The 144,179-nt window shown below is 38.1% G+C and overlaps 1 protein-coding gene across 2 annotated transcripts in view; it reads left to right on the forward strand.

Annotated features, from left to right (window-relative positions):
* The window catches only part of Ccdc50 (coiled-coil domain containing 50), a 50,574-nt gene extending 47,023 nt beyond the window's left edge, over positions 1 to 3,551 (forward strand). For both annotated transcript variants that reach the window (XM_021184785.3, XM_021184786.3), the window contains 2 exons: positions 2,318 to 2,424; positions 3,511 to 3,551. In XM_021184785.3, the coding sequence (XP_021040444.1) occupies positions 2,318 to 2,424; positions 3,511 to 3,530 (127 nt within the window). In that variant the 3' untranslated portion in view covers positions 3,531 to 3,551. The remainder of the gene's footprint in view (positions 1 to 2,317; positions 2,425 to 3,510) is intronic.
* Positions 3,552 to 144,179: the final 140,628 nt, after the last annotated feature.

A 144,179-nucleotide genomic window follows, 5' to 3' on the forward strand; every position in this document is an offset into this window, starting at 1 on the left:
GTACGAGAAGCCTAAGGAGCTGCTTAGCCTGACTCAGGTGCAGGCAACCAGATGCTGACTTTTGAAGTAAACTCTGAAGAACATTTAGCAGTTTTGCTAGTTAAAAATATAATTTTAAGGGAAGGAAGTGGGTAATTGTAACACAAGAACTACAGAATAAACTCTTGATTTGTAAGAGTTTTCCCATCTTTAATGATAAATAGCACTCACCTGGAAACAATCATCCTCATTGCAATATAATAGCGTAGGAAATAGCAAGTCTAGATATGGTCCTTGTATAGCCTGAGGAATCTGCTGCGATGGTCTGCTCTAGAAATGGCTGTGAAAACAAGGTGCGTTGGGTATGTTAATGTGGCAGGGGATATTTTGCTGGGTTCCACCCATAAACAAAGAACTGCAGGCAACTATTGGGGGCTGGGAGAAGGAGCAGGAGAGTTGGCTTTTTCCAGGATGAGCCAACTTGTCAGTTGTCCAGTGCACATTGGTCAGCTTGAAACAATATACACAAAAACAACACAAATGGACTCAACGGGTTATATTTCATATGTGTTTGTGTGTGTGTGTGTGTTTGTGCATTCATGTACATGTTATATACATATGTAATAAATATAATCAAAAGAAATCAATTTGAGGGTCAAGAGAGCATATCAGGCCTGAAGGAATGAAAAAGAAAAGGGAACAATGATGAAATTCTACTTCAATTAAAAATAAATATGTAATATTTGATAGCTACTGGGTCTGAGACCTGAGAATGTGTTGGAGTGAATTGCTTGTCCCTGCCTGGACATCTCAGTGTTCTTTTCTTCAGATTTAGGGCTCTCTGGTAAAATTCATGAAAAAGTAAGAGAACTCTCTGCCGCAGGGATAAACATACTCTCTTTTGGTCTTGGCTGCCATCCTTAGCCACCTTGTGAAGCTATGTCCTGAAGTCACTTGTTTTGTGTCAGTTCTTCCTAACAAGCCTTGTGTTACTGTCTAAGGTGTTAAGATTGTCAGTCAGCATTGAGAAAAGAAGCAAACAATAGACAATATTTGCAAGCACATGATTTGTGGTGAAAGTAAACTGTGCTTAAAGTGTTTTTATGCATATAGCATGAACAAGAATACAAAAAATATCAAAGTACATTTCCAAATGACATTTGAATGTTTGAGATACAAGAATAAACAGATCACTCTAGCAGGCCCTTAGTTCTCAGACTGTTGCTCTTTTGGCTTTGGGCTGCACAAAGTACAGATTTTGACCTACAGCTTCCCTTTGAAAATATATAGACACATGCCATATGTGCAGATACTGCTGCTCCTACGGATACACACACAGGTTTAGCTCTGCGTTGATCAGAGCACTGTTTCCGGAGTCTGCTTGATTCTGTTAACAGCTGTTTTCTCTCTAAGCTTAAGTGTGTGCACGTGGATCAGTCATTCACCTCATCTGAGCATTGTACCCCGCAGACTTATGTTGTAGGTCAGTTGAGCTCTGTGGAGTTCTCCCTGTACATACAGTTTGACCCTTTCCGATACCCAGGAGGAGGTTTCTGCTAAGGACAAAGAGAGAAATTCAGTGTTAGCTTTGATTTGGAGATTATATAATCAGTTTTTTACCAAACTGACTGGAACTTTTCAAGCCTCAACATATAATACAGTTATAGATCTAATCTATAACAGCTTTACAGGCTCCATGTTTTACTCAAAATGTAAGTATACCTTTGAAAACTCAAAGAATTAAGCTGTTTTGTCTTCCCATTTTCAACAATGCCAAATATTTGCATGAGTCTATATTAAACAATTAGTAAGTACTTAAAATAAAATTTTCCTTTTTGACATTTTCTTTCTCTGTGACATTAGACCTTTTACATGATTTGCATAGAAAGTTGCAAGTGTTTTAAGGAGGACTTTGCCACCTAGTGGATGAAGAACTGCTATTGCTCAAGAAAGTCCTCCCATTCTTGGAAGCTAGTTTGTGCCCTTTCGGACTTCTTGTTTTCTTCTTTACTTTCTTCATTAATTTATTCACTTCTTTCTTTCCTTGGTAAAACCTGGCAAGGTGGAGTAAATTAAGGGCAGGCTATAACTCATTCACTTAATGGTTCCGTAACAATGACTCATACATATTAGATATTGGAGAAAAATTTAGAGACTTAGACACATCAAGAATAGTAAGATAAAAATAAATTATTCAGAGACATGTAGCTATTGAGGAACAACGAGCATTCTGAAGCACTGGACACTTGGATTCTACAGAAGGTCTTTTGCTGTGCTGCTCAATGGAGCTGGAAGGGTGGTAGACATTTTAGATTCTTTAAATTCTGTTTGCCTGCAGACCACCGCCACCTACCATGATGGGCCTTGAGGATACGGACCCCACCCATTTTACAAACCAGCACAGTACAACACGGCATCTTCCAAAGTCAGAGTCCTCACAGAAAGGTAAGGACGTCTGTGTGACCAAGCTGAGATCCTCTTTGCAAGCCTCCTGTTACCATAGGAAATGAAATGCTGTTTTTTAACTCTGGGGTGGAAAAAGTAAGCCATCTGTTGCTCAGTGGTTATTAAACACAAGAAAGCCAAAAGTAAATCACTTTAAGTACAAGGCTTTGTACGTATTTACACTTTTCTCCAGGGAGAAGTTATTTTTCTCTCTTTAGCTTATTGGGGGGAATTGCAGTCCCACTCAGACTGGACTGCATAATCTGTATAGTTTAAACAACTGAAATCTGAAGGCTGTATGCGTATACACTATTAATCTAATTCCTACCCTCAGGGATGGCCATATATCATCCAACATGCTAGAAACAAGACTGTTTTAAGTTTTAAAACTTTTCTTTGAAACATATGCATAGGCTATCTCTAATTTCTCACTACTAATTGTTTGACTATTGAATGGCAAGGGAGGTACTCTTAGTCGGAAAAGTCTACATCTGAAATGTTTCAAAAGTCTGAAACTGTTTGAGGAGCTGTTGGATTTGCTCCTTCTGAACCTGAGTTTGTATTATTTGGGGACAGTATATGTCTGTCTGTCTGTCAGTCCTCAACATATATTTGCTGCAAAGTATTAAAATGACAAATTGATTCTGTACATGAATATTTTGTAAGCAAAAGATTTCTAAAACTGTAAGGAGTAGCCATTTAGAGTACATAGAAATGATATATATCTTGGGCAGGGAGACAGTAAATTAAAAATATTTTCATCTTTTTTCAATTTATTAAAACTTTATTATAAAGAACTTGCAAATGAAAATCTTTAGATAGCAAAATAAAGCAGATTCAAGGCTTATCCACCTCCATGAAATCATGTGGAGTTAGGAAGGCATTCAGACTTCATGTAGAGCTTCATGTTGGAGTTTACATGTTGACTGATAAGTATTTATTTTGCAGAATCAAAAATGTAAAAATCTGTGACAAAATTAAAACTGTAAAGACAGTTAGCTTTAAATTCTCTTTTCTGTCTCTCATACCTCCCCTTTCCCAATTACCTGGATTTTAATTGTTTTTTCCTTTTTCTCTTTTCCCTAGGCTTCCCTAATAAGCAGTAAAATAAAACAAACAAAAAGGGATCTGCCTCGAAAATGGACTTCTTATAGCACATATTACTGAAAGATACAACATGCATTCCACGTTGGCCGTTGTCCTTCTGTGTGCCATTGCTGGGAGTTGCTCTCAAGTGTTTTCTTAACTAAAAAAGTACTTCACTTTGTTTTAAACTTTTGGTAATTTTGGTCACTTTGGCAGTGTAAGAACGGTTTCATCTGAGTACTGGCCATCTCTTCTGTGGATATATTTCCTGGGATGTAATAATTCTGTAAAATGACAGTTGCTAGTCATAGGATATTGGCATCTACGGAACTGAGTTTCTTTATCAATTAGAAGTGCACAGGGATTCATTATGAAGTCAGGAATAGTGTTTGGATGAATGAGGTGTAGGAAAGCTATGGAGCAGCTGCTTTGCTGTTTATTATGATAGTTTGAAAGATACAGCCTTGTTTTTTATCCTTTTCAGAAAAAGTAAAACCACAACAATAAAGTCCAGGGAAACCACACGGAGCAGTGAAGTGTGTTCCTCTGAATAAATGGATGAGTAGAGGCTCTGGATGGCCTTGTAACCCTCACTTGTTATCATGTACTGATGTTTCCTCAGGACCAGGTCTTTTTGACGCCCTTAGGCAAAGGCAATGAATCATGTGTTAATATTAATTTGTATAGACCTTAATTGTCTGATATTTTCTCTCAGGTCCATGAGGCGTCAACTCAAAATTAAAGAACAAACAGCCTTCCATTGCCTTGCTTTTCTAACTTAATTATAGAGCCAAAGGAATAGAACAGTTTCCATAGGACTTGGTACCATCTGCCCACCTAGCTGTGCACATCCTCTTGCTCCCAGGATATAGAAGTTTTTGTTGGCAACCTTGCAGTGATGTTTTATGCACCTGCAATATTAGATTAGTTCAGTGTGAAGTTGAACGTGATGAAGTGAGTCACTATCCAGGTATATACATCTAAGCTGATGGTCATTGCATTCCTCTCTGTAAGACCTTTAAACTCCTCTATAAAATGTTGTGTATTCATCCATACCACTTACTCAATATCAATGGCAGCCATGCTGAACCTATATATGATTGCCATTTTCCCAGCTTGACTTCCTGTTCTTTTCAATGTATGGATCTGACATTTTCTGTCATGTCAGTATGCTGTTTATTTAGAAAAGAAAACAAGGTTGCTGAGAGAAATAATTTAAGGACTGCCTGCCTTCCATTTGCCTTGTCTTTCCATACTGTCTTAAACTTGTGGAGGGTTCTGGAAGGCTGCTCCCAACAGATTTTGATCTCTGATTTTGAGAACAATCTTTTGTTTCATAAAATGACATCTGATAGAAATTTGAATGAAAAGTGGCTAAGAGTGGAGCTGTGGGCAAACAGTAATCTGGAGAGACAGGGACGCAACAGTGCAGCCCCTGGGAGCAAATGCAAGGGAGTGAACTGCAGGCCTGAGTGTCAGCCAGCAGATCCATACAGGAGATCCTCCTTCTGCGAAGGAGGCAAAGGGAAAGCCCTGCCTTAAGTCAGAGACTACACAGTGCTTTCCGCATCACAGCTTGGGCCTCCCAGCTTAGTGTAATGCTATATCTTTCATTATCTGCCCTGTGATTTTACTTCATGTTTTTAAAAGATATTTTGAAAAAGTAACTTTAAAGAAAAAAATATAGTTGCATTTTTATTTGATAATTAGGCAAAGCAGGCAACATCTTCTGCCATATTTTTGTTTTTATAAATATTTATTTTTCTATCTCATGAAATGATCACTTTTAACTTTAAAAACTGTTTTTCTTTTGTTTTGCATGAACTTCACTTAATCATATTTATTATTGTAAAATATACGTGCTTTAGTTTAAAAAATGCCAAGTCACTTAACCAGAATGCTGCAGTCTTACCTGTCACCGTGGATGGCCAGAGGCAGTGCAACCTGTGTGATGGCTAGCTCAACATCAGTATTGGAAAATTTGTTACATTTTAAGTTCTTTTTAAAGACTACAGTTTTAAAATATTTTGTTTGTCTTATTTTACTTTTATAAAGTGAACAGTTTTTTTTAAGAGTACCAGTAATTATTATGAGTAAGAAGATAGAAAACTATTCTTAATTATTTGTACTTAGAATTTTTGCTGTCAGTGAAATAATATATCTTTGAGATGATTGAAACAACTAACAGCTCTTACTGAACTGCCAGTCTTCACTGTGGGCTCTGCTCTTTAATTTTTATATAGAAATGAAAGCATTTATTTTGTTCCTGTTATTGAGCACATGCAATTTAACTTATGAGGTCCACACAGTGTTATGTCTTGCTGACAACATAAGAGTAATTATTCTAGCTTTGGGAAATCTTTTTGTTTCTCAACTGGTTTTCTCTGCAGGCCATGTGCTGTTAACAGCAGCATTACTGGATGAGCACACTATGTTAAGGAGCCTCATTATGAGACTGGCGTGTCGCTCTCTCATTTCCATCCTAGAAAAGAGGCTAGATAAAAGTCAGATTAAATATGCTGACCTGAAAGAAAATTAATTCCAGTATTCAAGCTACTGTTAGTCGTAGTTGCCTTATTGAGAGAATAGAAAAAATGCTTCTTTTGTGCTCAAAGAATATTGAGATTTTTTGCAAGTGGCTTTGCATGCCATTGAAATGCTATGGGGTCAAGAGACTTTATGACAAATGGCAGTTAGTAATGAACTCAAAACCAAACTATGTATTTCTGATCTTGAGAAACATCTAAATTAGGAAGAGAGGTATGCATAAAAATGTGCCCAAAGAAAACTCTTCACAGTGGCCTGGGTCACTGCACCTAGGCAACAGTCTAAAGTAGGTGACCTGTGGTCCACTGGATGCTTTAATACTGTCAGAGCTTCTCTTAAGTCACGTTGTGCCAAATTTAAAACAAAGACAAAAAACATATTGTAATATGGTGCATTCCGTTTACCACATAAGTGGTTAACATTTTACAGCCTTGACTTATAATGAGTAATGCCTTTGTATAAATCTCACTTTGGGAAATATGAAGATGTTACTCTCCTTTAAAAGGTAACTTCTAATTGGCTGAGAGCATCAGCCTATTGAAGGCATGAGGCCCATGTAGAAATAACTCGAAGGCCTGAGATAGAATAGCTTGCAGTAAGTGGCTACTTCCATTGGGAGAGGGTGGTGGTTGTGGAAGGAGCAATGACATTGAAATCACATTGGCAAGGAGACATTGTTCCCTTTGATTTCACTGTGAACTCTGTGCCATGTTCTCATAGGACACTTGTACAAAACAGTCCCTACAACATTGAAAACCCGACCTTTGATTTAAAGAAGTCTGTAATGTGTCCGTCCGTCATATGCTGTTTTTGCCGAGAAGTGACTCGGTCACTCATTCTCTTCCTGTCTCACAATCAGAGAAGTGACCCAGGAGAGTCAGCTCATTCTCTCTCTCTGTTGGTGCCTGTATGCTCTAGAGCCATATCTGTATCTGAGTGGTGACAGGATGCTTGCTTCTTCCCACCCTGTAACAAGGCAGTGCAGGCAGACAGAAGCCTACTGTGGAGTATCCTGTCCACGCTGCATGGAGCAGTATTATCTGAATATGTGGGGGAAGGTTGGTTTGTTTGGTTAGTTTTTATCATGGTGATATGTAAGATAATTAAAGGGAAGAGTTGAAGGCTTTGTTGCTTCTGCTATAACTCATCAGAAATGCTCAAAGTTCATTGTAGTGTCTCCAAGAAGGTAGAGAGCTTGGAAACATTAGTTATAGTCACCTTTCTGATGAGCCCTGCACTTTATGTCAGGAATGTCCTTGAAGATCAGTTTTGCCTTAAATTAGTTTGAGTCCACCCAAGGCCATTGTGCTTAGTATCATGAGCACTTGACAGCTCTCCATTAGCATGCAATTCATAACAGAGCTTCATGCAGCAGCATCACCCAGAGCTTTGAACCTCTCCCACTGTGCTCTGGTTGACTTGTAACATTAATAGGAATATCTTCTCAGTTCCCTGATAGCAGCGGCATGGCCTGAGCACTGCTATGAGAGAGGTCCCTGGCTGGAGGATTCACCCAGTGTTAACTTTCTGAACAGTTGGGAGATTCTTATCCCCCCCCCCCTTTTTTTATGGTGACTGCAAAAGATTAGAACAAAGGTTCTTTGGTTCAGTGACAATACTCAGATTATTTCTAAGAATTTTAGCAATTAACTTTGTGTATTGAAAAGCTTATTTACCATTAACAAATACAGGAGAAACCTCCCCCCTCCCCCAAATGGATGTATTACTTGGAATCATGACCTGAAAAGTGCTCTAGTTTATTTCTTTTAACAGAATTAAGCAGTTAAATGTGGCTATGGTTGAAAAGATAAAAGAACAACTTTTTTAGGCTGCACACAGACGAGTACAGTCATGCAGGTAACCACACCGATTTACATACATGTTTGCCACTAAAATCCATTTTCTGCCCTTATAAATCCAAACACTGCTACTAATATGGTCATATAGATTTCATATGCCTCTGTGTATTATAAGTAAAAAAATGGTTTTTTTCCCTCATTATAAAAAGTTACTTTTCATAATATGCTGACTTAAGCATTTTAGATCAGGGCAAGCTTAATTATGTAATTATCGCCTAGGTTTTTATTGGTGAAATTCAAATATGAAGATGAGAAAAAAATAAAAAGGTTTGAGTAACAAATCAGCAAGGATTGCCTACAGTAAAGAGTAGGCATTGAGAGGCTATGCAGTAATGGGTGGCAGTCTTTGGATATATTGCTACACTGATTTCACACTATGCTGAAATTGATTTTAGCTCAAAATTTGGTAAGAGTTTTGGGTGTGAGAAGTTTTATACTTATGTATGAATCGTTTCTAAATTCCTTTAGATTGTAGACCTTGATGTAACCCGAAAGGCAGATGTCCTATCCCAAGGATAGCTGTATTTTTCATGGTTTTAAATGAACAACCAGATATTCATTTCATGAAATAATGTAAATATTAGAAAGTAATATGGATAAACGACATATAAAAGCGACATTTCCAAATGTCAATTCTCTGTAATGCCTGTTGTCTGCTAAGAAGAATCTATCCCTGTGAAACATTTGAAAGGTGCTGGATTTGAAAGTACTAGAGTTTGTTACATAAATCAAGTTTCTCAGGATATTTGAGGTGATACTGTCATTTATTTCTGTTATAATTTGGAAAAAATCATTTCTTTAGTTACACTATGAGGAAACTGCACACTTCATTTGGTAAGAGTCCTTTAAATACAGTAACCTAGAGATGAGTATAAAACAAGTGAGGTAGGATCCCAGTTTAGAGTTAGCCCACCCCTCAGTGGGGAGGTGTGAAGGGGATCCCAGTGCTGGTCAGTTTATGGTCAGCCCACCCCTCAGTGGGGGGTTGTGAAGTACATATTTCATGGAGCTGAATAGAACTTCAATAGAATATCGTCCCTTGTCTGAGGAAAGACAACCTCAACCACATGCCTATCTAGAGATTGAATAAAACTGTGAGGAGACACTGTGTGGATGCCTTAAGGTGGCTGGTGCTGGCTGCAGGGAACAGTCTATTTCAGCTCATCTTCATATAGCCCAAGATGCTCCTGTGCATAACCTTGTTGAAGAAATGAGAAATGCGGTGCTGGCTACTTTGATGTGTCTGGGGAGGCTGGCGTCATTGGTTAACATCATTAAGTCACTGTCCAGTGCCCAAGCCTTCCTTCACTACCACTCATATATCTACATCCATTCATTCATCTATGCAAGCTTGTGTTTTTGTGGTTTGTATTTTACACCTGGACATCAGGTTTAACATTGGTGTTTTAAATAATTTTTAAACCAAAGTATTGTATGAGTAAGTCTATGTGCTCTGTTTTTGTGAATGTTTTGAGATAAATACCTATCTTGTTTTCTCTTAATAAAGTCATCCATTTATTAAGTCAATGATGGCCTCCTGTTTTCATTGCTACACTCAAAATATGAAAGAGTTACAGCATATATATACACATACACACACACACACACACACACACACATATAACTTTCTATATATAAGAGAGCACCACTAGGGTTTTTTAGATACTAGTAAAATTTTATGGCTCACCATGTTCTTTGGTTGAACTTATGTATACTGGTACACTGTAGAAAAATTTCAACAAATATTTCAGAATGTAGGTCATAAAAGTACCTCTATTTTGTGTGTGATGTTTGCTGACAGAGGTGATACATTTTGTGAAGGTTCACACAGTAGCCCTCAGAACTAAACTTGTCTCAGTACAAATCACCCTGTCTTGTTGAAACCTAAGTGAGTTGTGAGGAACTGGAACCATCAGCTCTTTAACGTCTATACAGTATTTTATCGATTTAAGAATTGTTCTTTAATCTTACTGTCTCAACAACTGGTATAAAAGCATTCAGAAATCTTTTAAAAGTCCAGTGCTTTTTCGGTTACTACTGACTTTACTGTTAAATGCCCCTGGAGATCTCTGCAGTTAATTTCTTCTCCAGCAAATCTAATAGGAAATTATACTGGTTCACTTTTTGTCAACCTGACAGACACTTAGAGTCAGCTAAGAAGAGAGGCCTTGACTGAGGAAAGGTCTCCATCAGATTATCCTTAGGCAAGTCCCTGACTGGAGCATTTGTTTGATTCACGATTATTGTGAGAAGGTCCAGGTCATTGTGAGTGTTGACATTCCTCTGCAGATGTGGGATGTATAAGAAGTCAAATACTCTTGTTGTATCTTAAAGTCATCCATATATTAAATCAGATATAGTCTCATATTTTCTTTACCAAGTCACCAAGGACATCAAAGCAATTTTTCTTTTTTCTTTCTTTTGATAAAATAGTACCAATAAATATTTTCAAAATGCAAGCAGAATCTTGTCACTTTTGTGTTTTTTGGTTAAACAACATGCACAGAGAAATTTCAAAAAGTTCAAAATGTAAATCATAAAAGTATCTCTAATTCGTGTATGGTGGTGCCCCACACCTAAGACTTAGCAGAACTTTGAACTTCCAAACTAGGATTAAGATTTTGAAATTATTTCACTGCAGTATAATTTATTAATAAATTCCAGCATGGAGTTACTACCCACCTCAGTGTTTTATGTTCCCAAATGAAAGACACACACACCCAGACACAGCTTTTATACTTTACCTTAAGCAGCACAATGACTGGTCAACTGCCTACCCTCCATGCTGTTAGCATCTACCTCCCAATGCTTCTCTGAGTTCCTAGTTACTAAATTCTATGTTCCATCTTGGCTGCTCTTAACTCCAGTCAGCCATCTGGGCCGTTTTCTTGGCCCAGAGCCCAGGGCACACTCCTTGCTTCTCTACCCCATAGGCAGCTAACCCTGCCTATGTCTCTCTTCTCCAGCTATTGGCTGCTGACAACTTTATTTACCAATCAGAATTAAGTAGGGGCAGGTTCCAAGAAAATACATGCAGACCCTCGTGTGCAAACAGTTTTCAGAGACCCGATTAGCATTAAAATCCATGTAGGTCCATTTCCCCTTCATTTTAGGAGAGGATATAACTAGTGTAATTGTATCTGGGTTTCATGCTTTGACATGCAAACAAAAGCAAAACAAAAGCAGCCGGGTATTACAGAAACACGACTCCTCCCTACCCCAATAGATTCAGTGTTGCTTCTGTATAGATGACTTTAGGGTTGGCAGCTTGATATTGTGCAGTCCATTAGGGGCTCATTCACTGGTAGTTTCTAAGAGTTACACTGTTAATTCTGACAGACTCAAGCTTTTGTAATTTTTTGTGGCAATAGGAACTCAGCTGTGCTACAGCTAAGGGCCATTCTTGGTACTTTGTTTTAGGAAAACTATATTCTGTGTATTCATAAGTGAAACTTGATTTTATTACTTTACATAAAAATTAGAAAGTATGCTATCAAATATCCGTTAGCCATACAAACTACTGAGGAATATCTTAGCTGCATAATAATCTGCAGGGTATACTGGAAAAATAGATGGAGTTTCTATCACGTATCCGAGAGTTGAGTAGAAGAATGATGTTCATATTTATATATATATATATATATATATATATATATATATATATATATATATAATAAATAATGATATATAATTGCCTATAATAAAATTCGATAATGGTAACTAAAGAGAGGGAAGAAATTCTGTGGAGTTATAGAAGCTACATACGGAATATTTCTGATTTTGAAAACTTTGATAGAGTTAGGTATCATAAATAATTATGAAGTAAATTTTTATAAATAGTAACTTGATATACAACAAACAATTTCAACTCTCTATATCTAGGTACCTATCTATGTTAGCCCTAAATTTCTCTAACTATCTTTGTCACTATGTTTTATTTCTTTGCTTATTTTTCTATCTATAGCTATCTACCTATGTATATTTCACCCATCTACTTCTGTTTCCATCTGTTTATATGTTATGCATCACTTCTCCCATTTATCTCTGTTTGTATATTTGTATCATCCGCATTTCCCTTCCTGTGTCTATATGAATCTTTGCTCCCATTTTTTTCTGCTATTTATGTACCTATTTAGCCACAGCTCTCCTTTCTGTTTCTATATTCCCATGAATTCACAGACCCCCTTTTCCTCTGCCTCTTTCTGTATATCATTCATCTCTACCAATTCTGTCTCACTCTGTCCATGTACTTGGGTATTTTAAAAGTATATTCAACACCATCACTTCTGATAATGCCAAACAAATGATTCAGGATATATAATCACTATTCATGGTCATATTTGAGTTTTATAAAATACTGTGTACCAAAGGCAACAAGGCTTCACAAAAGAGTAGCTGGTCACTTTTGGGCGGGGGGTGGGGGTGGTGTTAAATGTTCAAGATGAACCTAGAAAATACTGCAGATCTTCAAATCAATCAGGGAGATTGTGTGGGAAGATAGCTCATTAGCTATTGCAATTGCCTTGCAAACCTGAGAACTTTGCTTTGGGTCGCAAGAACCTAGTGAAGGTTGGAAACAGAAGTTTAAATGTTTATAATCCTAGTATCTCCTACCTAAAAATGGGAGGTGAAGACAGGATAATAGCTGGAAGCTTTCAGGTGCACTAGCTTGGTGTAGGCAGTAGTGAATAGTGCCTGTCTTACACTTAGATTATCTCATCAGACATGAGGAAGTCAAGATGATGCCTGCCTTGAAGCTTCCTGCTAACTGGCGTTCATGGCATGCAACCTGAGGAGAATGGCAATCCAGCTACAAGTCCTCTGACCAATAGTGACCTGATGTAAGATGCACTGGTGTAATAGTCACAAATGTGATGTAGTACCAACCACCTTCTGACTGAAGTTTCACTCCACGAGGTGGGACAAATGCCTACCACTACTAAAGTAGTCAAGAACCTGAGACTAGATTGGCTATGGGCTGAGGGAAAACCAAATACTATTCTGTCAAAGACTATAGCAGCACAAGGTCTTGTGATGACATTCTACTATATCCATAGATCAGTGCTACTCAGCTGTCATCAGATAAGTTGTTTTCTTGCATTATATGGGAACTAACACAGAGAACCACAACTGTACAATATGCAGAGTGAGAGACTTTGGAGCACTTATTCCAATAACCAAAGGAGATATGTTTGATAAAGACATCTCCACTCAAGGCTAAGGGATCTGGCAAGAAAAGGTGGTGGAAAGATTGTGAGAGCCAGAATTGATGGATGACTCCAAGGAAACAGCAACTTCATACACAACAGAACTGTTATAAAGATGAACTCAAAGAGACTTTGCAACACACTAGGTCTACATAGATGGTGTCCCAGCCCTGAGACCACAAAGAAGACATGGTCTTCCATTCCTTTCCAAGGAGCTATGAGGTACTGCTACCCACTGGCAGTGGAAAAGTTAATTTTCTCCATTGAGTTCTCACTGGCTATATTACACACCTCAGGATAGGCCTCAGGCCTGGAAGAAAGTGTCCAACCCAGAATCAAATGGTGTTTACAGAGACACTAGGCCTCATTTGGCTTATTTGGGATTTTTTTTTTCATTCATATATCTTACCAGACTCTTCTTTTTGTATTTTGGTTTCTTTGTTTTTCTGGGCATATATTGTGCATGTCAGGAGGGAGGTGTTTCTTTGTTTTGGGTCAGAGAGGTAGAGAGGATCATGGAGGAATTAGGAAAGGGAAATGATGTTCTAAATTGAAAACATTTTTCAATAATAAAGAAAAGGAAAAATAAAAGTAACCAAAGGTGGAATATGAGAACCAACATCAGGGCTTGCTCATTGCCTCCACATACGCACCATGGTGTGAGCACATCCACACCTCATCACCACACACACACACACACACACACACACACACACACACACACGCCAATCTCCAATAATTACTAATTCCCTAGAGCATGGGCTGGAGACCACCAGCTCAGTGTTTTGAAAACTTGTTAATAATATTCAGTTAACGAATTGAATAATCATTCTGGTTTTACAGAAATAAAATTTGCCCCTCAGTATAATGAACACACACCAAGTGTTAATTACTTTTAATGGAAGGATTTAATTCCTAAATGAAGGTGATAGGAGACTAAGGTAATTTTTAACAATACATTTACATGAAATGCAGGCGAAGTAGACATTCTCTTTCTCCACCTGGAAGTTACATTGTTTAAAAACAATTCCTAAGTGTCTACTGATGTGTAGGGAGTAAGCATGCAAAAAAGGATTTGTGTGTGTTTGTGTGGATGGAGGGGGGGAGGTTGTGTGTCCTGTGGGGGATCCTTTGGCTTGCCTTCTTCCATCACCCTCCACCTTATATTTGAAGCAATTCCAGTGAACGTAGAGTTCATCTGTTAGGCTAGACAGGCAGGTCTGTCTCTACCTCCCCAGCACACGGATTAGAGGTATGCGCCAACCTAGTGTTTCACATGGGCGCTGGGCTCTGTAACCAGGTACTCGTGCTTTTCAGCGTGGACTTTTCCCATTGAGACACCTCTTTCCAGTCTCTAAAATCCAGCAAGATAAATCTGCATTCAGAAAAATATAGAAAAACTACAAAGCAAATAACAACCCCCCGAATCAAGTGTATCTGTACAGAAAATGAATGGAGAAAGGACAGAGACATTAGTGGTCTCTCAGTTGCCAGCCAATGAAAAGAAAACTTTGTGTTAATTAGAGAAATATAAACACCTTCAATAACTGATGGAATTAAGAATTGAATATTGCTTTCCAGGGTTTGGAGATACTGCTGTGGAGTTAGGCTGCAGCTAAGTACGTGTTTACTCCCATTCCTGGGGATCTTGTGCCCTCTGCTGGTCTGGGGGAGCACTGCACGTGGTGCACGTTTGTATATTCAAGCAAAACACTCATACACATAAAATCAAAATAAATAAATCTTAACAAGCATAAAGTAGTATTTCAGAAATAGAAAAATGTTCACACATGTTCATAGATACTAGTAAGAGATCATGATCATATTCCAACCACCGAGGATGGGTACATCTGATTCATTACACTATCATCTTACAGTTTATTGGAAAATGATCCCCATAAAGTATTTTAAGTGAAAAGGAAACATTTTTCAAATAAAACCTCAATGCAAAAAAAAATACTAATATAAGTCTGTATATTCGTGTTTCAGGTAACAGAAAATTCTTGAATGAAAGACAAATGTTTTTAAAAACTAAATATAACTCAAACATATATATTTGTTGATAATGACAAGTGAATACTGCCTTTTTTCTACTAATTTATTTACTTATTCACTTTACATCCCGATGGCAGCTGATTTCACAGGGCTGCTTCCCCATTTCCATCTCCCCTTTACCTCTGAGAAGAGTGATGTCCCCCCACTCAGTACCAACCCACCCTGGCACATCAAGTTTCTGCAGGGTTAGGCACATTCTCTCCCACTCATGCCAGACAAGGCAGTTCAGTTAGGGGAATGGATTTCACAGACAGGCAACAGCTTTAGGGATAGCCCCCGCTCCAGTTGTGAGGGGATCAAAATGAAGACTGATTTGCACATTTGACATGTGCAGAAAGTGGGGCTTGGAACAGCACTTGTATACTCTTTGGTTAGTGGCTTTGTCTCTGAAAGCCCCCTAAGGGTCCAGATTAGTTAACTCTGTTGGTGTTCCTGTGGAGTTCCTATCCCCTCCAGGATCCTCAATCTTTCCACCAGCTCTTTCATAAGAGTCCCCAAGCTCCATTCAATATTTGGCCCTAGGTTTTTGCATCTATTTCAGACAGTTGCTGGATAGAGCCTCTAAGAGGAAAGATATACTTGCCTCCTGTCTGGAAGCATAAGAGCAAACTCAAGTGTCAGGGATTGGTGCTTGCCCATGGGATGGGTCTCAAGTTGGGGCAGTTATTGGTCAGTCTTTTCCTGAGTCTCTGCTCCATCTCTAATCCCTGCATTTCTTTTAGATAGAAAAAGTTGGGGGCAGAAGTTTTTGTGGGTGGATTGGTGTCCTTATCCCTCCACTGGGTCATCCCTGGCTATGACAGGTAGCCTTTTCTGGTTCCATATCCCCAACGCTGTGCCTCTCAGCTAAGGTCACACAAATTGACTCCTGGGAGTCTATCCTATCCCAGATCTCTGGCATGTCCTAGAGAAGCCCCACACCCACGGCAGCTGCCATTTTCATTCATTCTCCTAGTCCTCTGGTCCTCTCTCCTGTCTCACCCTAAACCTGATCCTGAACCCCTGTTCCACAACCCATCCCCTCTCTCACCCAGTTCTCTCTCCCCTTGTTTCCTATGATTATTCTATCTCCATTTTTAAGTGAGACTCAAGCATCCTGGCTTGGACTGTCCTTCTTGTTTAGCTTATTTCTACCTGTGGAGTGTGTTTCCATCTGTACATTATGACTAATATCCACTTATAAGTGAGTATGTACCATGTATATACTTTTGGGTCTGGGTTACCTCACTCAGGATGATATTTTCTAGTTCCATTCACTTCCTGTAAAATTCATGGTGCCCGGAGCACCAGGGTGCCTTGCCAGAGGAGTCTCCATACACCCGCTAAAACCCACACAGGATTCCCCATGGGATTCTAAGACCTCTGGTGAGTGGAACACAGCGTCTGCTCCAATCAAATCACACGGAACATGAGACTGCATTAACTAGGGAAGAAGGCAACCCAGCCTCTGCTGGGGCACAAGTCCCTTCCGGTCCACTCGAGCACTCAGGTGCCTTGCCAGTGGAGTCTCCGGACACCCGCAAGGACACACACAGGATTCCCCACGGGATCCTAAGACTTCTGGTGATTGGAACACAACTTCTGCCAGGAGGCAGGTTCGAACACCAGATATCTGGGCACCTTCCCTGCAAGAATAGAGCTTGCCTGCAGAGAATACTCTGACCACTGAAACTAAGGAGAGAGCCAGCCTCCCAGGTCTGCTGATAGAGGCTAACAGAATCACCTGAGGAACAAGCTCTAACCAGAGACAACTATAACAGCTAGCTTCAGAGATTACCAGATGGTGAAAGGCAAACGTAAGAATCCTACTAACAGAAATCAAGACCACTCACCATCATCAGAACGCAGAACTCCCACCCCACCTAGTCCTGGGCACCCCAACACAACCGAAAATCTAGACCCAGATTTAAAAGCATATCTCATGATGATGGTAGAGGACATCAAGAAGGACTTTCATAACTCACTTAAAGAAATACAGGAGAGCACTGCTAAAGAGTTACAAGTCCTTAAAGAAAAACAGGAAAATGCAACCAAACTGGTAGAAGTCCTTAAAGAAAAACAGGAAAACACAACCAAACTGGTAGAAGTCCTTAAAGAAAAACAGGAAAACATATCCAAACAGGTGATGGAAATGAACAAAACCATACTAGACCTAAAAAGGGAAGTAGAAACAATAAAGAAAACCCAAAGTGAGGCAACTCTGGAGATAGAAATTCTGGGAAAGAAATTTGGAACCATAGATGCGAGCATCAGCAACAGAATACAAGAGATAGAAGAGAGAATCTCAGGTGCAGGGGATTCCATAGAGAACATCGGCACAACAATCAAAGAAAATGGAAAATGCAAAAGGATCCTAACTCAAAACATCCAGGAAATACAGGACACAATGAGAAGACCAAACCTACGGATAATAGGAGTTGATGAGAATGAAGATTTTCAACTTAAAGGGCCAGCAAATATCTTCAACAAAATAATAGAAGAAAACTTCCCAATCCTAAATAAAGAGATGCTCATGATCATACAAGAAGCCTACAGAACTCCAAATAGACTGGACCAGAAAAGAAATTCCTCCCGACACATAATAATCAGAACAACAAATGCACTAAATAAAGATAGAATATTAAAAGCAGTAAGGGAGAAAGGTCAAGTAACATATAAAGGCAGGCCTATCAGAATTACACCAGACTTTTCACCAGAGACTATGAAAGCCAGAAGAGCCTGGACAGATGTTATACAGACACTAAGAGAACACAAATGCCAGCCCAGGTTACTATACCTGGCCAAACTCTCAATTACCATAGATGGATAAACCAAAGTATTCCACGACAAAATCAAATTCACACATTATCTTTCCACGAATCCAGCCCTTCAACGGATAATAACAGAAAAAAAAATACAAGGACGGAAATCACGCCCTAGAAAAAGCAAGAACGTAATCCCTCAACGAACCTAAAAGAAGACTGCCACAAGAACAGAATGCCAACTCTAACATCAAAAATAAAAGGAAGCAATAATTACTTTTCCTTAATATCTCTTAATATCAATGGACTTAATTCCCCAATAAAAAGACATAGACTAACAGACTGGCTACACAAACAGGACCCAACATTCTGTTGCTTACAGGAAACCCATCTCAGGGAAAAAGACAGACACTACCTCAGAGTGAAAGGCTTGAAAACAATTTCCCAAGCAAATGATCTGAAGAAACAAGCTGGAGTAGCCATTCTGATATCGAATAAAATCGACTTCCAACCCAAAGTTATCAAAAAAGACAAGGAGGGACACTTCATACTCATCAAAGATAAAATCCTCCAAGAGGAACTCTCAATTCTGAATATCTATGCCCCAAATGCAAGGCCAGCCACATTCATTAAAGACACGTTAGTAAAGCTCAAAGCACACATTGCACCTCACACAATAATAGTGGGATACTTCAACACACCACTTTCATCAATGGACAGATCCTGGAAACAGAAACTAAACAGGGACACAGTGAAACTAACAGAAGCTATGAAACAAAAGGACTTAACAGATATCTACAGAACATTTTATCCTAAAACAAAAGGATATACCTTCTTCTCAGCACCTCATGGGACCGTCTCCAAAACTGACCATATAATTGGTCACAAAACAGGCCTCAACAGATACAAAAATATTGAAATTGTCCCATGCATCCTATCAGACCACCATGGACTAAGGCTGATCTTCAATAACAACATAAATAATGGAAAGCCAACATTCACGTGGAAACTGAATAACACTCTTCTCAATGATACCTTGGTCAAGGATGGAATAAAGAAAGAAATTAAAGACTTTTTACAGTTTAATGAAAATGAAGCCACAACTTACCCAAACCTATGGGACACAATGAAAGCATTTATAAGAGGGAAACTCATAGCTCTGAGTGCCTCCCAAAAGAAACTAGAGAGAGCACACACTAGGAGCTTGACAACACATCTAAAAGCTCTAGCTAAAAGAAAGAAAGAAAATTCACCCAAGAGGAGTAGACCACAGGAAATAATCAAACTCAGGGGTGAAATCAATCAAGTGGAAACAAGAAGAACTATTCAAAGAATTAACCAAACGAGGAGTTGGTTCTTTAAGATAATCAACAAGATCAATAAACCCTTATCTAGACTCACTAGAGGGCACAGGGACAACATCCTAATTAACAAAATCAGAAATGAAAAGGGAGACATAACAACAGATCCTGAAGAAATACAAAACACCCTCACATCCTTCTACAAAAGGCTATACTCAACAAAACTGGAAAACCTGGACGAAATGGACAAATTTCTGGACAGATACCAGGTACCAAATTTAAATCAGGATCAAGTTAAAGAGCTAAACAGTCCCATATCCCCTAAAGAAATAGAAGCAGTCATTAATAGTCTCCCAGCCAAAAAAAGCCCAGGATCAGATGGGTTTAGCTCAGATTTCTACCAGACCTTCAAAGAAGATCTAATTCCAGTTCTGCACAAAATATTCCACAAAATAGAAGTAGAAGGAACTCTACCCAACTCATTCTATAAAGCCACAATTACTCTGATACCTAAGCCACAGAAAGATCCAACAAAGATAGAGAACTTCAGACCAATTTCCCTTATGAATATTGATGCAAAAATACTCAATAAAATTCTAGCTAACCGAATCCAAGAACACATTAAAGCAATCATCCATCCTGACCAAGTAGGTTTTATTCCAGGGATGCAGGGATGGTTTAATATACGGAAATCCATCAATGTAATCCATTATATAAACAAACTCAAAGACAAAAACCACATGATCATCTCGTTAGATGCAGAAAAAGCATTCTACAAGAATCAACACCCATTCATGATAAAAGTCTTGGAAAGGTCAGGAATTCAAGGCCCATACTGAAACATGATAAAAGCAATCTACAGCAAACCAGTAGCCAACATCAAAATAATATATAATATATAATAATAATGAGAAGCTTGAAGCAATCCCACTAAAAGCAGGGACTAGAAAAGGCTGTCCACTCTCCATATACCTATTGAACATTGTACTTGAAGTCCTAGCCAGAGCAATTCAACAACAAAAGGAGATCAAGGGGATACAAATTGGAAAAGATGAAGTCAAAATATCACTTTTTGCAGATGATATGATAGTATATATAAGTGACCCTAAAAATTCCACCAGAGAACTCCTAAGCCTGATAAACAGCTTCGGTGAAGTAGCTGGATATAAAATTAACTCAAACAAATCAATGGCCTTTCTCTACACAAAGAATAAACAGGCTGAGAAAGAAATTAGGGAAACAACACCCTTCTCAATAGTCACAAATAATATAAAATATCTTGGCGTGACTCTAACTAAGGAAGTGAAAGATCTCTATGATAAGAACTTAAAGTTTCTGAAGAAAGAAATTAAAGAAGATGTAAGAAGATGGAAAGATCTCCCATGTTCATGGATTGGCAGGATCAACATTGTAAAAATGGCTATCTTGCCAAAAGCAAGCTACAGATTCAATGCAATCCCCATCAAAATTCCAACTCAATTCTTCAATGAATTAGAAAGAGCAATCTGCAAATTCATCTGGAATAACAAAAAACCTAGGATAGCAAAAACTCTTCTCAAGGATAAAAGAACCTCTGGTGGAATCACCATGCCGGACCTAAAGCTTTACTACAGAGCAATTGTGATAAAAACTGCATGGTACTGGTATAGTGACAGACAAGTAGACCAATGGAATAGAATTGAAGACCCAGAAATGAACCCACACACCTATGGTCACTTGATCTTCGACAAGGGAGCTAGAACCATCCAGTGGAAGAAAGACAGCATTTTCAACAAATGGTGCTGGCACAACTGGTTGTTATCATGTAGAAGAATGCGAATCGATCCATTCCTATCTCCTTGTACTAAGGTCAAATCTAAGTGGATCAAGGAACTTCACATAAAACCAGTGACACTGAAACTTATAGAGGAGAAAGTGGGGAAAAGCCTTGAAGATATGGGCACAGGGGAAAGATTCCTGAATAGAACAGCAATGGCTTGTGCTGTAAGATCGAGAATTGACAAATGGGACCTCATGAAACTGCAAAACTTCTGCAAGGCAAAAGACACCATCAATAAGACAAAAAGACCACCAACAGATTGGGAAAGGATCTTTACCTATCCTAAAACAGATAGGGGACTAATATCCAATATATATAAAGAACTCAAGAAGGTGGACTCCAGAAAATCAAATAACCCCATTAAAAATGGGACTCAGAACTGAACAAAGAAGTATCACCTGAGGAATACTGAATGGCAGAGAAGCACCTGAAAAAATGTTCAACATCCTTAATCATCAGGGAAATGCAACTCAAAACAACCCTGAGATTTCACCTCACACCAGTCAGAATGGCTAAGATCAAAAATTCAGGTGACAGCAGATGCTGGTGAGGATGTGGAGAAAGAGGAACACTCCTCCATTGTTGGTGGGATTGCAAGCTTGTACAACCACTCTGGAAATCAGTCTGGCGGTTCCTTAGAAAATTGGACATAATACTACCGGAGGATCCAGCAATACCTCTCCTGGGCATATATCCAGAAGATGTCCCAACCTGTAAGAAGGACACATGCTCCACTCTGTTCATAGCAGCCCTATTTATAATAGCCAGAAGCTGGAAAGAACCCAGATGCCCCTCAACAGAAAACGGATACAGAAAATGTCGTACATTTACACAATGGAGTACTACTCAGCTATTAAAAAGAATGAATTTATGAAATTCCTAGCCAAATGAATGGACCTGGAGGGCATCATCCTGAGTGAGGTAACACAACCTCTATTAGTCCAAAACTTAGGATACCCAAGATATAAGATACAGTTTGCTAAACACAGGAAACTCAAGAAGAATGAAGACGGAAGTGTGGACACTATGCCTCTCCTTAGAATTGGGAACAGAACACCCATGGAAGGTGTTACAGAGACAAAGTTGGAGCTGTGACGAAAGGATGGACCATCTAGAGACTGCCATATCCAGAGATCCATCCCATGATCAGGATCCAAATGCTGACACCATTGCATTCACTAGCAAGATTTTGCTGAAAGTACCCAGTTATAGCTGTCTCCTGTGAGACTATGCAGGGGCTTGGCAAACACAGAAGTGGATGCTCACAGTCAGCTAGTGAATGGATCACAGGGCCCCCAATGGAGGAGCTGGAGAAAGTACCCAAGGAGCTGAAGGGATCTGCAACCCTATGGGTGGAACAACATTATGAACTAACCAATACCCTGGAGCTCTTGACTCTAGCTGCATATGTATCAAAAGATGACCTAGTAGGCCATCACTGGAAAGAGAGGCCCATTGGACATGCAAACTTTATATGCCCCAGTACAGGGGAACGCCAGGGCCAAAAAAATGGGAATGGGTGGGTAGGGAAGTGGTGGGGAGGGTATGGGGGACTTTTGGGATAGCATTGGAAATGTAATTGACGAAAAGATGTAATAAAAAAGTTCATGGTGCCCTTGCTTTTAATAGCTGAATAAGTATGCCATTGGGCAAATGAACCACATTTTCTGTATCCATTCTTCTTTTGAGGGACATCTAGGTTGTTTCCAGTTTCTAGCTATTACAAATAAAGCTGTTATGAACATAGTGGAACATTTGTCTTTGTGGTATGTTCGAGCATCTTTTGGGTATATGTCCAGGAGTAATATAGTTTGTTCTTCACGTAAAATAATTTTCAATTTTCTAAGAAACCACCAGATTGATTTCCAGAGTGGTTGTATAAGTTTTCACTTCCACCAGCATTGGAGGAATATTCCCCTTTCTCCACATCCTTGCCAGTATTTGCTGTCACTTGAGGTTTTTTATCTTAGCCATTCTGATGGGTGTAAGATGGAATCTCAGAGCTGTTTTGATTTGTATTTTCCTGATGACTAAGGATGTTGAACATTTCAAGTGCTTTATTGCCATTCGAGATTCCCATAGTGAAAATTCTTTGTTTAGCTCTGTACCCCATTTTAAAAATTAGGTTATTTGGTTTTTGGTGCTTAACTCCTTGAGTTCTTTATATATTTTGGATATTAGCCCTCTATCAGATGAAGGGCTAGTGAAGATCTTTTCCTAATCTATAGGCTGCAGTTTTGTCCTATCCATAATGTCCTTTGCCTTACAGAAGCTTTGCAGTTTCATGAGGTTCCATTTATCAGTTGTTATCTTAGAGATTAAGCTGTTGGTGTTCTGTTCTGTAAATTGTCTCTTCTACCAAGGTGTTCAAGAATATTTCCCACTTTCCCTTCTAGTAGATTTAGTGTATGTGGTTTTATGTTGAGGTCTTTGATCCCCTTAGACTTGAGTTTTGTTCTGGGTCATAAACATGGATTTTTTTTTTTATTCTTCTACATGCAGTTATTCAATTACATCAGCACCATTCGTTGAAGATGCTTTCTTTTTTTCTATTTTATGGCTTTGGCTTCTTTTTACACAGGTGTGTGAATTTATTTCTGAGTCTTTGATTAAACTCCTTTGAATAACCTGTTTCTACATCAAAACTATGCAGTTTTTAAGATTATTATTGCTCCATAATACAGCTAGAAATCAGGGGTGGTAATTCCTACAAAAGTTTATTGTTTAGGATTGTTTTGGCTGTCCTCAAATTTTTTTCCACATGAAGCTGAAAATTGCTCTTCTAAGGTCTGTAGAAAAAATGGTATTGGAATTTTGATGATAATTGCATTCTATCTATAGTTTGCTTTAGGTAAATTCATCATTTTCACTATGTTAATCCCACTGATCCATGAGCATGTTTGATCTTTATATCTTCTGAGATATTTTTCAATGTCCTTTTTCTGGGCCTTAAAGTTCTTGTCTTATAGATCTTTTACTTGCTTGGTTAGAGTTACACCAAGGTATTTTATATTATTTGTGGCTATTGTAAAAGGTATTGTTTCTCTAATTTCTTTCTCAGCCTGTTTATCATTTATATAAAGGAGGGCTACTGATTCCTTTGAGTTAATTTTATATCCATGCACTTTTCTGAAGTTGTTTAACAGCTGTATAAGTTCTCTGGCAAAATTTTTGGGGTTATTAAGTATACTATCAAATCATCTGCAAATAGTGATACTTTGATATCTTCCTTTCCAATTTGTATCCCTTTGATCTCCTTTTGCTGCTCTATCTATTATTTCAAGTACTATATTAAACAGATAGGGAGAGAGTGGGAAGCCTAGTCTTGTCCCTGATTTCAGTGGAATTGCTGTAAGTTTCTCCCCACTTAATTTGATGTTCTCTACTTTCTTGCTCTATATTGGTTTAATTGCATTTAGATGTGCACTTTGTATCCTGATTTCCCCAAGACTTTTAACATGAAGAATGTTGGATTTTTTTCAAAGGATTTTTTCAGCATCTAATGAGATGATCATGTGACTTTGTTTATATATTAGATTACATTGATGGATTTTCTTATCTTGAACCATCTCTGCATCCCTGTGAGAAAGCCAACCGGATCATAATGAATGTTTTTTATATTGTTTTTTATTTGGTTTACAAGTATTTTCTTTTATTTTCTTTATTATTTTGCATTGATGTTTATAAGAGAAATTGGTCTGAAATTCACTTTCTTTCTTGAATCTTTGTATGGGTGAGTATGGCCTCAAAGAATGAGATTGGCTCCATTCCTTCTGTTTCTATTTTGTGGAATAGTTTGAGGAGTGTTGGTAGCTCTTCTTTCAAAGTTGGGTAGAAATCATCTAGTCTTTTTGTTGTTGGGACTTTTATTGACAGCTCTTTTCCTTTAAGGGTTGTAGAACTGTTTAGATAGTGTACTATATCTTAATATCTATCTAGAAAATTATCCATTTCATTTAGGTTTTGAAATTTTGTGGAGTTCAGGTTTTTAAAGTAAGACCTAATGATTATTTTGAATTTCCACAGTGTCTGTTGTTCTGTCTCCCTTTTTCTTGTGTGCGCCCGACTCGCCAGCAAAGCAGACGCCACACCAGGATCCTTCTGCACAGGTTTATTGGGAGAGCTTGATTACAGAGGCAAAAAGACCCCAAGCCCAGAACTGGTGCTGCTTATATAGGCCTAGGAGAGGCGTGTCTCACACCTGGATTGGTTATGCTTTCCACCTCATTTGCATGTTCCTCATCTGATTGGTTATTCTCTCTCAGTACCTTGCAGAGCCTCATTATCATACCTCATTTGCATGTCTCTCATCTGATTGGATATTCTCTCTCAGTACCTTGTAGAGCCTCATTATCATACCTCATTTGCATGTCTCTCATCTGATTGGTTATTCTCTCTCAGTACCTTGCAGAGCAGTGACTTGGTGAAAACTTTACTGTATAAATACACATTGGTTGTTTATCCAGACTTATGCGTGGTGGCCAGTGGTAGCCAGTGCCATTCTGCAATGGCACATGTGGCTTCCCACACCTTTTCATTTATGATTTTGTTAATTTGAACACTGTCTCTCTGCCTTTTAGTTTGTATATGTGTTTGTCTATCTGATTTTTCTCAAAGAATCAGCTCTTGCTTTTGTTTATTCTTTGTATTGTTCTTTTTGTCTCTAATGATTGCATTCAGCCCTAAGTTTGACTATTTCCTACCATATACTCTTCTTGGGTGTGTTTGCTTCTTTTTGTTCGAGAGATTTCAGCTGTGCTGCTAAGTTGCTAGTATAAGATCTCTCCAGTTTCTTCATGGTGGCACTTGGTGCTATGAACTTTCCTCTTAGCACTGCTTTCATTGTGTTCCACACATTTGGGTTTGTTCTGCTTTCATTCTCATTGAATTCCAGAAAGTCTTTAATTTCTTTATTTCTTCTCTGGCCAAGTGATCCCTAAGTATGCTGTTGTTCAGTTTCCACAAGAACGCGAGCTTTCTGCTGTTTCTGCTGTTGTTGAAGTCCAGCCTTACTCTGTGCTTATCTGATATGATGCAAGAGGTTATTTCAATCTTCTTAAATCTGTTGATGCTAGCTAGCTTTGTGACCAATTATATGGTAGGTTTTGGAAAAGGTTCTATGAAGTGCTGAGAAAAGATACATTCTTTTGTGTTTGGCTGGAAGGTTCTGTAGATATCTATTATGTCCACTTGGGTCATAACATCTGTTAGTTTTATTATTTCTTTGTTTAGTTTCTGTTTCAATGACCTGTCAATTGTTGAGAGTTGGGTGTTGAAGTCTGCCACTATGAACGTGTGGGGTTCAATGTGTGATTTAAGCTTCAGTAATGCTTCTTTTATGAATGTAGGTTCCCTTGCATTTGGAGAATGGGTAGTCAGAATTGAGGACGTCATCTTGTTGCCTTTTTCCTTTGATGAGTATGAAGTTTCCTTTCCCATGTTTTGTTTACTTTTGGATGAAAGTCTATTTTTTTAAAGATATTATAATGGCTGTTCCAGATTGCTTCTAGGGTCTATTTGCTTGGAAAATCTTGTTCAGCCCTTTACTCTGAGGAATGTCTATCATTCTTGCTGAGGCATGTTTCTTATATGCAGCAGAATGATGGATCATGTTTATATATCCAGTATGATAGCCTGTGTCTTTTTATTGGGGAATTGAATCCAATGATATTGAGAGATGTTAATGATCACTGATTGTTAGTTCCTGTTATTTTGATGTTGGCAGTGGTACAGTATGTGTATATGTGTATGTGTGATCCTCTTTTTTATTTTTTTTTTGGTTTTGCTGTGAGATGATTAATTTCTTGTGCTTCTTGGGTGTAGTTACCCTCCTTGTGTTGGAATTTTCCTTATAGTATTCACTATAGGACTGGATTAGTGAAAAGATATTGTTTAGATTTGGTTTTGTAATAGAATATATTGGTTGCTCCATCTATGGTGATTGAAAATTTTGCTGGGTATAGTAGCCTGGGCTTACATTTGTGGTCTCTTAGGGTCTGCAAGACATCTGTGCAGGCCCTTTTGTCTTTTAACGTCTCTGTTGAGAAGTCAGGTGTAATTCTGATAGTTCTGCTCTATATGTTACTGGGCCTATTTCCTTGCAGCTTATAGTATTCTTTCTTTGTTCTGTACATTTAGTGTTTCGATTATTATGTAGTTGGAGGATTTTTCCTCTTTTGGCCTAATCTATTTGGTGTTCTGTGTACGCTTCTTGTACATGTATAGCCATATCTTTCTTTAGGTTAGAGGAATTTTCTTCTATGAGTTTGCTCAAGATATTTCCTGGGCCTTTGAATTGGGAATCTTCTTCCTCTTCTGTTCCTATTATTTTTATGTTTGGTCTTTTCATAGTGTCCCAAATTTCCTGCATGTTTTGAGTAAGAAAATTTTTAGATTTGACATTTTCTTTGACTGATAAATCAGTGTCTTCTGTTGTATCTTTTATACTTGCAATTCTCTCTTTCATCTCTAGTATGCTGTTGGTGATACTTGCATCTGTAGTTCTTGTTCTCTTTCCTATGTTTTCTGTCTTCAGTATTGCCTCCATTTGTATTTTATTTGTTGCTTCTATTTGTATTTTCAGGTCTTGAACAGTTTTATTTATTTTCTTCACCTGTTTGATAGTATTTTCCTGCATTTCTTTAAGGGATTTATGTGTTTCCTCTTTAAAGGCCTCCATCATTTTCATAAGCTGAGTTTAAGGTCAGTGTTGCTCTAGGTCAGTGATGTGTTAGGATATCAAGAGCTTGAAGTAATAAGAAAGCTGGGTTCTTATGGTGCTATATTGCACTTGCTTTTGTTGATTGTGTTCTTGTGCTTGCCTATAGCCATCTGGTTGTTTCTGGTGTTGGCTAGCCTGGGAGTCCCTGGGAGTCACAGGCCTCTGGGACTGGTGGTCCTGGGTGGCAGCAGGTCTCCTGGGAAGTGGGCAGAACTGTGGGGTGGAGAGTGGAGTGGAGAAATGACATTACAGGTAGAGGTGTGGCCTGGATGGTGGAGCTCAAAATGGATGGGCAGACCTCATGGCTGCTGGGTTTGCCTGGGGTCCAGCAAGTGGGGCAAATAATGACTTTTTAAATGATGGAACTAAACACTTTTGAGGAGCCATTCTAAATGTTTTGGTGTTCAGTGTTCCTATTGAAAGAGACAAGACTATCTGCGTGCTAAAATCCAGCTGCCTCTTTATAAGAACTTCTTGAAGTATACAGTAAGTGAAAGTCATATTTGAAATTTTTTATATAAACTAGCCAAAATGTGGTATACACACACACATGTTTTCCAGTATCTTGAAAGAATAAAAAGTACTATTGTGTTCTGATATAGGGTTTTTCATAATTACCATTAATTACAACAACAAAGAGAACATGAGAGAATACAAAATGACCAAGAATCTGGCTACTCCCCCCCGCCCCCCCCCACACATGTAGAGGAATGAGCTGTGAAGGTAAGCAAATCTCACCAGGAATTTTTGACTGAATGGGAAAATGCACTTTCCTTCCGCTCAAAGCTATTTGTTCAGGCTGCATATCTGACAGACTGCTGCCCACCACTCTGATGTGTTCATTCCAAACCCCTCTTTTCCTAAATTCAGATTCCCTTGTAAGAATACCAAGAGTCACTGACCATCTACCAAAAGCTTCGGGGCTGACCATGGGAACTCTGTTTTCAAGCTGTTGTTCAGCAGAGTTCAAGAGACTCCAAAATAGTGTAGGCTATTGCCATTGTCCTTGGTTTCCTCCCTGGACTTCAAAGTAGAATTCCATTGCTGAAAGCATCATGCACTTCATACACAGGGCTTCAAAGATTTTTATATGGCCTAAGCTGCACCCATTCGAGCCTCCTTGAAGATTAGCTCTCCTTACCAGGAGCTATGTACCCAAAGGTGCTATGCAAGTTTCTACAGTCAATAGTTTTACATCTGTGAAGCCTAGGAACTACAACAAGTACCACTCTCATATCTCAGGCTGGCTTCGAACTCAGTATGTAGATAATGGTTGCAGTATATTCCTAATCTTCTTGTATGTACCTCTTAAGTGCTGAGATTACAGGTGTGCACCGCCAGGCCTAGCTGTAGTTACAGACTTTTGGGCTGTTAAGGTCTGTTTGTGTGCTATTCTTCATGATTGCCAGCAGAGGGCGCTCAGAGATGGCAAGACAGTCATATCCATACCTGCTAAAGCCAATAAACTGATTTTGCTGAAAAAAAAATATAGGAAAAAAATTCATGTGTTTACAAAGTGCTAGTTTACCTACAAAAGCATCAAATGTTTATGATAAAAATAACTTTAGAATATTAATAAGTATAACAAAAACTAATTACAATAGCACTTATCCACTGAAACACAGTTAAAAGCTTCACTATATTTTATTGCAAACTCTATCCGTAATTACATAAAGTTATGATTACACTAAGAGATTTGGAGTGTAGGGAAATTACACATGTTTAATCGATGTTGGTAATGACCAACACGAAAGGGAAAAGCTTAAAGCACATGGAAAATATGTTAACAATAGAAAAATTCCTGGTAAAAAGAACTAAAGATGCATATAGGATGACAGGGGCATATATTCATCTATATATAGAAAAAGAATCAGCTGCAGGTAAAGTCATGTGCAGCACAGGGATGAAGAAGGCAGACTGTGCATTCTTTGAAAGCATCTGTAAGGCAGAGAAAATTTCCTATACTGAGAATAAAGGGGGCATTTTGGGAAATTAAGGAATATGACACAAGGGGGCAAGCTAAAGTCTAAACTAAGCTGGTGGCACTTAGGAGCTCTTGGGAAATGGTGGAGGTCTGGAAAAATGGCCTAAGAGAATGATAGAGGGCCTGGACTAGGAATTGCTGAACCCTGTGGATCTAGAGAGCAGCTGGGATCGGATTCCATGCATGTATGGTGGCATCAATCTTCATAGCTGCTTGGTTTCAGCAGCTGTATCAACAAATAATATTCAGAAGTAGAAACAAGTGGATCAAGATGACCCATCACCGAGGTTGAGGTGGAATTGAGCATCAGGGAGGCGAAGGGCCAGATGTGGGGAAAGAAATTAAGGAGAAGCACCGTGGACGGAGTGGGTAGGGAAAGGAAGTGACATTGTCAGAGACAAGAACCTATAGTAATACATCATTGCATGTATCAGGAAGCATAGAGGATGAAAGATTATGGTTCCAAAATGGATACTTATATATGAAATGAGTTTGAAGGAAAAGGAATAATAACTACAGAGGAGAAAGGTAACCAAGGTGAGGGTTCACATAGCCCAAGGCTGCTGAAAGTACCATTTCTATTTCTATAAGCACTGAGGTCTGGAACATGGAAAGAGGCACAGTCACCAAAGTTTGTATTAATATAGGAGAATTGGTCTAGGGGAAGCAATGATTTTTTTTTTTTTTTTTGGTGATGGTCTTTCAGGATATCCTGGGGCAATTTGTGTAAATTTCTAGGCCTACTACTTGGGACTGAAAAGGGGCCATTAAAGAAAAATGAGGATATTGTCAGGTTATGAATTTTAACTGCTATCAAGCCAGGCACTGACTAGGATATAAGGACATCAGATAGATTTAGATTAGAATTGAGTTGGTTGAATTGCATGTAAGCTCTAAGATTATTGCTATGAGAACCAACCTAAAGAGAGCAGAGTTTCTTTGGCTCACAGTTTGAAGGTTTACTTCACAGGGCTAGGAAAGGAATGAGGACAGAATGTGAGGCAGCTGATCATGTGTTGACCTCGTGCTTCTCATCCTCCTGTCTCTCTGGACTGAATAGTCCAGGACCTCAGCTATGAAACAGGATTATTCAGCCTACATTCAAAGTGCTTCTTAGATTAACTATTTTTGGAAACACCATCATAGATAAACTCAGAGATGTGATCCCATAGTGATATAATATTGGTCAGATTGGTAATGGCAATTAACCATCACATAGTTTCTACTTTCATATATATACATATACATACACACACACATACACATACATACACACACACATACACATACATACACACAAATGAGTAAAAATAGAAAATATTGCAGAAATCTACAGTGACATGTTTTAGGAAATTATTTAATAAATGATAGTTGCCACAATCAAAACAAGGATAAACAAAACCACCCATATGTTTGTTGATGAGCACTAGAGCATACTCTGGAGCCTAAATTAAGTTGCAAGCTAAGTAGGTGAAATGCACTTGGAAAAAATAAAATAGATTTGCCAATGAAAAGAAGTGACTTTGCATGTTCTGATGTATGTGTGGGCGTTGAAGTGTTCCACTAATGGAAATACAAGGTATTCCCAGCAAACTTGAAGTAGACAGAGCTTTTTTTTTCCCCTAAAGAAGAAGAAGAATTATGTCAAAAAGAAAGTTCAGCGACATAAAAGGTAAATAAGACCAGCTTAAAATGGGCACTGTATTCACACTGTGTGTGTCCGGGAGGGAGGGGGCAGAAAACCAATCCATTAATCAGATAATGTCATAATGAGCATCGAAAGCCACCTACACACGAGGAAACAGGCTTCTTGGTAAATGGCAGATTTTTTTTCTTCTCTTTCTCTGTACCCTCTTGCTGTATTTTAATTGGTATGCCTGGTGGTTATGATCTGTCACAATAAAGAGAGATTTTGCAGATATAGACTGGTCAGACTTCTTAATGTGACAGCAGGGCAGAAGGGACAGAGGAAGAGCTGCATCTTGCAGTGGGAGTTCAGGCTGTCAGAAGATGACAGCACCCTGCCCTACTGAGTGGGATGCCCCATGTCACAAGTGCTTCTGCCCAGAGGAAGCAATACTTCTGAGGTAAGGGCCTGCGCATCAAGCAGCTGCCTGGAAAGAGAAGGCTGGCAAAAAGAATTATATCACATCTGCCAGGGAAAGTGATCAAAACCAACAGGGCTCAGGCAGCTGGGAAAAGGTGACCCGTGGGTGCTTCGATGCATCCAAACAGAGCTGATCCCAAAGACCTAGAATATGAGGGAGCTCAGTTACAGCAGGCTCTGTAAAGATAAATAGCATCTCCTGGCTTCTTCTTGCCCCATTCTTTTCTTCCTGTTTAAAGTTTATCCCTGAAAAATACTATTATTAGGTCATCAGGGCATGGTATTTTAACTATGGATTTTGTGTATTCCAGTTGCATTCCAGTTTTTTATTGGGAAAATCTATTACTCTGTTGAACACACCAGAGATTGCACATGCATCTCTCTTGCTTTTTGCCAGTTAATTAAAAGCCAGATGTTGAGATGAAATGAAAAAAAAAATGTTTGCAGGAGAAGGCACATCCTAACCCTCCACGTCATGGTTCTTTGACCACATTCTCCACTAGATGTTTCATTAAGTATGTGACTACGTAAAGGGAAGAGGTCACTTTCCTGGGAAGATAATTTAATTTTCCATTTTCTTTATAACCAAATAGTCACTGTGATGTATTCTCACCAGGACAGCTAGCCTTTTAAAATAAATACATTTACTTTAATTAAAGCACTTGTAAATGATTCATCATAAGTAGCAAAATTAAAACAGCATTTACTAAAAAAGGATCTCATATGCTAGAAAGCCAACTCATTGTTTTATTGAGAAGGACATGTTGAGGACAGTGTGACCTCTAGTGTCACAGGCTCTACCCCAATCGATCACGCACCTCATTAGGAGCTAAAAGAGGCTTGAATTATTAACCCCCCAAACTGTCCTTCTCTTTTCAACCTGCTTTCATTCCTCCATTTACAAATAAAAATCCATTATCCAAAGATAATCGACAAGAGCCTTCAAAGTCCTTGTTTTTAAAAGTGTGTTCTGAGAACAGGTATGGATGCCCCAGGCAGCATGTTAAAATGCAGAATCTTAGCATCTGTCTTTAACCCCTGGGTACAGATTTTGAATTTTAATCAGTTTCCAGAAGCTACATGTACAAACTGAAATAGTTGATCCACAAAGTTATCAAGAAGGCTTTTAAGTTTAATTGATGGATATTTCGTTAGGTTGTAGTCTGCAGCTCTTAGAAATTGTAAATTAATAAGTCAAACTGTTTTCCATTTCACTGACTTAGCTTTCTTCAGGACAGAAGTTTGCGGCGCAGGCTGGTCCTAAGTAGATTGACCTTATCTACCACACAAATCATGAAGTGGCCTGGAAAACCATCCTGACCGTAGGTAAGGGGGAGTCTCCTGTGGCTTCTAGTCAAGATGTGTCTTAATTTGATGTATACTAATAAAGGGTTGCAAAAGTTTCAAGAGAATATTTTGGAAGTCAAATGAAAAGATGGGAAAGAGAAAAAGAAAATTATCTTCCTCTGAAAACTAAACAATGTATTATAATCTCAGTCTTAAAATGTCCTCTGCAAGTGGGTTGATGACCAGGAAAACCTCCTATGCCTCTTATATAAGTGAATTTTCCCAGCAGTAAGGGCTGGTCTGATGATGCACATGTCAAAGTATCTTGCTCCTACTGTAGGATGTAGGGATAGCGGGCACTTTGGAAGCCCCAAACAGTAAGTTTGTGTGGTTTCCTTCTGTCACTAGTTCTGCAAGGTGGGCAGGATGCACTACTGCAGACCCAAGGCTTCATCCATCCAGATTTTAAAGATGCTGTAGAGATCCTTATCATTATGAAGACAAGTCCTGCAGATGTGCAGCCACCAGAGACAGCATCTGTTAGAGAAGCTTTGGAGGAACAACTCTTGGGACCCCTGAACTGCAGAGTCAAATGGTATATTGCCAGCTAAGAGAAATGCAAGCATATAGCCCCATCAAATGAGAGCAGTGTAAATTCTGACCAGTAAAGCATTGAGATGAACCCAGTACTCATTTTCGTGTATCTGGACTAGAGGTTGTAGAGTCTAATGATTCTCAAGGCTGACAGTTTACAATACTATGGTATTATGTTGACTTAGACATACTTGGGACCTGTTACTCTTCCCTTCCTCTCTACTGCTCCATTTGCAGTAGAAAACCATAGCCTATGTCTGCCCTTGCCATTGTATTTTGGAAGTATGTTATTTATTCAATGCTATGGATTGAATTGATACTGAAAATAGTTAAGGTGTATGGTGCTACTGGGACTCAAAGAAGCGTGTGTGGGGGGAGACATAAAAAGCAGTGCCGTATTTTGAATGTTTAAAATTTCTATCGTATTTGTTAAAATTTGATTGCCATATGCCAGATGGGATCTTGAGAGGTGATTGGGCAATGAGGCCTGGGTTTCATGAGTGTGCTATAGTTAGAATATGGTTTATTCCCTTCTGATTACCTTAAATGTGACTGCCACAGAGGTGGCACTGAGAAGTGGCACCATTTAATGGCAATTAGGAAAATAAATTGGTTTCACGTCTTTCTTGAAGGGGTGGGTTTGTTCTTGTGAAAAGTTTGCAGTAATTTAACTCTGCTGTTACAACTTGCTTGCAGTATATTCTGTTTTTCCAGCACTCAATGATGGACACCCACTACCTGCCCTTCACCTTTCGAACATGTTGTAATGTACCATGTTCAGCCACCCTATCATAAACATATCAATGTCCAGAACCAAATGGAACCAAATAAACTTTCCATTGTAAGTTATCCAGCCTTCTGCATTCAGATGAATAATCACAGAAAGACCACAATTTTATAAGGTAATTCATAGATGCCTGTGGTGAGACTGTGTCTTTGAGACATGGCAGGGTGTCTCTACCCATGACATTTTTTTTTTTTTTTTGTCAGTGCAATGTTAGAAACCATGTGTCTTCAATGTAAGTGCTTTTGGGCATTAGTTAATGAAACTAACAGGTTTTCTACACTGTCTCCTTTACAAAACTTCAGGCTAATTCTTTTTTTCTCCTTTCTATTTTAAAATATACCCATGACATCTTAACAACGCAGTTGCCAAACAAGGCCTGCATAATGACAATACCAGTTGTCATGTCAATGTGGATGGGGGGAATTTCATAAGGTCCCTTTTCTTTTATTGGATATTTTATTTATTTACATTTTAAATATTATTACCTTTCCTGGTTTCCCCTCCAGAAACTCCCTATCCCATTCTCTCTCCCCCTGCTTCTATAATGGTGCTCCCTCAACTACCCACCCATTCCCACCTTACCTCCTTGGCATTCCCCTACACTGGGGCTTCAAGCCTTCACAAGACCAAGAACCTCTCCTCCATTAATACCCAATGTACATTAGTACATCCTCTGATACATATATGGCTGGAGTCATGGGTCACTCCATGTATACTCTTTGGTTGGTGGTTTAGTCCCTGGGAACTCTGGGGGTCTGGTTAGTTGATACTGTTCTTCCTATGGGGTTGAAAACCCCTTCAGCTCTTCCAGTCCTTTCTTTAATTCCTCTGTTGGGGAACCTGTGCAACATTCCAATGGGTGGCTGCTAGGATCCACCTCTGTATTTGTCAGGCTCTGGCAGAGCCTCTCAGGAGACAACTATATCAGGCTCCTGTCAGCATGCACATCTTGGCATCCAAAAGAGTGTCTAGGTTTGATGACTGTATATGGGATGGATCCCCAAGTGGGGCACTCTCTCTATGGCCTTTCCTTCAGTCTCTGCTCCACATTTAGTCTCCATATTTGCTCCAGTGAGTATTTTGTTATCCCTTCTAAGAAAGACTGAAACATTCACACTTTGGTCTTTCTTTATCTTGAGCGTCATGTGGTTTGTGAATTGTATCTTCGGTATTCTGAGCTTTTGGGCTAATATTTACTTATCAGTGAGTGAACACCACGTTTGTTCTTTTGTGACTGAGTTACCTCACTCAGTATGATACTTTCTAATTCCATCCATTTTCCTAAAAATTACATGAAGTTATTGTTTTTTAATGGCCGAGTAGTACTTCAATGTTGAAATGTATCACATTTTCTGTATCCATCCCCCTGTTGAAGGACATCTGGGCTCTTTCCAGCTCCTGGCTATAATAAGTAAAGCATCTATGAACATAGTGGAGAGCATGTGTCCTTGTTATATGTTGGAGCATCTTTTGGGTATATGATCAGGAGTGATATAGCTGGGTCCTCAAGTGAAATTTTCTGAGGAACTGCCAGAGTGATTTCCTGAGTGGTTGTACCAGCTTGTATTCCCACCAGCAATGGAGGAGTATTCCTCTTTCTCCATTACCTGGAAATTGAGATTACAGGTGATGGACATATTTTTCATGTTAGTTTACAGATCGGTGCCTATTTTATCCTTGCTGATTTCAGTTATTCTATTGTTTCTTTTATGTTTTCTTTTGCTTAGCTATTGATGACATAGGAAAATAAGAAATCCTTTTATTCTTTTCCAACATTTAATCAATAGCTTTCACCTACCTTGACATTTAAGTTTTCATTTCAATTACTAAAAGTGGACAAACTAAATGGTTAGAATAGCTGTCTACCCAATGGGATGATTGGAATGCATTGGTGACGAAAAATTTTTTGAGCAATGGAAATGAATACTTATTTGATACCTCTTCTTTCAACTCATTCTGCTAATGGAAATACTTTTATGACTATCCCTAAAGCGAACTACCCATATACACTTTTAGATATTTTTCTTAGGAAAAAGTCATAAAAAGATGATTTTAAATAAAACAAATAAAATAAAACTTATGAAACAATAGGTATACCAGTCAATTAATCAGTCAATCAATCAAATAACAATTATGCAGTTTACAAATGGCTGAAGAGATAGATGTTTCAGCATCTTACAAACATTTGCTTTTCTTGCAGTGGAGCTGATATCATTTCCCAGCACTTACAGCAGGTAGCACATAATTGCTTATAAATTCAGTTCCAAGAGATCTGACACCCTCTTCTGGCCTCCACTGGCATCTACATACATGTTCCATAACTCACCTGGACAGTTGCTTTGTTTTAGACACACACATACAAATAACTAAAAGCTAAAAGGACACCAAAATAAACAAATAAACAAAAAATAAGTTGAACAAATTAAAGAGAATAAGTACTATATACATTGAAAGACATATCTATCCTGTATAACTCTGGACATTATTATTTCACTGTCAACTTGTGATCTCAAAAACACCTTTTTGTTGTAATTTACCTTTTATTGGCTCCTAGAAAAATTAACTTAAGATGCTTACTGGTTACACAGGCTTCTTATGTAGCTTCTCTTCCATTTTAAACTAATGATGATGCTGAATTATGAGACATAGTCAACATGAATGCATTCCTTTCTCTATCTATGTCTTTAAATTAAAGAGCCCAGTTTCAGTAGAGTTGTAGATGGAACTCTTTATTGTGAGTAAGCACGCCTGCAGAAGCTGAGGTCAGACCCTTGGAAACAGGAGAAGAAAAGGTGACTGTTTGTGGAGAAATTTGCACAATAAGAGAGCAAAGAAGAGAGAATGGAGGCTAAAAGAGAATGTGGAGACAAATAAGGAGGCTAGTGACACACTGTATAGTGCTAAAACCAGAGTTAGTAGCAGAAAAGAGCCCAGTTCAACATGAACCTAACACAAGCTGGAAATTTGCCAAGCTGCAGAGAAAACATCCAGGATAATGGAAAATCTGATAGACTAATTTGATTTGACAAGATTCTTGAGGAAGACAGGTTAGGGTACAGACATCTGATATGAGTATTGGGGATTATGACTGGGCATTTCAGTTTCTTTTTTCTATAAGGAATCTGACCACATATTTACAAGGATTTCTGTACTGGCATTATAGTATTGCTTATCTAAATTGAGATAATGAAGAGGTAAGTACAGAGTCCCAGGATTCAGATGAAAAGAAATCAATGGGGCCTGAGTATCTCCATGTAGACTCAGATGGAGGAGAGAATATTTAGCATGGGGCGATGTACAAGGAGAATTAGAAACCTGAACATGAGAAGGAAACTGGCACATGCCATCATTCTCTTGAGGTAGCTAACTCCACAGAGGAATGTAAACCTTGAATATATTTCTAGAGATAAATCAGTAAACAGAGTAAGAAATAGTAAGAGAACTGGGAACGTGATGAGGGCTTCCATCCTGCAGGAGGTTCAGAGCTATGCTCATGAATCACCAAAGGTCTGTTTAAAATGTCATGTCTGGGGCAAAGACCTGCATTCTGCATTTCTAATTGTCTTCCAAGAGAAGCGTGCATCACGGTCCTAGGGAATAGAGTAAAGGAAAATAGCTAGTACATTCCCCTCATTTTATAGATGAATCACTCTAAACTTAGATGTGTGGACTCATATCTACTTAAATGACAGGCTGAAGAACAGAAATATGCCCATCTTGCCACTACCTCCTGGGTACTATGGTAGATAGGTATTGAATGTCTTGTGCTAATGAAAGTATGACTGAGACTGAAATCAATTATGGATAGTCTGTGGGCATATCAAAGAAAGAACTGAAAACTAGAGTATAAGTTCATAAGTGACCCTAAAACACATTGACAACAATTGATCTAAGTTTCAAGTGCATTCTGAAAGATGTGCATGATACTGTGTTAACCTAATGTCCATTCACTTAATAGATCCAATAGCAATGAAGGAACACCCGAATTCTGGCTTCTAAACTTGACTATACTGTGGCTGTAATGAAAACAACAAGAAAGGGGACAGAAAACAGCTGGGCATCAGGCATGGTGAACTTGAGAGAGATTTATGAGTATTGTGAGGGAACAGTGTAAACAGATGGATAAACTATTGTAAATTCAGGCAATGTTGTGGATTAGAGAGAGACAGTGGGAGGTATCGGAGTGGGGATTATTCCTTGGTGGACATAAGCATTAGATCATAACTTCAAAGAAGAATGAGATCCAAAGCCCAACTGGAGAAATTCCAAAACTGGGAATTTGAGGACATGAGGAGGAATGAGAGGGATCCTTGTGGATAAAGGACCTGTTCTAAGTGAAGGAATCCCTTAGATGCAACATCCTCTAAGGTGTCCTAGGAGCAGGAGAGAATGCCCACAAATGTGCTGACAGGAGGGTTGCCATGGAATATTTTTTGTGATTATTATTTGACTTTCTAATGAGAAAGAATAAAAGCAATTAACCTAAAGTGCAAGTGGAGAAAGGGAAAGGGGAAATGCTATCAGAAGTGATTATTAAGCATTGACTTAAAAGAAAAAAATAAAATGAAAATATGTATGTGTTTTTGTGTTGTATAATATCATTTACATAAATAAACCTCTATGAGTGATATGTACATGCGTTAAATATATATATATATATATATATATATATATATATACATACATACATATAAGTCCACACTTGTACATATATGCATAACAAATTGATTATCAGAAAGATGAGGAACAAATTTTTTATTTTATAACTGTATTTTTTGAATTGTTATAGTAAATTATTGTTATAATTTTTCAGTTTTATAAAAACCTATAAATTTGTTCATCTCAAAGGTATTTATTAAGAAGATAAATGTCAGGTCATTCAACTTTGACCCAAAAGCCATAGCCTACAGGAATGTGTAGCTCAGCAGATTCTCAGGTCCCTAGAAAATATTTGGATCTCACTAAAGGAATGTCTTTTGTTTGTTAAGAAAACATTTGTGTTGTCTGGATCAGTTAAGGATACTATAACAAAGTCTAGCAGACTGAGTGGCTTACAAATAACAGGGGTGTATTTTTGTACTTGTGTTGGAGACTGAAAGTACAAGATTATGGTGATGGCATAGCCCAGACCCAGTGAGGGCTCTCTGAGTTGGATATGGCTAACTTCACACAGTAGAAGGTGAGAGCTCCCTGGGGATCCATACTATAAAACATTAATTTGGTTATATATCCAGTAATCTTAGTTACCCTCCTGACCTAATTATCCCAATAGTACAGCAGTACTCACATGGGAAAGGGGATTTCATCATATGAATGTTAGAGTCTATAAATAATCTGTTGCATGCACTTTGTGAAGAAACTTATTTATACCTCATTCAGGGAGAATGGAGTTTTCCAGGAGCTTACTGTCCCATACAGAGTGGCCTTTGAACACTTATTTTCAATTGTTTGTAATTTTATTTTATAGTATACATCAAAACACTAAGATCTTGAAACAGATGGTAGTCTTTTTCTGGCTGCCTTTTGATCGAGATGTAGAACTCTCAGCTTCTTTAGTACCATGTTTGCCTACATGCTGTCATGACACAAGTGGACTACACCTCTGAAAGGGTATAAGCCAGTCCCAATAAAATATTTTCCTTTATAAGAGTTTTCATGCCTTGGTCATGTCTATTCCCAGCAATGAAAACCTAACTAACACACACACATACAAACACACATACACCTATTTTTCTGTTTTGTTTCTTCAAAGTAAGTTTGCCTGAGTGCAGCTTTGCAGAGATCTCAATACCAAGATTCTTTGGATATGAGCATAAAATAGTCTATAGTTACAGGTTTAGCTCAGTGCCAACCTCAGTAGGATTTATTTGTGGATTCTTGCAATCTTCATAGCCAAAATTCAAATAAAAAAGTATATGAGATAATGTCATTTGCTTGATCCTAATGGCCCATGTTCTCTCAGTCCCAGGAATCAACCTATAGACATTTCAAATGAGGGGGTTGTTTGTAGTTGGGAGATACAGTAGAACTATCTCATAAGGGGCAGAAACTTTGGAGCTCTCTCCTTTAAGAATCTGAATTATATCCTTCTACTCTGCTCAAAGGAAACATTAAGCCAACATATGGGCTCAAGGCTAGCAGTTGAAACCATGTATATGAAGTTCTACTGGCTGTAAGTCATCTTTTATATAATCCACAGGGAAGATACAAGGAAATATTTGGGGGCACAGTAAACATGTGAGAAAAGCCTGAGGAAATTCCTAGTTTCCAGAAGTGACATACATTCTGGAATCCTCTGCAATCCTATTGCCTGCCCTAGAAGTCACTAAAGAACAGCTTTCACTTGTAGACATGGCTGGCTATCTTTAGCAAAATTTCACAGGTCTTGGCATATTCAAGAGGATGGCCCCGATACTTAGAGGATCTATGGGTGTCTATGTAAATTATTTACAGCCTGAAATCTTATACATTCTTTTTCCAAGGAGGTAATGCAATATGGATTAAGCCCAGGTTATGCCTCTCAATATATTAACCATGTTTCACATTCTTACAGAATGGTCTTTCTCCTGTGGAGTATTTTGGACAGCTCTGTGCTTTTTAAACCTTTATGATGCAGATATCTCTCAAGGTGAATTGGATACATGTAGGAGTTTATTTCAGTCGTAACTTCTTGTATTTGATGTTCCTCCTTCATTAGGGTAGATCTGAGCTGAATTTTCTGCATCAATGCAGTGGCTCTTACTTATTAAAACACTGAAAATAATACAGAGAGTGTCTGATTACATTCATTTCATTGAGTAAGCTTGACTTCAATTGAGTAACCTATTCAATTTACGTTGTAAATGGTTGAGTCTATTTACAACATCCATATCAGACCTTATTTTGAATTCTGCCATTCATTAGACCTAAGGTTCTGAAATATTGGCATGTGCCAGAGTTGCCCAATGGGATTTGTAAAATGTAGATTTATGGATGCCATACCCAGATTTTGTGATTCAATATACTATAAATCTCACTTTTCCAACATGCTCCTGAGTGAAACTGATTTCTGATGGTTGAGTTCCTTCACCTTTTATCCATATGTTAGATTCTAATGCCTACTATTAAATAATGTGATAGTATAAAGAAGGTCAGGTCATGAAGACTTTGCCCTTATCAATAGGATTTATTGTACATATCAGAAACCCCAGAGAGCCCCTTTCATGTTCAAATCTAGTGTCCAGTTATCTAAGAACAAGACAGCAAATACCCACTAGATACTCAGTCTTCCAGCAGCCACTTCAACTTTAGAGTTCTCAGTCTTCAACGTGTGATCAAGAGACCTCTGATATGTCTGAACAACACGTAGCATGCTCTGATGAACTGAGACACTGATGTTATTGAAGCAGAGAGGTGTGCGGAATCCCCCCCAGACTATCCTGGAGTCTTGAGAATTGAAAATGTAGTTATGATTGAAAAGTCTATATTGCCTCTTAATTTGGAGACTATCTCTAACACCCTGCATATTGTTATACACAGTATAATATTTTAATAGCCCAAGGGTAGTTCTAGGTTATGTTATAGTTTTTGTTCCTGGACTTTCTTCTTTGAAAAGAAAACTTTAGGTCCTTAGGGACATACATAACTCAATAATTGGGTTTTATTTTCCTGTGAATATAGGACAAAACTTTGCTTGGTTCTGACTGAAGCATTTTTTCCTCCATCATTTGTGGAATAAATTCTTAGTTAAAAATTATCTTAAAGAAAAATATGGCATTGGGGTGTAGCCCTAACTATTCCCTTTTGTTTTGTGAACATAGGGAACCACGTTTAGGAACTTTCTGTTGATCCTATCCTAAGCCATCCTCTGTACAGTATCTGTGTGATGTGATCCTGTCTAAGGGTCCACTTCCCATGGGTATTAATTGTTTTCATTGGTTAAGTCAGAGCACTTTGTTGACAATGCCAGATGAGTTGGGAAAATTGTATGAATAACATTCCAAAATGTATTAGTAGGGCTACAATGATTGTACAGTGGTAATCTTCTCTATATATATACATTTATATAATTAACAATTATGTCAGTCTAAATACATAAAGATAAGTAGGAAAGTTCTGGATAGCCCTTGCATCTGTGGACTTTGTTGTATCTATTTTCAAGATGCTGCTGAGTATTGGTTTTTCTGACAAGTTACATGTTCTTGGTTTGGCAGCACTCAGTAGAGTTTCAGAGAGCAGAACTTGGAATTCCTTGAGCTATTGCTCAACTTCATAAAACTATCATAAAACCCTGTTGCAAATGGATGTCAATAAGTCACTCATTCTATTTATTTTTTCATTCTAAAATAAATTTAAGGTTTCTTCTGTTTTCTGAAATGAAAGTATTGAACATTTGGAAACTGTCGTTATTCTCAAAGGCACATCAATATGGTGCTACTGTTTCTCTGTGTTTCTTCACTAAAAATAGGATGAGTACCTAAAGAGAACAACTTTTCTGAAGTGACTTTTTAAATAATCAGAAATTGGTTGTTGACTTATAAAAGCTCTGAGCTCAGAAAATCATGGTGTATTCTGTGTTTTTTTTTTTCAGAAAATACTAAAATTACCCATAAAAATTTTATGAACAAGGCAATTTTCAAAGTTGAAAAGCATAAAATAATGTTGAAGCTTTCAAAGTGAAGGAGATAAAATCACTCCTTACCTCTCTGACCCCCACCCTGCTTTTGTCCTAGTTTTGAGTTGAAAGCTATTTTGTCATATTGGTCTCTCCTCTGACTGACTGATGTAAGGTCGGTTTTGCCTTGGGTGACTTCAGGGAGTACATCTTTAGCACAATGGGTTCAGTACATATTTGTGTCTGTACCATTTTCTGGCTCAAGAGGGCTGGACACTGTCATTAGCTTTTTTTTTTTTTTTTTTGAGTCCTCCCATCATGCCCAATTTATAGTCATCAGAGGAGATGGCAAAGGCTGGCTCTATGCCATTCTTTTGAAAATCATGCAGTGTCAGCCAGAACCCTGGTGGGAAAGGGAAACCACGCTTATTTAAAATACAGTGAATTGCTTTGGGATGTTGTTACACAGAGGCTGGTGAGATGAAAGAAAAGAAACGGAACACCAGTGAATTAGAATAATAGTTATAGACAAGCATGGGAGAGAGAGCAAAGTGTGGCAACAGGGGACCTTCTATGACTTGGGGAATACAGAAAGAAGTGTCATTGACAAAGGAGCTTGAGGGAAGAAGGCAAGGCCAACAGATAACATTTTCCTTCTCTTACTACTTTCCTATAGTTCTCTATAATTCTGCATGCTAAAAATTGTTTGTTTCTCACCTGACAAAGGAATCTGGAAATGGAGTTTGCTATGTGTTCCATCACCTCATAGTGAATGAAATGGAGAGCAAAGATAAAACTATAATCTGCATAGTCGTAATAGTTCAAATACAAAGAGTAATTGTCACTATATTTTATATTTATATGGTGCCATCATTGCTGGGCTTTCTAGGTAAATAATCATGCTATGAAATTTGTCAAACTTTTGTTACTCATTATTATATATTTTTAATGGAGATATTATATGTTCTGTAATTCATTAGTTTCTATCTCTCCATTTTGTTTAGAGAATATTTTAAGGTAGCATTCATAATTGGAAGATTTTAGAAATGCCCTGTGCTTATTTATAACTGAATCTCTAAAGTCTAACTGCACTTGATATAATATAGAAAAAAATTAAATATAATCAATTCAAAACGAGTAAAAATGCATAACAAATTATTTTCCTCTAGTTAAAAGAAGCTGGAGATGCACACTAGTAAGATTTATAGAGATCTTACAGTGTATCTAGAGGATGAGCCATAAATTTTTAATCATTTCATTTACTGTATTCAATTCTTTCCTAAAAGAGGTTAGTGCTAGCCTAAGATAGTATAGGACGTGATGAAAAGAAATTTTTTCAGTACAACATGACTTTAAGCCCAGTTTTCCTGACCTGTGTGAATGTGGAGTGTTTGAAGTGTAAAAATTAGTAAAAGGTACCCAACAAGGAAATCAGTGAACTGGGTAGATGGCACTGGAACTATAACTGGGTGTGGGAGAGATGGCTCAGCAATTAAGAACACTTATTACTTTTCCAGAACACCTGGGTTCAATTCTCATCGACCATGTGGTAGCTCACCATCTGTAACTCCAGTTCTGTGGATCCAATGACTTCTTCTAGTCTCTTGGCAGTGCATAAACATAGTACACTGACATATTTACAGGCAGAATATGATCCACATTGAATAAAATTAAAAAACACTCAAAAAACTTTAAAAGTTATTAAAATACACACTAGATAAAAAACAGGTATTATTTTTGCCTGCATGTCTGCATAATAATAATCATTGTGGTATCTTTTCTCTATGTACTTGGAGGAAAATGGTTTAATTATTCAACAGAGGAATTATCAAACAGTTTATAGTGGTGAGGGGAAAAGTAGACAGAGATTCATTCAGTTTAACTTCATGTAGGAAGTGTGACTTGCAGGCTGTCTCTGCCGTGTAAGAGCTAGGGAAAAGAAATTTGACATTAGCCATGGGGTTCAATTTTCTCTTCTTTAAATGCACAGATCCCAGTAGTACAGACCCAAGTAGTTCAGAAGCTTTGCTCTGGTGTCCTGGGACTCAGCTCAGTGGCCCTCATCATCCATCTTTACACACCACATCCTTAGAAGGTAGTGAAAGATCTGCTTTTCCTCCTCCTGGAGGGTCTTTGCTCCCCATTTCCTCCCAGCATGAAACACCTTTGCTTCTTTTTCTCCTCTGATGAAACCCTACCTCTCTTTCAAGACTCAGTTCAAATTTCTCAAGGTTCACAACCTCTTCCCAGATTCTGCTACTCCTTAAAAAAAAATCCTTTTTCCTTTTTTTCTGTCTCTTTCCTTTGTTTATATGTCCTACATCAATAATCCTTTACTTCAATGGGGAGAGGGTAAGTTCCTTCGAAGACACTGCTGTGCAGTACTGTGGGTACTTTCAAAGCCTTAACATGAACCTCAGAAAAACATGCACACTACATTCAGAGAATGTTATAATAGGATTTGCCAAGATTGAGCCTGAGAGGTTTACAAGTCTACTTCTGCTTGGCGTATAATGTTCTTCTCTATGTCTTCTCCTTTCCCATCCTCCTTTCTTCTTTCCTTCTTCTTTTTTCATTTTTATCTTTAAACTTGTCTTCCTTTATTCAACTGGTTTCCTTCTTTCCTAAATACAGAGCTTCCTTTCCTGAAATAAGTGATTATCTTGATACATGCAGGCAACTGCAAATACAAATTGATATAAATGTATTTACTGAGAATAACTCATTTGAAGCAAAACTGAATTATTCTCCTCATCCTATCACATGCTCATCATCACTATAGAACTGAGCAGTGGAAAGAACTCGATGCTCAAAGACACAAGGTTAATTTAAGGTTTTGCAGCTGACATGCATATGAATTCACAAATTAATATCCCTTAAACTACCACAAAAATTATCGCTATCATGTGACATCTATATGCACACATTTTGCAAACGTAACATTAGATAAGCTGTAGAAGTTATTTCTATTTTCTTAATCAGTAAGACTTCTTAGAACACAACCATATTTAAATATGAATGTTAAAATGTTCTAGGATATCTAACATTTCAGAGAAGCAAAGAAGTGAAGTATTTGCACCTATGGTCACTTGATCTTCGACAAGGGAGCTAAAACCATCCAGTGGAAGAAAGACAGCATTTTCAACAAATGGTGCTGGCACAACTGGTTGTTATCATGTAGAAGAATGCGAATCAATCCATTCCTATCTCCTTGTACTAAGGTCAAATCTAAATGGATCAAGAAAATTCACATAAAACCAGAGACACTGAAACTTATAGAGGAGAAAGTGGGGAAAACCCTTGAAGATATGGGCACAGGAGGAAAATTCCTGAATAGAACAGCAATGGCTTGTGCTGTAAGATCGAGAATTGACAGATGGGACCTCATGAAACTGCAAAGATTCTGCAAGGCAAAAGACACCGTCAATAAGACAAAAAGGCCACCAACAGATTGGGAAAGGATCTTTACCTATCTTAAATCAGATAGGGGAATAATATCTAATATATATAAAGAACTCAAGAGCGTGGACTCCAGAAAATCAAATAACCCCATTAAAAAATGGGGCTCAGAGCTAAACAAAGAATTCTCACCTGAGGAATACCGAATGGCTGAGAAGCACCTGAAAAAATGTTCAACATCCTTAATCATCAGAGAAATGCAAATCAAAACAACCATGAGATTCCACCTCACAGCAGTCAGAATGGCTAAGATCAAAAATTCAGGTGACAGCAGATGCTGGAGAGGATGTGGAGAAAGAGAAACACTCCTCCATTGTTGGTGGGATTGCAAGCTTGTACAACCACTCTGGAAATCAGTCTGGTGGTTCCTCAGAAAATTGGACATAGTACTACCAGAGGATCCCTCAATACCTCTCCTGGGCATATATCCAGAAGATGTCCCAACCGGTAAGAAGGACACATGCTCCACTATGTTCATAGCAGCCTTATTTATAATAGCCAGAAGCTGGAGGGAACCCAGATGCCCCTCAACAGAGGAATGGATACAGAAAATATGGTACATTTCCACAATGGAGTACTACTCAGCTATTAAAAAGAATGAATTTATGAAATTCCTAGGTAAATGGTTGGACCTGGAGGGCATCATCCTGAGTGAGGTAACACAATCACAAAAGAACTCAAATGATATGTACTTACTGATAAGTGGATATTAGCCCAGAAACTTAGTATACCAAGATATAAGATACAATTTGCAAAACACATAAAACTGAAGAAGAACGAAGACCAAAGTGTGAACACTTTGCCCCTTCTTAGAATTGGAAACAATCACCCATGGAAGGAGTTACAGAGACAAGGTTTGGAGCTGAGACAAAAGGCTGGACCATCTAGAGACTGCCATATCCAGGGATCCATCCCATAATTAGCCTCCAAACACTAACACCATTGCATATACTAGCAAGCGTTTGCTGAAAGGACCGTGATATAGCTGTCTCTTGTGAGACTATGCCGGGGCCTAGCAAACACAGAAGTGGATGCTCACAGTCAGCTATTGGATGGATCACAGGGCCCCCAATGGAGGAGCTAGAGAAAGTATCCAAGGAGGTACAGAGATCTGCAACCCTGTAGGTGCAACAACATTATGAACTAAACAGTACCCCGGAGCTCTTGACTCTAGCTGCATATGTATCAAAAGATTGCCTAGTCGGCCATCACTGGAAAGAGAGGCCCATTGGACATGCAAACTTTATATGCTCTAGTACAGGGGAAAGCCAGGGCCATAAAAATGGGAATGGGTGGGTAGGGAATTGGGTGGGGGAGGGTATGGGAGACTTTTGGGATAGCATTGGAAATGTAATTGAGTAAAATACGTAATAAAAAAATCTTAAAAAAAAAAGAAATGAAGTGTTTGAAGAACTGGGTCAGGGTAATTTATGCAAAATTTCTTATTTGTTTCTCACTGTTTATTATTTCATTAAAAATTTCAAAATCAAAAATTTAAGTTAATATGCCTTGAGACACTGAGCTATCACAGTCCTCAGAAGATCAGTGCAGAGGAAGTGGAAACACTCTTAGGACAGACATAGCTTGGTTAGCTGCTTAACATCTTTTGGGATGGATTCTGTGTGTTAAACATCATTACTGTGGTCCTGAGGATAAAGCTCTCACTCATGGTAAGTCTAAGTAAGTTTCTCTGAGTACTGTTCTTTACATCACCTTACAATATTTAAGACTCAGCTGGCACTAATTGGCATACATACCAATCTTTCTTACTCACAAATGCACTTTTAGTAATCCAAAATTTAGGTTTGCTAAAACAGCATTTTGTTATCTTATGCAATGAGAAACTTTTGTGTCTATGAACTTGAGTATCCAAAATTATGAAGTGAGCCTATAAAACTATAAACAAGAACATTAGTGCTTGCAAGAAGGGAAAATGCTGATTGATATTTAGATTAAACTATTACTTAAATTGTTACCATGGATTGTTAGCTTGATAGAATATACAGTCACCTAAAAGACCTCTGTGCACATCAATTGGTGAGATTCTAGACTGAATTAATTGGGGTTGGAAGGCCCACCCTTGTAAGGAGCCGTCCTCACATTCACCATTATAAGATGGCACTGACACCTGTGTTCTAAGTAGTAAACAAACCATCTGCACATGCGCTGGGGTAGTTTCCCACCCCATGTGCTCTGCCTTTCCCGTGATGACAACTCTGGCTGATGGGCTGCAGCCAATCAGGGAGTGACACGTCCGAGGCGGAGGACAGTCCTCCATAAAAGGGAGGGGGCTCCGCCATCTCTCTCTCTCTCTCTGGCTCTCTTCTCCACTGGCTCCTGATGGGGTAAGCAATAAAGCTTGTGCCGCAGAAGATTCCGGTTGCCCTGAGTGTGTTCTTACCAGGGGGAACAAAAGCGGCGGGCAACAAATGGTGCCGAAACCCGGGAGCTACTACATCACGGGGAAGGAGCGGTTAATGAAGTGTTCCCGGAAAACAGACTGTTGAGAAGGATCCGGTGTGGATTCAGAACTCTTCAGCTGGGGAACTGTGGTAATGAAGTGTTCCCACAAAACAGACTGTTGAGAAGGATCCGGCGTGGGTTCAGAACTCTTCAGCTGGGGAACGGATGCGCGTTCGTTACAGCTTTACAAGGTATGTCTGGTCTTGAACTTTCTCTAGTGTTAAAAGCCCTTTTATTTCTTTTCACATGTCAACAAGTGGTTAAGACAGGGTGGAGAATTCTGAACGAAATTCAAGACAGTCTATCAGAAGTAAAGCGGGGAGAGAGAGCAGGAGCAAAGAGGAAACATGGCGCGCCAAATAAGTATACAGGCCTTTCCACGGGTCTTGAACCCAAGGAAAAGTTAATGTCAGGGAAGAATACCTGGGGAGAGATTAGAAGGAAAGAGGAGAAAAAACAAAGGAAAAAAGAAAAGTTAATGTCAGGGAAAAATACCTGGGGAGAGATTAGAAGGAAAGAGGAGAAAAGAGATGAGTTTAAAGAGCCAGTTCTTAGTAGCTGTGAATCAGATAAAGAAATTAGCCCTTCTGAGGAAACAGACTTGGAGGAGGGAGCAGCTCGTTATGAGAGAGAAATGCGAGCTTATAGGTCAAGGAAAAAGCCAAAAGCGGCTGGCAAAGGGCAGCTTGCTGCTTGGCCTCAAGGTCATAGTGCACCTCTGCCCTATGCGAGCCCCCTCCCTGCGTAGTGCGTCAGCCCTGTGCAGAGAGACAGTGCGCGGACTCGTTCATTTCAAGAGAGGCACAAAGGAAGATACAACAGGCATTTTCAGTCTTTGAAGGAGCCGAGGGTGGGCATGTCCACGCTCCAGTAGAGTATTTACAGGTTAAAGAGCTTGCTAAGTTGGTTCGTAAATATGGAGCCAATGCTAATTTCACCTTGGTGCAGTTAGGCAGGCTTGCTGGCGAGGCATTAACTCCTGCCGTCTGGCAAATGATTGCAAAAGCTGCTCTCCCCAGTGCGGGCAAATATATGGAATGGAGAGCTCTATGGCAAGAGGCTGCACAAACGCAGGCCCTAGCAAATGCTGCCGCTTTGACTCCAGAGCAGAGAGATTGGACCTTTGACCTGTTAATGGGTCAGGGAGCTTATACCGCTGATCAAACAAATTATCACTGGGGAGCTTATGCCCAAATTTCCTCCACGGCTATTAAGGCCTGGAAGGCGCTCTCCCGAACAGGTGAAGCCACTGGACAATTAACAAAGATACAGCGGCTGAACGTCATTGTTCAGAGCCAGATAGGCCCAATGAGATGGTTAAATGGAAAGATGTTTTAAATAACAAATGGAAAGGCCCGGATCCTATTTTGATAAGATCCAGGGGAGCTGTTTGTGTTTTTCCACAGAATGAAGACAACCCATTTTGGATACCAGAAAGACTCACCCGAAAAATCCAGACTGACCAAGGGAATACTGATGTCCCTCGTCTTGGTGATGTCCAGTGCGATAACAACAAAGGGGAGAGCAGCGTTGGGAGATACAAAATTGGACGGCTAAATTTGAACAGACCCTTTGAAAATTGAGACTTGCCCCACGCACTTGGACCTGTCCCTGACCTAAGGACTATCTTTTCAACATTTTCCTTCTTTAAAGAATGGGTGGGGGTGGAATTATTTGGAGCTGTTCTTTGCTGTGGATTAGTGTTGCTTCTCTGATTGGTCTGTAAGCTTAAGGCCCAAATTAGGAGAGACATGGTGGTTATTTCCCAGGCGCTTGCAGCACTAGAACATGGTGCTTCCCCTGATATATGGTTATCTATGCTTAAGCAATAGGTCGCTGGCCACTCAGCTCTTGCACCCCACGAGGCTAGTCTCATTGCACGGGATAGAGTGAGTGTGCTTCAGCAGCCCGAGAGAGTTGCACAGCTAAGCACTGCAGTAGAAGGGCTCTGTGGCATTTATGAGCCTATTCTAGGGAGACATGTCATCTTTCAAGAAGGTTGAGTGTCCAAGTGTCCTTCCCCCAGGAAAAACGACACGGGAGCAGACCAAGACCCCTTCGGGTGATGAGCCTGGGAGGAGGTTTTGTGTAAAGCCCCTATTTTACACACTGGGGATTTGACCTCTATCTCCACTCTCATTATTATGGGTGGCCTATTGCTCTTAAATAAAAGAAAAGGGGGAGATGTAAGGAGCCGTCCTCACATTCGCCATTATAAGATGGCACTGACACCTGTGTTCTAAGTAGTAAACAAACCATCTGCATATGCGCTGGGGTAGTTTCCCACCCCATGTGCTCTGCCTTTCCTGTGATGACAACTCTGGCTGATGGGCTGCAGCCAATCAGGGAGTGACACGTCCGAGGCGGAGGACAGTCCTCCATAAAAGGGAGGGGGCTCCGCCATCTCTCTCTCTCTCTCTCTGGCTCTCTTCTCCACTGGCTCCTGATGGGGTAAGCAATAAAGCTTGTGCCGCAGAAGATTCCGGTTGCCCTGAGTGTGTTCTTACCAGGGGGAACAAAAGAGGCGGGCAACACACCCTGAATGTAGTCAGCACAAAGGAAATTGAACCTCAGCATTGATCTGTAGCTTGTGCCTAGCTACCTCCTTCTACCATGCCTTCCTCATCATGTTTGACTGTGTCTCCTCAAGCTGTAACTCTCCCTTCCATAAGTAAGCTGCCGTGTGTGTGTGTGTGTGTGTGTGTGTGTGTGTGTGTGTGTGTGTGTGCATATATCCATTCCCAACATGAACTTCAGAAGAGGACATCTGGTATCTTTCTCTCTCACTTCATTTTATTCCCTTGAGACAAGATCTCTAACTGAACCTGGAACTAGGCTGTCTACAGCAAGCTGCAAGGATTGTTCTCTCTCAACACACCACAGAGCATGTCTTCATGTAAGTCCAGAGGATTTAAACTCAGGTCCTCATCCTTACATAGCAAGCCTTATACTAACTAAGCCATCTTCTCAGCCTCTTTACTTGCTCTGTCAGGAATTTTTGACATAGAATGAGAAAATTAACTAGTAGACATATATAAAATTAAACACTTATAAATTTCAGTAAAAATATATGCACTGTTATCAAATAATTAGCACAAAAGAGTATTAGTAAATAGTGCTTGAAATATTTCATTTGGCACCAATGAACTATATGATATGTGACAACCTTCTCAAAAGGCAACAGGGAGGTGAGAAAGACGCTTTGCATGACCTTAGGGAATACTGAATGTATCTGCCTAGAGATCACACAGGTAAACTATTTAACAATCACAACAAAACTGGATCCAGTAACTGAGTTTTGAGGATGCACACCAGGATGACCTTGTCTTTGCTCAAGGTCACTGCTCCAGCTAAATCACGTGAGAAAGATTGCTAAGGAAGAAATGCTTAGAAGAGCATGAGTTCTCAGAGACTCATAGCATTCATTTTAGTATGGCTGGTGTGTTTCAATCTGGATAAATCACAGGCTGCAGGACAAGTGTAATGAGAGAGGAAGCTCAGAGACTCCCAGTTCTGCACTGGCAGGTCATGCTCAGAGAGAGCTATTGAATTTTGGAGAGTGTAAGAAGCCAGTTAGTTATTTTGAAGCTGAAGAGCTAGAAATGTATTTCAGAAAGCTCACATTTATAATGTTGGCGGGGCTATATTAATGGTGTGAACTCCAGGGGGCAAAGAACAGAACTGAGTATTTAGAGCAATCAGCAAGGTCACACAGTGTCAGAACTGTGCAGGTGAGAATCATCCAACAGAACTGGGACTTTTTGTAGACTGACTCCCCAGCACTTAGTGAAACCGTGAAGAGTAAGGGGGAAGAAAGGCTTGAGTCTAACTCTCTTTTCTGCATTAGACAGTGGGATAATTACATTGATACAAAAGGGAGGAGATATGGTGTTGTTTTAAAGAATTGAAAAGCACATGGGGGCATAAACAGTCCTGGAATGAAAGGTTCCAGTGTCCTGCAAGGAAACACCATCAGAACCATGTAGAGTACAAAGCACATCCGCCCTTTATAGGCATCACTTTAACTGGAATCATTGGACTGAATGGTGTCATCGGGACATCAAACACAACATACAGAACAGGGTAGGCCTCTTAAAACACAGTTTTATAAAGGCAAGCTGAAAGAAATCAGCATGTGAGGTTGGGAACTGTCTACAAATGTAGGTAGAAAAATAGACCAAATTGTATTCTGAACACCTTTCAGGAGAAGATGTCAGTAAAAGTTTGCCTGGCTTTTCTACATCTCCCAGAAAGAAATGGTAAGGCTGACATGTGTTCATTTTATCAGAAATAACAAGAGTAACTGCCTGAGGAGAACAATTGCCATGGAGAGAGAAGTATAAAAATCTCATGGCATTCAGGTGATGGCCGAGTGGGAAGGAAAATGTGTAGGCCTCTTATAAAGAATTTAACCACGGAGGATATAACTGGAAGATTCTGAAAGTTTAAGCTTTGAAAAATAATAGGAGATAGAGAGAGAAAGAGATTTTCTGCCTTTTTATAGGTGAGAAAAACTAACTTGGTGGAGGCTGTTATGGGCACTGATGGAGAGGATGCTGTAAAGTTGCTATGGAGAGTAAGATTTAGATTGAGGACACAGTTTGAAGGATTATGCTCAGGCTTGATGGCAGAGAAGCCTTCACAGGAGACTGGAAGGTGATGATAAGAGCCGAAGAGATGCAGCTGCTTATTGACAGACAATGTTTGGGGAAAAAAATCAGGATAGCAAATAATGACCAGAGACAGTCCCATTGTAGGTGAAACAGCTTGAATCACTGCTGATACTTCTGAAAATTTCTAACATTTTATTAGCACACTGATGTCTGATGGTCCATTACATTTAAATGGCCTGCATAACAAGATATATTTTGAATAAAATGTTGTGTGGAATGAGATTTTGAAAATTATTTTCCATTACTATGACAGCTATTGGGGCATTTCTTTATTCAGAAACTGAGTCCTATAAACAATCTTTTGAAACTGGTTTGCAGAACTTAGTACTCCAGTGTCTCCAAATAGAATAATCCAGAAAGTTTCTAATTGGGTCAAAAAGATTGAGGTTTTTTTTTTTTTCCATTTCAATGCATAATAGAAACAGAAGAAAAAGGACTATGTATAGAGTTTGTTCACTTATTTAATAACAACCTCGTTGTGTTTAAATGAAGGATAATTAGTTGTCAGACTGTTTGGAATACAAGTAAATCGACATGATAATCCAGCAGGGTTTAATGATAATCCGCATGTTAGGCATCACACCATACCATGTTAGTTTATGGTTTATAGCTTCTGAAGAAAGAATAGTTTTGCATCTTTATTTCTATTTTAAAACGACTTATATATGTATATATAAATATGACTATATATTTATCAACATTTTGATATGTGTTATTATATGAAATGTCTCAATTATGCTAATTAACAAATCCATTACTCCTATAATTTTTCTAAGCTGTAGAGGATTTTGTATATTTTCACTCATATGCTGAATTTAGGCAAATAAATGAATAAACAGTATAATGTGTATAAATATTATAACATGTAGAAAGTAGAACAAGAAAGGATAAATACCACGGGATAAAGAAGGACTGAATTTGGGTAAGAGAGCTGAATTATGAAAGATGAAAAAAGCCAATGGCTTTCCTAGATTTAACTCTGTCATGGATTTTGGTTGTTGTTTATAATGGTAGATAAAATTATATTTAATAATAAAAGTGTCAGTGTTAGCAGGAAAATGGATAGGACTAGAAAAAAATTATCCTAAGGGAGGTACAGCAGATTCAGAAAGACAAATATGCTGTGTATTAATTTATATGTAGGTACTACTTGTTAAATCAATGATAAGCAAGATACAATATACAGAATCACAGAGGTAAGGTTAGAGTTAGGGGTTAGTATTCTAGAGTTCTAGATCAGGGGCACAGTTCTCCTTAGAAAAGAGAAATAGAATAAATTATTATGGATGGACTGATGTAGCTTTCTCTACAGTTTGTCTCATTTCTGGAAGCAGTGTTAGGCTTCCTATATATTTTCAGTTAATATTAGTCATTGTTGGATTTCTGCTGGGGTTGAAGACTTAGTCTCATAGTCAAACAAGGCTATTTACATTGAAAGAACAGATTTGAGAGGATGGTTTTCAGATGGCATACGATCTAAAGCCAGGACATAAGTCAGGTGTAGAATTTTAAGTCTTTCAGTTAGGACAGATGACATTGTTCTATCTTAATGACAAAAATGGTGGACTGGGTGTTAGATATATCTTATCCCTTATAAATTACAAAACAGTAATAGTTGTACTCAATTTATATTTTGAGAGAAAAGTTTTTTCTTTTTATTTAAACAGAAAGGGTGATATGTGGCAGGATTTTCCCTGTCCAATTACATCAAAAAGTGCAACAGGAGGCCTATGATTGGACAGGGAAAAAGGAGGCAGATCTAAGAGTTGCAGGGACAGAGAGTGAGTCAGGTGAGAGGAGGCAAGATGGACGACAGACAAGATGATTGGGATAGCACTGGAGATGTGAATGAAGAAAGTACCTAATTAAAAAATAAATAAAAAATAAAATAAAATAAAAGTATCATGAGAATTAAAACAAACAAACAAAACAACAACAAAGAATCAGTATGGCTTTAAATAGCCATGGCTAGATGTGTTATTTAATAGGAATAAAATAATTGGCATAACTTGTCGAATCTAGGCCTATATCATTATCAATTGTCACAGAAATTCTTGTATGAGCATCTTGTGAAGTGAGAATTTATTGATACATAAATATGACTGGTTCATTATAAGCTTCAAGAGTTTTGTTTTACTGGGTTACTGGAATGTGGGACCACCGACCACAGGGGTTTATGGCTGAGAAGGAACTGGAGGCTCCAGAGACAGGTGAACTGGAGCGCGAGGGCTAGCTAGAAACAGAGCCAGTGGTGGAATTGCACTGGGGGGCAGAGAGTTGCTGGCAGTAACATGGGAACTTGCCAGTCATTTTTAATATTTCTCACAACCTGTATAGATTTGAGAGTGGTTAATTGTGGTGCATAATTTTTTTCTAAGTTTCTTATAGTAAAGATTTTTTTCAAGAGAATTAAATTGTTTATTGAGTATACATGATAATGGATGATACACAAGCTTCATTCCCATCTGTTATTTTATCTGACACCATTATTCAATTTTGAGATTGCATAGGGTGTGCCAACAACAACTTTGTAACCAAATTGTGACCTTGCTTGGATGACTCTCTCAATGATGAAACTCATTAAAAGTTACAACAGTAACTGGTCGGTTAACATCAAGGTTTTTGAAGACAATGGCTTCTCCACCCAAGCAACCATAAATAAATTCCAAATAGAACTTGGAACCACCCTGAAGGAATTTTAACTTCACACTGTTGGGGAAGTTTACCAAGATGGCTTCAGAGTAGACCAACTTTACACAAGAATTTTTGTTCATAGGAAGCTCTAGGGAAATCTGACAAAAAAGTGTTTGTTCTATACAAGACCTTTACACACACACACACACACACACACACACACACACACACAAATGAACAGGTGTTTTAAAAGTTTAACAAGCACAAATTAAATTCAAACGGTAGGTTACACAACATGAGCCAAGTCCCATACACAGAGAAGCTAATGATGATTTTTTTAAAAATATTTTTTATTATGTATTTTCCTCAATTACATTTCCAATGCTATCCCAAAAGTCCCCCATACCCCCCACCACTTCCCTACCCACCCACTCCCATCCCTTGGCCCTGGCATTCCCCTGTACTGGGGCATATAAAGTTTGCATGTCCAATGGGCCTCTCTTTCCAGTGATGGCCGACTAGGCAATCTTTTGATACATATGCAGCTAGAGTCAAGAGCTCCGGGGTACTGGTTAGTTCATAATGTTGTTGCACCTACAGGGTTGCAGATCTCTTTAGCTCCTTGGATACTTTCTCTAGCTCCTCCATTGGGGGCCCTGTGATCCATCCAATAGCTGACTGTGAGCATCCACTTCTGTGTTTGCTAGGCCCTGGCCTAGTCTCACAAGAGACAGCTATATCAGGGTCCTTTCAGCAAACGCTTGCTAGTGTATGCAATGGTGTCATCGTTTGGAGGCTAATTATGGGATGGATCCCTGGACATAGCAGTCTCTAGATAGGTCCATCCTTTTGTTGTTGGTGGGATTGCAAGCTTGTACAACCACTCTATTGATGATTTTTAACAGCCATACTCCTGTAGATCTTGTCATCAAATAAGAAAATGATGAAATAAAATAAGCACTAACTAATACTTCATGGAAAGACATAAAAAATTAACTTGTAACTACTATGTAGTGGGTTGTCCTAATGCTGTTTGTATTCTAATGCTAAGTGCTGGGCTCCAAGATTTGGAGTCAACACATAGCCTTTGGGACCTGGCCCCCATGTTAATTCTAATTGGTGGAAAAAGATGCCAGCAGCCAATAGTAGGGGGCAAGAGAGATAGGCAATGCTTATGTTTCCTGGGCTAGAAACCTTGAGGAAGGAAGAGGAGGAAAACAAGTTCCCATGGGATAGTAAGAACATACAGGAGAGAAGCAATGAGAGCTGACATGGCCTCTGGTCAAAGAGAACATGGCTCAGAGGTCTGACTTTTTGGAGTTAAGAGCAGCCAAGATGACATATAGTAAGTAATAATGGGGTTATTGATAAGAAGTAGATTCTAACAGCATGGAGGCTGGGCAGTTGCCCAGCTACTGTGCTCCTTAAAGCATATTAAAGCATAAAGATTGTGTGTGTGTGTGTGTGTGTGTGTGTGTGTGTGTGTGTGTGTCCTTCATCTGGGAATATAAATGGTTTAAGGCAGGAACAAATCCTGTGTCAGGATCTTTTTCAAATATTTTGTACAAGACTATTAAATGTTTGATACACTATGTTTTTAACAATTAACAACAAACACAATGAATAAAGGTTTACTGGTTTAAAATATAAACAATCTTCTTGCTTCTGTTCCTGCTGCTTTTGCTTCTTCTGCTTCTTCTGGTTCTTACTCTTTTTGTTTTTCCTGTTATTGTTCTTCTTCTTGAAACTCTTTACCTATGCTTGTGTCTTCTAGTGAACTCCCTATTTTCTCTTCCAGCAGTTTCTAAGTTTCAAGTTTTATATTGAGGTCTTTGACCCACTTGGGCTTGATTTGTATATGACATCTAAGATAAAGATATGATTTTATGCTTCTATATGTAGCTATCTAGTATTCCAAATGCTACTTGTTGAAGATGCTCTCCTATGTTCAGTGTGTATTCTGGCATTTTTGTCAAAACTCATGTACTGTAATTGTGTAGACAGAGTTGGGTCTTATACACAATTTCATGAATTTGTGTGTCTGCATTGTCACTTGGATATACTCTTGTTGCCCTGTGTCATGGAGATCCTGTAAATTTGGACTGACTTCATGAACTCCTGCAGTTCATGAATAGGGTAGATGTTGGGGTGGGCCAATTCAAACCTTGGATCTGGGTCTGAGAGGTATATGTGCTGGTTAGTCCACTACCTCTCTGGCTGTCATGCCCTCAGGTGTCATGTCTCACCTTTGCAATTAGGGCTAGCTCTATCCTACTGCACATGTTAGGTGAAGATCCTGCTTTCTCAAGTGTTGTAGCAAGGGAGGGGCAGGGACAGCTCTCTCATTCTGATGACCTTAGGGCTAGCTGTCTTGCCTTCCATATGTGGCAAGGGGTGAGAGGTGGGTAGCATTTCTCCATTACCCATTTCACTGCATAGAAAACAAGTTTTGGGGCCAGCTCTCCCACCCTCATGCACCTCACCAGTAACACTGCTATCAGGAACAGCTCTACTGTGCTGCTCAGGTGAAGGGCAGGACCAGCTCTCTTGCTTTCATGATGCCATTGGAAACAGCTTTACAACCAACTGCCAATGTGAAGGACAAAAGACATCATCAGAGAAGCTTTCTCCTAGATCAGATGAGAACAAATATGGAGACCCACAACCAGGCATTATACACAACATAAGAAACCTTGGAACACTTAGCCCTAAAGATGTCTCCATCAAATTCCTTTTATTATGGCTGAGAAAACCAGTTACATATTTATATTAGAAATTATGTTATTGTATACCATGTTAGAAAGCTGTGTGAAATGTAATATGAAAATTAATTCTAGTTGCTAAGAATGTAATAAACTACCTTAAATTCACATCAGCCATATTGCCAAGTTAGGTGGTAATATCTGTAAAGTTGGCACAAGTGAAATAAGTTATAACTTGTAAGTTTATTGTTATGAAATATAATGACATTGATACAGCCTCTGTGTTTCTACTAGCCTACTTCTGAAACTTCTTGAAACTATAACCTTTTGTATCTATTCTATAATATATGTGTGCACACTTATATTATATATATATACATGCTTGAGCATATGCATGCACAGATATACACTTGTAGATTGACCTATTTACTGTGTGATGTTTGACAGGTAAATGAGAATGAACATTAATAATTAAGATTGAAAGAGAAAAAAACTGTTCACCTTGGTTGGTCAAATTACCATGAGAAACAGCATTTTCAGGCAAATATCTACCTCTAATTCAATAATAAATTACAACATTGTAAAAAAGACACAAGTATTATTGACAAACATATTGTTTCTGGAAGAGTGTGCTCATGAAAATACCCATATTTATGTAAAGTTTCAGACCATAGTGTGGCAATTTAAAAATTTAATATTATTATCTCTATAAAGCTACTTTGAGAGTTTCTAAGATCATCATTAGTCCTGTAGAAGCATAGATTTTTTTTCCCTCCAGGTATAAAATGATCATTACTATTTTGGAGTAGAAATTACCTTGGTCTAGTTACCATGGCAACTAATTGAACAGAACAATGCAGTAATAGCTACTTCTGTATAATGGTAATGGAGCTATTGGCACTCCCTAGAAGATGAAGGAAGTATTACAGGAACCTCATGTTGGATTCCAGTTATAACTTCCTCTTGCTTCAGCCTCCTGTCTCCACAATTGCAAGTAATCTTAGGGGATTGTTGAGATCTTGCTGTGTTCTGCTTGAAGTTTTCCATATGGCATTAAACAGTGATTTTTTGTAAAGTCTATGTCTTGTCCTGAAAGACCCTATTTTGAGGACAAACCTAGAGATAGAAAGATTTTACACGCTAGTGTCAATAAAAACATATTTCTGAAATTCCTCCTTGAGGCACAAACTAATAAATGAGCTATTTGTTAAAGAAGACAAGGTGTCAGTTGATAAACTTATCAAAGTGAATCGGGACTGTATAATTTATGGGAAAATAAAATTGGAAGTATTAAAGTAATACCAAGAAAATAAGACCCTAGAATGTCTCTAAGACACTGGATGGAGAAAAGGGTGCAATACCTTCACCTTGATAAAGGATATCTATCAAGGTGATGATTTTAGTCACCACCAGCATGCCATCAGATCATATGTACATATACATATACATGTACATATACATATACATGTCTAAGGAACACCAGGTAGAGAACTTTCAACTCTACTGGAGGCTTCATCTCAGCTCACTCCTGACTGTTTATACAACCTAATTGCTAAACATCTATTCACTAGCATCCTCTGTCTGGACTTGTTGTCCATGTATCTGCCCATCTTGACCCAGTCAGGCCATTTACATCAATGGTTTTCATGATCCCTCATATCACTCCCTTAGCTTAGCTTAACACTAAATTTCATGTAAAAACTCTGTCCTTGTGACTTAACAATACAGTATAGTTGCTCAGCTGACATTCAATAGGGTTTATTATCTGATGGACTCCCACAAGAATCCTTATATTGCTATCAGTATCCAGCTTCTGTCTCTCAGGTATTTTAGAATTACTTGAACTCTGCTTTTGTCTCTTTAACTGTGTGTGTGTGTGTGTGCATTCATGTGCATACACTTGATTATGTGTGATTGTAGCTAGAATGTGGGTGATCTGAGAGGTAATATCAGCAACTAAGATTGGATTAAATAAACCCATGTTTCTCTTTTTCTTAAGATACTCAAGATTACTTAGAAAATTGCTGTCAACTTAACAGTTATAGTTTGTAAATTTATTTTCATTAAGCAATTTCATGCATTGTGGAAAGACACAAATGTGATCATCTATTTGCAATTGAATTGATGCTATAATGACCTTACTAATAGATTTACTTAGGAAACATTAAGCAATACAAGTAGAATTTAGCTAGGGGAGTGCTGCCTCCAAAAGTCCCCAAAGATAACTACTATGCTAATGAACTCCATTTCACATCAGGGAAACTTAGGATGTTAGGCTTCTAATGTTTGTTCACTAAGACAGACCTCCAGTTAGGCTCCATTCTCATAACAAAATAAGAAGACCCTGACTTAAAACTGGCCATTAGGCCCCTATTCATATCAAAGAACATATCTAAGGAACAGCTGAGGTGGGCAACAGGGTCATAACCACCATTAAATACTGCTCTACCATTAAGTCCCTGGTGTGCTTATTAGAAGAAGAACCCTATAATTCTATCAGGTAGTCAATTTGAATCTGGCTAATTACTACTATTTGAAAAAAAAAAAGCACTGGTGTACTTAAGAAATTATGTGGTGATATATTTGCTGTATAAATTTTCCATCTTTCCAAATGATCAGACTTACAGTCTCTTGTCCTTTTAAAAATTGCTCAAAGAATAATCTAGGGCTAGGACCTGAAAGAGATTTAAGGATGACCGTGGGTAGCTACTACACAAGCCTAAACTGTTTATAAGTTCACAAAATTTTCTATCCATACCTTCTATCTTCCCTGAGTACTAGGTAGAACAAGAAGTGAGCTATATCAAAGAATAGAGTGATTTTTCACTGGGAAAGCAATTTACTATTAATTAAATAAGCGGGAAGTTACCACTTTAGATAAAAGGGAGGGATAAATTCCCTTCTACAAAAAAAAAAAAAAAAAAAAAACAAAAAAAAACCCAAAAAACAAAAAAGCACACTGGGTTTAGAGATTATTTTTTCAGTTAGGGGTGCCTTCAAATGCTAATCATATCTGAGGAAGAGGCAGGGTAGTGGCTACAATTTTCTTGCTGGTTTAGAACCTACAGGATAGTCTGTGTGACAGACAAAGCAGACCAAGTTAGGCCAAGCAAACAGCCTCACTGCACCTATTAGTGGTAGGGAGGTTCAGGGCAGCCTCATGGCAGTGTCTAAGGATAAGGAAGAAAACTGTGTCATGGTAAGTGACTATAGATGATATAAAGCTAAAAATAAAAAAAAAGTAGTGCCTCTCATCTCCACTGCTGTAACCAAAGCTACTCTTTTGAGGAAATGATCGAAGTGGCAGGGTATTTCATGCCATATCAGACATTGCTAAGACTTTTTCTTTTCATCTTCTTAGCTACTAATTCTGGAGTATGAGTTGCACTTGTTTAGAATGGACAGCAGCGAATCTTCAAAGTTCCTTCCAATCTTCCACCAAAAACATACCACGTATGTGATATATAGACCTGTGACAGCTGTTGGTTGTCAGTCTGATACTCCTGGGAAGAGGCTTCCTTAATTGACAGTTGCCTCTGTAAGACTGGCGTATGGGCCTATTTTAGGGGCATTTTCTTGATTGATGATTGATGGAGAATTACCTTGCTCATTCTGGGCAAGTATTATTCCTGGGCAGTATTCCTGGGTTGTTTAAGGAAACTTGCTGAGAAAAATGAGGAATAAAGCAGAATCTGGCACTTCTTCATGGTTTCTGTTCCAGTCACTGCCTCCAGGTTCATGTTCTAAGTTCCGACTTTGGCTTCCCTTGAGAATGGGCAGTGATCTGTTAGCCAATTAGACCCCCTTCTCTTCAATTTGGTTTTAGACATGATTTTACTGTAGCAAGAGAAAGCAAACCAAGGTAAGCACTAACCTCCAAGTGTCTTACACTAGTCAAACAGCAGCTAGGGGATTCAAAATGCAGTGTCTTTGTGGAGAGTGACTGTCCCCCTGTGAGCTCTTGGTCATCTAGACCACCCAGTGCTTTGGGCACTATTGTCAGAACTTCAATGGTTATAATCTATTGCTATAGACACTGCATTCATTGGTTAAACAAACACTAAGAACTAAAGCTTCAGTTGAATTGGAAGCTGAAAGGTTTTCACAGTGTCAGAAGTTGTGCCTTACAGGTTTCTGGCAAAGAATTATCGCCAACTACACTCTGTTGTGATATTATACTGGGAAAATTCCAGGTAATGTGTGTTCATTAGTGCAATAGTAATACAAATGTTATGGCTGTAACCAATATCTTTCTGGTGGGATCTAAAGAGTGGTTCACAGGAGTGATTCATTTCTGGCTCTGTTAACCAGCACAAAAGTCTGGGCAGAAGCAAGTACTCTAGTTACTTTAATAGATATAGTATGATATTATTGTAAAATTTATTGATAAATGTTTGTGTTTCTGCCCATACACTTTTGGCACTGATTGTGGAAAAGGTTTTCTTGCAGTAGTCCATGGCTACAGCTGGAGAGATTCATAATCAGTTCAATTGACAAGAAGAATGATGATTGCAGTGTTATTGCTATGAGGGAGAGGTATAAATTAACAATATGATCACTCCATAGTATAATTAATGGTTAGCTTCTTATTATAGATATGAAAGAGAGAACATTTATTTCAATGTTGTTTTTATTATGTTAGCTCCAGTCTGCTTTGATTGGTAAATAAAGTTGTTGGTGGCCAATGGCAGGGCAGGGAGATAGAGGCAGGACTTTTAGGATTCCCAGGCAAGAGACCAATGAAGGAGAAAGGAAGCAAAAGCCTCCATGTCTGGAAAGGTGGAGAGACACCATGCCTGAGATGTGTAGAAGACAAAGAGAATTCAGGAACACAAAACATTGGGGTGGTAATGAGTACTGCCACTCAGATCAGGGATCAACTGAGTAGCATTAATTGTATACAATAACAGCAGGAGGCATCTGGATGAGTTCAGAGTAGAGTCGGAAAATAGGAGGCTGAGTATGAACAGAGAATGGACTTGGCCATGAAGCAAGCAGGAAAGGAAGGAGCACAGAAAGTAGACGATCAGGAAAGCAGAAAGAAGAGAAGGAGGAAGACACAGAGAGAAGACAATGAAAGGAACCTAGCCAAAAATATCAAACTTATAAGAAAATGAATATCTGGGGGTAGAGAAGCTGAAGAGTTTAGGGTACAGGAAGATAGAGAAGGAGCTAGGATGTTAACATGAGTTTTGAAATATGACAGGTACTTGTGATACTGAAGGAGCCTGGAGGCCAGCTTGTGCTTTGGTGTACTAATGGACACCATAGACAGACATTTGTCTTTTGTTTTGGAGTTTGGGGAAAAGGAGTTTCCTTTGGACCTGACAGGTTGGGGTCATGGTGTTTGTTTGTTTGTTTGTTTGTTTGTTTGTTTCAAGCTACCAAATATTAAGTACTCATGTAATGGTTATAAAATCTCATATGAATTTACACAGTAGCAAGATTTTATTCAAATCCAATCAATAGTACACGTTAGGCATACTGTCAAGTGTGATAGAGTATAGATTAGTGCTTGGAGTCACTATTTATGGGGTCAAAAAAAAGGGGGACATGTGAGTGCTAAGTTGCATCCTTTGCATGGGTGGCTCTATAGCTTGATTGACAGAGTATGTTTTATAATTCTCTTTATGCTACACATGGATCTGATTTTAGTAGTTTGTGCCTATTATGTATAAGCATAAGATGATAAAGAGGTGTTTTGCCCTAAGAGTTTACTTTGAGGACAGAATTTGCCTCTTAAAAAATGTACCCCAAATCAATCTAGACCAGACCATAGCTTTTGTTCCCTGAGTAAAATACAATAAAATATAATCCATTTAACTCTGATGGCCATTAAGGGTAGAAGAAGCATTTCTTTGTTCAGACAGAAGTGTTTGTGTTGCTATAACAGGATGCTAGGTACATAGTTCAGAGAGGGGTATATGGGCATATTATATGCAGGTAAGGGTCCTAGGCTGTCAAGTGTTAAAAGAGAGGAGTTAGTCTAGCCAAAGCCAAGTGGAGTCATAGGCTGCTAAACTATTCCATATACTTCTTTGTCTCAGCATGGCATCTACAGTGCTCAGAAAGCAATCTTGCACACACCACCCCTTCCAAGTCTCAGGGAACATTGCAATAGACAAAGGGGTAGAAATAAAGTGAGAGTTAGAGGAAAGAAGTAGAATGATGCAGTGTGGCTTTCCCTCTCTGGGTGTTATATTACCTCATCATCATATTGAAGTAGAGATTACCTTGGATCTGTAACTATGCTAACCAACTGAGCAGAACAATACAGTGATATGGTAGTGGTGATGGAGGTGCTAACATTCTTTATTAGAAAGACAGGGGCCAGGGGTCAGATCCTAGCACCTTCACCAAAGATTCCAGACATTATTCCTTTCTGTCTCCAGTCCCAGTGCCAAGAGATCTTGAGAAATAGTAGAGTGTTTAGGAAAGCAGGTTAAATGAATGTGAGATTCCATGGTGCATCTCCTATGAGACTCTCCTTTGTGATGCACTGTGACTTTGTGCTAATGCAGCTGGGCTGGTACTACCCACACTCATATAAGTAACCCTTTACCTGTTCTCTCTGAGTCACTCTAGTAAACTAACTGGCTTACCTACCTAGAGTTTAGTTGAATTGTTATATTGATCTTTCATGTGTGCCCTACCTAGGTTAATTATACATTTGCTTATGTCTTCCCATGAAAAGTTAGTACAATAAGCCCACTGTTCACCTACTACAGGTAAGCAATGTGTAGAGAACTAAGGGAGGGGTGTCTGAGCCTTTTGTAAGAGGTTAGGACAATGGAGATCAAGAAGCATGACTTTTCTGTCTGATCTATGGTCAGTACGATAATTCACAAAATCATTGTCTTTAAGCTTTCCTGCCATGTCACCCACAAATGAATCTTTCCTAGTACACTTCAAATTATACATCTTTGTATTTCTCTAGTGTGTGTCGTAGACATGTGTAAACTTACAAGGTACCAGGAACATTTTTAACAGCATTCCCGTTCTTCTGTGATACATTTATCTCAAGTCTGTTGTGTGCTTTTTATTGTAATCATAGAATCCAAGTTTTTCTCCCATTTTACTTACAGCTGACAAAGTTTCATGTAACATAGACACTCCTTCTCTATAACAGTATTGGACAGCTATGTCATAAGTGGGCTATGTCAGAAACATGGTCACATTTTTTCCTTTTCATTTGAAACATTTGAAATTACTGACTAATAATATATTCTCAAGGTATAAATGTTTCAATGTCAGCAATTTGTCACAATTGTCTGTTTTTTCTTTATATCCCTGAGGAAAGTACAAGGCATTTTATTCCAATATCTATTCCTAATACAAATGTTCAGATTACACATATCATACAGTTGGGTTCCCAAGGGTTATAGAGGCAATGAGAATCCTACAGGCCTGGAGTGAGGGTGGGGGGAGTTGAAGGGAAAATAATGCAAAGGAGTCTGGGGGAGGAGTTGGCTATAAGAAACCAGGTGATGGTCTCTGGAGAGGCATGGCAGCAGCTGTTGTAGACTACAACGTGAAGTTATACTGTAGGATTGTGTGCAACTGCAGAAGTCAAGGACAGGACCAGGTCCAGACAAATGAACAGGCAAAAGACATCAGATCCAGATGGGAAAACAGGAGGATGGGCAGATGGTGACCTGAGTAGTTTGAATCGATAGTGAGGACAAATAGTGGAGCTCAGACTGTTGATCCTTCAACATACAACCAGACGGTCAAATGAAGGGTTGGTAGGACAGCCACCATTTCACTGTCAGGTGTTCACTTACTTACAGAGTCCGGGTGAGGGAGAAACACCCTTTCCTTTGTCTACTATGTCTTGCAAGTGATTAGGCCTGGGTTTCCTAATATAATTTTAATATACCATGTACCTCTACACTTACTCTGATAAATTAATTATGATTCAATCCTCATCCTTCCAGGAAGTGTACTGCTATACACATGGTGTTGTCCATGTGTCTACTCAGGTGTAGAGCTCCTTGTAAGATGATCTATCTAGAAAAAAAAACAGGCAAAAACTATTATTTTCAAGTAATATGGACTAACTTAGAATAGAGCAGTGTGATACCAACTCTCACTTCATTAAGAGAGCAACCCTTCAAAGTATTCATCCTACAGCAGCCATTTTCAGCAGCCTAGTGGACAAGGCTTCTGTACTTGGGAACAGCAATGTTCAGGGTTCTGGCACCCACCTCTACAGTGACCTACTTCCAACACAAGGCCACACCTCCTCCAAAAGGTCACATTTCCTAAGAGTTCTACTTCCTATGGGCCAAGCATTCAAACATATGAGTCTATGGGTAGCCATTCCTATTCAAACTACCACACCCACCTTTGTTGAATAGGTATTAGTTGCTGATATTCCAACCTGGCATATTTTGGATCTGCTGGGTGGTGTGTGATGTTTACTCTTGCAGTCACTGAGTGATGATTGTGAAAGAAGTATCAGAAATGCTCTTGGGTCACCAAGTCCAGATGTCCCTTCTATCGCAGAAATAAACCCTTTGTGGAGCTATAAGGTTCTCGTAGTTTCTAAGGAGTTGAGGTTGCTGTATGAGTGCTATGTAACTGAGATTTATAAGTGAGACACAAAGGTACTTGGCACAGGTTTTCAATTGATAGCATTATACTTCCTAGTGGTAGAGAAAGGGGAAAGGTCCTTGGAGTATACTACGGCCTCTGGTTATCTGGTTTATATCCTCAGATGGGATATGCATAAGATTATGTGAGCAGGTAGGACAGTAGGACAGTGCTGTTTCTCTCTTTTGTATGGCCATTTTTGTTCATATGTATTATCAGATTCTCATTAATTTTCTAGTTACTTCTCTTCTACCTTGGATGCTCTATATAAATATTCTTCCAAACTCTGCTTGTGGGTATGTGTTTTTATTGATATTTTTACCTTTCCACTTCACCAATGACTTAATAAAATGGCATGTTTGTAGTTGTGCTAATGGGTTACAATTTTTATGTCTTATGGATTGGAATAATGGGTTTTCCTGTTCTTAAACAACAAAATAATTTTCCTGCTATTGGTTCTGACTCATTTATGGTTATATTAAAATGCCTCTAAATCTTTAACCTATTTTTCCTGACAAAATTATGAAATATATATATATATATATATATATATATATATATGTATGTATAGTGCTTTTTGGCATTTAGCCAATAGCACCAGTTCTCTTTATCACTAAATCATCATTTCCCAGTAGACTTGAAATATTGCTCTTGAGCCTCCAATTGGGTTGCCTTGCCAGCCTAAATATGAATTGTTTCATCTTGTCTTATTATATTTTGTTTTGTCCTGTTTACCTATAGTCTCTCTCAGACCTCAAACCTCTTTTGCTGTCTCAGAGGAGATGGAGGAGTGGAGGATCTGGGGGAGAAGGGAAGTATGGGAGAGTTAGGAGGAGGAGGAGAGGGAGGGGAAACTGTCATTCAGATTTATTATGAGAGAAAAATCTATTATCAATGCAAAATGTAAAAAAAAAAAAGCTCATTAGATAAATTCCTGATGTATTTCTTTCGCTATGTGATACTCCCCCATGTATGATTTATTGGTCCATCAGTCTGTCCAGTGTCAAAGTTTTTAAAACATTAAAACATTTGAAGTGTTTTATATGGACTATCTTTCAGCAGATATACCTTGCTTCACTGTCATTTTGAGATCATTCTTCGGGATTCTTGTTTAGCCTGATTTATGAATTTTATAATTAATTTTTATATCAAATACACAATCAAACCCATGAAACAATAAGAGAATACCTTATTGTATAACCATAAGCAACAGAGGATTATGAGTCTTCTTAAATATTGTCCTAGCATTTTATTGCTATAAACAAACACCATGACTATGCCAATCTTATAAAATAAAGCTATTTAATTGGAGCTAGCTTACTGTTTAGAAGTTTAGCCCATTATCATTATGGCAGAAAGCATGGTAGGATGCAGGCAGATATGGTGCTGAAGAGGTAGATGAGATTTCTCCATCTGGACAACAGGAAGGTAAAGTCAGTCTAGCCCTGGATTTAGCATCTGCGACCTCAAAGTCTACCCCAGTGACACACTTCCTCTAATAAAAGCACACCTCCTAATAGTGCCACTCCCTATAGTGCTATTTTTATTTGAACCACCAGAAATATCAAGTTACTTTATAAATAAAATAAGTGAAGGTTGACAAGTTTCTAATGTTGGTTCTTTAAAATATAATGGAAGATTAACAGATTTCTTAGTCTTTTTTTTTTTTTTTTTTTACTTGTTCTATTGAGACTAGTATTGCTTTAAGGCTTTTGCTACATAAGAAGGTTTACCACATATAAACTTGCTAAGTTTTTCTTAACAATTGTATCTTTTCTTTGAGTTTTGTTATTGGTATGTTTCACCCGTTCTATTTTCTAGCATTCCCTGTATACTTGGATCCTTTGATTTCTCATTTAGAATTTGATTCCTGGCAACATTACTGAACCTGTGAGTCTGACAGGTTCTCAGACAATTGCTTGTGTTTTCACAAAATACAATCACATCATGTAAAATATCATCATTATCCTCATTTTCTGTTTTTGTAATTCTTTCCCTTTTTTTCCCTTAAAATTGGTTAAAGTAATATTGGAGAAAAAAGACTCCATGGGGGCAATGATTGCTTTGCTCACATCCCACTGAGAATGTCTTATGTGCCACTTTAAAACATTGTGTTTTTTTCTTGAAATATCCTTTTAAAATCATGAATATATTAAGAGTATATATAAGCTTTTATTAGGTCATCTCTTAGTCTTTTTAAAATCAACACATTTTAACTTTTCTAAACGATTAACTGGTTATATCAAATCATTATTCTTATCAACTTTAACATTGTAGTTTGAATACATATATTAGTCTAAGTAGGCATCCTAATATTTCAATAATAAACCCAATTTAATAATAATCCTCTTTCTAATGGTTACGATATACAAATTATATACAATAGTGTGTCTTATTATGCCATTTCCTACATGTATATACTGCATTTTCATCAGAATAAGATGATAAGGTTCAGTTACTATTGTAATAGGGTTTGGTTTTACTATTTATAAAATTTGAGATAAATTTAAATTTAAATATAAAAATGGGTGCCTACTAATTTTTATTAACATTATTTTCTTCCTTTCAGCCGTTTGGAACTATGATACTGAGATGAAGACATTTTGGCTCATAGTCACTTTTTATGAAAGGGCAACTACAAAAGATGCAGGTGATTAAAAGTGAGAAGTACTTTGAAAGAGATAGGAACAGTGGATGATAAAACCAGAGAGCCTAGAGTCATTTGAGCCTCCAAGAACATCACAGGAGCCTTCATCAACTATTTGCTGCTTTGAATAGATGTCACAGAATGGCAAACATTTTACTATGTGTCTATCAGGAAAGGATGCCAAGCAGTAGGATCAGCATGAGCAGAAATTTGAAAGTAACAATATAAGACAGTGCATAGGGAGAAAATCAGTTTCTTTTAGGTAGTTGTGGGGACTGTAGAGAAGAATGTTGTATAGCTGAAGTAATGTCAGGGAGATGCCTTCCAAGCAAAATTAATCGTAGAAATTCTTTCAAGTGGTACTGCATTCTCTCATATAAAGAGTCTCTGGTAGGTAGAACAAAGAAGTATCTTGGTGAAGGACAACAATAGAAGAGCATGAAACAAATGAGGAATTCCTCTGACCTTTCTTTTCCCCAGAGAACAAACTCCTAAAAATGACATTATTGTGACACTGCTGCAGAGAAGGAAGAAAATGTGCTGATTGCCAAACACAAGTGCATATTGCTACTTCTCATTTTTATCATTTGTCACCCTGCATCTGTTTGATGGACTTAAAGGATGATTGACCCAAATCCTAAACAGAAAACTCCACATCTGTTCCTGAGAGATAAGATTTCCACATGAGTGAACAAATAGGAAACAGAAAACTAACCCAAACAAACAACCCAAACAAAATGGATGGCTCCTAACTGTATGACTTGGTTAGAACTAGGAAGGAAGGAAGGAAGGAAGGAAGGAAGGAAGGAAGGAAGGAAGGAAGGAAGGAAGGAAGGAAGGAAAGAAGGGAGGGAGGGAGGAAGGAACTAGAGAAAATAATATTTTTCTATATATGAGTATTTTATATATGTATACATAATGCTAAAACAAGTATTTTTGACCAATTTTTATGGATTATCAATATTGTTATACATTTATTTTTTCCATTGCATTTGTTTTCCTGATTTCTAAATTTGTTTGAGTATGGAAAAATTTGCACAACCTTTTAGAAAAGGTCACTGAGATAAAAGTATTATCTTCTTGAGAAATCAAAGACTTTTGAAGTGATGCACTTAGGTCCCTGCTTTAAATAGGAAACAGAGTCTTAGGAATATTATTGACTGGCAGAGTATTTCAGAACTAATTGATGAAGCTTGTACTCAAATGACTCACTTTAACTCTTAGGCCAGAATGTTCACCTCCATATCTCAATGCTTCTGAAAATTATGAGCTTTTCTTTTGATCATTGTCTTCATGTGATTTACCTAATACTCAACCTATATCTTAGAAGTATGTAGTCAATTCAATCAAACTTTCCATAGCTAGCTTACCTCAGCACAGTTTGTTTCATCATCTAATATCCTTAATGAAAAAAATAATTCTTAACCTTCAGATAAGTGATATTTAAAATAAAATAAAGCAATTTTCTGTGTCTGTGTATTTTAAATGTCAAAAAACGGTCAGGGATCCTTTAGCAATTGGAGCTATTGCAGGAGTTTTATTCTTGAATGAGTCCACAGTTGAAGCACTTAAGGATCGATATAATCTCCCAACCTCTTATGTGACTTGCAGTTCAGAAAGTCACTTAATCCCTCACTATCTTAAAATCAGTATCATGCAGGAGCCGAGCCATCTGAAATTCAATGTTTACAGTTATATATAAAAAAATCATTTCAGGATAAAAATCAGCAGTGAACCCAAATGCTTCCTAGTGGTTGGGGAAATTATTTCATAGAACGAAAGAAACAAGAGGCAAGAACAGTTTGATGCTATATAAGCTTTAGATGGTTTAGATAATCTAGAAAATTCTTCCAACAGAAGAGACTCAACTATAGGCTTAGAAAACGTTTATGACTAAATGTTACACAGGACAGAATGTCCTTTCTCCTTAGAGGTATGGCATATGGATTGCAATTTAGATTTATATTCCTACCTTGCAAAGAGGATTGGAAGAGTCTAACAGATGATCAGACTCATTCTCTCTCTCTCTCTCTCTCTCTCTCTCTCTCTCTCTCTCTCTCTCTTTTGATTTGAGGAAGAGAAAAAAATCAGAACCCCTTCATCTCTATGGTGGTTCAATATAGCATTTTAGGGTGATATTTATAGCTTTTGTTTTCAGTATTTTTTCCTATTTCTTCTAGATATTGGGATGCAAAAATTGTGCAGTCACTGTTTGGTTATGCTTCTTATTTTGCAATTGTGCAAGTTTTCCCTTTAATATTCTTTATTAACATGCATACCATTGCTGGCTAGTGCACACTACCCACTTAGGTGAGAAGGCAGGACATAAACAACTACCATACATAGCATATCTGAAAAACAGTCATGAGTTTATTAGAAAGTAGCACCCTTTTTAGATGGTACTTCCATCAGACTGGTATTATTGGTCTGTTTACTGGGTTCTTTTTTTTTTTTTTTAAATGAAGAGCATGAGAATTGGCCTTGTATTTTTAGAAGCACATTCATGATCAACTGAGAAATGGCCATGCTTAGAAACCATAAGAGGCCTTCTTTGGACCTTGTTTTTGTTTCTTCCAGAGAGTATGGCTCAAGGAAGCAGACAGTGGTGATAATGGGGATCTCAGTCAATAATGAAAATATATATCCTGGTTGATACCTGCCTCATGGCAAGAAACTGGTATGTCCTGTTAGTCAAAGAACTAGAGTGGGGAAAACATATGCAGACCACTACTCCATGTTGTCATAGGTTCATGTTTCTCAGTCTGGGGTTTATGAATATCACTTAGGATAGATAAATTCCATATCTGTATTAAATATGACAGACAGATCATAACATCAAAAGTAAAGTTTTCCATTCCAGTTGTAATCTCTTTACTTTCATGTATTTACATCGATTTTAGGAGGGGGATTCTTGCAATCCCCTTAAGTTTAATACAGGCGTATAATTTCATTTTTTGATTCATCAATGTGTTCTGTCTTCCAAGGATTCATGTTTAGAAATTTGGTCACCATGTCATTATGCCAATTTCTGATTGGGTTTTCTAAATGCTGTGCCACTTATGATTAGAGCATTGTTGGTGCTGTTCTTGGAAAATATTCAGATTCTTCTTTTGGGGATCCTTGGTTGGCTTCCATGAGAAAAACTGCTAGTACTGTGTAAGGCTGACCATTCCTGCCTGTCCCACTTCCATGTCTCATTTGATCTGCTATGTGACATATGTAGTCATCTAAGCTCTCAATGGAATCAAGCCAATACTAGTGCCAAACCAATGACTTCCAGATCAGTGAGCCAGGTAAATCCCCTCCTTTTATTTACCTTATTATCATCAGTGTATGTGAGCATCTGTGTTGCCTATGATCTGTGTGTGTCCTGGATGTGGATGCATACAATGTCACACATATGGAGATCAGAAGTCTTATGAACTAGATCTGTCCTTCTGTTGTGGGTTCCAGGAATAAAACTCAGGTCATCAGGCTTGTACAGCAACAGTTTTATCCATTGACCTATCTTGCCCCCTGCCCCAAGTGTCCTTTCTTCATAAAGGATATATTTTTAGATATTGTGTTAATGAAATGTAAAAGAGAGTTGTAGCAGTTGCAAGTAATTTCAAAAATAGAAGTTATACCATATGATCATTAACTAATTTCCCTTTTCTCTACTTTCCTCCATCTTTCTTTTGACTGAATTTTATAAAAATTTTCAACATTTCCACAGTTCATAGTCTTAAGATTCCATGTGCTGTTTACAAAACTGAGCAGATAAAACCCCATGGCATTAACATTATTGGGATTGTATAAATATTCATTGCAGGATCAAGTAATGTAATTGAGTCTGTAGAGAAAACGAAATTAATCCTAAAGCATTAAATTTGAGTCAAAGAGAATCTTCTGCCAGCTGGGACTAAACAAATTCTTTCTCTCAACCATTAATTGTTCAATGTCATGCCATAGTTTAGGTCATTTCAAGTCAGCAACATGTGCAGGGCAGTCTTTCAGAAATCCTGTAAGATTAAAGAGTCTAGATGAAAACTCCAGGTGTGGAGAGAGAGAGAGAGAGAGAGAGAGAGAGAGAGAGAGAGAGAGAGAGAGAGAGGCAGAGAGACAGACACACACACACATGCACGCACAGAGAGAGAGAGAGAGAGAGAGAGAGAGAGAGAGAGAGCGAGAGCGAGAGACAGACAGACAGACAGACAGATAGACAGACAGACAGAAAGACAGAGACACAGAGAGAGGCAGAGACAGAGAGCTGAGAGAGCAGAGAGAGCAGAGAGAGAGGCAGAGAAAAATACACAGAGAAAGACACCTACAGAGACACACAGAGAGACAGAAAGAGACAGAGAGTTGGGGCTGACTAAGAGCAAAGTTTTAATTGTGAGAGCAAAGAGGTCTTCCATAAATGCATGCCTGGGTCTTAGAAAAATAAATGAGCAAAGTCCAAGATAAAAACTGCATTAATAATTCTATAGAACAGTTAAAGTACAAGGGATCGTTGCTTTGATAATTTTCTATTCTGTTCAGTAAGGTACAGAAAGGTCTACAGGAATAATTATCAAGTAGTGTTCAGCAGTGAAATCTCCATGACCGTAAGAAAAGCATTCAGAGAGCCTGGCAGAGATTATGAGTTCTTTGGCATAATAACAACTGAGAGGGTAAAGTGGCAGAATCTTATCAAGGAACTGGTGCATCTAATGAATATGAAATTATCAAAGAGAAGTTAATGTCAGAATGGCATGCAGCTTTGTGATAGGGATTTGCCTAGCATAAACAAGGCTCTGGGTTTGAAGCACAAGTTACCCCCCACATTAAATACTTATATGAATGTAGCAAATGTGGAAGTGCACAGAAAAAAAAGCTATAGCTATTTGAGAACCAATTTATATTTGGTAATGAGTAAGATTTATTGAGAGTTGCATGTCTCTAACAGGTATGTGTTTATAAAGGAGAACAGAGACTAAAGGGGAGAAAAATATTGTATATATTATATGGATGCTACCCATGAAAATTCTCTTAGTAAATAATTAGAATACAATATGTGGGCAAAAGAACTATCCAAAAGTCATATGAGGCATATGATATATCTAGGATACATGTAACTGTCTAAATAAATCAAAATTAATTATAACCATCCTTTGTCTATCACGTAGTCTCTTGGTAAATATTGTGAATACCCTACATTTGCTGTTATTTGAGACATATCTGTATGGTAATATTGTATAACAATTTCCTTCTTTCTATAATGATGCTCATTAAGATTCAAAGGAATTTAGGGGCAAAAACACATTAAGTAGACAATTTACAAGTCTCAGAAAGTTCCTGAAACATACAAAATCCAAAGTAAAAAATTCCAGTGTTATATGAGCGGTAATGAAATGACTGCTATGTAGAGGAGACTCCCAGATCAGTCAAGTTATGCAGGAAGCTCCAAGGATGCATGTTTCTTGAGTTATCATCTATGGTGAGTTGGGTTTTTCGGTGATGTAGCTGTCATGAATTGTCCATGCTCCAGTGAATAATCCCTTAACTATATTTCTGAGAGAACCTAATGAACTTATGGGCTCTGTGAGCTACTCTTGGGTTGTATCAATTTTTGGTCTGTCATCAGTACCCTCCCCAGTATGAGTACATGTTTTTGTAAGTCTGCAGGAAAAGCCACACAGCAAGCAATTATTAGAAAAAGTAGAGTAATTTGGTCAAAGGAATTAAGTTTGAGATCTTGCACAAGTCTCTCTAAATGACTCCAGCCTTATTTTTCCAATGTGTATTTTGAGAATGCTTCTTCAAAATATGTAAGTTTGTACTGGAGAGATATGAAAGTTGTCTACAAACTATAGAGCTACAGTTCTTCCAGTGTTCATTGGCAGAGATGTCAAATTTGAGATGTTCTCTGGATGTTTCCTTCGTAAACTTCACTCAGGTGAAGGCTCTTATCCCTTGTTCATTGGAGCAGTGTTGACAAATGGAACTCTTGGGCTACTGACCAGTAGTTAACTGGCTGAGTCTCCTAAGGATAAAGGCTAAATGTAACTTTGGTTGCTTGACTTCTCCCAGGATTCCTCAGAGAAGAATGGACCCACAATCCCTGGCAAGGACAAACTTATCGGATAAATATGAAAATTCTGTCACTTGCAGAGTTTTCTCTGGAGCTTATGCTGGGTGAATCTAGATATATTACATTTATTAGTAAGACTTTTACATTGTTAGCAATTTTCAAATAAATTACTATTTGTCATTGTGATTCAACACTTAGATTTTCTTCAGAGTTTATTTACCCGACTTGTGTGGGGGTGATGGCCATTAGGGTTAAAAAAGAATACCAGAGAGAATAGAGTTTTTAAAGATAGGGAATATAAATTTGATTTTTTTCTTTCGCTGTTCAAAATTTATTAATTTTTTTGATGTCTTTGTAATTTAATATTTATTCATTTTGTTTGGCATCTCTCTCTCTCTCTCTCTCTCTCTCTCTCTCTCTCTCTCTCTCTCTCTCTCTCTCTCTCTGTGTGTGTGTGTGTGTGTGTGTGTGTGTGTGTGTGTGTGAGTGCATGTGTGTTTCTTGTCATCAAATCCAGGGCCTTTTTCTATGCCTGTGGACACTATTCCTTTTACTGTGCCCCCAAGTCTTTGGATTTCTGTGACAAAGATGACAAAGATTCCCTACAGAGCTTGGCTTGGCTTTGAGCACTGTATATAGCAAAGGGTTGCTTTAAACTCTCCATTCTTTTACCCTCTTTCCAATAGGCACAAACCATTGTGACTATTTACTTAATAGTATTTTAGCTAGCAAACAATTGCATATATTTATAGGGTGATATTTTGATATATGTATATATTATAGAAAGTATTAAATTAATTTAGAGGAAAAGTGGTGATAATTATATGGAAGGAGTTCATGGTCCTTTTCTGAGAATATAATCAGAGAAAGAAGGTTTAGAACAAAACATTCAACATACCAATTGCCTTGTCTAGTTTTTGTGTGTGATAAGCACATTTAAAATTTACTTTTTCATTTCTTCACTTAACTGCTATGGGCGATAGAAAGAAAATTTGAGCAGACATGACTGTATGGTAAAATGTTGGGTATGAGACTGGGAAGATGAAATTGGACATGCTGGTCACAGAGCACGGAGTTTCAGTTAGAAAATGAGGAGTAAAGAGGCTGACTTCCTCTCAGTATGTTGATCACAGTTTGTAATACTGCACACGTGAAAGCTGCTGGAAGATTAAGGTTTATGTGTTATTACCATAGAATAATTTGAGAAAATTTCTCCTAAGCACTTTCAGTTCCTTTCTTTTATGAAAAGGGAAAATGTTTTAATTAAATGGGAAACGTCCTGCACAGTGAATCAAGATTGAAGCTCTTGCTTTATATTATTTGGATCTCTAGACAGATTTCTGTCTTTTATTTTAACATTTGTTTGTTTGTTTGTTTGTTTGTTCTAGAAGCAAATGTGGGAACTCAAGCCCTTAATTCCAGCACTCAGGAGACAGAGGGAGAGGCAGAGGCAGAGGCAGAGGGAGAGGCAGAGGCAGAGGCAGAGGCAGAGGCAGAGGCAGAGGCAGAGGCAGAGGCAGAGGCAGAGGCAGAGGCAGAGGCAGAGGCAGAGGCAGAGGCAGAGGCAGAGGCAGAGGCAGAGGCAGAGGCAGAGGCAGAGGCAGAGGCAGAGGCAGAGGCAGAGGCAGAGGCAGAGGCAGAGGCAGAGGCAGAGGCAGAGGCAGAGGCAGAGGCAGAGGCAGAGGCAGAGGCAGAGGCAGAGGCAGAGGCAGAGGCAGAGGCAGAGGGATCTCTGTGAGCTCAAGGCTTTTTGTCTACATAGTGATCTCTAAAATATCCAAGACTCTGTCTCAAAATTTCTGGAGGTGGGTAGAATAATGGTACCCCTTAAATATTCTTTATTATTCAGAACCTCTTAATATGCACACTACTTAGAAAAAAACAACCTGATAACATGACTGTAAGCTTTAAGATGACCAACTATCTTTTCTTCATGTTATCTATGTAAGACTTTTAAATTCAGTCACATTCCCAGGTAAGTCTGAATGAGGAGAAGACTGAGATGGAATGAACACAGAGGAAGATGGCTCCCCTATCTGAACTTTAGCTCCTCTTTCAGAACTTTGAGAAAGGAGTATATCTCCAATGACACCTCGATTTTATCCTGGTGAGATTCAAATAATCTTGCAATCTATGGATCTGGAAATGATATGTTTGTGCTCTTTCAAGTGACTGAGTTTTGTAGTAATTTGGTAACACATATTAAAAAATAAAGGACCCAGATATAGCTGTCTCTTGTGAGACAATGCCGGGGCCTAGCAAACACAGAAGTGGATGCTCACAGTCAGCTATTGGATGGATCACAGGGCCCCCAGTGGAGGAGCTAGAGAAAGTACCCAAGGAGCTAAAGGGAACTGCAACCCCATAGGTGGAACATTATTATGAACTAACCAGTACCTCAGAGCTCTTGACTCTAGCTGCATTTGTATCAAAAGATGGCCTAGTCGGCCATCACTGGAAAGAGAGGCCCATTGGACTTGCCAACTTTATATGCCCCAGTACAGGGGAATGCCAAGGCCAAAAAGTGGGAGTGGGTGAGTAGGGGACTGGGGGGGGCGGGGAGTGTATTGGGGACTTTTTGGATAGCATTGGAAATGTAATTGAGGGAAATACCTAATAAAAAAAAAGAAAAAAAATACAACATTCATATCACTTATATTGATATTTATTTTTCTATCACACTTACACAAAGAAGAATGAACCATGGATCATTCAAATCTCATTGCTATGGATGACAGAATGTGAGTGAATAGGTGTACACCTGCAGAGTGTGAGTAGACATCAGAAGGCACCTATGTGGGAATTTGTTCCTGGTTTACCTTGGTGACCTGGGGGTGGAACTTAGTTCTTAAGGCTTGAGCACTAGAAGGTTGACTGGCTGAGTCTTCTCATTGGCTCTAGTGTTTAAGGTTTTCCTCTATCAATCTAGTAATGAAGCAGAAGTTTTGTGTACTGGGCACATTGAACAGCAGAAAGCTGAAGCACAAAGAAATTGTAAATGGAAGCTCACCGAAGAGTTAAAGACAGGGGGAGTGGCTGTGAGAAAGAGCAGAGACACAAGAATCCAGGAGAGCAGCATCTGGAGTCTTAAACATAGAACTATACTTACAAGAATATAAAGATTGAGCCAACAGATATGGGCTTCCATTCACAGACACTGAAACTATAAACATAAAGTTCCTGAGATCTCAAATTGTAGTCAGTGTAAAAGGTATAGCAAGCAAGTACCATTTCACTTAAGCTTGAGCACCATCAACTGATGGCCAAGCAGCCATTTTACAGGATAATGACCTTGAGGCACAATGAGAAATACTTCCTGTTATGCAGTACATAAAACTACTTCTGTACTGCAACTTCAACTTTTTAAATAATATCGCCTGCAAGGCAGGGATGTTAAATTAGAGGAATTCTAATTAGTGTTTCATTTTTGTTCATTAATCCAGTAAAATAGTTGGAACTGTGCGGAGATTGTGAACGTGTACATTTGTAAGAATGAATCTTTGAAAATATGTGTGCACAGCTTAAGAATCTAAAGAAATGCAGCAAAACAAAAAAACAGTCAATTCCTCTCTTCCCTTCTGTAGCATGTGAAAGGAGGAAAAAGGATTTGTAGAAGATATCACTGCTCATGGCAGAGAATGTGTGTAAAGTTATTCATATGAAAGAAAGGGACGCTTTTCCAGAGGACAGGGTGATGACTAAGTGTGACTATTGCTATAAAAATAAAATGTGATCTATTATTTAAAATAAAATATGAAGTACAAAGATTAAATACCACTTCACAGAAGCCAACTTGTTCTCAAGGGACTCACCTATTAGACAGTTTTGTGTTAATAAAATATATCTGTGTATTCAAAAGGAAGTTTATAGCCCACCTCACTGTCTTTCTAACCTCAGTGTTCTGCAAAGGTAGCTAGAAGTAGAATTAGTTGCAATTTCACTTATATATCCACTGACCTCTATCTCATAATGACCAAAAAAAAAAGAAAGGAAGGAATTAAAGGATGAAAGGATGAAGAGAAGAAGGGAGGGAGGAAGAGAAGGAGAGAGGAAGGCAAGGAAAGTGGGAGGGAAGGAGAGAATGTATATAGTCAGTTGGCAAGGCTTGCCATGCTTCACATTCTCTGCTGCATTATTAAATTAGCTCTTGCTAATCATATAAAATGCATATGTCTGTATCACTGCCTTCTCCCATCCCTTTGCCTTCACAGAAGTTGTTTTCAAACATCAAATACAATGTCTAATGTGACCAAATCATAGAATCCAGTGTTATTAATTAGCAGGGAACATTTTTCAGACCACTTCACTTCCTGAGAAATTGAGAACTATGTACCTGTGAAACTTCACGGCAAAAGTCAGGAGCAATGATCAGAAAACATGCCTTTCTCTTTGCCATGTAGTACTCTGCAAGCAGCATCATAGTTTTTGTTTGTTTGTTTGCTTGCTTGCTTGCTTATTTATGAAAATGCATAGTTGGATTAGTAGAAATAGTTATAAGTATGTGGTTGAATGGTGAAGTGATAAATTAAGTTTGCTATTGAGAAGAATAAAAAATCAGCTTTAACAAACTCCCTTTATTTGGATCTCAGTTACTGTGCAGTTGGAATATGATCTAAGGCTGAAATCATCTTGAGAACAACTGGCTTTGGCATTTTTATGTGTGTGCAGCTCAATGCAAGGCACATATACTACAATATAATGTATTGTATTGAAGTGACACAGGAACCAATCAACACTTAATGCTTAAAATATCTATTGCCATTTGAACTATACTGAGTCAATAAATGGCTCTAGAGGACTCTATGGAACAATAAAAATACAGCTGGTAATCAAAATATAGTTAGAAATGGAATATAAAAATGAGAAAATAACCACAAATAATACTGATGTACTTCATTTGAATATGTGATAGATAATTTACACAAAATTAAAATGTAATGCATTATTTTTTCCTTCATGTAACACTCACCGAGTGTTTTGACAGCTTAATCTAATCTATCATTGATGATACTTACTTGACAATTGCTGATGGTGTCTGTGATGAAATTAGTCTCCATAAGGACTAAGGCGGTATATCCCATGGTCAATGATCAAGGGGTCTATGAATCTTTGGCTCCTGTACTGTGTCAAAGGCTCCCTGGGAATCCATTCCTTTCATTTTAATGTTTCCTTGGCTCCTTATCATGTTCCAGGTCCCATTCTGATCTCCTCAAGCTAGCTCACTACACTTCGACTAAGCCTCATGATTGTCAAAGGAGTAACCCATCCTTGTAAAGCAGTTATGGCTATTTCTCATTCGGTAAAGGTATATGTACAAGAAAAGCATATATAATTAAAATACTCAATTTTCTCTGCTGTAGACTTACATTCTCTATAGACATAGATACACAAATTCTATGTTTGCTTTATAAATGTGAAATGTTACTAGTAAGTGAGTTTATTTTGAGTTAATGGAACCAAAAATGTCTGGAAATTGTAATTATAAATTTTAAAAATATCAAAATTTCTAGTCTTTAGGATAACACTTAATTTTACGTGAAACTACCAATTGCTGTGTATAGTTGCAACCTGAGGGCTGGAGGCAGTGACATGTTGAAGTGTCACAACATTCCTGAACACTTATCAATTGGCTCCATCACAAATTGCTATAAGTCTTCTCTGGAATAGTACATCCATGTTTTTTTCTATGGATAATGCACTTTCAAATTAAGAATCTGGGCTCAGTGGTACACAATGTTAGAATATTTGTACAGCATGTCTCAGGCACTGGGTTACTTTTTAGCACCACTAAAGGAAAAAAAAAAAAGGAATGTCATAACAGGAGACTTTGTCCTGTCTGTGGCATAAATTGACTAGCTATTTTCTGTCTCACTTTCAAAACTTACAGGAGCAAAATACGATGATTAAATTGTCAGTGGTCCCCAAGATCCATTAAGGCTGATGACATTAAAGACTCAAGTATTCCACCTTATTAATCATTAGTGAATACCACTATCATAGTGTAGGAAACTTAACCAAAATTTGAGAAAATCTTTCCATAAAAGAATACTCTGCATATTTCTGTTGATTTTGCTATTATTTATTAAATTCAGGATCTCACATTTTTATTTAACATGTGTCTACTTGAAATAATTTGTTAATGTCTATTATTGAAATATTTACTTATGCATTCCAAAATGAGTCATGATTTTCCAATCTATGAAGTATGGCTTTGCCATTATATGGTCTAGAAATGCTCATGCATATGGAATTTTTGCATTGTAACCAGAGTTTGATGATGAAACATCAGAGATTTTATGATGTGGTGATCTGCACAGGAAGTAGAGATTGCATTTTTATTCTAGTTTATTGAAACAGACACATCCATCTCTTCTTTTAGGCTCCAAACAAACGCTTTGTTGAATTCTTGGACATAGAACAATTGCCTTAAGATTCTGAGTCCGTTAAGTAGAATGAAACCGAAGGAATAAGCCAAGCTCATAGTTTTTCTTTTCAGCCAAATGCAAATTTTCTCCTAAAACTCAAATTTCATTATCAGTAGACAGTTGAAATAGCTCTGAATTTCACTTGGATACTATTCTTTTCAATACATACTAATGTATCATATAAGAATATACAGCATCTCTTTTTGCTTGGTTATGAATTTGATGTGGAGGTTTAAAAGAGAATGAATGTTACTAGGATTTTATCTTGCTGACTTGCAGTTTATCTCATGGTGGAATAATAATCTAGGCATTATAAAAGGATAGAGATGAAGGACTGTAGGCATTTTATTAAAACGTAGGAGACAACCTGACCAAATGTATGAGCTCATCACACTGATTTCTGTTTTGTACTGGAATTTCCTAGCATTGATTAGAAAGTGAGGACTTTATAAAGCATTATTTCAGCATCTTTTGCTATCAAACTTGGGGTCATGACCTTGCCTCTAGTGAAATTTGCATATCCATTGTTCATATGCCAATAAAATGAGCCAAATGAGCCAAACTAATAGTGCAAAGCAGAGAAAGATTTTCCCAATACGGCCACAATGAGAAAGAGAACAAAGAGATAGAATATAATCAACTTGGGATAGACAAGTATCTAAGGAGATACTTGAACCCTTCAATTTGACTATCAATTTGTTTTGAAACAATGAGCCACACCCCCAAAAATTGAATTTCCCCAGGGATCTCATGCTTGGAGAAGAAATGTACCAGCTAGATGGAAACTTGTCTTCTAGAGAAAAATTTCACACAGTTCGGGTAACTGGCTGGACCACTGTGTGAGAAGAGATGGACAATGATGGGTTGGTGGTCAGAGGGACCACCCCTTGACTTGTACTGCTCAGATATGCAAATCCTTGGCCCTCTATTTAAACATCAGTTTCACTTCAGGATCAGAAAGATAGACTTGGTTATTCCCTGTATCTCTTTCTTCTTCCAAAATGGCCACATTGAATACATTCCCCTCTTCTGCTTTCACTCTTTTAGTTTGCATTTTCTAGTTGGCTTGTTGATGATGTATGGCTGAACCTGACTTGGAACTCAGGTTGTGACACCCCAACTTCAGTAACACTTGTATGCTACCACTTACACACTACTTTCCACGTTGTTTGTGACCAGATCCCTTTATTCTCTTTCCTACAAACACCAACTGAAATTGTCTCACTGTTTCCTTGGACTACTGTGTTGTGAAGATCTGATAACGGGTAAAAGAATGACCCTCCGGAGAGGACTTCATATTCTCATGAACACTCAGCAGGCCTGCAGACTCTTCTAGAACATTTTTGTTTTTATCTCTTGTGAGGCAAATAGAGAGAATTGCCACATTGCTCATGTTTTCTTTCACTGTTGCTAACATCTCATGACATTCTGGTGCATGTCTGTCAATCAATCAATCAACTAATACTGACATGCTATTACTAGCCATTGCCTATACTTGTTCAGATCCATTTTTTTGTCCCCTAATATGCTTTTTCTTTAAAAAAAAAAAGAAATTCATGTCCAATAACACACTATAATTGTTTGTCCTAGGTCACTCTTGCAAAGATAGTTTCTCAGACCTTGAAGCTTTTCAAAATTACTATGGATATTTTATAAAATGATCCTCAGTTGGTTATTGGATGGTGTTTTTATTATGGTTAGAAGGACGTTATATGTTTTAGGGGAGGAGGATCCACAAGATAAAGTGCCCTTGTCATCACATGAACTGTCAATGTAACGTGCTCTTCTCAGTGTTAACTATGACCTCCCTCAGTGCTGTTTATGAGGTTTCTCTACTGTCTTTTCTGTTTCTGTGTATTCTCTCTAGAGCAAGTCATTAAGTACTTTGTATCAAACATAGTGAATATGCCATACAGCCTTCAAAGCAGGGCATGAACAAATTATTTGAAATCTTGTACAGTTTATATTTCTATTTTTTTTCCCAATTTATTTGCCTTGGCTTTCTTTGTTGATCTCTGTTACTACATAGTTTTTAAAAAATGGAGTATAACTAATTATTACTTTATTTTTTTATTGTTGGAATCATTGCAATACTGGTCACGGATGCTACTTCAATTGATCTCCTGCATCTTGCTAATTTGCAAAATCCTGTGTCTATTTGATGCACTAAACAGTGTTTCCAGAATTGTTAGCTCCACCTCTGTAGACAAGGACCTTGGATTATAGTGCAGTGCTTCTGTGTAACTGCTTTTGGCCTCTCTCTTATGGATTCCACCCATCTCCAATGGTCAGCACCTTTTCTCTTGTCCATTTAGCGAGGCATTTTTACAAGTTTGTAAAGCAGATTTCTGTTCCAGTCAACATTCTATCCTGGTATGTTCTAGTTTTAAGTTTTTTAATTGTATATACTCATACTCGCTTTTTATGCTATGAAATTTTGTGAGTATTGATCAATGTATTCAATAATGTAATGGTTATCAGAATCTCTTAAACAATATTTTACCACTTAAATATCCCCATGCTTCACCAATTTGAGGACTGCATTTCCTCCTCAGTTCTTTGTAACCACACATTGTTTTCATTATGTCCATTGTCTGTTTTTTTCGCATATTATTTATATATAGTTAGAATCATCTTAATCTCTTCAGAATGGTTTTTAATTCCCCCGCCCATAAACATGGATATAAAATTCTTCAAAGTTTAGGCACAGCTTGGGAGGCCAATACTTTTATGAGTTGCGTTCCATTCATGAGTGTGCCCAGCTTGTTTATTTGTTCACTATTGAATGTCAGTTTGGTAGGCTCCATTTTGTCTATGTTAACAGTAATATTGTCCCCTCTCATGTGTAGATCTTTGTGTGGAAGCTTTCAATAAATGGGCTAAGTGTAATTGTATGCAATTGATACCTAACATGGAAAGACTCATTAATTTTTGCAATAATCTGTCATCTAAAGTGAGTGATCCATTTTATATCTCTTCCAACAACAAATAAGAGGTCCTACTTCTTTGTCTCTTTGCCAAATCTCATACAAGTATGTTTTAGATATTAACAACTTTGAGAGGATTGTCTTATTTTCTGCTGTTTTGAGTTCTGTTTCTCTGGAGATGAAGCATTTTTGCTTGTTTTCATGTGCTTGCTTGGTTTCTGTGATATCTTCTCAGTCTATGTCTATTTAAAAATTGGAAATTGCTTTCTCTTTCTCATTGTTTATTGGCTTCTGAGAGTTATTTTGAATACAATTCTCTGTTATCAGATTTGAAGATTACAAGTAGTAATTTCTCTTAATTGTAGCTTGTATATTTGGGACTCAAGAGACAGATTTTCAATTTTATAAAATTCAAATGTATTCAGTTTTAATTTTATAAATTTTATATTCACTTGTTCTATATGTAAATGCTCATTATCAAATGTGGTTTCACTTAGATTTTCTCTGATAAGTAGAATTCTGATATACTTTACATTTTAGCCTCTGATTTGAGTTTAGCCACTTTTGTGTACTATGGGTCTCCTATATTCTCTTTGCTGAGCTGAATTTGTGTCTTTTTCAAATGCATGTGGCTGTTTCTGTGCAGGTCTACCTTTAGCCTCTGCCTCTTTCCTTCTTTAGAACTGTATGTTTGAGCTTTCACCTTGAAAAAAATGTGTAGGAAACCGTGAAATGCTTGACTTCAGCTCTGTAATTCTCAAGATACTGACCGTTTTTTGTTTCTGCTGTTTTTCCTGTACACGACTTCTCAAGACTTATCACACATACAAATATTTATGTTTATGATATATCCATATCTGTATCTTTATATATTCCTTTAACAATAATTAATAAAAAAGAAGCCGTAAATTTGAATGAGAACAAGGATGGCTGTCTGGGAAGGTTTGTAGGGAGGAAAGGCAAGGAATAAATTATATGATTATAATTTCAAAAAATACAATAGAAAAGAAAACTTTTCCAAGAAGTTTCTTTTCATATGTTCTATTAAACTTTTGAATTGAACTTAGGGAGTTAGTATTCCAGGGTAGGCAAAGACTTTAGGTGGTTGTACTGATCATTTAGGTTACTGGTTCATGTCTAAACTATCAGAACAAAGCAATGTGTCAGCTTCTCCAAGTTAATATGAAGATGTCATATTATCTTTGAGAGTTTTTCTTCATATCACATTAAATATTAAATTTCAACTCGCTTTTCTCAGGAGTCTAGTGCTACCTAACCCTTTTAGTCAAGGCCAGTCCTATACAGTTCCCTTTCATGTCTCTGTCTGTCTGTCCCTTGTCTGGAAAGACCCTCCAGTCTACATAGTAAGGCATGGTTTTCTATTGTTTGGGAGAGCAACTACAATATCTGCCATAGTATATTACCACCTAGGAGTCTTCATCAGGTTCATTTTCTCAGCCACCTAAAGAATTAAAAGGCAGGACAAGATATCAAGTCAGACAGGTAGCAGTGGAGTTATTCTTGAACATAGTAGACAGAATCAACAATTGAGGAAAGAAAGTTTTTATTAGAGTGATGAAACACATAGCAGACATATAGAAAAAGACCCCCAGCAATGCTGAGAGACACTGATTTCTGCAGCCTAGTTTCCCTTTGAAGGGTCTCCTCCCCTAAACAAACTCAGGATTGGCCTACAACTGTTTTGCAAATATGTCCTTATCTGGCCTTCACCTTGTTAAACTAGTTCATTGGTGGGGGAGGTTATTAGAGGTGTGAGGAGTCACCTGGAAGGAGAGAAACTCACCAGCCCTCTGTTATAACCTACAAAGCTTTCTTCTCAGGTCAGGCAGGAGAGTGAGGGAGAAGCCAGCCAGCTTGAAATCTGACAGTTTTTAGTATGACCCCTCTCCTTCTCTCTGTCTCTCAGTCACAGCTGTAGTGTGACTGAATAACTTACTTCTCTATACTCCTTTGGAATAGATCAAAAGTTACCTTAAGGATAAAAATTTAAGGATTCGCTACTTCCAGCATCAGTTGCCTTCTGGAGACCTTGCGACATACAAAGCCGTATTCTGTTCCTTACATGAATTACTTCATTTGCTTTACACATAAATCTTTTAAGTTAGATATGTCTCCATTTGGTTCATGTCTCTTTCTTTAATCCAAGGGAATGACTAGTTCAACTGGGTACTGCTTGATTGCAGGTGGCCTGAAAGACATCAACTCAGATCTGTGCAATAAAACTATCAGGCACCTTTACATTACAAGTATATTGACAAAACTTTCTAGTTGACTTCTAAGTATTGGTTCAATTACATGCAACCTTTGGTCATGATGTATTTCATCTGATTTCTGTTTCATAACTCTGAAGGTTGTATTGCACTGCTACTTTGTTAATAAACAAAATACTCTCCTGCTAGACACTGAACTAACACAGCTAGGGGCATGGTGATGGTGATGACACAGGTCTTCTAAGTAGCCTTGTGATTTAAGGAAGCCATATTTTTGTTTTATCAGCCATTTTCCAAATTCTACCCAGAGTGCTTTGCTCGTATTGAGTTCATTTTCCTTCCCCACAGCAACCTGTAAGACATACTATTAGGAAAGCAGTTCTAAGTTGAGGAACTGAGGTGTAGACCTCCTCATTTATAATGCTCCTTCTCAGGAGAGTGACTGAGCGCTCTATGTTTAAAGTCTGTGTTTCTCTCTACAGGGAATGGCCACTGCTTATGTGGGCCAATCATTTGTTCAGCAAGCTCCTGTTGAAACCTACAAGAGTACACTGTTGAGTTCTGCCAACATAGCATTTCTGTTCTGGGTCTTGAATCTAGAAGCTTGATGCTTAGTGGCTATGGCTATGTGAAGTAGTCACAGAGTGGCAAAGGCAGCAGCAGCCACAGTTTCAGTGGCTGTACTTGGGTACTATCAATTTTTAGCTCTCTGAGGACACTATTTATATTCAATTTTGAGCCACTCCAATTCAAGATATAGGACAGTCAGCCATAACCTGTTAGGTTTGTCTTCATCTGAGCTTTAGTTTGTTTTGCTGAAAAAGGAGGGGTGCTAGCATAGAAGACATCTAAAGCATCCACGATTCAGTATCCTAATTCAGTGGTTCTCACCCTTCCTAAATATTGGGACCCTTTAATACAGTTTCCCATGTTTTGGTGACCCCCAGGCATAAAATTATTTCGTTGCTACTTCATAACAGTAATTTTGCAACTGTTTTGAGTCAAAATGTAAATATCTGTGTTTTCCAATGGTCTTAGGTGAGGCCATGTGAAAGGGTTCTTCAACCCCTAGGTTGCAAAACACTGTCCTAGGTGTTAGCTATCCTCTAGTTCAATTGGCCTGAAGGTGAGCTGGAGGGTGGACATGGATAGATGTCTGCACTGGGTTGTGAAGTCTGTGTGCATAACAGGGGGAGTCTGTTTTCCATCTTGCTTCTGATTTCTGTAGGCAGCTGAGGAGATTAGACCGTGGCCCAGCAAGTGAGAGTCCGCCTTGAGAAAATTTATAAGGCTTTTATATTTATTTAGAGAGCAGGAAGCCTAGCCCAGCTCCCTGCTGCATGAGGCACTGACAGGAGAATTTAAAAGGGCTGTTTCATTAATTTTGGAGGGAATTTATTGCTGACAAAAGACTACATTATTGATGGTGGGAAGGCAGCGCTAGCCTAGTATCTGGGGAGCTGCGTGGGAGAGCCGCCCCCGCTCCTGCCTGCAGCCTCCTTGGCTCAGCAGCCAGGGAAGCCCTTCCCAGGGGAGGACCAAGGAGTTCTTCTGGCTCAGCGCCTGCAGGCTGCCAGCGTTAGAAGGCACAGGCTTTGTCTGACTCTGCTGCTGCAGGCTGAGGAAGGACACTTAGAGGTCGCATGCTCCATCCTGCCTGCTGCCTAGAGAGATCTTGTAAAATGACAGTGAGAAAGCCGGTTTACCCACGGTGATAGAAATCAGATCCTGCTTGTGGCTTCATCATGTCTCTCCGTGTTCTTACATAGCATTAAAACTTCCTAATCAACGGTGGCAGGATGCGCGTGGGCAGCTTTCTCTGGTTTTCTTTGCACAGCACTAAACTTTGTTTCTCAAATAACGACAATAGCTCATATTTTTACAGTTTTCAAGCCCCGTGGAATGGAATTGGTCTCCAACTTGGATTTTTTATTTATTTATTTTTTTGTACTGAAGTAATAGAAAGGACCTCTGTGCATTAAGAAGTTTTTTTTAGCTGCTAGCAAAATGCTAGGCCCTGGAACAGATTCCAGGTGTGTTATCATCTTCGATGATAAATCAATTTTGTGAGGTTGACATCTAATCCTTCAGTAGCAGCTCGGTACAACTAACGGGTGTGGTTGGGGTCTCAGAGAAAGAAATCAGGAGGGAGGATTCCCTGTGTTTTTATAACCATTCTATGAACTTTGCAGGACTGGTAGAGACTGATGGGATAAGCTTCTGGGAATGTTCTACCTGGGTTCTTGAGGATGGGAAGATGGACCCTTCTACCAGGAATAGGATCCAGAGTGTGCCTCACTCTGAGGCACAGAAACGAGACGGAATGTTGTAAGCCTAGTTAGAACCAAGGCTAAGATGTATGTTCTCTAATATCTGTAGAAATCTCTGCTTGAGTATTATTTCTATACATGTTGCATGTTTACATGCATTTACTAAGTATGTTATTATATGCACATGACATACCTTTGAATTACATATGTTTATGTATACATAATCATACATGTTTATTCTTCTACTATCAAATGATGGAGAATAAAGAGCTACCCAGAGCATGGTTAAAAAAGAACTGGCTGAATATCTTCTATAAAAACGTAACAATAGGAGCTTTATTTAGACAACTGAGGACAGCCGTAGTAAATAGGTTTTACTTAGAGCACTGTGGTTCTGTTCTTTCCATGTAAAGATTTGACCCAGGCTGATTTTCAGGTTGGAGGTAATTATATTTAGGAAACTGGAGGTCAGAAAATGGAGAGAGAGACAGATCTGTACTCCAGAATCCTGGGTGTTTGAAGAAAAATAGCCTGGAAAAATGTACATTGGGCAAAACTCCACCTAAATTTCACCAAAGTTATTCACTATGAACGTATACAGAAGATTTGCATGTCATGAAAGGTGCACTTCACTGCATTTAAAAGACATGAATTGTCTTGCTTCCGGAAATGCTCAAGGGTTTTCCTGTTATGTCCTTGTCCCCTGTGACTGTACAATCCTTCCTCCCCCTCTTCTGCAGGGTTCCCAGAGCTTTGACTAATGTTTGGCTGTGGATCTCTGCATCTTTTCTTTCACTTACTGGATGAAGCCTCTCTAATGATTATTCTAGGCTCCTATATACCAATATAGCAGAATATTTTATTCCATTCCCCCCCCCCCTGCTTTGCCAGTACTATTTGGTTCTATACTAGGTATCAGCTAAACTGGACTCAGGGGCTCACAGAGGCTGAACCAACAATCAAGAAACCTGTCTCTTACTTAGGTCCCATGCATATATATTAATGTAGTGTAGGTTGGTCTTTTGTGAGAATCTTAACAGTGGGAACTGAGGCTGTCTTTGATTCTTTTGCCTTCTCTAGGGACCCTTTACCTTCCACTAGGCTGCCTTTTCCAGCCTTAATATGAGGTGAGGTGCCAAATCTTATTGCATCTTGATATGCCATATTTGGTTGGTAACCCTGGGAGACTTGATCTCTTCTGTAGAGAAATGGAGGAAAATTGGATTATGAGGTAGGGGAGGTCTAGAAGGAGAGGAGGTAGGGGAAACTGCAATTGGGATATATATATATATATATATATATATATATATATATATGAGAGAGAGAGAGAGAGAGAGAGAGAGAGAGAGAGAGAGAGAGAGAGAGAGAGAGAGAGAGAGAGAGAGAGAAGAAAAGGTATAGGTTTTCAAATATTGAGGAAAGTGGGTCTATTATATCTGGCTACTTTTGGTTAGTTATTTCAAGCATATTGTTGTCAATATAGACTTACGCAGTAGTTATTTAGCAAAATTTCATTGATTATTTATTATGGGCTAGGTATCATCTTAAGAGAATATTGTGATGATTAGGGGGTCACTAAGACATACAAGTACTTCAAAAGGCAGCCAAAGTTTTGTCAGCCACCCCTCCACCCTATCTCTGACTCTCTCTCTTATGAAAGAAGGTATCATGTTGTCTAGGATGGCCTCCACCTTCCAAGTGCTGACACTACCTTTGTATGGGCAGTTTATGTAGACCTGAGAATGGAACCCAGAGCCTCCATCATAGTAGGAGAGCACCCTATCAGCTCCTCTACCTCCCAAACCTTGTTAGCATTTTTGTAATTGCTGTGCTATGAATTATTCCTTCTTTTGACAGTCCCAGACCATCCCCTTATCCAGAGTAGGACATTGGATGGTAAATCTACTTATACTAAGGAGACTGAAAAACTGAGCAGTCTGAGAACAGCAGTAGGTCCAGTGGTATTGTATTACAGGGAATGGGTTAGAAGAATCAAATATGAGTGATTCTGGAGACCAACTTATTCAATGGGTGACTTCAGACTTTATTGCTTACTCTGTGACTGTATGTCTCCTACTATTATCTATAAGTTAGCTGAAATGCAGAACAGGAAAATATGAATGATTACAGATGTCTTTTTGTTGTTGTTCCAGACTCCTTCCAAGACTTGCTCTTTACTTTATACTGTTTTCAAAAGCCAGCTTCTCGATCATTCACTAGATGGTGCTATAAACGAACATTCCCTTCCTGAGTCATGGCCTAGTCATGGGTTTATTAGAATGGTGTGGAGAAAGAGGAACATTCCTCCATTGTTGATGGGATTGCAAGCTGGTACAACCACTCTGGAAATCAGTCTGGTAGCTCCTTAGAAAATTGGATATAGTATTACCTGAGGACCCAGCTATACCACTCCTGGGCAGATACCCAAAAGATGCTCCAACATATAACAAGGACACGTAATCCACTATGTTCATAGCAGCCTTTTTTTTTTTTTATAATATCCAGAAGGTGGAAAGAACCCAGATGTACTTCAACAGAGGAATGGATACAGAAAATGTGATACATTTACACAATGGAGTACAACTCAGCTATTAAAAACAATGACTCTGTTAAATTCTTAGACCAATGGATGGAACTAGAAAATATCATCCTGAGTGAGGTAACTCCATCACAAAAGAACACACATGGTATGCACTCACTGATAAGTGGATATTAGCCCCAAAACTCCGAATACCAAAGATACAATTCTCAGACCACATGAAGCTCAAGAAGAAGGAATACCAAAGTGTGGATGTTTCAGTCTTTCTTAGAAGGGGTAACAGTATATTCACGGAGCAAATATGGAGACAAAGTGTGGATTAGAGACTGAAGGAAAGGCCATTCAAAGACTACCCCACCTGGGGATCCATCTCATATAGTCACCAAACGCAGTCACTCTTGTGAATGGCAAGATGTGCATGCTGACAGGAGCCTGATATAGCTGCCTCCTGAGAGGCTCTGCCAGAGCCTAACATATACAGAGGCAAATACTCACAGCCAACCATTGAACTGATCATAAGGTCCCCAGTGAAGGAATTAGAGAAAGAACTGAAGGAGCTGAAAGGGTTCACAACCCCATAGGAAGAACAACAATATCAACCAACTAGAGCTCCCAGGGTCTAAACCAACAACCAAGGAGTACACGTAGAGGGATCCATGGCTCCAGCTGCATATGTAGCAGAAGATGGCCTTGTTGAGCACCAATGAGAGAAGCCACCCTTGGTCCCATGAAGGCTCGATGCCCCAGTGTGCAGGAGGGGAGGTGAGAAGCAGTGAGTGGGTGAGGACACACCCTCATAAAAACCTCATAAAAACAGGAGGAGGGTGGGAAATCAGGAAAGGGGATAATATTTGAAATGTAAATAAATAAAATATCCCGCCAAAGAAGGTTGGGGTCTGTTTAGAAGTAACTGGGAATTTATCCTGTCTTGTTCTTTGTTTTGTAATTTCTGAACTATTATTACTTAAGGATTTTCTCATCAGTTATTATTGGCCATGAGCAAATACACATGTATTATCTCGAGGAAATTGTAATACCTATTTTGCAGTCAGAATGAAGTTAAATCCTTCCTATAGATTACTGGGTATCCTGAAGTGACTTTCTAGGTATGATCCCCAGGTGTGGTGTGCTGAATTAGGATAATGGCAAATCCTTACTCTGTCTCATTCATCGGTACTAAGTCTAGCTTCATTTTGATTTTCTTTTCTTCTTTTAATATTAGATGTTCATAATTTATAGATTTGTAAAATCTATAGTAACCTATAAACTAGAATCATAAAATTGTGGATTAATGAGGTACCTTGGGAACTTACACTTAATTATAATTAAATTATCAGTAGAATATTTATGTATGTCTCTATTTATGATAGTTTAATTATTTTATACAGAATTTAAGCACTCCTTTCAGAAATCATGTTTATTTTAATTATTTGTGAGAAAATCAGTTATTACCAGCAGTCACAAGCATGATATCAGGGCTAGATATCTGAAATTAATGAGATTTGTATAACACCAATGCTTTTTTCTCCATCTTTCCATTTTTAATTTTGTTTATATTTCTTTAAATGTTATGTAGGCATGGGGGGTCTTTACTGTTTTTCACAGTGGCTGAGAGTGCAGCTAAGCATTTTCATTATACTTCTGTGTTAAAACTCTTGCTGCTCTAACATGCCTGTTGCTGCGTGCTGTGTGGTGTTCAGTGGCTTTTTGCTCAGGGGCACAGAGGTTGACTTGAAGAACTGGGACACCACAGAAGCCTTCTATGTCCTTCTTTCTCAACTGGGAGTCTGCAGTCATCAATAGGATGTCAAAAGTCACCTCCTTGCCCTTTGTAGCCAGAAGGAGCACATGGTGGATTTACACATGGTTTCTGCAAAGGCCTAGACCAAGGACATCCACATAATCTCAGACATCAGCATGTATCATGTATCTCATCAAGACTGCTAGTGTTCAACAGGCCATGCACAGAAGAGCTAAGTTTTCTTTAAGGGGCTGGCCATCAGGAGTTTGACTATACTCCAGTGAATATATGAGCAACACAAAAAATATACGGGTTGTGTGTGGGGGGTGATGCAAGGGTTGGGGAGCAGGTCTGGGAGGACTTGGAAGTAAGTACGCTCCATGTTCATGAAATGAATTTCTCACATAATCAATAAAATATTATGAAATATATTATGAAAAAAATTTAGAAAAGAAATGAGGTATAGCTGGGTGGTAGTGCTGTACACCTTTAACCCCAACACTTGGGAGGCAGAGGCAGGTGGATTTCTGAGTTTGAGGCCAGCCTGGTCTACAGAGATGGCCAGGTCCCAGGATGGCCAGGGATACACAGAAAAACCCTGTTCCAAACAACAGCAGTAGCAGCAGCAGCAGCAGCAGCAGCAGCAGCAGCAGCAGTAACAGCAGTAGTAACAGCAAGAACAATAGCAACAAAAAGAAAACAAAACAAATTAAATAGGGAGGAAAAATAAAAGGAATATAATGGGTTGTCCCTTATTTTTATCTTCTTTCTCCTCATCAGCGTTTCTTCATCATCAGTTATTTGCTCATGGTTCTTATCACAGAATGATTAAAACCATTACATTGTGTCGCAAGATAAGAATTTTCCTAACATCTTTTCCACTTCAGCATTCTAGATATCACTCTGCTGAACTGATTCTTGCAGCTCAAGGCAGTGCTTCAGAGGAGGAGCTGCTTGATAGAAGATTAACAAACAAAACAAAACTCATTTTGTTAAACAATTAGGAGTTTCAGGTCCATCTCTAACCTCCAGGGATGGGAGAGGAGCTGGGGATTGAGCTGAAGGGCTAGTGCTCTAATCAATATTGTCACTGCAACAGACCTTCCATTCAACTCTGAAGTAAGGAGGCTGAGTGAGCCTCCAGACTGTTGCACACTTGTTGCGAGAGGACAGTGTCTCCAGACAGGCAATGGAAGCTCTGTACTCAAAGCTAGCCCAGTATTCTGCTCTGGGCACCTCTTCCATTTGGCCTTTTCTGGACAGAGCTTTTATTATACAATTGTATCAGTTATTCAATTCACTGAGTCATTCGTGAAAGTCACTGAACCTGAATTTGGGGGTAATTTCTAGATGGATTGGAAGAAATGTGGGTAGACTGCAGAAGCCATGCTTCCGAGGTACTGCAGTCTAGTCTTAAGAGGACTAAGCCTGAGCCAGAGAAGAGCTGTTTCTGATGCCAAGTAGTTGGCATCAGAACCAAGCTGAATTGTTAGACATTGGGACTAGATACAGAGATGAATGCTGTAGGAAAATTAAACATTGTATTTCCAGGTTTTTCAGCATGGATAGAAAGTTTGAAGCCAAAACATGGCAGGTAGGGAAGCTGAAGTCATCCTGCCAACTGGACCAGAGATGGTAAAGCTGGCAAGAGACTGTGAGACCACTGGATTCTAAGTTCAATTTTGTTTCCATTCCACCAAGCTGCCCTTAAACCCAGTACACATTCACTTACAGATTTGCTTAAATATGACTGTTCTTGTATTACATATTCATTTTATGTTTTTAAATTAAAGTAGAATTAAAATATTTCCTGTACTCTCTTTCCTTCCTTATACCCTTTCCATGTTCCCATCTTTCCCCACTGTCTCCCCTTCAAAATCACAATCTCTTTTTTGATAATAGATATAGTTACATCTAAGTATAAAAGCATACGTATATAAATGCAACCTGCTTAGTCCATTTAGTATTGTTCATGAATATGTGATTTCCCGTTTAACCATTTTGTACTGGATAACTGAGTAGAGGCTCATACTTGGGGACAACTAATTTTCCCTTACTCAGCAATTGTTAGTCATCTGTAGTTCCTTTGTCTAGGGCTAAGGCTTCTTGACATATTTCCTTTCCACGTGAACAGGTCTTTGGTATTATCCTTGTTCAGTTTTTGTTTAGGCAGCCCTGCTGTTGATATGTGATGTGATGAAAGGTTGTTTTTTTGTTGTTTGTTGTTTGTTTTTTTGTTGTTTGTTGTTTGTTTGTTTTTTTTGCCTCATAGCTGTAGGATATAGTCTAACATGGGAGGAAGGCCATAGCTAAAGGAACCTGAGGCAGCTGGTCATATTGCAGCCATAATCAGGAGGCTGACAGAGATGAATGTTTGTGCTCAGCTCACTTTCTTTTTTTTTAAGAGTCTAGATAACTAACCTCGGGAGCGTTGTCATAAATAATGGTAGGTCTTCCCACCTCAATTAAGCTAATCAAGATAATCTCCTTCAGTGAAAACACTTTTGGGGCATTATAAAAGACAAAGGCACCTTTTAAGAGGTAGACAGTACCCGTGCTTTGAAATGCCTGATTATAGAACAATGACAGAATCTCATAATGCTTTATGCTCAGATCATCAGTGGTTCGGCTGAGACTACAAAAAAGACTTATAATGCAGGCATCATTTTTAAGGTGAATTGATGAGAAGAGGTAAACTGTTAACAAGCATGGGCTTCATGTTAGTGGACTTGAGTATGCAATTTCACCTTGCCTAGTTAGTTAGATATTGACACATCAAACTTTGACTCTAATAGTTGAAGGAAGGGAGATCCAGAGACTCTGTAGTTAAATAATCTGCCAAAAGTGAGTAACTAGGACCAATAGGGAACAGTGTGTGGATAAAGGCTTTGGCTTCTATATCAGTTCCACCCCTCATGATGACTATAAGAGACCAATGAAATATGATCAATGTTATAAATGCTGGAGCTAAACTACTCGTTTTATCCTGTACTCATTGAGAGCTTCACAGTAGAAGTTCTTAAGATGAATAATACATGGTCTTGATTTTTCCAGGGGTTTCTTATCTAGAATTGGTATATAGGCACATAAAAATACTGGTGTTGCAGTGAGATAATTCTGTAGCAGAGGTGGTGCAGGAGTCTGGGATGGTAGCACTGTTCCATCCAGATTCAAGCCATCAGGAGCTCTCACATGAACAATGACTCCAGCTCATGTTTGTCCTCTCTCTCACTTCCTCCCTCCCTCCCTCCCTCCCTCCCTCCCTCCCTCCCTCCCTCCCTCCCTCCCTCCCTCCCTCCCTTACTCCCCTCTCTCCTTCCTTCCCTCCCTTACTCCCTTACTTCCTTCCTCCTTTCTTTCCTTACTACCTACCATTTGCCTCCTTCCTTTCCCATCTTTCATCTTGCTCCATAGTGTCCACTATCTTCCAGAAAGTTGTACCTGTTTCTAAAATACAAATTGTATCACTTTATCCTTATAGGTAAAATTCTAAGTAGCAGCTTCCTTTTCTCATATTGAGCATGGAACCAGATTCGGTCCTTTATCCAGGGTCTTAATTTCCTTTCAGTATGTGACCTCTGCTCAACCCAGCTGCCAATTTAGCACTTTCAAAGCTGCTCCTGATGCAAACTCATTCCATTTTAGGGCCTCTGTGCCAGGGAGCATTTTGGACTAAAAGTATTCTAATGCTGGGTTATTAATGGGATGCTCTGAGCTTATTATTATTATTATTATTATTATTATTATTATTACTAACTGTTTTCTCTCTGTGTTCTTTTTCTCCTATTCATTACATGTCTCATCCAGGTCACATTACAACTCAAATGACTATTCTTCTGAGAACTTGTCCATGATGACCTTAGTTACAGTACCTCACCTATCTCATTGTCCTTCTCTATCATATCATTTTACTAGGTATCCCTTAAGCCATTTGACATCCACTAAAATGCTTTGCTTTTTGTGCTTATCTATGCATGCCTTCAAGTTCATTATTCCTCTTCTGTGAAAACATAAGGTCCATGAGTTCTGGGGATGATGGCATATCCTCCTGTGGACAGTTATATTTATGGTGTTCAGCATACTGTTTTCATAGCACATAGTACATTTCCAATGCTTGCTGGGAGGTTTGGTTGAACGTCTCTATTACCAAGTTGCATTATGATGTATGAAATTATTTTATTTATTTATCAATCTATCTGTACTCATTCACTTTACATCCCACTCACTGACCTTCTCCTGGTTACCATCTCCCAAAATCCTTTCCCTCAGCCCCATCTACTTCCCTTCTGATTGGGTGGGAGTCTCCTGGGTACCCCCTACCCTAACACATCAAGGCTCTGTGAGTCTAGGTGCTTCCTATTTCACTGAGGCTAGATAAGGCAGTCAAGCTAGAAGACCATATCCCACACAGAGGCAACAGCCATCCACCCTCAGTTGTAAGAGACCCACATGAAGACCTAACTGCACATCTGTTACATATGTGCAGGGAGGCCTAGGTCCAGCTCATGTATATTCTTTGGTTGGTTGTTTAGTCTCTGAGAGCCCCAGGGGTCCAGGTTGGTTGACTCTGTTGGTCTTCCTGTGGAGTTCCTATCCTCTCAGGGGCTGCAATACTTTCTCTTATTCTTCCATAAGAGTCCCCAAGCTCCACCCTCTCTTTGACTGTGGGTGTCTGCATCTGTTTAAGTTGGCTGTTAGGTGGAGCCCCTCAGAGGACAACCATTCTAGACTTCTGTTTGCCAGCATAGCAGAGTATCATTAATATGGTCAGAGATTGGTGCTTGCCCATAGGATGAGCTTCAAGTTGGGCCAGTTATTGGTTGGGCATTCCCTTAGTCAAAGCTCCATTCCCTGTCCTGTCCCTGTATTTCTTTTAGAAAGGATAAATTTTGGATTAAAAGTACTGTGAGTAGGTTGGTATCCCTACTGCTTCACTGGAGTTCCTACCTGGCTACAGGAGGTAGCCTTGAAGACTGAAATTATAGCCAGAGAGGCATCAAAAAGGAATTTGTAGTGGGGCTAGAATTGCATTTATATGCAGTTCTTTACCCAATTGTCAAATCTAATGAGAGTCAAGAAACCTTTTCCTAGTAAATATGCTGCATAAATATACCAACTATTTTTCAATTATTATTATCATTATTTTACTTGGGTGTGACCTCTGCAGTTTGTTTATATTTGAGCTTCTAAACTTTAGAAGGTATTGTAAATTTCACAGGGCTTATAGTCTTTGAGGTAGGAAATGCAGAGTGCTCCATATTACCACTGGGTTGCCCTCCCCAGATGCCTGACTTCCAGTCTTTTTTTTTTTTAATTTATTTTTTATTAGGTATTTTCCTCATTTACATTTTCAATGCTATCCCAAAAGTCCCCCATACCCACCCCCCCCAATCCCCTACCCACCCACTCCCCCTTTTTGGCCCTGGGTTTCCCCTGTACTGGGGCATATAAAGTTTGCAAGTCCAATGGGCCTCTCTTTGCAGTAATGGTCGACTAGGCCATCTTCTGATACATATGCAGCTAGAGACATGAGCTCTGAGGGGTACTGGTTAGTTCATATTGTTGTTCCACCTATAGGGTTGCAGATCCCTTTAGCTCCTTGGGTACTTTCTCTAGCTCCTCCATTGGGGGCCCTGTGATCCATCCAATAGCTGACTGTGAGCATCCACTTCTGTGTTTGCTAGGCCCCGGCATAGTCTCACAAGAGACAGCTAAATCAGGGTCCTTTCAGCAAAATCTTGCTAGTGTACGCAATGGTGTCAGAGTTTGGAAGCTGATTATGGGATGGATCCCTGCATATGGCAATCACTAGATGGTCCATCCTTTCGTCACAGCTCCAAATTTTGTCTCTGTAACTCCTTCCATGGGTGTTTTGTTCCCATTTCTAAGAAGGGGCAGTGTCCACACTTTGGTCTTCGTTCTTCTTGAATTTCATGCGTTTAGCAAATTGTATCTTATATCTTGGGTATCCTAAGTTTTGGGCTAATATCCACTTATCAGTGAATACATATTGTGTGAGTTCTTTTGTGATTGTGTTACTTCACTCAAGATGATGCCCTCCAGGTCCATCCATTTGGATACGAATTTCATAAATTCATTTTTTTAATACCTGAGTAGTACTCCATTGTGTAAATGTACCACATTTTCTGTATCCATTCCTCTGTTGAGGGGCATCTGGGTTCTTTCCAGCTTCTGGCTATTATAAATAAGGCTGCTATGAACATAGTGGAGCATGTGTCCTTCTTACCGGTTGGGACATCTTCTGGATATATGCCCAGGAGAGGTATTGCGTGATCCTCCGGTAGTACTATGTTCAATATTCTGAGGACTTCCAGTCTTTATATTTTGTTCGTTTTCCCTCTCCCCCAGATGTTTCAGTGGCATCCAGAGGTGATTGCTGTGGACAGCTTTCTGTGAAGATGCCTTTGTCACTATTATTGAGAGCCCACACTCTGCAAAGATACCCACCAAGTCACCTAAGTTAAAGCTAAACAGAAGGTTGAGGCTATTATGCAAGCTCTTCAAGTGGAATAAAGGGCTTTATAGTTAGTCAGTTCTCCTCTCCGTGCTTTGTTTTGGCTATGGGGACAGTTTGAACCGAGCTTTGAGAGAGCCCAAGGTACCTCTGTGGAACAACCAGCTGTTCTTCCATTTTTGCTCTTCTGCCATCTGTGACTTGGACAGAAACTGTTCCTAGGTGTATGGAGAGATGGCGACAAGGAGGCTGTGAAATTCGTCACTGAGCCAGGCTGGCCAGTGTTTCTGACCTTGTGTTAATGGTGTCAGACACTTTTATTATTGTAGAAAAGTACTGCCCTGTTTGCTCCTAAGCCCACTAGTCTGAAAAAAGCAGGCAAATCTTATTTTTAAAAAATAGGTAATTGTGCTGCCTTAATTTATTTCAAGCAACACTTAACAGAGACTTATTGTTATCAAAATCTTACTTTTGGGATACACATATTAAGAACTGAGTTGAGAAAAAAATATACTGGTCAAATATGTGTGTGTGGAGGGGTATGTGTAAAATACAGTATTTTAAGTTAAGTTCTATAAGAAACATAGGGAGGCTAAGGTCTTTTTAAGGTTTTGATGCTATGATAAACATAGGTTTCCAAACTGCAATTTTATTTCAAGAAATATATTCAAAAATCTTCTGTGATTGAAGCCCTTCAATGGGTTAGATATGGGTTAGAAAATCCATTTTACCTTAGAAATGAGAAAATCCCGTGCAAGTCTGGGAAGCCATAAAAGGCATTTTGCCTGAAATACATGCAGTAAATGCAGGGTTATTTGAAAGATACTGGAAAAATAGAAAAGACATATTGTGTAGTTCTTCCAATGACCTGGACAAATGATCGTATAAGTAATAAGGAATCAAATGATTTTGGATGTACTGCCTAGTTATTTTTGTTAATGTGACACAAACTAAGGTGACACAAACTCTCTCTCTCTCTCTCCATATATATATATATATATGTATGTATGTATATATATATACATACATACATGGATATACAGAATTATATGTGTTAGAGGTATTTTTCATACTCCGACAACTGAGGAAAGCTTTGCTATCCATCTAGAACTTGGCTTAAATGGGTAATATCTTTGTCAGTTCACCATGGGCCGATCGGTCTCAGAGTTCCCAACAGACCGTGTTCATATCAAACTGAATATTCACTCAGCCCGGTCCATTCCTTTTAGCTAGTACTTATTTTTCCTTTGCCACTTAGTCTGCCATCCCCATACTTTTTTTCTCTGTTAGTACTATAGACCTTTTGTAGGGATATTATTTTGGCTTCCATTTCATGTGAGTTGATGTTTTATTTTTCTATTTGTTTTTTGAAAACGTGCCCAAATCAGATACAGTGTGACTGAGCTTTCTTCTTCAAGTGACCATATAGCTTATAACAAGAGCCACCAGTATTATGCCATGTCAGAAAACATTACCTAATTTACATGCTTAGAAGAAACCAAAGTTAATGGAAAGCAGTTTAATAGTTTTAAAGGACACTTGTCAATATACTGAAACATTTTTATTATAGTTCCTACTGTTGGAACTTGGGGAGAGTATGTGTAGTAACAGGGTTGGAATGTAGTGCAAAATATGGATCTACTCCAGCTGTTTATTTTTAAATTTTTTTCACTTTTTAAAATTAGATATTTTCTTTACTTACATTTCAAATGTTATCCCCTTTCCTAGTTAGCCCTCCGAAAATCCCCTATCCCCTCCCCCCCCCCGTTCCCCAGCCCACCCACTCCCACTTCCTAGCCCTGAAATTCCCCTATACTGGGGCATAGAACCTTCACAGGACCAAGGGCCTCTCCTCCCATTGATGACCGACTAGGCCATCCTCTGCTACATATGCAGCTAGAGCCATGAGTTCTACCATGTGATTTCTTTGGTTAGTGGTTTAGTCTCTGGGAGCTCTGGCGGTACTGGTTAGTTCATATTGTTGTTCCTCCTATGGGGCTGCATACCACTTCAGATCCTTGGGTACTTTCTCTAGCTCCTTCGTCAGAGACCTTGTGCTCTGCCCAATGGATGATTGTGAACATCCACTTCTGTATTTGGAAAGCACTGGCCGAGCCTTTCAGGAGACAGTTATATTAGGCTCCAGTCAGCAAGCTCTTGTTGGCATCCACAATAGTGTCTGGGTTTGATAATTGTTTATGGGATGGATACCCAGGCGGGGCAGTCTGTGGATGGTCATTCCTTCAGTCCCTGTCTCTGTAACTCCTTCCATGGGTATTTTGTTGCCCCTTCTAAAAAGGAACAAAGTATCCATGTGTTGGTCTTCCTTCTTCTTGAGTTTCATGTGTTTTGCAAATTGTATCTTGGGTATTCTGAGCTTCTGGTCTAATATCCTCTTATCAGTGAGTGCATATCATGCATGTTATTTTGTGATTGGGTTATCTCACTCAGGATGATATCCTCCAGATCCATCCATTTGCCCAAGAATTTTATAAATTCATTGTTTTTAATAGCTGAGTAGTACTCCATTGTGTAAATTTAACACATTTTCTGTATCCATTCCTCTGTTGAGGGACATCTGGGTTCTTTCCAGCTTCTGGCTATTATAAATAAGGCTGCTTTGAAAATAGTGGAGCATGTGGGCTTATTACAAGTTGGAGCATCTTCTGGGTATATGCCCAGGAGTGGTAGTGCTGGATTTTCCCGTAATACTATGTCCAATTTTCCAAGGAACCACCAAACTAGTTTCCAGATTGGTTGTACCAGCTTGTAATCCCAACAGCAATGGAGGAGTGTTCCTCTTTCTCCACATCCTTGATAACATCTGATGTCACCTAGGTTTTTGATCTTACCCATTCTGACTGCTGTGAGGTGGAATCTCAGGGTTGTTTTGATTTACATTTTCCTGATGACTAAGGATGTTGAACATTTCTTTAGGTGCTTCTCAGCCTTCATCAGATTTCATTGGATGTGGCCCTGGTTAGATTCCCTGCATTCCATATACCAAGATAGCTCTGTTAGAAGGGTATTTGATTTGTATTATCCATGTTCACAGTAAAGGTTTGCCAATAGAAATATAGCTTTGTGAGGAACTCGAGAACTATCTTAAATTACTTGCATGCTGTACTGGCTAGTTTTGTGTCAACTTGACACAGGCTGGAGTTATCACAGAAAAAGGAGCTTCAGTTGGGAAAATGCTTCCATAAGATCCAGTTGTAAGGCATTTTCTTAATTAGTGATCAAGGGGGAGGTCCTCTTGTGGGTGGGACCATCTCTGGGCTGGCAGTCTTGGGTTCTATAAGAGAGCAGGCTGAGCAAGCCAGGGGAAGCAAGCCAGTAAAGAACATCTCTCCATGGACTCTGCATCAGCTCCTGCTTTCTGACCTGCTTTGAGTTCTAGTCCTGACTTCCTTGGTGATGAACAGCAGTATGGAAGTGTAAGCTGAATAAACCCTTTCCTCCCCAATTTGCTTCATGGCCATGATGTTTGTGCAGGAATAGAGTCCCTGACTAAGACACATGCCTATAACTTAAACTGAAAAATTTAAGACTAATAGTTAAATCTTACTTTATCAAATTACAACTTGAATTTTTTTGATGGTTAGAACTTCTCAGCTTGGAATGGAATATGTGGGGTGTATTGATTTCCATTTTTAAGACGTAGCTGAGCATTTTTGATTTGGCATATGGGGTTAGTAGAATTGTAAGGGACCTTTCATAAACTGCCATGGATTGCTTCAGAAAATTGGAAGATTCACAACTTTATTCGCAAGAGAGCATCTTAATTTGTAATCGCTTTAGATTTACCTTTTTAGCCAGGTAGAAAATCTATTTGTGTGGTAGTTTAATATCTTCAGGTGGTCCTGAACTTACATACTGTTAGGTCAATAAACAACAATTATTTTAGTGAAAATTAATCAATTCGCATTTGCTTAATGTTCTTCTGCTTCATTAAGTATAAATGAAGTGCATAGTCAGAATGCTTAGCTAAAAACATATTTTTTTTCCAGAATTTGTACAAAGCATAAGTATAAAATACATAAATGGCAGCTGGTGACAGCAACCTCAATGCTGTGTTTTGCAAAAAGCAGGTTGTTATGTTGTTGAGCAAATCCAATAGTGAAAGACAATTAGATATCTTTATTAAATGCACATTTGGTTATTTTATGTAATAAAAATCAAAGACATTGTGGCAGTGTCATGGCAACGGTGGGATTTTTCCATCTATAATCACTATGTACAAATATAGTAACATTGATTCCATTTCACTTATTTCTGGGGTGATCATTTATTTCTGCTTCCTCGGTTTAAAATTGTTCATATAGTTTAAAGGAAAGTAAGTTGAAAATGTATATTAGGGAGGTGGATTGTAGCCAAAAGGCAAGATATACCTAAAATAATATGGCTGATATTCTGAAAAAAGAGTAATACACATTTATTCCACATAAATTTCTAACTTGGAATTTAAGTGATGCACTTTCTCTTAGGTATGGTATGGAGGGGCCATAGGTAGCATGCATTATTGTGAATGAGACATGAAGTCAGTTTACAGTTAAATGTTGCCTAGTCTAACCAATGGCATGAAAAAGTACTTTTACAATCAGTTCTACAGAATTCTTTGATGTTTTACACAGTATTCCCCTATGCTAACATTATTGTCCTTACTTCCTTATTCTTTGGTTCCAAGAGAAGAGGATAAAAACTAATAGCACTTGGTAGTCATGATTTTTTTAGACATACACATTAAGTTGTTCTTCAAAAATGTTAAGTATTCTTTAAAAATTAGTCTTTGAAAATGTCATGCCTGTAAACAATGTATCTTGATCACATGGACTCGCCATTTTCTCCTCCATCTACCTCTAGGACCTCCATTCAATCTCATTAACAGTTTCATGGTCTCCCTTTTAGATTGTTAATAAATATGTTCATTTTTAACCCAGTTGGTCCAATTATTGTTGCCCATGTGCAAATGGCAGTGTGTTTATCCTCTGGGGCATGAGGAACCTACCATTTGTCACTCTCTAGCTTCCTCTAACTACAAATATCTTCTCAGACACTGGTGGAACCTTGGTCATTCCTCCACATACCATGCTAAAATTTTAACAGACTTGTTCTTGTGCAGGTCTTGTGAAGATAACCATAGTTGTCATGTGTTTGTGTGTGCAAAAGCTATATTATGTCCAGAGGACAGAATTTTGCTCTTATATTCTTTTCACATACCTCTTGTGATGATTCCTAAGCCTTAGAAGAGGTTGATAGATATAAAGATCCTATCGATGTGTGATTAATCACAGCAACCTTTTCTAATCACTTACAGCATTAATGAGATCTTTCATTATCCAATACACATTGCAATAAAAACTTCTCTGACCAAGGTTGGGAGCAGTGTTTATTGATGAATATACAAAAAAAATTTCAGAAGGCAATCTGCTAATGGGCATTTATATATAAAAAAAATATCAATAGATTATTTTCCAAGGTTGATTGCTTCACCAGCCTGGGGGTTTGATCATGCTTACAGATATAAATTCTCTCCTTTGGGGCAGTCTTTAAATCCAATCAAGGGAACAGTTTGTTAATATCATAAAAATCATGCATCTGTTGTGCATGTGGACAACTCATCCCTAGTATGTCAGTATTGTGGCTTGTAGAGTCCAGTTATATAATACACATTAAGACCATTGATGTATTTTTCTCTCAGCAATGCACCTAGCACCTCCATGTATATAAAATCTCATCAGCATACAAGAGAATTTCTTTATCAGTTCACAATTACTTGCTGTGTCTCACAAAGGAAATGTATGTCATCTTCAACTGTACAATGTTATCATTTAGTTATTATGGACAAACAAGAGCAGTGGCAATAGTATCTATGTTGTTTGGGGTCCCTAAAGAGCTTCTCAAACAAATAACTTGAAGGGATGTAGTCTGTGTACGGCACTGAAATTTTCATTTCATAGTTGATGCCTTCGGGAAGCAAAATGTGGGGTACCTCCTTTCAAAATCATTTTTAAATTTATATTTTAAGTTGGCTTATAGGTTAGCAGCGTTTCATAACACTTGTTCTTGTGTCTTTAGTTTTGCTTAGCCCTCTCTTACCCTTGTTCCATGATTTCTCACCTCATTCCCATCTAATTTTTAGTCTCCACTCTTTTGTTTTGTTTTGTTTTGTGTTTTGTGTTTTTTTGTGTTTTGTGTTTTGTGTTGTTTTGTTTTGTTTTGTTTTGTGTTGTGTTGTTTTGTTTTGTTTTGTTTTGTTTTGTTTTGTTTTGTTTTGTTTTGTTTTGTTTTCCGAGACAAGGTTTCTCTGTGTAGCCCTGGCTGTCCTAGAACTCACTTTGTAGACCAGGCTGACCTCAACTCAGAAATTCACCTGCCTCTGCCTCCCAAGTGCTGGGATTAAAGGTGTGTGCCACCACTGCCCAGCTTTTAGTCTCCACTCTTAACTGCTTTCTTTCATGCCATATACATTCTATTATCTCCTCCCATATGTTTTACTTGGACTGAATGATCATAGACTTCCAAGTTGCTTCATAATGTACCATGGTGATTGAAATGAGAATGGTTCCAGTGTCACATAGATTTGAATGTTTGATTTTCCCTTGGTGCAACTGTTTAGGGGAGATTAAGAGGTGTGGCCTTATTGAAGGAGTTGGGTCACTAGGCTTGGGCTTTGATTTAAAACATACATTTTCTTGTTAGCTCCTCTGCTTGCTCTCTCTCTCTCTCTCTCTCTCTCTCTCTCTCTCTCTCTCTCTCTCTCTCTCCCTCCCTCTCTCTCTCTCTCTCTCTCTCTTTCTCTCTCTGGCTTGTGGACCAGTTTTAGCATTCAGCTATTGTTGACAAACTATGCTTACTTGCCTGCTGCCATGCTCCCCATCATGATAGTCCAGGACTCAACTACTCTTTGTAACAATAATTAAGTTATTGCTTTCACAAATTAAATGCTTTCTTTTAAGAATTGACATGGCCATAACTAACACATCCACCCTTAATTTTTTTCAAGAATTCCTCTGGCTAGTTCTTTCCTCATCTTTATCAGTGCAGTACTGAACCCTTCTGGCTACAGTATTCCCCCTCTCTACTTCCATTTGACCTAAACTCAATTATTTTGAAAAAAATGCATTAGGTAAATTTCCTGCTATCTTGCATGTCTAACGCATTATTAGTCTGTTGAAACGAATGTTATACTACCAGTTGCTGTAGATAGAATCTGTGTTTTTTTTTTTTTTGGTTTTTTTTCAAGAATCTGTGTTTTTTGACAAATTTATATATGAAATGCTAATCCACAGTAGATTATGGAGGTGGGCCCTGTGTATTTTATTTGTTTATGAAATATGTGATCTGATGAACAAATGGTATTAATGTCCTTACAAAAGAAGAGAAGGAGCTCCCATTGCCCTCTTCTACTATTTGAGGTCTCAGCAAGCATCTATAAACCAGGAATTAGATTCTCTTGAAGCACTTTGACTTTGGATTTTCCAGTCTCTAGAACTATGAGAAGTAAATACAATTATGAGCCAGCTTACACTCAGTAAGACAATAGGATTGACAAGTACCATGATGTTTCAGTTGAGGTAGACTAGTTTTACTTAGGGGTTTACATCCACAAAGTTAATGAAATCTGGGATTAAAAATTGACCATCAGATATATCTGCTTTAGTGTTATAAATAATATAAGCTTCTGCATTTCAAATCAACTAGAATTGTTAGGAAAACGATGATGCTAGTTTCATCGATTAGCTGACATGCCCTTGGCCTTAGGCAGGAAATAAATGTTGCTCATTTACTTTCTAAATTAAAGATCTGAATTTAAAAGGCAACTCTAACAAGAAAAAAGAAAAAGAATGAGAATATAGTTTATACTGGAATTCTCTTCTGTGGGTAGGGTCATGGTTTTGCAGGTTTTTCTCCTTTGTATATAATTGCTGTGGATGTAGGTAGGTAATTTTCATGAAAAATAGAGTGGAGAAGTACATAATAGCTGCACAGTCCAAGGATAAAGTGATCTTCAGATCCTTTTAGTCATTTTAAAGTAGAAGAATCAACACTAGTAATTGGCCACGAGGAAGGTTAAGGTAAGCATCATGAAGTGAGAGTATTCTACCTCTCACTTCCCTTCTCAAGCTTTCTCCTAGTGTGGTGGCACACACCTTTAGTCCCAGCAATTGGGAGGCAGAGGTAGGCAGATCTCTATGAGTTTGAGGCCAGCCTGGTCTGTAAAGAAAGTTCTAGGACAAGCAGGGCTGTTACACAGATTTTTCCCCAATACAGTCTCCTCCCATGTTCATGTCTTAATTTATTTTCTGACAACCCTCTGATTCCGATTAGTATTAACTATACATGCATGTATGCAAGGGTATCCACTGGATCATAGGGAGTTTACCTGTGACAGTGCATTAAAAAAATGCTTTATCCCCTCCAGCAGCTATCAATACCCACTTGTTCTTCAGTAAGAGGTGGAGCCTGCAGATAAACTTCACCATCATTACTGACATTGGGTTCATTGACCTTGTGCAGCTAAATACAGCTGGTATAAGTTTATGCACAAGACTGTGAAGTCCAAGAGACAGCATTTCATAGTTCTTTCCCTCATTATCTAGCTCTTAAGTTCGATGCACCTCATTTTCTCTGTTTTCTAAACCTTGATCATACCTCACTGTACATAGATATGAAATTCTTAATGATAAAAAAAAATTAATTTAAAAAAAAATAAAAGAAGAAACAGGGTAGTAAAGCTGGACAAATGCCTTCATGAGTTCCTTTCCTAGTCTTCCCTTCTACCTGTAACTCCAGCTCAACGGGGACCTGATGCTTTTGTGGTACTTGCATACACATGAAGAATCTCTCTCTCTCTCTCTCTCTCTCTCTCTCTCTCTCACACACACACACACACACACACACACACACACACACACACACACCACACTGTAGTAATCGAGATTAAATGGAAGTTTTCTCAGTAAATTGGGAATTATATTTGATCTAAACCAGGTAAATGTAAGAGACCAAACTCAGAAGAGGGTATCTTAGCATGAGACTTTCTAAAAGGAAGACTGAGAGCACAGAGAACAAGACCAGTGATGTGGGAGCTTGAATGCAATTCTCCACAACCCTTATGAAAAAACCTGAGTGTCCAAGGGTCTGTTCCTAACTTCTTTAAAGCTGAGTCTTATGATGCTGGGTAAAGCATATTATATTTGTGAATCTGGAGCCATTATTCAAAATGACTTTGGGACCGTGCATCTCTGATACTAGGATGGATGATTTTATTGGAAAACACAGGCGGCTGTCTATCAGATGGTTTTTGATGTGTTTGATCTCTGTGCTTTCATTCTTTGGAGATCTATTGTAGTGTATCACAGCTTTGTTTTTGATATATAACAATGTTCTTAAAGACTAAATTCAGCACAGATTCTTTGAATAAGATGGTGACACTGACCAGTCATTTTGAGTAATTAGAGTCACTTCTTAAAGTTTCTCAGGCTCCCCAAAGGATAGAGGTCAGGTGACACTCATCTTGCTTGACTCTTACACTTTTGCTGCACCTCACTGTTTCTATGATTAAGTTCCCCAAAGGCAATCATTCCTGAATGTCTGCCATATACATCCAAAAAATAAGTGTTTATTTTTTCAAATGACTCAGACCAAATGTCTCTTCTTATTTGTTTATTAGGAATTCTCCCAAACTTGAAAACAGAAGGAATGATGAAGAGAAGGAATATGTTTGATCAGCTACTGGCAAAGACACGGAGCCATTTAAATCCCCAGTTAGGGCTGGCAACCATTTCCTTTCCACTTAGCAGGTGCTTAACTGCTCCCTTTGCACTATCATTTTGAGGAGAGTTACATGACTTTGAAATTTAAGTTTCTAAGGTATCCATTATTTAAATTTTAAGGTGAGGAGAGGGGCTACTCCTATCACAAAACTCTTTTTGAGAATCAGCTTTTATAGCTCTAAGGTCTTTTGTATGGAAATACCAGTTTCAAATATTAACTGCATGCTGTTCCCTCAGCAGGTCACACATTTCTCCCCATCTCACTAATGAAGAAATGGAAGAGATAAAAGCCAGGATCAGAATGGGAAATAATGCAGATAAGGAAGCCAAGGAAATTCAGGGAAAGCAAACATCTTGCCACAGACCACACACATAATTACTAGTTAGACAGACATCCCCAGTGAGTTGTTCTAGTTCCATTGTTGCACAGAGCTCATCTTGGTTGGAAGAGGTCTTTAAGACTCTCCTTTTGTATTAATAAAGTGTTTTGTTTTCTGTCACCCAGCATCCTTTTAATTGTATTGTCTATTTTATCTTATTAAATTCTTACAAACTGTAAAGGGCAACCTTGAGAGAACTAGCTCATTACTATTCTTGCCTTGTGAACAAAATCTACTTCTGCATACCACAAATGAGCATCATCCTTAAGGTCACATCTCTGGTAAGTACATCAGCTAAGATGCTGGACTGGACCGTTTGGATAAGCTGTCACTGCAACTCCCAACTCTACCCTGCTGACTCTCAAGTTGAGTCTCTTCTGTCTTGCTAGTAATCTTTAAATAAAGAAACAGACCCAGAAGAACATCCCGTTCATCTTTACTCAACCAATCTGAGAAATTGTTGTTAGCTACACTGCATTGTTTCACTTTTGTTTACTTGCAGATCAAATTTTGCAAAACTACTTCAGCAGCTTCATTATATCCTTGTACCGATTGTTCCTGGATCTAGCACTCTACCCAGAATCACCCCATAATGTTTCCTATATGAATATTTGTTCCCTACTTTCTTAGTACAGCACCTCTGTGCCTATAACATCTTAGGCATGTAGCTTGACAAGACATAGATTGTAACAAGTGACTTAAATCAATTGATCCTTATATCATGGTACTTCCTTGTGTCTCAGGTTTATGTCCCATCATTACCTAGGAAAGACCCAGTGGATCTTGGTACCCCAGACAGAACTGATGGCTTTTCCTCAAATCATGTATTTTGTAGTTATGAAGCCCTTTTGAAATCTGATGTGAGTGGCTTTCTACGTGTAAACATTTCTACTGTTACTAAAAACAAGAAAAGACAGTAAATCCAAAGCAGCTTTTTCAAAAAGGACAACATGGTTGAGTGTAATAAAGTTAGTATCTATAAACACTCAGGGGTCCTTCATTTGAGTTCAGTTAGTGGGAAATAGTAGCTGGAAACTGCTACTTAAGCAAGTTTTATGTATTTTTCCTAATTAATTCTCTGGGATTTGATTGAGGTTTTGAATGTTAGAAGGTGTTTATACTCAGTAGCATCATTTCTGTAGGTGGGAGTTTTCAAGTGTACAAATGAAGATAGTGATGTATTAATTTCACATTCGTTAAAATTTTGATGAAAATATGTGTGCACCCATGAGTAAATGAAAGCGAGCATGTCTATTCCTAGCAGCAAAACCTTCTGGTGTCCTAGAAAATGGGTGTAGCCCCAAACATTTCAAATTGGTTTTCTTTGCTTCATTGTAGCTTTCTGAATCTGCACATTGCTTTTATGCTGCTATATTATACAATTTATTTTAAAGGAGATATTATTTAATTTTAAAAGAATATATTGTTTTTGTATGAGTTAATATATAAAGTACTAAAATAATTGTTTTTTTTCCTACCTTGCAGGGAAATTCTATATCACATTAAGGCTAAAAGTCTTTTTGTTTTGAATTATTTGTAAGAACATTTTTTATGACATTTAGTCTCCAATTAAGGCACAGTTTTTACAGCCAAGTAATGATGAAATCATCGCAAATTCCATAATTGAAAGGGTAGGACAAGTAATGTAACAGAAATTTAATAAAAGCTTTCTTAATGGCAATTCTGGAAAAGAAAATTATAAAACACTAAATTTGTTAGTTTGCTGTCTATGTGTTTTGGGAGGATCCAAGCTTGTACTGGAAGCCAAGAGGAAACAGGCTTCCTTGAGGAGTGACTCCACCATCATCTAACCTATCTTTTAGTGAGGAAGTAAAGGTAATTAAAGAACAACTAGTAAACTCAAGAAAAAAATATATATCGGTAGGATTTTCTGTTAATGAGTTATAGTCTACTGTTACCCAAATTCCTTTTTTTTTCTTGTGATTTATGTTAGGAAAATTTATAATATAGAAGTAGTTCCCCCACTTGGAGAAGTGGAAAGATTCAGACAGTGAAAAACTGAGTAACTTGGGCCTTTTCATCATTTGTAGAAGAGAATTTCATGAGCTTTTGGCACCCAGTTCTCATTCATTCATTATGTCTTCTTCCATTCTAAACACCACACTCTCTTTGTCACCAAACCACAGGCTGCAATCCATCCTTTTGACAACCTTATTGTCAGTGGACACTCTTTGTAGAGGAAGCAGAAATAACTCTATGTCATGCACACAGGGCCATTTTCACACTTGAATAGGAAAGAACACATGATCTGGAAATGCCTTAAGGATGCTTCTAAGGAATATTCACAGGTAGAATTAAACTATCACTTCACAAAGTGTCCTATGACATAGCCCATCTTTATTCTTCACCACCCAGAATATTTCCTTTAATGATGCTATTCCTGTTATGTTCACATGATTGCATGTGAATCTTCGAAATATTTTCTCAAATGCCATCCTCTCTCTCCAGTGCTTACTTACAGATGCCATCTGCCCTTCATTAGAACCTCTGAAGCATCCAGTATGATCTTCACCTATCCCATCTTCTCTGTCTTGTAATGGAGTCATTTGCATTCATCTTTCACCCAATCCTCAAGGATCTGAACCATCTGTATGTATGTACATACACACACACACAGTATCTTTCCACATAGTCTGTCAATTGAAAAGCAATTCCTTAGACTTGTGCTTAAAATACTTTCTTATTAAATTGAATTAAATTTATTTATATTAAATATATTCTACCAATGATTGCCTACTTATTAGATCAATGAATGTAAGTACATCTACACTATCTACCACAGCATATTAAGAAGGTTGGTGCTATGGTGATTAAAAACTCAAAGATTGAAGTTATGTTAAGAAAAAAATAAAAAATAATCAGGATTCTGCCACTTTGTCTATTTGACTAAATTATTTAAGCGTAGTAGGAGTGAGTCAGCACGGTCTGACTAGCGGTCTGCAATGGCCCACATACGTGCAGCAAGGGCTTCTACATTTGCTAACTGCAGAACCTGGCTGTTACCTGAGACAAAGACCAGGTGTGTGTGATAAGGGCAGCCAATCTCCTATTGCCAGCTCTGTGGGATGAGAAGTTAGAGACCAGGAGACATGGACAGAGGATATAAAGGCACTGTCCAATCCTACAATAAACGAGTTTGCTTCCACTTCTCACCTGGCTCGCAGACTTTGTGTTGTGGATTCTGTGCCTTCTTGCATCCTACCTGCAAGGACCATCCTAAGCAGCTGTGAACTAGGGCAACATATCAGCTTCTCTTCCTTTAGCTTTTTTATATGTAAAATCAGATAATATTTGTACTGTTTAAAAAGGTTGTTGCTAGATATCCAGTCAATATTTAACATACAATCTGAGGTTAGTTAACACAAACTACCATCCTTTCAAAGCCACATCTTTTCATGTAGCTATTATTAGGATCTGGGAATATACTGATGTATACACAATTACTGCTTCCCCCGTGCATCTTTTATTCCAGAAGAAAACCAAAGACGAGATGGTAAGAGCTCATGTGACTAGGGTTATGTTAAAGCAGTATGTGGCAGCAAGCATCTTCCCTGTACCCATATGACCATGCATTATTAGGTCTATAAACTGATCTTTCAGATGAGCACATACCTGCTTTTATTCCCAATAGTTAAGCTGAGAAGCAACATAGAGCTTCTGCATTTACATTAAAGTAAATGAGTATAATGTATGATCCCATGGCCATAGAAAAAATGTTTCTCCCAGTACTTTAATGTACTTTATGGACATAAAGCATCACAAACATGTTTCAGTCAGCAGCTCAAGAGTCAGGATTTAGTTAAAAAGTTTTCCTTAAATAAAATCAACCAATGTGAAGTGCCGGTCACAGGAGCACCAAGTGTGCCTGGTGTAAATAGTATCAGTTCATTGAAGAAAACCAATTTCCCCCCCTTATCTTTCAGTTATAAACTGTGAATAGCTTCCTGCCCAAGGGTAGGTTTTTGTGCCTTCTTCCTCTTTTCTCATGCTGCAATTTTGGCTGGCATGAGCTCTTCAGGTCTTATGCACACTATCACTATATCTGCGAGTTTGTATGTGCTTCTGGCTGGGAAATGTGGTTCTCTTGAAGTCCTGAAACACCTCTGACTCTTGGAATCTTCTGCACATATCTCTGAGCCCATTATTACATGTTGTTAATACAAACATGATAGTATAGAGTGCTGATGGTGGTAGTGGTGTTGGTGGTGGTAGAGCTGGTTAGGGGGGTTGCCTGTGTGTGTGTGTGCATTGGTTTTAAAAGAGAGGAAAGAACATGAAATTGGGTCTTTATGTAGTGTAGTGGGGAGAATCTTCATGAAGTTTGGGTAGACAAAAAATATGGTCAAAATATATTGTATGAAATATGCAAAGAATGAATAAAAACATTGAAAAAACCTTAGTATAAGAAAACAGTCTTATTTAACTTTTACAAGAATAAAATGTCATTTCAGTCCTCTGCTCTGTGAATTATTACAAAGAACAATAAGAAATGCTACTTTCTTCAAGCTGGCTCATTTTTATACAGATTTATAGGTTAAAGTTCTCTTGTACCAATACAAAAGCAATTGTTTACCCTTTCTAACTCTGCATAGTCACACACAATAAAAATGAAATGTTGTGCATTTTCCTTTATCCCTTGGATTCTTGTGTCCTTGCCACTGTAAACTCATCACTAGTTTCCAAAATTGTATGCTTATCTATGCAGCAGTCTAGCAGCACACCATTCTGCTCACTGTGGCTTAATGAGTAAAGTGAGAAAAAGAAATTTTGGAGTAAGTGAGGTGGATGAAAGCTTCAAAGTATATGGAATTAGAGTCTTGGTTTTACACAGTACACAAGAAGACACCCATCATGCTACCAGCATTTACATCTCAAAACGTTCCTGCTCTCTCATCTAAGTTTCCTCTAAGTTCCTGGCCTATTTTTCATTAATTGTTATCACATACATATATGCATATATATACATATTCCTAAATACAGAAATACATCCTACTCAGTCTGAATGATTTTACTTGTATATTTATTTTCATGGTTGAACATTTGGTATTATATAATGAATTATTTTCCTCTTTCCTATTTCTCACTTTCCACTCTCAGATTCCTTACTTGCAGGTAGTTATTTGTGTAGGGTTGGGACCCTGTGAGTTTTCCCCTTTCTAGTTATCTAGGCTCCTTTATAAATTGTGAGTCTTCATCACATGTCAGTCATAATCATTGTCATCACCACCACCCATTTCATGAACATATTTTACATAATCCTAGCCAAACAACATAAAAAAATTTAACCTGACCCATCATTAGGAATAGAAGTAAGAATTAGAAGGTATTTAAAACTTCAAGTGTTGTTAGTGGAAGAACTTCACTAGGTATTCACTGTTGAGAGCAAACAAACAAAAATTGAAAAATTAAAAATATATGAATATAAATTTGTGATTCCAAGAAGGCTGCAAAAGACAATTTGAAAATTGCCCTTATGGAAGGAAGACCAATTCTTCAATGATATTTAATTGTGACTGTCAAATTGATTAGATTGTTTAATATCTAAATGGTAAGTCAAGCACACATCTGGGTCTTTCTGTAAGGAGTGCTGGCAGAGATAAAAACCTAAGAGATACGAATTGACTACTAGCTCTAATTTAGACAGCACCATCTAACCTCTATAAATAGAAAAGAAAATTGCACACTTCCAACATATAATGACACAGAACATCCATTACCTTTCCATAACAGGGATATGGGGACACAGTGAGGAAATACTGGAGCAATACAAGATTGAAATCTAGCTGAGCAAGCACTTAATTCTGTAGCTTCAAGTTTAGTATCACAGGGCTTGCATGGCTCTGCCCTCTAGCATTGCTGCCTGTAACATTATTTATCCTGTTAGTTTGGTTCTATTTCCTGTGTGTGCAGTTATTCCTAGTAGATAGTCTATGTCTTTGGCATCTAAATATCTTGGGGTCATAATTCCAACACAAGTTTCCCTTCAATGACTTTATGCAATGGCCTATCAATATCCCAATGCAGGGACTTCCATGGCATATGTCTAGTCTCAGTGCTCTCTAAAACAACAGAGGAAGATTTGTGACTCTAAAGCTGGAATAGATGGAAAATACTGTCCTGGTTGACTCCATGTTGGGAATTGCCCATGGCTTAGCTTAAAGCAATTTGAGAAATTTTGTAGTCTGAATGAGAATGACACTCACAGGCTCAGATATTTGAATATCAGGTCTGTAGTAGGAAGTCCTATTTGGGTAGATTAAGAAGATGTCACCTTGCTAGAAGAAGTACTTCACTTGGAGTAGGTTTAGGTTTTGAAAGCTTAAAGACTGGCATGATTTTGAGTTTGTTCTCTGTGTTTGCCAACAGCAACTATGTCCACTTGCTACAATGCTTCCTTGCCATGATGTTGGTAGACTCTTATACCTCTGGAAGCATAGGCTCCAAATAACCCTCTTTTCCCCATAAGTTGTCTTGGTCATGGTGTTTTATCACAACAATGGGAAGATAACACAGATAAGTATCTATATCATCTACTCTTGGGGACTTTCTTCATACTGACCTCAAAATAGCCTTTTTCATCATTTATTTTAACCCTTCCATGGGCCTCAAGACTTTCTAAGTGAGGCTCCCAGCAAAAGCAGTTAGAAATGGCTTGTCGTATTTTAATTCAATTTCAAATATTAGTTCTAAATCAAATAATTTAAACATGGACTCAAGAAGAGATTAGAAAAAGAAATAAACTAAGAAAATATTAAAAAGTTCATAGATTTCAAGTATACATCTAGGTAGACTATAGAAAGGTACAACAAACATCTAGATAACAATAAGTCAAATTTTATAAATTACTTTCCCTTTACTTTCAAAAAATAGTTTCAGAGTATCAAAAATAACAATTCAATTTTTTGAGATTATATAAAATAGCCAGAATGATGTTTTTACTTAGTTAAGCCAAATATATCTTCAAAAATTGCATAAATATTAGAAAGGTTTTCATTAAATTCAAGAGAAAGACAAATAGCTATGACAATTAGCAGTTTAAAGAAAGTACTGATCATACATTATTATATATAATAACTAAGGTGGTTAAAAATTCAAAGATAACTTATATGGAGTTTATAGAATTCCATTTATAGAAGAATCAAAGAAAATATACAACATATTTACAAATTCAATACTTACAAAATTGTTCAACTGCATGGTTTCTTTGAAAGCATCACTTTGCAAGTCTAGGAATTATTGATCACTGACAGGTGTGGAGAATTCCCTCACCCCTGAAGATTAGTGAATTGTTGTTAGACCTATTTACATCTGAACAAACTGAAGCTAAATGATTTGCCCCAAGTCAGATAGATAATAATGGAAGGATCTTAGATGATACAGAGGAAGACCATACCCTTAAAGTAATGTTTATAAATAGAAGTAATAATCGATTTGACTGTTAAAAGGAAAGCAAAGTTAGTATTCCCCCTAAAAGGCCACAAAACATGTGATACTGTGGTATTCAGCATTTTGAAGTATTCCCAATTATTTTTCTATATCAGAGTGCAAGCTCAGACATGCACAAGATGGCTGTATCCAGGATTGTTTTGCCCCTTACTAGATTAGATTGTGCAGTTGATATGAGCTGTACAGATTCCATAAATCAGTTTTCTTAAGATAGTGAGAGACTACTATTCTAGAAGACTCAAACTTGCATGGACATGCTGGCAGGGAAAGATCGTGTTTTTAAATTATCTTTTATTTTTATATATAATATAATTACATTATTTGCCCCTTCAATTTTTCTTTCCAAGTTCCCTCTCAAATAACCCCTTTGCTCTTTTTCATATTCATGAATTTTAAAGAATGAAATGTTGTTATATGAATATGTGTATACACATACACACACATTCTTAAATGTAACCTGCTCAGAATGTATGTTACTTATATGTATGTTTTCAGGGCTAAACATTTGGTATTTGATGACCAGTTGGTAGGAAATAGTCTTTCTTGTGGAAGACTGTTTTTCTAATACCAGTCAGGAACATTATAGAAAGCTCTAACCAATCAAAATACAGAGATGTGGAGTCCAGTTTCTCTTTTGAGTTGTTGGTATGAGTAGTCCAAGAGATTTCCCAAGCATCACAGGCTATTATATTGCCCTTGCTTGCTTGCCCCTAGAGGTAGAAGGCAAATCCCTACTGCTAAAGACATAATGCACTTCATACACAGACTCAGAAGCCTTTGAGTTAGAACTGACTTGAATGCCCTTTTCCTGAGGACCAGTTCTTATAATAACAGAAGGCACCATGCAAGCTTCCAAAAGAGGGAAAGAACCAATAGTTCTTCTATCGATCTATGACATGTAAGAACCACGACACTGTGTCTGTGCCTGGGCCTGGCAAACACAGAAGTGGATGCTCACAGTCAGCTATTGGATGGATCACAGGGCCCCCAATGGAGGAGCTAGAGAAAGTACCCAAGGAGCTAAAGGGATCTGCAGCCCTATAGGTGGAACAACATTATGAACTAACCAGTACCCCGGAGCTCTTGACTCTAGCTGCATATGTATCAAAAGATGGCCTAGTCGACAATCACTGGAAAGAGAAGCCCATTGGACATGCAAACTTTACATGCCCCAGTACAGGGGAATGCCAGGGCCAAAAAGTGGGAGTGGGTGGGTAGGGGAGTCGGGGGCAGGGTATGGGGGAATTTTGGGATAGCATTGGAAATGTAAATGAGGAAAATACCTAATAAAAATATTTAATAAAAGAACCACAACACTGATAAGCATGGCAAAACGAAACAAACAAAAAAACAAATCAAAACAAAACCAACAAAAAACCAAAAATAAACCAAAACCAATCAACCAACTAACCAACTAAACAAACAAACAAAAAATCCCTAAACAGCAGGATGTAGTAGTGCCATGCATACCTCGGCAGTAATGACAGCTCTTGAGTTGGATTTAAGACCCACTTAACAATAGGGAAATAGTGACTAATACCTAGCCAAGGGATAGTGAAGCCTTAAATCTTGGAGAAGATCTACAATCTCTAATTTACTAAATCAGCACAACCCCTAACTAAATTAGAAATATTTGTATTTTTAGCCACAGATAAGTTTAGTTCTCATCCTTCATCCAGAAAACTTCTTTTTGCAACAGCCAATACCATTCTAGAAAGCTACAGCCAACCAAAATGCAGAGTTGTAAAGCCCAGTCCTAGGGCAAATATCTGCAAGACAGACTATGAACCAAGGATTGGTAATTATTGAAAAAGAGAGGATGGAAATGTTTTTTAAAACCCAGAGAATCAGAACTTTTGCTGTGAGATTGTATCTTTTAGAAATATCTAAATCTATACCCATAAAGCCTCACCAATTTGACAGCCTATACATGAGCTCAACAAGGACAACAATAGACATGCTAAAGTGATCTCTTGAAGTGAGCTATCTGCAGCCACCAGACACTAGGAAATGAGATGTTCAGTTCTGGAACAGTCAGGAAATGAACCCTGTCAACAACATGAACTTAGACAAATAATAGGTTCTATGACTAAGAGATAGCATGGTCTTTGAGAACTTACAACAATTTACGACTTTGGCAAATGACAAAGTGAATATCTATAGCTGTGAAGTCAGCAGCTGCCAATGAATGGACAGTAGGCCCAGCTTAGTGCCCACTTTGTATTGCTCTGAGGCATGCTATGTATTAGAAACTCACCTGTACCCGTGAGACACTATCTTGGACTTTTTAGGAGCACAAATTTTACCTCCCCTCTACTTACTACAGTAGCCTGCTTTTATTTACCTGCTTCCATAGAACAACATGTATATAAGGTACAGTAAAAGCAGTCACATATAGAAGTAAACAAGTAAGTTTTGCATCTGTGTAAATGGTTGAAAAAGGATGTTCTGGAAACAGCTTGAAAAGGCAGCCTTACAGAATCATCCTCCTGCCTCAGGAACAAGCTCCCCAGAACAGGTAGTCCTAATTTGCTCACAAGCTCTCATTTTTCTTCAGTGAGATCAAAAGGCAAGGCCTCTGCCAGTACAGCAGAGAGAAACTCAGCTTCTGTGATATGTCTTGGTCTCTGAGGCAGGAGGTTGACTGTAGGCATGACAGATAAAATAGCTTGGTTTGTCATTTATATCGCTGGGCACAGATGGTTTCCAGGCATCTTTAGACTCTTTCTCAGTATGATTTACTGTACCTTCATCATGTCCCAGGAGACCAGGTGAGATATCCTCCACTAAGCAGATATTGTTGGCTGTGAATTGTGTTGTTCCAAAGGAGCCATATGGTTGCATTTTGGAATTTAAAATGATGTTATTACTTATGAATTAAACTTTAACTGTCTATTTGCCAAATGTGAAAATGTACTCAAGGGAGAAATTTTGCCCTCTCTCTGTCTCTCTGTCTCTCTTTTAAAGATTATAGTATTCAAGAGTCACTTAAAGAAATCCAATGCATTGAACTTTCTTTTTCTGATGAAAACTATTGTGCCATTATATTTTAAATATTAATTTCAGTTTTAATAAAGTATTTGTGTGTGTTTGTGTGTGTGTGTGTGTGTGTGAGTTTGTGAACATGTGAGTACAAGTGACTGTGGGTCTAGGAGATAACATAAGTCCCCATGGGATTGGAGATACAGGAGTTGTGCTTGCTGTGGGTGTAGGGAATAGAACTCAAGTCCTCAGCAAAAGCAGGCTTCCATTCTCTAGAGCCATATTTTAATTCAGTTATACAGATATGAACAATTTGCATCATTTTGTAAGACTCAATGGAAGACAAAGTAGGTATTAGCATCAAGTAGGCCATATAAGCCATGTAAAAAATAGAGTAGGCCCGAGGCTCTGAGTTCAATTCCTAGAAGTACCAAACAGAAAAACAAAAGCAGCAAAAGAATCAATAAAATATGTACTTGTATATGCCCCAGTACAGGGGAATACCAGGGCCAGCGAGCGGGAGTGGATGGGTTGGAGAGCAGGGCATGGGGAAGGTATAGGGCACTTTTGGGATAGCATTTGAAATGTAAATGAAGAAAATATCTAATAAAAAATTGTTTTGGGAAAAAAATACGTGCTTCTTTGAAAGAGGAAGTAGAGCTTATCAGTTGGGTGAGCTCAAAAATGGTTCTCAAAGCTGACTAGGTATTCTGTTTGCTTAGCCTTAAGGAAGATCAAAAATAGACAAATTGAAGGTGATCATTTCATACATAAAAATCACATTGGCATGGAAAGAATACTGTATATATTTTATAGAGGAAGAAATGAAAAATGCTTTTACATAACTGAAATGTGATTGTTCCCCTCAATGAACAATTTTTAAATGTTAATTGTCTATTCCAAGAGAACTGTTTCTCTCATAGACTGAATTCTATCTATCCATGTACCCCAGAAAAAAAGCACAATCTAGAAGATGATTGTAACTAGCAGCTATTGAGGCATCCTGAGTCAGCCTAAGCCTTGCCTTTTGCCTGCCTTTACTGCTCTGGAAGAACAAGAGGAAGGGCTAAATGCTTTGTTACACTGCTAGGGACAAACCTTGGGTTTAAACCAGAGTAGAAAACACTACTTCTTCTTACATAAATTACTTCTTTGAGGTTACAAGTTCAGTACGCAGATTGTAGCACTGTTCTCTATTTGCAAGGTTTTATTATTTTATTTCTCTTAATTTACCAATTTTACAGAAAGTGAAGTTAAGGGTCATGGGAAAAGTTTAGAATTGACTCATCAGTAAGTGAATGAAGAGAGATAACCTAAAGTACTGTTGAGGGCAGGACAAGCCAGCAGACAATGGTTCACTCTGAAAGTCCAGGGTTGTGTGGCTGAGGTCTGAAGTTGTTGGAGAAACTTCATAGGCATGATCCTGACCAGAAGCCTACATCCTGAACAGGCATAGAGGTGTTCTTGTGGAATTAGCTCCTATTCACAAACATACTTTTGATTTTCGGTAGTCTTATATCCATATCTTTATGTGATAGGTTTAATTTTGGTTCTTTGCATTGCATATTCTGATTTAATATTTCTGTTTTTCTTTTATTTAAAAGATACAAATATATACATATCTTTAATAATAGCTTGTATCCAACCCTGGTTTGCAGTGATATTTTAAAATTTATTTATTTATTTTATTGGATATTTTCTTTATTTACATTTCAAATGTTTTCTCCTTTCCAGGTTTCCCCTTTGGAACCTCCCTATCCCATACTCTTTTCCCCTCCCTCTATGAGGGTGCTCCCCCACCCACCCACTTCTGCCTTCCCACCCTGGTATTACCCTACACTGGGGCATCGAACACCCTCAGGCCCAAAGGCCTCTCCTCCCACTGATGTTCAACAAAGTTATCCTTTGCCATATATGAGGCCAGAGCCTTGGGTCCCTCCATGTGTACTTTTTTGTTGGTGGTTCAGTCCCTGGGAGCTCTGTGTGTGTGTGTGGGTTTCTGGCTAGCTGACACTGTTGCTCCGTCCATGGGGCTGCAAATGCCCTCAGCTCCTTCAGTCCCTTCTCCACCTCCTCTATCGGGGACCCTGTGCTCAGTTCAGTGGTTGGCTGTAAGCATCTGCCTCTGTATTTGTCAGACTCTGTCAAAGCCTCTCAGGAGACAGTCATCAGGCTCCAGTCAGCAAGCACTTCCCTGTGGGGAATTTCAGGCTGGTATCCAGTAGAGCTGAGGTCTGAAGCCCAATGGTCATAATTCACCTACATGACACAGTTTGCATTCCCTCATGCTCCTGGAACTCCAGCCCCTGCCTAAGTTACCACCTCCCACAGCTCCCACAAGAGGAGCATGGTCAGTAGTCACATAAGCAATGGCCCAAGCTTCTGACTTTCAGGCTAAACTCCTCCAGTTACCTAGCAACAGTGAAGACCATAAAAAGGGGTGCTCAGCCCCCACCTAGCTCTCTTACTCTCACTCCTTTGATCTCTCACTTCTCTCACCTCTTCCCTTTCTCTTTGTCTTCTTCTTTCCTCTCTCTCTCTCTCTCTCTCTCTCTCTCTCTCTCTCTCTCTCTCTCTCTCTCTCTCTCTCTCTCCCTCTCCCTCTCCCTTTCCCTCCCCCCCTCTCTCTCTTTCTGCCTTCTCTCTTTCCCTTGCATTTCTATAATAAAGCTCTTAAACCACAGAGTCTCTGCTCTGCTCTATCAAGTTTCGCTGCACACTCTGGTCAGTGTTGGGAACCTCTCTTCCCTTATCCCTCTCTCCCATACCCCTGGGGATCCAGGGTGTGGCCCTGGGGCCCCCATGTCGGGGCTTCCCCTTCTTCCTTCCTGCAGCATGGGTCGGAGGCTTAGATGCTCACCCAGGGCCAAGTGGAAAGTGTCCCAGCAGCCCCCCAACACTTGCATCTGCCTGCCCAGAGCACAGGAACTCTGGCTGGAAGTTAGGCTCCTTTTCCTTTCCCCCTCTTCCCCAGGGGCCCTGGGTCTCCCCCCCCCCTTATTTTGTTCCCAACACTTCCCAGCATCCACAGTAGCATCCCGGTTTAGTGACTGTATATGGGATGGATCCCCAGGTGGAGCATTCTCTGCATGGCTTTCCTTCAGTCTCTGCTCCACACTTTGTCTCCGTATTTCCTCCCATGAGTATTTTGTTCCCCCTTCTAAGAAGGACTGAAGCATCCACACTTTGGTCTTCCTTCTTCTTGAGCTTCATATGGTCTGTGAATTGTATTTTGGGTATTGCAAGCTTTGGGGCTAATATCCACTTAGCAGTGAATGCATACCATGTGTGTTCTTTTGTGACTGAGTTATCTCACTCAGGATGATATTTTCAAATTCAATCCATTTGCCTGCGAATTTCATGAAGTCATTGTTTTTAATGGTATTCATTGTGTAAATGTACCCATTTTCTGTATTCATTCCTTTGATGAAGGATATCTAGGTTGTGTCCAGCTTCTGGCTACATAAATATGGTTGCTATGAACACAGTAGAACATGTGTCCTTATTACATGTTGGAGCATCTTCTGAGTATATGCCAAGAGATCTTTATGCATTTTTCCTGGTCATATTTATTGTCTTCCCCAACTGCTCCCATATCCTCTCTTCCTTCCACACCCACCTGTCTTAGTGTCTTTGTTGTCATTGTCCTCTTCTTCCTCCTCCTGCTTTCTTTTGTAAAACAGTAAAAAGTAAAACAACTTACTATGAAAGATTCTGGTTTTGAAAAGGCCAGATGTGAATATAATTCACCACATGCAACTTATTTTCCTACTAATAATACCTATCAACATTATGGTATTCACAATCGGAATTTCCTAAGGAAACCAGAGTCCTGATGAGGACTATTTAACATTGGAAGGTGGAGCCTTAGAGGATCTTCTTCCATCATAAGCTGAGTTCTCTGGCCTTTGAACATGAGGTAAAGTGAAATCTTGAAATTCAGAGATTTTTGAAAATTTCAGACTTGACGAATCTCAGGATGGGCTCAAGTTCATCGAGCAGAATCATAGAAAATAAAAGAAGAGAGATTTGTGTATAAACTGCTCAGACCTCTGGACAATCCTTGCACTGTTCATGTGTGGACTGACTCTAACCAATCCTGTTGAAGCAATAAATAGATTAATTGAATAATTAATTGATTAATATTAAATTTGCAGTTCACATCCAACTAAGAAGTTGTTTACCAAAAAGCTAAATAGCATAGATCTTTCATAGATGTTTGAGGATATTTCATAAGTAGCACATAGAAATAAAACAAAATATAGATATCAATGTAGGTTTCAGAAATAATAATAGAGGAATACTCTGGACATCTGGAATATATGGGAAAGGAATCCCACATATGTTCTATTTGATGACATAAATTTAACCACAGTCCTCTACTACAAGTCAACCCTCAAGTAATGATTTACTTGACATTAAAATGTTAACTAAGTGTATATGGTGATATAGAAGATGGGTGTCATGACGGACAAACTCAAATAACAAAGTAGTTCATATACTCTACATATAACCAAGTCCAGCATATTTGTTAGGGCAAGGTACAGAAAACCAAGTACAAAGCAAAACATAAGGGGCATACTAACAGAGAATAAAGTTAAGAAAAGATCTTTTTTCTTCTTGAATTGTGTTGTTATTATGTTTATGTGATAAATATGCAATAAGATAGCTTTGTATCCTGGCAACTAAAAATAAAGAGAAAAGGGACTAGATTGTACTTTGCACATTAAGTGAATGGTAATCTGTAAGAGAAAGCTGTTAAGAAGAAGTGTTTTTAAAGCATCCCACTGTTACAGAACACAGCATGAAACCAGAGCTGCCCAGGTACCCCGATGAGAACACAGGCTTAATAGTTCTTTCTTCCCATCCTTCTTCAATACACATGGAACTAGTGTCTAACCTCAGGATGGCCTAAAATGCATTAACTTTGTTATTTAATTTTGTCTTGAAGATCTTCTTAAAACTTATTCTCACCTCGAAATCCACTTTAGCACAGAGGCCATTTAAAACCCATTTTTGATCAATAATGCAAATAAGGTGTTTCTTAAAATCTGAGACTAGAAAAATACATCATTAAAGGTTTCCTGAATTTCAGATAAAATTCAGAGGTCTTTGCATCTCTTTTCATAGATACAAGCAAGTCTCATGTGGCACCACACTCATGCCTCTCCTTGGTAATTTGATCAGCTCAAGAGAGACTTGAAGGATTGGAACACTACCTACTAAGATACAAAGAGTCAGTAACGTTTAATTGGTTCGTGTCTTTAACAGTTAATTTTACTTGTCAACTGGACTTTACTTTGAACTTTAATGAATGAGAATGACAACATAAGAGCAAAATATTTAGAACACAAAGGTTTTCTAAATCATTAGAGAAGACATTGAAGATTAAGGGTACTCAGATACCTTGTTAAGAGCATAGGGTTCAGAGTTCCTTTTATCTTTATTCTTCCAATCTACCATAAACCGACAATGTGATAGTATCTAGTATTTGGTTAAATATTCCTCTGGGGTGTTTCCAGATGAAAATAGCATTTGAATTAGTAGGCTTATCCAACTCATTGAGAGACTGCTTATAACAAAAATACAGATGAAAATAGAACTTACTCTCCTTGCTTGACTGCTGAGCTTCCTGTCTCCTCTGACACTGAGCCTGGGACTCTCACCATCACCTTTCCTGGACAGAAATTGCTCCACCAGCTTTTCTGGGTGTTCAGCTTGCTGATGGCTAGCTCTGAAACTCAGCCTTTCTAGCCATGTAAGACAATTTATTTTTCAATTTATGGCCCTTCTCTTTCATTTTCACATATATATTTTCATTTTCTCATCATGTTTGAGTATGTAAAAAATGATTTATTCTCTCTCTCCCTCTCTCTCCCTCTTTCTCTCTCTCTCCCTCTCTCTCACTCTTTCTCTCTCTCGCTCTTTGAGATATCACACAACTAATCTTTATTAGTGAATTTTTTTTTTTGTTCCTTTGACAAGATTCTGGAAAAAGCCCCAGAAAGAGAAGAGTGATAGTTTTAGGATAGAGCCCTTCCTGATGGAGAAGGCATGAGGATATCAGGGCCAGCCCCAAGTGTGTCAGAAGGCACATGAGGCAGCTAGCCACAGTGCTTCTGGAGTCTGGAAGTAGAGAGAGAATAATGCCAGAGTTCTTCAGAATTTGTCCTTTTATTCAGTCTAGGAATTCAGCTCATGGGATTGTGCTACCTACAATTAGGGTGATCCTTCTCTGGTCTGATAGGTCTGTCTGAATCTATCGTCTATGTAGAATCATGATCAGCAACTCTCTCCCTTCTGGAATATCTCCCAGAAGGCTTGCTTACTGATGAAGTTGAAAATCAAGATCAATTATCACAACATCCTTCTATGCTACCTTGTTTTTAGGTTTTCAAGGAGTCAATCTTAGATGTCTTCCTTTTGCACATCTTCTAGCTCTTGTTTACCATACAGTTTATTACTTATTTTGTACCAATATCAGTTTAATCTGAGGCACCATTGACCTTGACATTAGATAAATTTGGTTGGAATGACTATACATTCTCAGATCAGTATTTGTCAAGTAATACCGTTCTCATAGATAAAATAGAGATACTCATATAAACTAGATTTTTCAGAGCATAATACGACATAATGTACATTCAAAGTTTAAAACAGATTTAACAAAGATAAAGTATGCATTTAAATGTAACTAGCATGTACTTTCTTTGTTGCCTTCATCAAATTTCAGGGTCCTAAGAGTTTACTTTTTTTAATATTACTAATTTTCTGCACTCTAAGCCAAGTACAGAAATAATTCCAAATGGAATGTCTGTAGAGAGACCATTTCTGAATTGCAAGCACACATTACACAGACAGAGCATCTGTTAATTATTCTCCAGCAGGGCCAGCCCCTGTGTCATTGAGGATTGATGGGGTGATTTTTCAGACTCTCCTCTTGGCTTGTTGTTGCCTTTGCTTCCTGTGTTTTGCTTGGGTACACCTGATAGATGAGGTTCTGCAGCTCCCAGGAAGTAGCACTGTCTGTCTCCCATACAACATGGCAAATTGGAGGCAGGAAAGTGTGACTGAAGTTATCAAAACTTAGAAAACCTCATATATTTTGAAATTTTATAAAATAATGCACATTATTAAAAATCTCCCAAACGTTAGCTTATCATTGAACTAAATTACTGAATGCACTTCATGACTGATGCAAACTCAGGAGCATAAGGTATGAGTCAGTGGTTGGGAGTAGTTTCAATGCTTTCTGTTTTTCAGAGGTCAATTTATTTGCCCTTCGTAAGTACTTCTTTCCTGTCTTCTCCATCTTTTCCTTTTACAGCTGTTTGATAATAATGTTGATAATTCCATAGCACTCCGTTCTTATTAGCCTATTTGGGATTCTCAGTACAGCACAAACTTAGGCTGACCTTAAACTTTTTAAAGCGCATAAATCCCCGTGTTTTCCACCTTTCACTACAAACTCTTACACCAGTTAATCTTATTTCTGTTCCTCACCAGCAGAGCACATTTTCTCCTTTGTCTCCTAAAAGCTTTTTGCATACTATACTAGTTTAAAAATTAAGGGATATAGGATAACATTGGCAGGCAAATCAGACAGGTAGTTATTCCAGCAGAGATCAAGATTCAGACCTGGTTATGGTCCTCTCTTTAACTGAGGAGGTGGACCTTTCTAAAAAGTGCAGAATAGAGATTCAGAACTTCAGCAGACTTCAGAGACATACAGAGAGTGTTAGTAAGTTTGTTAACTTTTGAGCAATGTAGATGTTACTTATTTAGCCAAACTTCTGTTCTCTGACATTCTAATTTCAAGGACATCCGAGGCCACTAACATTTTAGGTATTTGGAAACTCAAAATAGTTCACGCACTGACCAAGAATATGATATTTATTGCTGTTTGAGGGGCATTTTACTGTCAATTAACATTTTACATGCTCTGAGAATGTGAGTTTTGAAAAGTCATCTCTGAAAAACATTGCAGTAGAGGAGAGTGTAGCTAGATATTGGAAACCTGCATCTGGAGACCTTCCAGGTATCTAACCTGCATCTTGTCAGATGATGCTGGCCAACAGTAAGTATGTAATGGTCATACTGATGAGTTTAATCATCTGAACATTTTGCCCATTGATTGTGTCCCTAGCACAGGCTGTCTTCAAGGAGGTCAGTCTAAAAGTTCCAGGTTCTGGCTAAAGATAAAGAAAATACTATTGTCATGGGGCTTTCAGCAGTCAGCCCCTCCTATTGAACTATAATAATTAAATATCTGATGATTTCTCTTTTGTAAAAGTAAATACAAATGCCATTTTCACCTGCTAATCAGTGATTTCTTAATTTGAGTGTGGTATATTATCTCACATCGTTCTACCAATATCTCCAGAAGGGAGAAACTGGAGCCAAAAACATGGGAATTCTGGCAGGGTGTAGCATAATGGAGTGATTCTTTCCAGTGTATCTTATTTATCATGTAATAATAAGTAGCTGTTATTTGAGATTACTTTTGGTTGTTTGCTACTGGTAACACCATGGGTTGGAAGATGTGTTCTTTGATGAGTTGTGGTGTCATTTGAGATAAATTCTGTGCTTTGCTTTTAAATGAAAAGCTGTGATAATTTAACTTGAGGGGGTCTATTGGCCACAAGCCATAGTTGGTTATTTAGATTATCTTTTTTATTTCAGATAAAAAATTATTCATAGAATCTTTCTTTATGATAAAATATCAATTAATAATTCTAAATAAAATAATTTGTTGAAATCAAAAATGTCAAATATATAACACAAATTAAATTTTCTGTTAAAGAGTATTCAAGACAATAATTGATCATATTTATATACAAAATATAAGGCTAAAATGTGAAGATGACAGAAAAAGACAATCACATTTTCATGAGTCTATGGGAATTTGTAATTCAGAAAAAAGAGGTAGAGATATACAGAACAATGAAACAGGAAGAACACATTTCCAGGTAGAGTATTGGCATCTTTGGGGTCAATTAGTTACCAGAATGGGTCATTATTGCTCAACTCTATGGCTGTTTAGTTAAGATCACAACCATAGACATACAAGAAATTCTGTATGGAAGAAATTAATGGTTTCCAAAAAAAGAGAGATTATGAAAAACAAATGAGTCATTTCATATGTACGGATAAACCATGTTCTAGAAACCAGGAAGGACATCTCCATCAGCAATAACCTATATTGCTTTGAATGCTATGGTATCTGACTATGAACTCTAACTTCTACTACCCAATAACAAGCATAGGGGTGGAGCTATCAGGATAAGAGATCTTGCTTCTGGATCCTTGATATGAAGTTCTCTGTTAAGTTTACTGCAACATGGCATTTTAAATACTGGAAAGAACAAAAAGGCAGGACTCGTGAAGTCCTAATATATATTGCATAATTTATGCTGTGTTAATTTGCTAGTGAATGTTTAGTTAATAAATGTTTTATGTAGGCAAATTTGAGATTTGCTTTCCTTATAATTGGTATCACAATGATAAGAGTGAGTTTATTGAATGCAAATTTCTTCTGTGAGGGTTGTTAATTCTCCAAAGACCCAAACTTTGGCATGGCTGATAAGTTTAGGATACCTCACAGAAAACACCTTCTACAGTATGACAGACAGAATAATTAAGCAAAGAATAGATAACACATTGAGGTACCAGTGAATATCTTAGCTCATAATTATATTCTCACTTTGGTGTTAAGCTGAGTTCCAGTTAATGGCTTTTTATATTTTTTGAGCTGAGTTTCAACAACTAAGAGTTATTTCTTGGCAGAAACGACTATTTAATATACATCATCAATGCTGGATATTTCCATGTGGCATGTAATGCAGTTACTGTTTTGCTGGAGAGGATATTGAGTCTTGAGGGAGTAGTTATGTGAATGTGACATTGGGCTAATTGATTTGTGTCATTAATTTGCATTATCTATATTGTATTTTATTCATTCAACTTCTAAGCAGGTTTCACAATTTGAGTTGCAAAGTTTATAACTTTATTGTCTATAATTTAGTTATCTAAAATCAGTTATTATGATGACTTTCATGGAAATTCAACAGGGAAGGAAAGAATCAACTATGTATCTGTCTAGTCTCATTATGTAGGCCAGTAAGAGTGTCTGCAAGCAATGCAGGAAAAAGCTGTTGTTCCCACTGTCTTCATAGTGGGTTGAGGAGGTCATTCATGCTCAGATTGGACATGTAATGAACTGGGGTGATGTTCAGTAAGGAGGTATAGAATGAAGTGGAGATAAGGAGACAAGGTTCATGCTGTTGAATGGCTTAGGTTTAAAGGGGACATTGAAGATAAACATTGAAAACGTGGGTCAGAATTGTTTTACAACCATATTGTATGGCAGAGCTATGAAGAAATGATGTAAGATGTTGGCATAAGTAATGATAAAACTAATTACTTATGCATATTTGCAGGTGGGACTCAGGCATTGATATTTTTTAAAATACTCAGGTAGTTGCATTGTAAGGCTAATTTTTGGGGAAAATGTTCTTCTAGCCTGATGAGAAAATGTCACATTTACTGAAACACCAATCATGAGAGATTTTTATGAATGTTTCAGTGATTTCAAATAAAATCTTATACCTATAGACTATAGGTGAGATTTTTGTTCTAATGTTATTGTAACTAATGATATGAAACAATAATATTTTACTGTTTGACTAAAAAGAAATGAAACAAACCACTGAGGAGTTTTTTTGTACCAAGAATTCTATATTTCTGTACACATGTTCTGTAATCATTAATAACAAAGACTGGAAAAATTAAAATATTTCATTCTTTTCTTTTTTTAAAAAAATATTTAGTGCATGGCTTTTACATATGTGTTGATATATATGCCTTTATGTGTGTGAATACTATATGTGCCAACAGAAGTCAGAAGATTCCCTGGAGCTGGAGTTATACATGTGTTTGTGCTACCTGATGAGGGTGCTTATAATCAAACTTGGGACCCCTGGAAGAGCCCCCAATAACTCCACCTCTTTCCTCTGTGATCACAGTTTCCTCTCTCTCAGATCCCCCCAATCTCCCTTTCCACCCTACTCTACAGCTTTTATTTTTCTATCATTGGAGACAAACAAGCTTCTAAAAATTAATAATAAAAGGAGATAAAACAACAACAAAATGAATAGGACAAAGCAAAGAAATTTAACCAGTGAGATATCTCTCCAGTCTCAATTTGATTTCAGCAATCAAACAAACAAACAAACAAAAATCATCCCAAGATATTAGGATTGTCTGTAGTCTACAGATATATGTAGGTGTCAGAAAAACATGATGTAAATATACCTGAAAAATTGTACCTGCTCCTTAACCCCCTGTTTCACTGTAAAGCCATCTGGCAGGGAGCAGAAGAGTGGCTTGTTCCTTTGAAAGAGAACTCAAATTGCAGGAACTTCCAAGAAAGCATTGTCCAGGCCACCACATTTTCAAATTCATTAGCATCGATAAAATTGTGTGAAAATTTTAAACATATTTATGAAAGTACTTTTAGAGTATTTAATCGGATATATTTTCAAAAATACCCAGTCAACTTTGACCCAGTTTCCAATGAATTCTAAAATACTAATTAGTACCATCTGTTACAATCTGTCCCAAGGCTTGCTTTCTTTCTCACAACATTCTAGAAGCTTCTACTTTCCCACTTCTCCCCATCCTGTTTTCATAATTTGTTTTTTCAAGAAAGGCGATATAAAGTGCACTTCATCCAACAATGTTATTGCACACCCTTTTCTGTATAATTAGACTAAGAGACATTCTCTTATTCCTTAGAGAGAACAGAGTCAATGCCAGGGGTCCTTTATTAATTAGCTCAGAACAGAATAGTTTTCCAAGATATAAAGCATAGTGCTAATGCTGGGGATTTCTTCTTATGGTGGTATTCTCCCATACAGCCTGGAATTGATACTATGGTGATATTTAGATTACCCCTGAAGCCAGTGTCCTTATGTGGTTCTGGATGACTTGCTAAAAAAAAAAAAAAAAAAAAAAAAAAAAAAAAAAAAAAAAAAAAAAAACCTATCTCAAAGTCATAAAGAGAAAATGATACCTGTGATGAGTCCCATGAAAATATTTAGCCATATAAGGTTTCTGAGTTGCTCCAGATAGTATTATTCTAAGAACTATCCTAAGAACATTACAATCCATGTTATGCAAAAAACATATTTTGTGAAATGTGGAACTAAACCTATCAGAGTTGATTGGTTCTTCGAAGGAAAATGGCTTGAACTGGAAAAAGAAAAATTGCTTACTATACACATATTTCTGAGAGGGTGATCTGAGTTTTATCTTTTTCTAGACTATCTTATGATCTAACTGAAATAGGAAGCAAGTCTAGAAAACAAATAGAAAGAATATAAAATGAGCAACAAGAGAATACAGACAGGATACTATGAATACTGTATGCAAGGAAATATGAATACCACCCAGGCATGCACTAGAAACAGAAGCTACCTCATAAAAATATTAACTCATACTTTTGTAGAACTGAGGGTAGAACCAACGGTCTCACTTATGCTCTGTGAGCTCTTTACTGCTGACATACATCCCTAACCCACCCACGTTAACTACATTTTAAGTGCTTTAGTGGAACATGAGATAGTATATCAGATATGGATGACAGATAAATGGCTAGGGGGCCAAAATGTTATGTTGAGCTGTCAAGAACTAGACATTCTACGTTCAGGTAGAGTGCACTGTGACAATAGAAAGATAATGGTAGGTAAGAAAGTAGTTAACTCTACTTAGATTATCAAGGGTAGTGAAAGCCAGGGTGGCAAATAAAAGACCGCCATTTAATGACAATTAAGCACAGGTAATCATTTTTGGAATATGTGATAATCAGAGTTACATGGTTGCAATTTCCTCTAGTGACCTTAATCAGTAGAATATATCTACATGGGGCTTGCATAAAGAATCAACTAAGGAAGAAATATAAGAGTTGGGTAAAGTGACTACAGCCCTCGGGTCCTTGGAAAAGCATCCCAGAAGGGTGTTTCTCATATTTACTCAGGAATCTGGTAAAGTGCACATTAAGATTCAGTAACTCTAGCACATTGTCTGGTGAATTTCAGTTTCAGCAAGCGTCCATGTCCTAGGTGCTGTGTATATTTGCCTGTTTTGTTAATCTGTAAGCTACATGTAGAGTTAAAATCATTCCAGCTATGTGATTTCCAAACTCCAGAACAGTTGAAATCACCATAGATAATAAAATTACCACTGCCTGGATCTTGTTTAGAGACTCTGATAGAGATGGGTATGAATGTCAGGGTTTTAAAATTTTCCAGGAATTCTGATCTGTTGAAAAGGTGTGACCTAGAGTAGGTCTTAAATTAGTGTATCTCAATCCTGGATCCACAGAATACTGCCTTGGAGATGTCCTAAAAGTCCCAGCACTCAGGAGCTTGCCAGGCCATTATGGGTATCTCCATTGTAGAAGCCCAGACATTGGGGATTTCCAATATCTCCGAAGATGATTCTGATAGACAAGATGGCTTGGGATCACCTCTGGGGGTTATGGGGAAAGCATTCAGCAATTTCTCTTCAGGCCTTTGCTGGATGCAATTTTTTAAAAAGCTGTTTAAGAGTCAAGTGCTCCTTCAGTCCTTTTAGAGAAAGGGGTTTGCAACCCCATAGGAAGAACAATAATATCAACCAACCAGACCTTCCAGAGCCCCCAGAGATTAAACCACCAACCAAGGAATACACCTTGAGGGACCCATGACTTCAGCCAAATATGTAGCAGAGGATGGCCTTGTCAGGCATCAAGGGGAGTCTCTTCCATTGTAGGGGAATTTGAGGGTGGGGAGGCAGGAGTGGATGAGTGGGAGGGGGAATACCCTCATAGAAGCAGGGGGAGCGGGAAGGGATATGGGGTTTTGCTGGGGGCGGGAAAGGGGATAACATTCGAAATGTAAATAAAGAAAATATCCAGTAAAAGAAAAAAGAAAAAAAAGAGTCAAGTACTTACTTCTATTTATTCTTTTATCAAATATATGGATATTTGATGCCGGTATCATTGACTAGGTCAAACCCTTTAACACAGATGTTTACACTTTTTTTATGGAAAAAAAGGAGTTAGTGATAAACACAGCAGTGAAGGCCTGATCCCATAATTTTGTTGACAGTACCTCTCAGGCCCCTCACAGGTGTTCAGATATCCTCCCCAGAAACCTAGAAAACTGTCATAAACCATTACAAAACAGGAAGAAGAAAATGGTTCTTGGATGAGGAAGATACAATCTGTCAGTGGAAATAGTGGAGCAGTGGGATAGATAGAACCTCAAAGAGGTATGGCCTGGTTCTAGTGTACTCACTGATATGTGCTTCTTTTAGTTACACTGTCTGCCAAACACACGGTACTATATCTATCTAATGGAGTATATAAAGATGCACTGCACATGGATGTTTTGATGTAAACTATACATTGTTAATAAGTAAAATTACATGCAGAGCCCCTGGAGTAGTGAAAAGTATCCTTGATGTTGTATAACCCCTTCTATTTCGGTCTGTAGTCACTGCTTTTAAAAACTCAGGTGCTCCACATTAGAGCTTATACCTCAACACTTCAGGGTGTGATGGACAGTCCTTCACCTGGATTGATAGCTTAGATGGAAATTGGAGACAGGACATTTTGGAAAAGTTCCCTGTCCTCATATAACCTTCACTTCTTTTTATACAACTCAAGATGATTTTACATTTGGGCTGTAAGATATGACTGCAGTAATAGAAAGGAGAGGTCAGTATGAGGAAATCTATTAGGGTGTGCGAATATGTTATTTGTGCTGAATATGTGGGATAAATTTTAAGTCCTAAGTTGTTTATGAACTTGGATACACACTGAGTATGAAATCTATTTTGGGTGCAGACTTAGAACACGATAGAGTGTTTAACATCAGAGTATCATCCTAGATTTTCAGAGGTACTAAGGAATGAAAGCAATTGAATTATTCATATTATATGATTGTATTCTGTCTTGTCATTTCATCTAAGTGAATTATATATCAGTAAGCCATGATGTTAAACTTACAGATAAAAATGGTGAATGTGAGAAACACTCTACAGCTCATGGGGAATTGACTTCTTAACCTTTTGCTCTTAATATACCATTTCCTTGGTATCATTGACAAGGGATGAGACCCAGTTTAAACTCAAATGACTCAGATCACTGATACTTCCAAATATGGGGATATAAGCATGCTCCTGAATGTTAGAGTTATGATCCATAATCACTCCTTAGCTGGGATTAACTCATACAACATATATGGCACCTGATATTGCTCACAATACTTGTTACATAACACACTTTGTTATTATTATTATTATTATTATTATGCCAAGAGTCTGCAGAGTGTTTATCATGTATCAGGCAGGGCTCTGAGTCTTGGTTGTTGGCTTGTTTGACACTGAAAAACTCCTTTTGAGGGAGGTGTTATCCTTGCCACTTTTCTCGTGTGGAAATTAGAGTGGGGGAATGTTTAAGCACCAGCCTGTAATCACCCTGCTAACTGGTGACCAAGCAAAGACTAAATACCCTATGGCTGGCTGTTTGAATCCATGAGATACTGATTTGATGAGCTATTCTTATTTCATATTCAATGTTAATTTGAAGTGTATTTTTCTATTAGAATATTTGTGATGATACTTTTGCTGGTAATTAGATAAAGATGAATAGGACATGCTATTAGTTAGATCTCACTGCACATCACTCTTCTTATGCCACCATTACTTTAACAAGAAAAGGAGAGAAATTGACTACACCACTGGTTAAATTGTGCCATTAGAACTTCTGTGAGATAAAAGGATTGTGGATGCTCACACTGTGAGTCATCTTGTTTGGTAAAGACTCCATGTTTAGTAGTCTCTTGAACATTTATGAAATCTAGCTTGTTTGTTATGTGCCTGAAAAAAAATTACCAGATTCTATATAACTAACAAGTCTTTTGTGTTTCTGTGTCTGATAGTGATGTCAATTTTTTGCTCTTTGTTTTTTTGTCTTTGTTCCTTGGTTGGTGAACAATGTATCCTTAGAATCTACTCTTAACTAGGATCCAGCATCACTTGTCTGTTTCTGATTCTTATTAATTTTATTTTATAAAACATGTGAAATAGTTCCCCAAAACAAGGCTTACACGATCTATACCTATATGAAGGTTCCAAAGTAATGGAATACACTGATGTGTGAATAGACATAACAGCCTGTGGAAGGAAGACTGTGGTGGGGAATATTGATCTAGGTGATAAGGAATACAGCAATCTTCATAGTAAAGAACTCAGAGCTGAAGCATAAGGAGAAGAATATAAACTTGTGAAGTTCTAAAAAGTTCAGTGATAGACCTGTACAATTGGTTATAATATCCTCTTAATTTAGCACCTGTTTTATAATTGGGACTTAACTATTTTGGATGAAGATATGAATGCAAAATCAAGTTGTGAGCAAAAGTCTTTCCTTCTCTATACTATACTCTGGTTCCCTGGAATGTTCTCTTTTTAACCAGATCTCATCTTTAACTTCTGATGATGATCTGCTGAGCTCAGTTTCAGGCAAGAATGTTATAAACCAGCTTCCTGGAGTTTCCAACTCCTCTTGATGTCTATTTACCTTGTCGTCTTTGTATGAGTTTATCAAGGTCACCATTTGGCCACAAACAGTCCCACTTTTGATATCTAATCAATTTGTGCTTAATAATTTGTCATCTTCAGATTTTCTAATTATTCATTAGTCATACATTTTTAGCTGTCAAAAAGGCAGAGCAGAGCATATCTATATTCCCAGAACTTGGGAGGCTGAGGCCTTGCAGTCTGTAGGCAACCGGGGCCATATAGGCCGACATTATTAGTCAGGATTCACTGCAAAAACAAAACTAACACACACACACACACACATATATATATATATATATATATATATATATATATATATATATATGTGTGTGTGTGTGTGTGTGTGTGTGTGTGTGTGTCTATGTATATATGCACACACACACACACACACACACACACACACACACACACACACACACAAAGGGAATTCATTAGAATGTCTTTCAGGCTATGGTCTAGCTAGCCCAACATTGTCTGTCTGACAATGGTAGATACAAAAATCGGTATAGTAGTTTTTTATTCCACAGGGCTGGATGTCTTGGCTGGTCTTCAGCATATACCAAAATCCTGAAGACTTATTGCCAGGGACAGACTTTCCAATGACAATGAAATCCAAGAGAGAGAGAGAGAGAGAGAGAGAGAGAGAGAGAGAGAGAGAGAGAGAGAGAGCTTCTTCCATGTCCTTTATGTAGGCTGTCACAAAAAGATGTGGCCTATCTTTAAGGTAGATTCTCCCACCTCAAGAGATTTGTGTTAAATGGATTTTCCCACTTCAATATATCCAGATTAAAAGTGGGTCTTCCTACATCAAATGGTTTAATTATGAAAAAATAAATTCCTCACAGATATATGCAGATGTTTGAGTTTAATTAATTCTAGATGCAGTCAAGTTGAAAACCAAGATTAGTTATCACACAGACCCTGTCTTAAAAACAAAAATATCTAGCTGTCTATGTTGAGTTTGGAGTTGAGGTGGTCTTTCTGCTGTAATGAAACAGGCTTTTCCCCCATTTCAGTTATCTTTAATACAACCTTCCTTATTAATTTATAAAATTTCTGATTTTTCTGCAAACCAAGAGTAAAAATTTGAGCAGGACAATATGTAGAAACTCTCAGTTTACTTTCTTCCTGCTTTCAGATAATTTTTTTCTGTAATTGAAAAATTAATCTCCATATCATTAGTTGTCCTATGCATTAAATGAAAATGCTATAGAAAGGGTGTAGGAAAAAAATATTTTTTAAAAACTATTCCCCTAAGCCGTAGACATCTTTTTCACTGATTATTTTCACAGACTTCTTGTATTTGGTATCTGTGTGCTTCCTCAAATTGTGTACCAAATTTATTAAGAGTATTTTTTTTCACTTTGAGAGCAAATTCATGCCTTGTAGTGTGTTCTTCAACCCTTCACCCTTCAAATATTACAAAGCCATCTTGTCCTTACTTTTGAACAGTGTCTGCTTTTATGCTCCAAAGCTAATAATTCACCAACATTCCTCATATTCCAACTTCTCTGTGCTCTGTTTATATTTTTGCTTTGTTACAGCACCACTGGACCTTTCACCTCTCCTGTTGCAGTGTCTATATCAAGTTGGCTTCTCTTCCTGAAGACATTTTTAATGATGTTTTGTTCAACCTCTCAAAGTACACACACACCTGGCACTTATATGTAAATGTTCACATTTTTCTGCCATTGTAGCACTTATGCAATTAGACAGCATCAGCTATATTTACTTAAATTGCCATGCTTTGTCATTTTTCTCTAGTCTCATTTATAGCAGCTCGACTTTATGCTGATATTTAGGGGTGGAGGTGGGCAAAGGCCTCCTTACTGTTCTCCAAGTGTCTGTTTTGTTCTGATTTATTTTATCTTCAGTGGTATCACTTAACATAGTTTTTCTTTAGCAAAGCATTTTCCAGAAAACTCTACTCTTTCCAAACACCTTGCTTAGCCTGGGCTCCAAACCTCCAAGCATCGAATGTACTTTGAATGTTCTAATTTTTATTTTTGACTCATTTTTTATTATAAGGCTTGGCTATCTTTTATACCTTAGTTTAGTCTGCACCTGTTTAAAGAAGCAATCCTTGATAGCATCTTCCATGTTTCTCTCTTTTGCTTTCTTAATATATTATTTCAGTATCTTACCTCACAGTATGTGTGTCTATGTGTACTCATACACATGCACATGCATACACACATATGAGCATGTGCCCACACACACACACACACACACACACACACACACAACCCAAAGGTTGAGTAAAGCACACAGGCACACACACACACACACACGCAAACAATTCTATGTAGTGCCTTTATTTTTCCAGAAACAAAAATTATATAGTAAGACTAACTTTAGTCATTAATTGTATATTACCTAATCAATGAACAAATATAAGCAACAATCATTTCAGAATGTTTTTGAGAGAAAGGAATCATGAGCTTAAATGGAACAATAGCTATTATTCATTCATTGTTTAGTATGTGCCTTGTTAAGATACACATTGATATCAACTTTTGTTTTCTTTTATGGATTACATTATCTGGTGAGCCAAATCTGTGTACATAGCATACATAGAAACTTCAGAGACAGAGATTATCTATATAAACCTAGAGTTTCATAATGACGATACTAAGCTAGGAAATGAGATTTACAGCATCCAAGGTCATAGAACATTTCCAAAGTAGTTCTACTGGGATTAAATAGTCAGTATTATTATAATCCTCACCCTCTAATAGGTAATTCAGTCTTAATTGCATAATCAAAACCATGAAACTTTCAAACACAGGTTAATATTGAAATATTGTGTGATAGCAGTGAAGATTAGATACACACACAGTCTTGGAGAAAAAAAATGTTATTAGACTTTCGCACCCAGTGAGTATAGGGATGTCGAGGAACACATTTCTGTGATGCCCAAAGCTAGCAAGTGCTCTCTGTTTCTTGCTATGATTGTCTTCTGGGATTTGCTGATGCTGGAGTTCACATCATTGAATAATGAATATCGTATAAATTCACACTGACTTCCCTCTTACTGTGTTTTTGGAAAAGGTTATTCAGGAGGATAATTGTGTGATATTGCATACTGTGGACTGTATTTTATGTTTAAGTGTCTCACATAAAGGGCAGCTGATTCACAAGATGTTCTTTTTATGTCATATAAAAGAAAAGTATTGTAAGTGCTTATCCACGAACACTTCTGTAACTTTATTAATTTCAGTAATTAAGTGACTGCGATACACAGTTAGCAAATATATCCTGCCGACTTCACACTGAAGGGTTAGGTAGGGTTATATTGTATTGGAATGCAATACAATTTACTCAATGAGGCTTTAGTTATACTGGAAATGATGACAACTATCACAGGCTATACATTATCCTCTTGGTTCAGGAACAAATGATTTGTGTAATACAAGAAGTTTATGTAAAGTTAAGAATTATTTTAAAAAATCTTTTGCAATTTAATGAGACATTGTCTCGAGTATCATTCAATTCTTGTTTGAGCAGTTTTCTAGGCAACAATCACCACTATTTCTTTTGTTTATCTTGTGATATTTTTAATGAACAAATGATTTTTTATTAAGTAAGTAATAATTCCCTTACTTTGCATCATAATCACAGTTTTCCCTTTCTCCTCTCCTCCAAGTTCCTCTCTTTCTTCTCTCTTCCCCCATGCTCCCCTTCATTTCTCCTCAGAGAAGGGGAGGCCTCCTATGGATATCAACCCACCTTTGCATAAGTTTCAATAGGAATAGCTGCATTTTCTTCTATTGAGGCTAGATAAGGCAGCCCAGTTGGGGGATTGGGATCAAAATGGAGGGAATAGCGTCAGAGACACACCTATTCCTGCTGTTTCAGGTCCCATTTAAAGACTATGCTTCACATCTGTTGAAAATGTGTAGAGTATCTAGATCCATCCAATGCATGCTCTTTGGTTAGTGCTTCAGACTTTGTGAGCCCCTGTGGGTCCAGGTTAGTTGATTCAGTAGATTTTCTTGTGGTGTCTTTGACTTGTCTGGCTCCTTTATTCCTTTCTTCCCTTCTGCCACAAGATTCCTTGATTTTTGCTTAATGTTTGGCTGTGGTCTCAGCCTCTGTTTCCATCAGTTGCTGGATAAAGCCTCTGAGATGATAGTTATCCTAGGCTCTTGTCTGCAAGTCTAGCAGAGTATCACAACGAGAGTCAAGAGTGGGCTCTCTCTCCGGGCATGAGTCTAAAAAGAAATTTAACATAAATTCATCTTAATATTGAAATAACATCATCTAATGTTATTTGGTATAAAATTGAATATTATCACGTATTTCATTCAACTTCCCCCATAAAACTACTCATGTACATAAACAATAAAAAAGTTTTACATTGCTTCAAAATTTGAACAAATGAAATATCTTGGGCTGTGTAACTTTCAGTATGTCCTTTTGGACCATAGAAGGATGCTTAATTATACTTCAGTGATCCCAATATAATACATGTTTTATGGACACACACGCACAGACACACACACACACACACACACACACACACACACATACACACACACACACTGTAATAAAAGCCTAATTTGATGTTGCAATACTGAGGGTAGAATTTTATTTCTACATCTGTATATAAATATATATATGCAATATATCTGTATTTCTATAGTTCATTCTACAAATATCCTGTATTTTTAAGAAATTAGTATTTCTCATGTGTTCTAATTGTCAATTTTCCTTAGCATAATGTCCTCCAGTTTGCTCCATGAGTCAGTTGCTGAGAGAGAGAGAGGAGAGATCTTCCTTGACTTGCATATTGCATTCTACACATGTACCCCCATCTTCCATTATTTATATCTATACCTACAGTTTGGAAGATCAGTAAAAGTTTCTTCAGTGTTTAAGTGCTTCCTTAACTTCATGTGTGTCTGCATGTAACATTTCAATTTTACAAATGTTTAAGGAGTGTCTTTTTCAGTGAGGGTCTTAAACATTGAAGCAAGGAAATAAAATGCATGTTAATGAATAAAAGGGGAGACTAAAGAAAGGTTGCTGAACCTATTTATTCTTAGAATAAGCAAGCTCTTCTCTTACAATATAAAAGGTCAAGTAGCATATCTTACAATGCAGAAGGAAATCTACTTAATTTTAAATTTGTTCTTGTAACTTCCAGTGGTATTTAGAGGATAAAATGACTGAGGTTAATGGACTTGCATATGTCACTAGCTAAAATGGTTGATGAAAATATGAATTTAAGGGTTTGGGACAGATATTTCAAGCCTGTAATGACATGTCATCAATCTCACAAATGACTTTGTTTCAAGTTTATCTGAAGACTGAGGCACAGTTTTTGTCAAGTTTTAAATCTGCATTTTTTGCACTAAGGAAGCAATCTAAAACTTTTCTATACATTAACTATATAATCATAGTCATAAAAATGAATCCTTATTCATCATTAGGTCCTGTTGAATCAATAGTTGTCCCAGAAGGCTGCTGGAGTTTAGAAATGAGGAGAGGGGGCTTGATTATCAATATAGTGACCTGACCAGTTTTACAAAATATAAAAGTTAAAACAAAACAACAACAACGAAAAAAAAGGAGTCTATAACCAATCATAATGCAGAATGTGGGACCTAGACCTATGGATACATCTATGAAAGACTCTCACACCTGATTCTTAGAGAACGATGTGGAGAGATTGGGGGGGGGGGCACTTCTAGGAATTTGGAAGGAATTTGACATTGGGCTAGGAGAAGGAAGTAGGCTCAAGGTGAATACAGCTTAAGAATGTATTGCATTCCTTCTATTTTGGTCATCCAGATAAACCTGTAGACACAGTGACCATGGGACTCTGTTTATTGCCTTGGTTGATCTCATTGTGTATTGTCTTGATGGACTATTTTGTCTTTGATCTAAGAACTGACCCTATTCTTTGCATGTACCTAGAATGGTATAAAAGCAGACTGGAAAAAATAAACCCACTTCACCCTCAGCACTGGCTGTAGTCATAGTGTCTTTTTCTTT

Source organism: Mus caroli, unplaced genomic scaffold, assembly GCF_978045245.1.
Source record: "Mus caroli unplaced genomic scaffold, Mus_caroli_1 scaffold_17, whole genome shotgun sequence".
Lineage (NCBI taxonomy): Eukaryota > Metazoa > Chordata > Mammalia > Rodentia > Muridae > Mus > Mus caroli.